This window comes from Quercus lobata, chromosome 3 (genome assembly GCF_001633185.2).
Source record: "Quercus lobata isolate SW786 chromosome 3, ValleyOak3.0 Primary Assembly, whole genome shotgun sequence".
In the NCBI taxonomy this organism is placed as follows: domain Eukaryota; kingdom Viridiplantae; phylum Streptophyta; class Magnoliopsida; order Fagales; family Fagaceae; genus Quercus; species Quercus lobata.
The window spans coordinates 29,575,389-29,688,666 of record NC_044906.1 but is presented as its reverse complement, the minus strand read 5'-3'; the positions used below and the strand labels follow the sequence as shown (position 1 = coordinate 29,688,666).

General features: G+C 33.7%; 5 protein-coding genes and 1 non-coding gene across 7 annotated transcripts; 3 read left to right on the top strand and 3 right to left on the bottom strand.

Moving 5' to 3' along the window:
* Nucleotides 1-7,599: 7,599 nt before the first annotated feature.
* LOC115982577 (plasmodesmata-located protein 2-like) lies at nucleotides 7,600-9,874 on the bottom strand. Its single transcript, XM_031105203.1, has 2 exons — nucleotides 9,028-9,874; nucleotides 7,600-7,732 (listed from the first exon to the last, which is right to left on the bottom strand). Exons 1-2 carry the CDS (start codon nucleotides 9,785-9,787, stop codon nucleotides 7,602-7,604), a joined length of 891 nt encoding a protein of 296 aa, XP_030961063.1. The 5' UTR covers nucleotides 9,788-9,874; the 3' UTR covers nucleotides 7,600-7,601.
* A 7,568-nt stretch (nucleotides 9,875-17,442) lies between these two features.
* Nucleotides 17,443-19,011, bottom strand: LOC115981628 (UDP-glycosyltransferase 79B9-like). Its single transcript, XM_031103907.1, has one exon. The coding sequence runs from the start codon at nucleotides 18,954-18,956 to the stop codon at nucleotides 17,580-17,582; it is 1,377 nt and encodes a 458-aa protein (XP_030959767.1). The 5' UTR covers nucleotides 18,957-19,011; the 3' UTR covers nucleotides 17,443-17,579.
* A 14,454-nt stretch (nucleotides 19,012-33,465) lies between these two features.
* Nucleotides 33,466-33,537, top strand: TRNAQ-UUG. The gene has a single exon. It is a non-coding gene; the product is annotated as a tRNA-Gln (tRNA).
* Nucleotides 33,538-38,308: 4,771 nt separating this feature from the next.
* Nucleotides 38,309-39,739, top strand: LOC115979244. The gene has a single exon (XM_031101226.1). It carries the CDS (start codon nucleotides 38,478-38,480, stop codon nucleotides 39,579-39,581), a length of 1,104 nt encoding a protein of 367 aa, XP_030957086.1. The 5' UTR covers nucleotides 38,309-38,477; the 3' UTR covers nucleotides 39,582-39,739.
* A 15,193-nt stretch (nucleotides 39,740-54,932) lies between these two features.
* On the top strand, nucleotides 54,933-59,723 carry LOC115980950. Its single transcript, XM_031103143.1, has 2 exons — nucleotides 54,933-55,374; nucleotides 57,820-59,723. The coding sequence occupies exons 1-2, from the start codon at nucleotides 55,272-55,274 to the stop codon at nucleotides 59,427-59,429; spliced, it is 1,713 nt and encodes a 570-aa protein (XP_030959003.1). The 5' UTR covers nucleotides 54,933-55,271; the 3' UTR covers nucleotides 59,430-59,723.
* A 3,105-nt stretch (nucleotides 59,724-62,828) lies between these two features.
* Nucleotides 62,829-110,989, bottom strand: LOC115980949 (protein CHROMATIN REMODELING 20). 2 transcript variants are annotated; one of them, XM_031103142.1, is made up of 26 exons: nucleotides 110,876-110,989; nucleotides 100,810-100,943; nucleotides 98,175-98,237; nucleotides 97,926-98,021; nucleotides 97,732-97,824; nucleotides 95,965-96,155; nucleotides 95,640-95,886; nucleotides 92,623-92,736; nucleotides 90,571-90,654; nucleotides 89,803-90,402; nucleotides 87,642-87,949; nucleotides 86,431-86,521; nucleotides 86,135-86,350; nucleotides 85,357-85,476; nucleotides 84,542-84,708; nucleotides 82,882-83,023; nucleotides 81,978-82,127; nucleotides 81,645-81,700; nucleotides 81,254-81,557; nucleotides 77,861-77,999; nucleotides 74,865-74,926; nucleotides 73,960-74,186; nucleotides 72,433-72,636; nucleotides 71,591-71,669; nucleotides 71,255-71,514; nucleotides 62,829-63,551 (listed from the first exon to the last, which is right to left on the bottom strand). In XM_031103142.1, the coding sequence occupies exons 2-26, from the start codon at nucleotides 100,939-100,941 to the stop codon at nucleotides 63,173-63,175; spliced, it is 4,524 nt and encodes a 1,507-aa protein (XP_030959002.1). In that variant the 5' UTR covers nucleotides 100,942-100,943; nucleotides 110,876-110,989; the 3' UTR covers nucleotides 62,829-63,172. The 2 variants fall into 2 exon arrangements, with proteins under 2 accessions (XP_030959002.1, XP_030959001.1); XM_031103141.1 differs by having other exon boundaries at nucleotides 100,810-100,988; nucleotides 110,876-110,988.
* Nucleotides 110,990-113,278: the final 2,289 nt, after the last annotated feature.

Sequence of the window (113,278 nt, the reverse complement as noted above, 5' to 3'; positions counted from 1 at the left end):
CCACGTGTTTTGGCTTCCTTGTTGCTGAATTCGTTTCTAACCCCTCATTATTGTTTGTAATTATTTCCTGAAAATCCGGGTCTGTTTCAGATTTTGCGTTATTTCCTTTTCCAAGTGTCTCGTCCTCTGTTTGGTTTGTAGAGGGAGGTTCACCCACCGTTGTTTCTTGCTTCCATTCAGGTCTCCTTTTGTGTGTGTGGTGTAGTCCCTCCTCATCGTCGTTGGACACGTTTCTTGTTGGCGACCAAGACCGAGGACCAACAACTTTCATCCAGTCGCCATACTGACACACCACTTCTCCACTGTTCTTTGATGCGATGTAATAACTGGCACAATGTCGGAGATCATGTCCCAGCAACTCGTAGTAGTGACAGAACATCGGAAGTCTCTTGTACTTGAAAGTGACCTAGTGACGAGTACCATTTGATCCCACCACAAAGCCTCCCCTCCTTATTGGTTTCGAGATCGGAATAGATACCCGAACCCTCATAAAAAGACACTGTGCCTCAAACTTCTGTCTCTTCTCCACCTCTACCACTAGTCCCAATCTACTTCCCACCTCTGCTGCCACCTTGGGAGAGACCATGTCAAATGGTGCATCCTAAATTTGCACCCACAACGGCATTGATTCAAACTTCACATTGCGTGCTGTCATACCTTTCTGCCACTTGTGAAGCATGAGTGCTTGATTGTCAAAAGTCCAAGAACCCCCTCTGAAGACCCTTTCCATCTCAAACTCTGTTTGAAATTTGAATTGAAATAGGTTTGACCCCACTTCCATGATATGAACTCCTTCTTCTAACCCCCAAGCTTTCTTCAATGTGTTTGTCGTTGCCTTTTTGTTGAATGGTTTGCAAGTGAGAAACTTCCCCAGTAGGCTTTGAGTACAACTCTCAATCTCCTCTTGTCTTCCTTCATCCGAAACTTCTATCACTTCATCCTCCTCTGTGGTTAGTTTCATATTCCCCAAACTATGGATCACTTCGTCGGCCATCGAGTACCAAAAAGAAAACTAAAAGACAGACCCTTAAGGTAGAGCTAAGGGAGAAAAAACTCGTCAAGCGAGAGGGAGAGCTCCTACATAGAGGAGAAAGATAGCGTGTAGGGTGAGTTTGAAATAACTTCTAAACCCAGTTGAATGTTTCTAAAATATGTTCTTTTAGATATTAAAAAAAAAAAAAAAAAAAAACACTCTTTTGTCAACAAAATAAAAAATAATTAAATGGTGGGACTCAAATATATATAGACTTTTTTTACATATTAGATAAATACAAATATTAAAACATAGTAAATTTGGAAAGTTTTATTGTTCAAAATTTTTATTTTAACCCTTTATATTTGATTCTGTTTTCACATTAGTCATTTATGTTTCAAAGTTTTTTATTTGAATCCTTCATGTTTGATTCAGCTTCCATTTTAGGTTTTCATGAAAATGAAAAGTTTGAAATATAAAGAGACAAATAGGAAACTAAATCAAACATGAAAGCTAAAATTAAAATTTAAAACGTAAAAGGCTAGGATGAAAACAACCATGAACTTTAAGCTAGAAAATGGTGAGTCTCACACTTGAATTTATTGCCGATGTTCTCTATATATAGTTTTCAGAAAATTGTTTCCTATTTTCCCTGAAACAGGATTTTGAAAACAGCTAAGATGATGTTTTCAAAATACAGAAAATGTTTTTAATGAGATTTGTGAATAAATTGAAAATAGTGGATCCATAGATTTGTCCAAATATTTTTATCTCTTAAATTAAGGAGCTTATCTTTATCAAAAAAAATTTTCATGTTTCAAATTTGAAGCTTATAATTATCTTTTAAAAAAAAGTAAATAAATTCTATTCCCTTATCATTATCCCAAAAAAAAAAAAAAAAAAGTAATCTATCACAATACTTTATTTTTATTTTTATTTTTTTATAAAAAAAAAAAAATCTCAAAAGTAGAATTAGTCTACCAAATATCATTTATTTGTTTTCAACACTTTGAAAATTGTTCTTAAAATCAGGAGTGAAACACGTATAATGTAAAAAATATATTTGAAAAGTAGTTTCAAATTTTCAATTTCAATTTTTTGAAATTTGTTTTCATACTATTTTGAAAACAAAAACAAAAATATTCCTACCAAACAGGTCCTAAGATTCTTGTAAGTTTTAAGTGTTTGAAATTTTGAGAAATTAGATATATCAATGACCTATAGTTTGTAAGAAATTAGTGTGAGTTTGGATAGCAAACGCAGCTGGCGTTTGCGTTTTTCCCTGGGTCCTATGCACTGTTCATAGGACCCGCAAGTACAGAATTCAGCAAATATAACTTTAAAACTGGCTCCCATGGCCACTATTCATAGTTTAAAAATTATTTTGTTACAGTTTTTTTAGTAATAAGTTTTTAATTTTTAGCAATAAGCGGTATCCAAACAAACTTTTAGTATTAAAATTTAGAAATGCAAGTTTTAAGGGAGAAAGAGAGCTTGCCACGTATTCACCTAATTAATTAAATACTACTATTAATTAATAATGATAATATTAATAAGTCAATAATGATAGTATTTAATTAATTATGTTAACACGTGGCAAGCTTTCATTGGTGGAGTATAGAGTGGAGTAGGAAAAGTAGGACAGAAGATTTGGATTCAGAGAGAATAAGCCTGGTGGCCATTGTGGTAGGTGAAACCTAATACTAGTTTTAAGGCTAATTTGTTACAATTCTAATTAAATGCAAGATGTGAGAGATTAAAAATCCTAACTTTTTGGTGAGACTTTAGAAATTAGAATGCCATAAAAACAATTGTGAGAATTAAGATATCCCAAAAATTAAGTCAAATGAACATTCATAATTTTGGTAACTCCTGAGAATTTTAAATCCTCACCTTAATTTCCTACCAATCAAAGTACTGTATAATTTAATTTGGGTGTGATTTATCTCCAGTACTTTTTTAACTGGACATGTCCTTTTCTTTTAAGTATACAATATTACAATGACAAGTAGTAGTGAATTTTAATCTCCACGTTTTATTTAGTTAGTGGATAATGTGTCATTTTCTCATTAAAATAAAAAGAGATTCCAATTAAAAAAATATTGGAGGTAAGCCAAACTCATTTAATTTTACATTGAACAATAACCTAATTGAATCAACATTTATCACCCACCAACTATAAAATTAAATAAACAAATTTCATTAGAAAGTATGATTAATTTCCCATATCTTTTCCTCTCACAAAAAAAAAAAAAAAAAATTCCCACATCCAAATCTTGAAGGAAAAATCATAAAATTAGTTATTTGGAGTAAATCATGGGATTAGAGAAATCAACTATATTGATATAATGTACTCTTAAAAAAAAAAAAAAAACACTATATTGATATAAATTTGAATTCAAAATTTATACATAATAAATTGATAATTCACCAGCTTTCAAATTTTGTAAAATTTAATTATAGATTTGAGTTCTACTTGACTATATTATGAATTAGGTAAATAAAAGATGTAGCCTTTTGACTCTTGGTTTTATAAAAATGAGTATTCATATTTCTTATTTCAAATTTTGATATGGTTTTAGAGCAAGTTGATGAAGACATGTGAATAATCTTATTTCTTTTCCCCATAAAAAATATTATATATTTTTTATTTAACAATCCTTTACATTTTTTTAAAAATCCGTATTCTCTTTTTCAATGGATACTTTCAATCTATCCTTCCGTAAGTCCAAATTTCACACATCTTTGTTCTTTTCTTTATATATATATATATATATATATATATATATATATAGAGAGAGAGAGAGAGAGAGAGAGAGAGAGAGAGAGAGAGAGAGAGGTTCAAGTTACACCTGATGTAACTTTAAGTAGTGTTACACCAGCTAATAACTTGTTATTAAATTCATATTTTAAGAATCCCATAATTGAATTACATGTTCTACACGTGCTTAACATGCATGCCAATCGGATGTTATTTATCATGTGATCCATAAACTCATCTTTTATATATGTATTATTTTAAACTACAAAAACTTGAATTTAAACAATTGATTGATAACATGACTATTGATCTTTGATCACCGTGAATTTTTGCAAGCATTGAGCATATATGAATATAATGTAATCCAACAGTAGATTTGTCAAAATTCGCATCTAATAATAAGTTATTAAGTGGTGTAATATTACTTAGAGTTACACCAGATGTAACTTGAACCCAATTCATATATATATATATATTTATATATATTCCCAATTTTGTCATTATGATATCAATTTATATCTATTTTTAAAAAATTAGCAAACAGGGGTCATAATTGTCAATTTAAATGACCACTACCCTCCCCTACACTCTTCCCCGTTCCCCTTAATTTTGAAAGGATTTTGTAAGAACATCTAAACAAAAGAGAGGTATATCTATTTCCTAGCTAATTTTTGTTGGAACTTAGTTAATAGAGATTTATTTAATTAAACTATCTTAATAATTCCTTCAAAAAAAAAAATCCTAATAATTAATATGCTAAATTATTTTGAATATTTAATAAGAGATAGTCATCTACTCACTTGTCACTTATAAAAGATAGTTATTTGTGGCTTTCATTAGTCTTTGGCTACACCAAAAACTAATTGTTATTTTATTTTATTTTATTTTTTGAGGGAATTTCAACCAATTGTTAAAACTAATTATTATCTTGATTTGATGATAAAGATCAATAATTATAAAGGGGATCTTATAGGTTTAAAATACTATTATATATATATATAAAAAATAAAAAATAAAAAAAGGGAAAAGATAGTTATTATTATTATTGTAGGGTCACAATTTGGGGCCCAAGCCCAAGCCCAAGAGGTATGGGGTCTTGATCTAATGAGCCCAAAACAATAAATTTATAGAGAATGGGTCAAAGAACTAAGTCTTAGCGAATTAGACAACAGTTAGTATTGAGCTGAACAACGATTAAGCACAAATAAAACATATTGATGTCCATAGACTTTCGGTCTGAGGAGGCTAAATGATAGTATATTGATTACCGTTGGATATTATGACAGTTTAGATTGCTACAGTGTTCTCTCTCAATTTTTCTTCCCCCCTATCTCATGGGAATTTCTCACATTATATAGCCTTCTTGGAGCCATCTTGATCCTACACTTGTTGATCATCTGAGTCCTTACTTGAGTGCCCGTCTCATCAGACACCCATTTTCAGCCTTCTGTGAGTTGTGGTGGCCAAGACAGCACTGTTCAGAAGTCCTCTTCACATAAATGCGGCCAGAAAAGTAGCTGCAATGCATTTAATGCTATGATAGCAGCTTTTCCTTAGATATTTTGTGTTTCCTTCTTCCCTGCAGGTTTATAAGGCACATTCCTATTGCTAGTGCCTATTGGAAGGTCCCTTTAATTGCTAGAGTACACATTTGAGCTATATTCATCACGTCTAATGAGTCATTCCTCCTTGGATCATCTTCCATATATTCCTTACTTATGAGAGTTTAATTGGGAGTCCCTTTAACAACCATTTGTCTCTTCTCGGACTTATCAATTGTCTCGGATAAAGCTCAAAGCTCACTACATGATTTTGAGTTATTATTTTTTTGAGAAATAGGAAATGATAGTTATTTAACATAACTATGATTTCTAAAACTTAAGTTATAGTACATTGAATATGATATCACTAGCTCACGCATTCTTAAAAGTAGTCATGGCCAATTCTCATAAAAAAAAATAAAAATAAAAAAGAAAAAAAGAAAAAGAAGAAGACGAAGAAGAAGAAGAAAGAAAAAAATAGTCATGGCCTCCAATTTTGACGTAAAAGAGAGACTGGTTGTATTTCTCTTTCTTTTTTTTTGAGATAAGCGCCCTGAAGGCCAAGACTGGCTGTATTTCAAAACATTGATCTAGACCCGGAGCTATTGTACTGTGTAATAATTGCGCAATAATTCCACTGGATCCAAATCCTCAAAACTTAAATGGTTAGTATTTATTTATTTATTTATTTTTTTTTTGCTGGGTAAGTGTTTATGCAGGGCTAGAACTCCTAAGATTAAAGTCACTAACATGACTAGATACCAATTAGGTTAATAGCCCGATGGTAAATGGTTAGTAAATTTGGTCAGGAAGGACAGCCTGAATTTACGTTTAGACTTTTAGACTTAATTTTTTTTCCCAACCACTCTTATCAATTTTTAAGTTTTCAAAATCTAAAGTCTTTACTCTCTCAAAGTCTCAACTACTCTTTTTATCATTAAAAAGCTCATTTCTTGTAATACTGTAGTTAAAAAATAAGTTGGGGAGGTCTACCTACCACAGACTACACATAATCCATGCTCCTAGATAATAGATGAGCCTTAGCAAAATAAACAATAATATATGGCGGTGTTTGGTACGGGAGAATCCACATTACTCCTACATTCAAATTTTTATGAATGTGATTCCTTACAATCAGAATGCCTAAGAATGTAGCTATTACTATGTTTGGTTTCATTGGGAATCATTTAAGATTCTTAGGAATATGAGATGATAATGTTTGATATATTCTTAGGAATTTTAAATGAATTTTTTATTTTTCACATTCTATCCTTAAATTTGAATGTGAATTACCAAGTCCTTTAAATTTTTTTTTCCTCTAAATAAATAATGAAAAACAAAATATAAACTATTAATTATGACAAATTCATTAAAAACGTAGTCTAACATTTTAAAATGACAAGTACAATACAAAACTACCTATTTAAATGCTCAAATGCTTTATTCTTAATAATAATTTTTAAAAGAGTTTATTAATCCATAACAAAACAATCTAACAACGTTTAGGTCTATAAGACAAGAGAAAAAATATTAATAATTTGTTTTATATTTTATCTTAATTACTTAAATGATAAGAAAAAATGGTTAAAATTTTCAATTTATAAAAAATACAATTTCCTTTAAGTTTGGGAATCTGGATACCCACTTGTTTTAAAGGGAATCCACATTCCTACTGAGAGGGGTATAAAGGGGGAATCCAGATTCTCCTAGCATCTTATTCCCTAACGTGATTTGCAACCAAACATGAGAATCTTTAAACATTTCTAGGAATCCTAAAACATTACCTTGTACCAAACGCCACATATGAGTAATGTTAGAGATACAAAAAATTTTACAATCGGATAATGTGGTGATTGATTATTGATAAATGAAAAAGTGATATTAATGGTGGGCCTAAATAAAAACCAATAAGAAGTTGGTCACATTAACGTTTTGTAAAAATGTTGTAAAATAGTTTATGGTTATTGCATTACTCATAATATATTAAGTGTCCGTTTGGTTTGTGTTTGCGTTAGAGGCGTTTGCATTTTTTGCCTTTTTTTTTTTTAATTTTTATTTTTAAGAACCAGCGCCTCTTGCACTATTCATGGGACATGAATAGTGCAAGTAGGCAAATGAACAATAACTCGTGCGTGAACAATAACTTTTTAATTATTTTTTTATTGTTTTCAATTTTCAGTTTTTAGCAAAATAAGCGATATTTAAATGTACATTAATAAATTCTACGACCAAATAACATTACATAAAAATGGAGAAACAACTAAGATTAAACAATTTTATTAATTGTTTCTAAAAAAAATTTATATTAATTTGACATGATTTAAAATTAATCATCATCTTTCTTATTCCAAGACTTGATACACGAAAAGAAAATAAACCCCAAAAATAAAGCTGCTGCCCCTCCCACAACAATTGCTGCTGTTTTATTCCCACTGCTATTTTTGCCTTTCTGGCCCTCTGTCAAGAAAATGTCGTCCATAATTAGTGATAATGAATCATGTAAGAGCGAAAGAAACAAGGACAAAAATTGAAATCATGGGAGTTTTTTTTTAGAGATAATTATAATTATAATATGCTGCTAATCCACAGTTCAAACCCTTTCTCCTATTCCCCCATGCACTTTGTGTATGTGAATGTGCTAATTCAGCTACAAAGCATTTGACAAATCATGGGAGCTGTAATGCATAATTATTAAGAGTAATAATAATGAAAAAAAAAATGCTAAAGTTACTACAAAAATTTTAGTATAAAAGATTTACACATTGCAACTTCTCTTGAGAAAATAAATATGATTGATGCTACCTTAACAACAACTAATAAATAAATATTTAAATTACCTCTCCATGATTGCGAATCAGTTTAATTACAAGACTCAAGCAATAAATTTATAGTATTCCCTATCATCACTCATAAAAATGATGCAATAAATCTATAGTATTCCCTATCATCACTCATAAAAATAATGATGATGATGATGATGATGATGATAGAGGAAAACCATTTATATAGATGATAGGATACTAGTCTACTACAACTTCTACTACCTGGCATTTTATGTTTTGACAAAAGACCATTTTTTTTTTATAGCATATGAGAAAGGGGTGTGAATCCAACCCACTGACCCATCAAAGTCAAAACCAACACAATCCAACCTAACTCAATGGGTTGGCTTAGTTTTTAGGAGTTGATGGGTTAGGTTGGGTTGCAATCTTTTTTTTTTTTTTTTTTTTTTACAACAAGTTAGGTAAGGTGTGGACTAGCTGATTCACAAATTCTTCAAACCGAACTTGATTCACCTATATCTATATATATATATATATATATATATATTATGATTTTAGTATTTACTATTTTGGTTTAATGCACTAATTTATAAGAAAATAAACATTATGTTATTTGTGTTGATTTGGTATTATGATATAGTTTGATTAGTAAATATGTTATTATTTGGGTAGGTAATTATCTTATAAATTTGTCCCCATGCTCATCTTTTAAAATAAAAATAAAAACTGTCCAACCCTTGGGTCCAATCCAATCCGATCTATGTGGATTGGGTTGGACCCCTATAATGGGTCTTTTTTTTTTTCAACTCAGTCATGGTAGGTTAAATGGAAAAAAACTCTTTTTATCAAACTCAACCCGATACATGCATACCTCTGTTAAAAACAATTTTTATGGTCACTGAAACACCATCAATCTTCACTAGCTACGCAAATATACAAAAGTTCAAAGAGAAACTGAAGCAGCATTACCGTGTTTAGAGTTGCCGTGTGTCCCATCCGGATAGTAAGAATAGCTGATGAAGCACTTGTCCAAATAAATTTCTCCTGAAACTGAGTTCCCACATTCTTCCTGAGCAACCTGCACTGCATTGTTCACACATTCCCCACAATCACAACCCCCTAAATCACCTTCACACTGTGCCGTCACTTGCACCGAGTCATAGCTCGATGAAAAGAACCCATTACCACTCACAACACCACTTTCAAGAGCTGCAAACGCCGCGTCTCTAAGCTCTACAAACCCACCATCCACTGCCTCAGATTCACCACAAATCTTGTAGAGCAAATTAGTTTTGGAAGTAGTTGCATCTGGTTCATGAAAACCATCAGCCTCATAGTGTGTGTAGCACCCAAAAAGCTGAATTCTAGCTGCCATTGCAAGGCTGCACAAGCTGTCTGACATTTGAGGAATTGCGTTTACACAGTTGTGGCACTCTTCATCACTCATGTCCCCCCTGCATTGAAAGAGACCAGAAATGGCGGTCTCACTGTTTCCTTCAATGGTTTTGAAGAACTTGGATTGGGAGGAGTGTGCTACTAGCTCTTGGAAAAGAGAGGAAAGGGTTTGTGAGTGTGATATTGATGTACTTGTGAATGTTTGACTTGCACAATTCTTGTACACTAAGGTGCTGTAATCTGAAGAGGATTTGATAGATGGTAGGAAGAGAGCCAAAGAGACTAAAAGAAGCAGTTGAAGAGAGGAAGGTATCAAGGTTGAAGTTGAATTCATTTTGGGAGCTTGTTTTTGTTTAGCTCAAGATGAATTTGTTGGGTTTATAGTGGTTTTGGTACTACATATTGGATTTGTAAAGAAGGATGATTTTGGTTTCTTGCATGGAAAATATTTATCATTTTGAAACATATAATGCTTTCTGGAAAGGTGGCTTGGGGAGTAGGGTTTTGGGTATGGTTTTTCCTGCCCACTATATCTAATTTTATATTAATTTATTCTAGGATTTTCACTAAGACTTAATGAGATATAGAAAGCAACTCAAGATATATAAATTCAAGTTTTCAACTGTATACGTCACCCATCTATATGAGTCAAGCCAAACATGGTAGAAAAACTGTTCTAGATTGAGTAGGTGAACGAGCTTAAGTCTCAACGCATCTCAACTATTCGTTTAGCATTCCTTAACATTTAATAAGTAATCCATTTTAAAAAATAATTATACATGTTCTCAACACCGCAAAAAAGAGACATGAATGTTTTCATCAAAATGTCCAAGTTTATTCGCATGATTACATCTTTTATTTTTCTTTTTTCTTTTTGTAAATGATAAAGTATTCGTAAAACCTCGAACCTCTTCTGCTATAAGGAATAGTAATAACATGAAATTTTAAGATCATTGGTCTATACCTTTCAAAGCTAAGCATATGAAATATAGAGTTAATGATAGCAAAGGAGGAGCGGAATCAAGATCCTCTAGTGTTATTGAGGTAAATTAATAGTAGAGTTGCTGAAATCTTGACTATTCAATCAAACAGTAAAGAGGAAAATAGACATTTTAGCAATATGCAATTTGGTAAGAATTTATTAGATGCATGATAAGTTGATATTACATAATGCTTGAAAAAAAAATGTCCTTCCATCCATATCCATTCATGAGTTGTCCACTAAATGCCACTTACGTAAACTTGCCACTTGTGTTAATTGATCCAATCAAATCATATCATGTCAATTAACTAGGCCAATGCATCAATCAAATATACTAAAAAGACATTAAAACTAAAATACTTATCTCAATATTTTCTTGTTATCCAAACAGAAGCCAATAATGCATTCACAAAAATATTCAAATTCATTAATAAATAAATAAATAAAAAAAGGTCTTTCCAAGGACCCAACTCCACCACCAGGTCCACCACAAATACCACGAAACCCACAAAACCTTAGAGCTTAGTGTTCATTCCCAAGCACACCACCACCTCCTTCTAATCTCAGAGCTGCTCGCTCTCTTTCAATATGACCATGACTCATATCTAATGGTGGAGCCAGGGTTCGATTAATCTGATCATTAGCTATTTGTTATGCAGTTTATTACGCACCTCAGAATATCATATGTCCGGCAAAAAAAAAAAAAATCACCCTCGAAGTGGAATCCATCTTCAAATTTATTTTCTTCTTTCATTCTTTTTTATGCATTCCCCTATGCAAAATTTTCTATGTCAATTTCATTTTAAAAAGTGGGTTCTAGTTTGTTCAACTGGTAAAGTTTTTTATGGTTATATAAAAGATATATGATTCAATTTTTACCTACACTAAAAACTGATGGGTGTCTTGATTTGATGATAAAGAGCTATCATCAGGAATGCACGCTATAAGTTGAAACTCTTTTAAAAAAAATCATTTTAAAAAGAAAGAGAAAATATTTTATTTTTTAATCAAAATTATTTAAAAGTTCAAATCTTATAAAAACCAAAGTTGAAGATAAAATAAGTATATTTATTTTATCATGAATTTAGTTATTTAATCTTAGCAGGGCTAAGAGGAAAATTGATATATTTTTTGTCATGATTTTAGTTATTTAACTTAGGGAAATATTTTTATATCATGATTGTTTAATTTCAGTATTTTTTTTTTTTTTACTGTTTCGTACCCTCAATGTATTTAAGATTATTAAAATTTATGTTATTTTAGTTTTAATGGGCCACTTTATATATAAAAATTACTGTCCATATATATCTACAATATATATATATATATATATATAGAGAGAGAGAGAGAGAGAGAGAATTTTCTTACTATCGAATAAGAGATTTAAAGTATTTTGGTCTAATAATAAAAAGTAATAATTAAGAGCAGACGTCATAAGATCATTTACATATATGCGTGTTCTACTAACTTATTAGTAATGATCTTTTCAAAAAAAAAAAAAAAACTTATTAGTAAAGACCCATTGCTCTTGCAAAACATCACTTGGCAATAAAAAATTAATTAATTAAAATAACAGTGTTTATCTCTTTGTAAATACATTTGGTGGATAACCTTGCCATTTTCCCCGGTAAGTTGTAAACATTCATTTGTGAATTGTAAGGGGTATAAACACCCTTACAAATATCCTTGCTATTTTTCGTGGTAAGTTTAGTCAACTATTTGTCATTCGATAGTCTTTTTATTTTTATTTTTTATTATTCTATATAAAAAAAAGATAGTTGAAATTGGAAACCTGAAGGATGTCAGTATGTATGAGCTTATTTATACACGTAGTGTGCTCATTTCTAATAGGATTTTTCTTGTATTTAAAAGTATAACACTTTATACACAATAAAATTTGTAATGAGTAATAATCTTGATATCATTCTTTTTTAGAAAATATATGTAAAGTGGAGCAACATTCAATTGCTGATTAGCATGTATGGAACTTGGAAGAGGCAACATATGTTTAAATCCCCTGTTTTATAGAGTCGTTTTGATCTCCATTCAAGCCTCTTTATAAACAAATTAAACTCAGTTCATTTGGAGCTTGCAATAATTTTCATATTCGTAATAGGGAAAAGAAAATGGCAAGTTCTACTTTTTCTTCAAGGCAATTTTTGGGAGCATTGGTGATCTTTGCTATTGTTTCTCAAGCTTTGGTTAAGGCCGATTATGATGATCCTGATTCCTATCCTGGTAAAGTTTTCTTTTCACCTAGTCTCTATGGACGGCTCGTACCAGTTTTAATAGCTCATTTGCATTTGCACATTTATGCTCTTTTTTCTAAATAGTTTTAGGGTGATGATAGGTTTACATTGTAAACTAAATAAATGTGTACAATGTAAATCTTACATTACTACTACAACATAAACTTAGAATTTTTCATAGTTTTTAATAGCTCATATTGGTTTGGTTTTGGTCATGTGGTGTACTAATGAGCAGTTATCATAAATGAGATGGAAGGTGTAATTTCTATTTTGGATGAATTTTTCCAAGGGTTAAATTTCAAATAAAAACCTCAACTAGTCATCCAATTGAAACAAAGTTTGGAGGGCATCCCTGTATTTTGCTCCTTTTTTTTCTTTTTTCCTCTCTTTTTTTCTTTTATACGTAGCATAACTGGTTGAGCATTGCATTTCACATTTAATTTTTTGAGAATTACATCTCACATTTATGCACTGTTATTATTATATTTTAAAACTAGTAATACAATTGGCTGAAATCTATGTCTAATGAAGTTCAAGTCTCTCCCTCCCTTTAGAGAAGGTATTTCTTCTCATAGGTCTGTGTCTTTGTGATTCCCATATCTGTGGGTCAGGCCAAGCTTGGAAGAGGCAATCTTCATAGAGCTGAAGTAAAAGATATCTGCTCCCTTTGGCACAAACATCCCAATAATCATTCATGAAAAAAAGAAAGAAAAATTTTTCTAATATATATATAAACTGGATTTTACTAATGTGTGCCACATTAATTTCCATTTTTAAAAAAAATTTCTCGAGAATTGAAAAAGTTGTACTTTTTCAATTCTCGAGAAAATGTTTCCAAAAATAAAAAACTTAATGTGTACCCTAAGCGCACACATTAACCAGACCTATATACACTACCTAATGCGTAAAAATCTCTTCTAATTTTTATAATTTGTTTATATTATAATGAGATAGAAACCTTGCCAGAATGTAAAAGCTGACTTGACGTCCAAGCCAGAGCCAAGATGGATTGTGCGTTTCCTCAAACAATTGTAACAGGTATTGCAAGAAGTCCGAGATGGCAATACATGGAGCATGTCATGGGTTTTTAAAATGCTACTGTCATGGCTATGTCCACTGTTTGAAAGTATGATTTACTTTCCAATAATTGAAGACAAAATCAAGGAACTTTTTTTTTTTTTTTTTTTTTTTTTTTTTTTTTTTTTTTTTTTTTTCTGAGAAGAAAAATCAAGGAACTGAGATTATGGTAAATCAAGGGATTAGAGTTTAGAGCTATCAATTATATTGGTATGAAATTCAAAATAAAAATATCCATATTAATAGTTGACATATTTCCAAATTCTGTAAATCCCATTATAAATATTGTTTTTCTAGTTGTGTTATGAATTAAGTGAATACAAAACGTAGTCATTTGGTTTTTGGTGGTATAGGCGCACGTCTTAGTGACCAAATCACATTAATTTCTTCCATTTTCGTCCATTCTTTCTTTCTCATATTTCTCTATGTTCCATACTATTTCAAAATTTTGACCATGCGAAATACAACGAACACCTATATAATGACAACTCATGTTATGTCAAGAGTTTATAATTTAATGGTACCTTCTCATGTACAAAGTGCTTGAAGGTTTAGGGGAAAAATGATTTGAGTTGCGGAGTTAGCAGCATGTTGCAATTATGTCTAAAAAAAAAGACAAAAGAGTTTATAACTTAATAGTATTACCTGGTTTAATGTCTCATAACAATGTTGAGCATCGGTTTAAATCCTTTTCTCCAACTTATCGTTTTTGTTTTAGGATTGTTAAAAAATATAAACTCGATCAAGCTTATAAGTCTCAACGCATCTCAACTATTCCTCAAGCATTCCTTAACATTTAATGTGTAATCTACTTTTTAAAAAAACTTAACACATTTTCTCAACACAGCGAAAAAGAATAAAAGATACATGAATGTTTTCATTATAATAACATCTTTTATTTTTCTTTTTGTAAATGATAAAGTACTTGTAAAACCTCTTATACGTCATCTACTACAAGGAAAAGAAGTAAAATGATATTTTAAGATGACTGCTCTATAACTTGAGAGTTGATCCAGTCGCAAGACGAGACGTAAATGCCTCCTGATATTTAAATCTTTAGCTTTCAGTATGTGTTTTTCACGTGACCTTTCACGGGTTGTTCCCTCGCGAGCCAGTTGCGAACAAGTCGCAAAATGAGAGTTGCGGAGTTAGCAGCATGTTGCAATTATGTCTAAAAAAAAAGACAAAAGAGTTTATAACTTAATAGTATTACCTGGTTTAATGTCTCATAACAATGTTGAGCATCGGTTTAAATCCTTTTCTCCAACTTATCGTTTTTGTTTTAGGATTGTTAAAAAATATAAACTCGATCAAGCTTATAAGTCTCAACGCATCTCAACTATTCCTCAAGCATTCCTTAACATTTAATGTGTAATCTACTTTTTAAAAAAACTTAACACATTTTCTCAACACAGCGAAAAAGAATAAAAGATACATGAATGTTTTCATTATAATAACATCTTTTATTTTTCTTTTTGTAAATGATAAAGTACTTGTAAAACCTCTTATACGTCATCTGCTACAAGGAAAAGAAGTAAAATGATATTTTAAGATGACTGCTCTATAACTTGAGAGTTGATCCAGTCGCAAGACGAGTCGTAAATGCCTCCTGATATTTAAATCTTTAGCTTTCAGTATGTGTTTTTCACGTGACCTTTCACGGGTTGTTCACTCGCGAGCCAGTTGCGAGCAAGTCACAAAATACTCTGTTCTTCACAATTCTTTACCAGACTCTCATACTCAATCTTTACATTAAATCCCACAAACATACAAAGAAATAATTACCAAAATATAATTAAATTTGATATGGAATTAAAACCAACAAAACGTTATTGAAAATTACAACTTTACATTATCAATAATAAATTTGGCAAAAGCTTGTTAGTAGTATGATAAGTTGGTCTTAAAGTGACCATCTTTTTTTTTTAGAATAAGTTATAGTTTACACCCTTAGAGCAATTGCATCAGAGCGTGTAAAATTTTTGTCTATTTTGCAAAAAAAAAAAACATATTTTTTCTATTTTATACACCCACTTTTACAAAACACTCATATCAGTTTATCTATTCTAAACATTTATTCGATAAAATATTCATTTTTTTACATTTTTATTATTATTTCCTTCAATGATGCAAAAGAGAGAGTGAGGTGAAGGAGAGAGAAACATATAGTAAAATATTAAATGCAAAGTTATAATAACCGTGTATATATGCACAATTACTATAACACTTTTGTATATATGCACAATTTTGTAAACATTGATGTGAGTGTTTTTTTGGTTAAAATGTGTAAAAATAACCACTTTTTGCATTTTGCACAATTTTGCAACCTTTGATGCAGTTGCTCTTAGAGCAACCACATTAACTCATGCAAACTTTCTATTTATTTTACACAAAAAACTATGTTTTTTATTTTACACTTATTTTTACAAAACACTCACATTAGTCTATCTATTGTATACATCTATTCAATAAAATATTAATTATTTTAAATTTTTTATTTATTTCCTTACTCACTAAACCCCACTTTCTCACATACCCAACACTACCAAAAAAATACTAAAATATTAATTTTGTGATATACGACTTGTACATTCCAAATCCTATTATTAATTTGGCAACAAACTTTAAATATATTTACACCTTGACATACTTCTATTTGCAAAGTTCAAGTAGTAAAAATTGCATTTTCCTATACATTAAAGCATTCTCATTAAAGATTCTAAAAGGGGTATATACTAAATTTTACCATCAAAACACCAAAAAAAAACCACTCCATCAAAGATTTAAAATGGTAAAATTTTTGACATACTGCTACAGTGAGTTTGAAACGGTAGCTTGGATTGTTAAAAAAGTAGCTTGGATTGTTAAAAAAAAAAAGTTTTTTATTCTCATGTCTCTTTCTTTCTCTCTCTCTCTTCAGGGCTCTTTTTCTTTTTCTTTTCTGTTTCTCTCTGCCTCTTTCTCTATGCTCTTCATCTTCCTCTAACTCTATGGTCTTCGTCTCCCTCTTTCTCATAGCGACGGTCTGCCTCGCCGGAGCCACCGCAAGCCTCGCACTCTTCAAGATCGCCTTGGCACACCCCGCAAGATCGCCTCACCGGCTCTTCAAGATCATCTCGCCGGAGCCATCGCAAGCCTTGAGCCGTGGGTATGAGTGGGTGGGTTTTGTAAAATCGGATCTGGGTTGTGGGTGGGTTTCGGCAGCCTTGAGTGGTTTTATGGTCGTGGGTATGAGTTGATTGGGGTGGCTTTCGCTTATGAGTGTGGGTTGATTGATTTGGTGGTTGGTTGTTGTGGGTTGTGCCGCGGGTTGAGGCCGTGTGGTGGGTGGTTTCTTTTTTTTCTTTTTTCTTTTATTTTATTTTTATGCTGTTGAGTGCCATGGTTAGAGGTGAAAAGCTCAGGTCATGGAGGTGGGAGAAGCTTCTAGACCGAGTCGAGAAAGATGAAGATACAGTGAGAGAGAAAGGCAGAGGGAGAGTGAGAAATAATAATAAAAATGAATAAAAATATTAAAAGAAAGAATATTTCAATGGAGTTGTAATAAAATAGAATGATTGATGTTTGGTATACGGTAAAAGAAGGTGTTAAAATTGTAAAAGTAGTGTTTTGATTTTTTTTTTTTTTTTTTGTTATAAGAGAAACGAAACACAAGTACAACCCAGAAAAGAAATAAAACTGGATATCCAAATGGAACAACATTGACAAAGAAGTAGCATCCACAAACTATAACACGAGTGAATTCTTCCTCAGTTGAAACTGCTACTGCTCTTTTTAGTGCAAAGGATTAAGTAGTTGGGTTCATACGTAGCACTTAGTCAATCCATAAGACCTTGCAGATTTTGAATGAAAGTGTCTAAATATCTCTCTTGCATGCCTTCGCTAGTAAGTTCCTCCTTCAACTTGGCATGATTATATTTCACCAGCCCAGCTATTTCACTGTCCTCGTCCATCACAGAGATAATGGCCTTACTCAGGCTTTCCTTGGAAATCCACCCATTATCTTCTCTCTCCACTTCCACTGCAACTTTGAGCTCTTCCGCCATTAACCTGGCACCCACAATTTGATCACCAAGGTATGGAACGCATACTATTTGGCACTCACTAAAGAGAGACTCCCACATGGACCCATATCCACAATGGGTCACAGAACAGCCAATAGATGGGTGCTCCAATATCAACGTTTGTGGCACCCATCCCCCATACACCCATCCTCTCTCTTTAACTCTCTCTTCAAAGCCCTCTGGAAAAGCTTCTTCAATTGTTGCGCAACCATCTGGAGTACTCAGAGCCACCAAAAATGGTTGCCCACATAACTCAAACCCCAAAAGTAGCTCCTGAAACTGGTCCTTTTGTAGTTTATTTTGACTCCCAAATGCACAATACACCACAGTACCTTGCTTGAAATTGCGTAACCAATTAGTCCATTTCTCATCTAGCTTTGTGGTCGGTGCTTCAGGTAGGACAGGTCCTGTTAGCAGCACAGGCTTAGCATAATACTGCCTTAAGTAGTCACAGTATGGCCCTTCAAACTCATGATATGTCCTATAGGCCAGGGCATCACTCCGAATCAAGCCATAGGTAATTCGAACATAAAGAGACATCTCTGTTCCAAGAGCCTTGGCAAACACTTTTAGTTGTGCAATCTCATAGTCCTTGGACTTTATACGCACACACGAAGGAGGATAGCCAGGAGGCGGTTGCATGAAGTCTTCTACAGTCATATCCTCTGGTTTCTCCTTAGTAGGAACCTTTAGTGCTTGCGTTGCTGGGGTTACAATGGAATAACATATGGCCTTGGAGCCAATTTGGTGTGCTAAGGCTGGCATCCAAGGGCTGAAGTCAAAGAAAATGAAATCAGGCTTGAGACTGCTCAGAATGGTTTGAACTTGATCTTGGGTTTGGTCAAAGGCAACACGAAGATGTCCACGAAGTGAAAGAGGAACATCTGAGGTAGTCTCAGCACCAAGGGGTAGTCTATCTACACTGGGAACAAGAAGGGGATAGAAGTGAATGAGGTTTGGATAAAGGATGAGATGTTCTACCTTTGCTTGTGCTCCTTTGGGTAGTAAGAAAGACACCCTATGGCCTCTCTCTGTAAGCTTGTTTGAGAGGTGCAGGTAGGGAGTGATATGGCCAAAGGCAAACCAGGGAAACATGGCTACGTGAAGTTTTGTGCTTCTTGAATTGCTCATCTTTGCTTGAATTTTTTTTTTTTTTTTTGGGGTGAAAAAATCCACTTGAGAACTAAAGTGATTCCTTTATGTATACTTGATAGAACCGGATCTTCCTAGTGGGAAAAAAAAAAAAAAAAGGCGTACTTTACTCCAAAAAAAAAAAAAAATTGCAAATATGCTAATCTTGATCACGGGATGCTAATCTTGTATCAACTGTTGCATTTATGCTTGGTAAAATGATTGATGCTTTAATAATCAAGCATAAGTATGGTCCACAAGTTTAATAATGGATGCTTGACAGTAAGCCAAAAGGTTGTACGGACAAAACCAATCATAGGTAGTGAGTGAACAAACCCTGAGGGGTCACGACAACTCATCTCTGCCAGCTCATTTATCCACTCATATCATTCTTTTGCTTTTTGCTTTTTTTTATCTTGATTTGACGGTAGTTGGAAAAATTGGTATAATTAGACAAAACAGTCCGATCGGGTTCGGGTTTCAGTCGGATCAATTGATATGCTGGTTAAAAATAAGTCATTTTAAGTGGGTTGAAAAGGGTTCAATTCAATCAGGTTGCGGATTGGATAGGATTTATCCATATTTTTTACATGAATTTTTTTTTAAAAGAAAATAATATGTATTTTTCATTTAGAAAGTCATGCAACTAACTATTTAATATAAAATGCATTATTTTGAATTTACCACTTATATCAAGAATGAATTACACTTATTAATACTTATTCAATAATTTTAAAATTATACAAATCCTAAAATTGCTATCTAAAATAAATAAAAAACACAAAGATAAGTAAAACAAATATACAAGTTTTATTTCTACATAATATCAACATCCCAAAATATAAAACAAAATTACAAATGACTTATTGGATAATTCATTTGACAAAGAATAAAAACATATAAAAAATTTACAATCTTGAAAATTAATTTTATAATCTATTGTCAATTGTAGTTGACACTCTATTTCAATTTGAGATATATATTAAAGTTTGATTGTTCACTTACTTATACATGGTCTCTTTTATGAATATCATATCATTGTTCAGTAACATACACTCTAGGAAATATCATAATTTATTTTGAAAAACTGTTTATTTTGGACATAAATTGTTAAAAAATAGGTCTAAGCATTCATAATTTATGTTAATTTGATACTTTGGCTTCACTATTTTCACGCTTGTAAATGTTTTCACACGTCTACAATTTTAAATCTATATTTTTAGCTGTACTGTAACCAGATTATCTTGGCATGCACTTTGCTATTTGATATCTAAAATTTTTACTCATTACAAAATGCTCGATCATTCATCTTTTAATTAATTTGCATACAATTATGTAAATGTCTCAATTGTTTCCCTAAAACTCACAACAAACAATTAAACCAATATTGTCTTACTTTTATTATTTTTTGTATCAAAAAAAAGTTTTAAAAAATGGTTCGGGTCGGATCGGGTTAACCCACAAAAAACACGTGTCGGGTCACGTGTCAACCCGTTTTTACTTCAGGTCAAAAAAATCGGGTTCAGGTCAGGTATTTTTCAGGTCGGGTCAGAAAATTCTGACCCGTTTTGCCATGTCGTATAATTAATGTCACCTAACAGCGTGGTCCTTTTCTACAACTTCATTGTGAAAGGGTCATTGAAGGTTGGGATAGAATTGAAGGTGCAATTGTTGTTTTGATAAGATTCATTGCATTTATATACACTCTTGTTCTGATCAGCAAATAATCGAAGCCCTCAATGATCTCTAATTATAAAATGAGTTAATGTCACTTCATCAATTATAAAAAAATAAAATTGACACTTCGTTCAAATGGAAGAGAGATTATTTAAGTGGCTTAGATGAGTAGTTCTAGGACCACAAATTATTCCACAACTTTTTTATCATAACTTTGATGTGACAGATTGTGAGTGGTTAACTATCACTTACACATGGACCCACCATTTTTTATTCACTAATCACACTCTGTCACGTTACAATTGTGGCAAGAAGTTATAAAAAAATTATGTAGTCTTAGACTTTTCTGACTTAGACATTTTGAGAATTAATTGAAACCTCTTTTTTTTCCCCTACTTTTTTTTTTTTTTAATATTTGTGAAAATTACTACTTTTGCTTTAAACATAATCTTGTCATATATTTAAACAAATTTAATAAAAAATAAAATTAATGAATTATATTTCAAATAGAGTACTACCTAAGTTTAGTGTGCCAGTACATTAGATCCCATACAATGCAAACACATCACATATTGGCGTCAAATTTTTTTTTTTTTTTTGGGAGAATCATGCTGGCATCATTTTGAGTACTACCTAATGTGATATGTTTTAGAAATAAATACATAAAAAAAATTCTTATATTAAAATAAACATAAATTTTTCAATCTTCAAACTTTTTTTTTTTTTTTTTGAAAACAACCTTACGGGCTAGTGGCTACTAGTTTCTGTCCTCCATGAGTTGAAGATTTCAATGCAGAGATTTTGGTTGAATCTTTCTATCTTTTATAGCAGACCAGATCTACACTCTTCATTAAAATATAAAGTCTGCACAAAATGGCAACTTTTTTTTTTTTTTTTTTTATATAAGTAAGATGACATATTACTAAAACGGCAAGGACAACAATGGGAGGAACCGATGTATCAACTTCCTTACAAAAGACCCATGGAGGGATGGAAGAGATGGATTGGGGTCCCCAATTAGAGAGATACACACGTCCACGGGGGTTATGATGAGCAAGCTCGTTACATGAACAATAACAAAAAAAAAATTTTGCAACAGAAAATTTTGCACAAAATGGCAACTACAAAAGGGTAAACCAAATAATTATATCTGCCTATAAATCATAGTAACTTAACTATATATATATATATATTTCTTGAGAGTTGAAGACTAGAATTATACTGAAAGAAATAGCCTACAATATACATACCGTTTGAAAGTTCTACTTGTCAGTTAGTGGCTTGATTTCAAGCAAGTCACAGGAATCAAAATATTTGCCAATCTACATGACAACATTTGGACATTTGTTCTGTTACATATGTTGCCTAATCAATGAGGTACATGAGCTATTTGTGTGCATTTTTTTGCATTACAGCTTTATGAATACAGAAATGCATTTCACAATTTTTAATTACACCTTAAATTATAACAATATCCATGTACACCAATTACATAATTTGGGATTTAATTACCAAAAATTAGAGGAAAAGAATTATTAATCCACCCCAATTTATGAAATTGCAGATGTGGTCATGTATGCAAGTCCTCACTATAGTAAACAGTGTTTTCACACTATAATTATATGAAACAAGTACCTTAGTGCCAGCATAACTTCTTGCTATTCTGGACAATGACAAACACAAATGCCTCAACATCACACATGTTAACCTCATTTAGTATCTCCAAACAAGCATTTGCACTGCACGGAATGTCTAGTATGTCACAAAATTTTTATTGACACATGTATGCAGACCTTAACATGTAATAGGAATAGTGAACAGACCTTAATTGCTCCTGAAACATGTGGTAGTAATCTTGTTGTTCCCATTGACCGAATATTGCAAAATCCTCTGCAATATTGTCGGATTAAAGTGGCGTTGAAACAATTGACAAAACTAAAATATAAGATTTGTTACACAGGTGACCAAATACACATTTGAATCATAAGACAACCACCCTTAGATTTAGGTGAGGAATAGTTATAGCTTCTATAGTCATTACCTTATCACTACGGTTAGAAAACTTGTCTGTTTGACCGCAATCCCCTTATTACACTCTCCATTGTTGCAGGGCTGGTTGAATGGGTGAGTAAGAGATGCGGTCGCCAAAGGCTCCAAGTAAAAAAAAGGTCCCAAAATTTTAATCAATAGGGTTCTTTATAATCAATAAATAAAATAATATTTTTTTACCAGATAAATAAAAAATAAAAAAGAGAGAAAAATGCAACGTCCACAATATTTTTCATAACATTTTTATAACTAATACTAAGTAGTAGATTGTTACAACTTGTTATTGATGACAAAAAAATAATTATAGTAATATTTTCAAATAGAAAACAAAAAGTAACTTAAAACTTAGGATTTATTGTAAAAAAATATTGTGAATATTGCACTTCTAAAAAAAATAAGAATAATAATAAGAGTTGAGTTAACAAACTTTTACTAGTTCTCATATAAGTCTACCACTGACACCACTCTTTTACTTAGCACTATCAATCTACCACATCAATAATTTCTATCTATAAAATTTCTAAAAAAAAGAAAAATTCTACGTAGTTGATATTAATTAGTAGTAATTTTGCATTTAAAACAAGATAATTAATTTTCGCCTTAAACTCCCAAATACATCAAGTTGCCCTTGCATTGTTGGGTAAGCTCAACTGCTTAACCTAAGGTAACATATCACTTTCTTCATCAATAGTCAAGTCATCCTATTGGAAATTTGGCCTTTTACATAGTATCGATTTCACAATTAGACAACCCTTCTTGTAGTTTATTGCTTCTGCTGTAACTGAGCATACATAGTGGACCCATCAAGGCCTCAAGACCTGTTGTGAAGTGATTGGTTAAATGCACAATAGCAGGGATGATGAATGGTTGTGAGGTTCAACCTACAAATAATGACATGGGGATTAAATGGCTACAAGCCCACAACTCTTACATTATCTTATCTTTTCTAAGATAAATTGCATGTGAATTGCAAGATTAACTTTTGCATTAAAATAATCTGCAATTTATTATGTTTAGGTTTTAGCAATATATAATCAAAACTCTTTACCTTTTTCTTATTATAGTTAGATAAATCACTTTAGTCTTCTTTTCTCTTTAGTCGTCACCTTTGTATACCATTGCAAAATAATAGATAGAGGTGAGAAAGGAATGGAATATGAATCACTGATGAGGAAAACAAAGCTACAAAATAGTCCATATTTATTCAATTTCCTAGTTTTGTTTCATGGGATACAAAACAGTGGGTAGAGGTTGAGACAATAACAAATTAAGGCTTCACCTAGAAAGTAAAAACAGAGATTACATATTGTTTCATTTCTAATACCGTGCATCATTACAGTAACAAATCATGTTCTAATAGTTTCAATTGTCACAACAAATTCAGAGACAACAGAATAGGTGCAAGCAGCAATCAGTCTTATCGTCTAAGAATTGACAACAAGTCAAAGTTTGCAGCAAGTAAAACATTTAATATAGTAGTGATGAGTTGGGGATTTTCAGTTGAAATGGTCTTTATCACACATCCCCACCCAGTCTCCTTTTAATTTGTTAGAATTTTTGCCATATGTGGGTATATTTATCCGCGCGGAAAACATGTATTTCATTAATTGAACAATTCAGCTCCATTATTGTTGCCTCGTTAATGATTCAATAAAACTGGAGATGCCATTGTAATTATTCCAAGTTTTGTACCTGTATAGTAAAACATGTCATGTTAGAGTTGACAATTGGGTTTGTATGATGTTACAAAAGTTATTGATACCACTACTGCCAATGATCTAGAATTATGTTTGATGTGGTAAATGAGGATATCTTGACACTAGAAGACTTTGATTTCGAAGGAAATTCCACTTAGGCCATAAGCACAATACAACAACAACAACTTAGGGGTCTAAATCAGATTTGTTATTAAAAAAAAAAAAATTGAAAATGCTTGGAAATACAAGAATCACAGGATAAAGGAAAAGGAAGAACACATCTATGCATTGCAATGCTTGCAAATAAAAGTATAAAATTTTTATAAGGAGTAATGATTATAGAATATTAAACTTCCAAAATCAAGATCTTTGTGTGTTTATCATTCAATATCCTACAGAGTTACTAAGCCAGACTAAATAAATTGCACCACAAATGCCTTATTAGGCAAACTATGGAAACACCCAAAGGTCATTCTTTGCAATTCAATTTTAAGCTTAATATCTTCGAGTTTTTCTTCTTATATTCATAAGGCTTCAATGGAAGTATTACACCTGCTCTCACCTTGAAATTCCCCTCCTATTTAACCAAATGCTAGCTTTCCCCAATTTTCAGATTATTCAAAGTAGAATAATAGGAATATATAAGTCAAAGGCATTAGCATTGGGGAATGCTAATGTCAAATCTAAGGGAAATTTGGCATTTTAAGCCCCAAAACCATCTGCATTAGAGAATTGTAAACCCAAGAATTGCAATGTAGAATTGCACTGTAGCAGTATTGTAAAATAATAATAATATTTTATCTCTGACTCTTTCTCCTATGTCTCTCATCTCTCTCATCTCTCTCATTATTTCTGTTCTCTTCTCTCTCTTCCTTCTTTGTTTCTCCATTTGCTCTCTCATCTCTGAAGCTTGATCGCCATCCCCTAGGTTTTGGATTTTGGAGGTTGGATCAATGTGGATCGGCGAGCTAGGTTTGGATTGGTGGGCTGGGATCGGTTGATGGTGGGTTTGGATCAGTGGGTTTGAAACAGTGGATCTGTTGATTGATGGGTGGATCGGTTGGGTTGATCATCGGTAGCTCTGATGGTGGCTTCGGTGATGATTTTTTTTGAATGGGTTTGCTCCGATGGCTCTGGTGATGATTTTTTTGAATGGGTTTGCTTCGGTGATAATTTTTTTTTGAATGAGTTTGAATGGGTTTGCTCGGGTGATGATTTTTTTTGAATGGGTTTGCTCCAGTGACGATTTTTTTGATCGGTGACTTGAGTTTCAAATCGGCGGCATGGGTTTTTGATCGGTGGCTTGGGTTTGCTGATCGATGGCTTGGGAGGTAGGTGTGGTGGCCGTTGTTGGCTCCAACTGGTTTGATGGTTCATGTGTGTGGCTCTGTTGATGATTTGTGTTTGTTTGTGTGTGGCTTTGTTGATGGTTTGTGTTTGTGTGTGTGGGTGGTGATGGGTTTGGATAGGTTGATCGGTGTATCATGGGTGTGTATGTAGGGCTCTGTGTGTTGAACCAATGCTAGAGGTTGAGAGAGAAAGAGAGGAATAAAAATGACTGTTGGAAAGCCCAAGAAAATGGGATTGAAAAACGGTTGGAAAGAAATAATAAAGAAAGGTTAAAAAATAATATTTTAATAAAAATAGAGTTTTGGGATGCTAGAGGTATTGTAAAATGGAAACACTCAAAGGTCATTCTTTGCAATTCAATTTTAAGCCTAATATCTCCAAGTTTTTCTTCTTCTATTCATAAGGCTTCAATGGAAGTATAACACCTGCTCTCACCTTGAAATCCCCCTCCTATTTAACCAAATGTTAGCTTTCCCCAATTTTCAGACTATTCAAAGCAGAATAATAGGAATATACAAGTCAAAATAGAACCAATTGGCATAGCAAAACTGTAAGGAACAATATTAACTAAAGGAGATCTATAAAGGGGCTTTAAATCCCATAAAATTTGGTTTCACTACCTCATAAAGGTATAACACTTAACTATTAAAAAACGAGTGTACATCAAAACATAATCAATTAATCTAAAATGAAAATATATTCATTCATTCCGATTTTCTTTACATTAATGTCCTTTCAAATTGGGTTTGTGCCCAATCATATGAATGAACCAATTAATTTAGCAGAGAAGGACCTTAAATGAAATAATAGTATCTTAAATTATGTTTGACGTGGTAAGTGGGGATACCTCAACACTAGAAGACTTTGATTTCGAAGCTCCTACCAATGGAGATTCCACTTTAGGCCATAAGCACAGGCCTAGACCTCCTAAATCAGATTTTGGAGAAACAATACAACAAAAACAACAACATAGGGGTCTAAATCAGATTTGTCATAAAACAATTTAAAAAATGCTTAAAAATAAGAGAATCATAAGATAAAGGAAAATTTAGGACACACCAGAACCAGCATTTGAGATATTGCAAAAAAATAAGGGAACTTTGAGATGCAAAAATATTCAAATTGTACAAAATGAACAATCAATAAAGTAATTATTTATTAGATGAATAAGACTTCACACAACGAATTAGGAAAAGAGGCTGAACAAGCCTACTGAAATGCCTTCAGACTTTTTATTTATTTATTTATTTATTGAAGTCTATTGAGTCATGAAGCACTAGATGAAAGCTCTTGAAAATAAATAATTTTGGAGAGACAATAATATGCTAAAAAAAAGGCTTTATAAAGGAGCAAATGGTCTTCATATCCAAAGACTTTACTATTGACATGAAAAAGGAACTGCAATTCTGAATATCGATTGCTATGTGCTTTTCCATGTTTTCCCCTGGTTTGGCAGCTATTATTGCAAATAATTTGCCTCTTTATTTGTAACACCATAGACTTCCCATATTATGGATGTAATATTTTAGGACAGATACAAATGGGCTTATATTACTAGCATTTTTCTTGTTTACACCGTTAAACATCTACAAGATTGCCTTGTTAATTTTTCAAATTGCCTTGTTAGACATTATGTCTGTGTTGATACTCAACATTCATGTCGTTGCCTAAAAATATTTTCTTAAATAAATTTATACCTCTTCATAAGTTGTTTAAACATTTATTCAAACATAATTAAGAAATCTCAACTTTATATGGCAGGTATTATATTTGCTGGACCCTATTTCTATCCATATGCTGAGAAATTGAAGGGCTATAATAATGATAGCTAAAGCCTACAACATTATAATTCTAGCACCAAGGTACATCATAATGTAAACAACTAGATACATAAATTATTTATCAGATAAGTAGATGACATCAATTTCTTGCATACCAGAGACACCCCTGATAGCCACATTATAATAGCTACAATATCCTGTTTCCATACTCAAGCTGCCAGCAGCTAGCATGACATACCAGATTAGCTGGCCCCTGAATCAATAGGCCATAAACTAGATGAGAATTTGTAACAACTTATATACAAAAGGCATACAAAACACACACTAGTAGGGAAAAGAGGCTAAACAAAAAGAAGTCAAGAAATTGGACAATGTAAATATATTTAGCTAAGCCATGTTAATAACTTGTCAGCAGAAAAGGCATCTACTTAAATATTTGGAGAAAAGAACCTACCGATCTAGCTTACTTGAAAAGGCTGAGTCCAAATAGTTATCATTTCAAGAATATTAGCTTTTACCAAGGCAAGAAGGCAATAACTATGAGACCATTCTATAAACTGAACAAAATCATGAGGAGAATCTGCAAAAGGTATTCAATGCAACCAATCAATATTGAAAAAAAAAAAAAAAAAGCCAATCTCCCCTTTCCCACCACAAAAAAAAAAAAAAAAAAAAGACCGAAAACCTTGTAAAGCATAAAAAAAAAAAATGGTTTGCATTAAATTACAAGTACATATTATAAGGGAATCCTTAAATTTACCATATGATGAACAACTTAGACACTATTACATGTGTATAAAATGACAACAAAGATTATCACAATAGAGAAAAGATAAATTACAGAATCAATTACAAAATAAGTCATGCTTCACATCGTGTCTAGGTTGCTTATCGCATATAGAGGTTCAGGTCCATCTACGCATGGCAATGCTCTTAAATAAAATTACAAAATTATTATAAGGAGTAATGATTATAGAATATTAAGCGCACAAAATCAAGATCTTCATTTGTTTATCATTAATTATCCTACAAAGTCATAAAGCCAGACTAAATAAATTGCACCACAAATGCATATTGGGCAAACTATGGAGACAACCAAAAAATTAGATGGTTCTGAAAATAGAGTGTAAATATCTCTATCTCATGGAGGGGAAATTCCCATGATTTAGTGACACCAAAACCCAGGTCATTCTTCGCAATTCAATTATAAGCCTAATATCTCCAAGTTTTTCTTCTTCTATTCATGTGGATTCAATGAAAGTATTACACCTTCTCTCACCTTGAAATTCCCCTCCTATTTAACCCAATGTGAGCTTTCCCCAATTTTCAAACTATTCAAAGCAGAATAATTGGAATATATAAGTCAAAATAAAACCAACTGGCACAGCACAACTATAAGGAACAATATTAACTGAAGGAGTTCAGTAAAGGAGTGTCAAATCCCATAAAATTTGGTTCCACTACCTCATAAAGGTATAACACTCAACTATTAAAAAATGAACATACATCAAAACAAAATCAACTAATCTAAAATGACAAATTCATTCATTCAGATTTTCTTTGCATAATGTCCTTTCAAATTGGATTTGTGCCCAATCATATTAATGAACTGATTAATTTAGAGAAAAATGATCTTAAATGTAAAAATAGTACCTTCACTACCTTGGCATGTTTCTTTGAAGTTGAATCAAAAATCTTCCATAGCATAGCAAACATGGATTGAAGTCAACATCTTGTTTACAAGGGGACAGTTTTACTTCTCCTTTCGTTTTGGCCCATTTTGCAAGGCTATGGCCTACATTATTACACAATATCTTGCCACAGAGTCAACACTAAGGTTTACCCATTGATTAGGTGGCCTCGTCCAAACACTTCCCCTGTTTTGCTCTTTGGTTACCCACAAAATCCCAAGCGATCTCAAGTAAAAGTCATATTGTTTGTTCAGATGATGGGCTAACTGGTTTATGCTGGCTTTAGTGTTTGAAAACAGAGCTTCCTCTCGTGCCATCCAAAGGATTTTCATCACCACTACTGTATATAGTGTGAACTCATCTTTGGTAATTCTTTCTGCAAGTAACTCACTTGGGGGGTCGATTATATGTTCAACAAATTCCATAACAGATTGCGCTTGGATCATTTCCACTCGAAAACCCCATCTATCACTATACCATATTCCTTTCCCGTAGGGACAGGTTTGAAATAGGTGTAAAAAGAGAATCTTCTGCTATCTCACAAAGAGGACTATGGGCATCTTGGGTTTTTAAGCATCCGACAAGCTTCTTCTTAAAGGGGAGGACTTTAGCAACGGCTTTGAATAAAATCATTTTTAATCTTTCATCCAAAGACAATTTGAGACTTTCATGAATTCTTATTTGGGCAACCTTATCTGATGTGGAGTTGCAAGGAGGACAAATGCATGATACATGGACTTCGCACCTTTCTATTGTAATATTTGATATTTTAGGATCATAATCTGAACATTCACATAGAATCGTAATGTCATTCCAATCCTCTAGAATTATGTCTTCCAAAGAGACATCTCTTCTATGGTGGAACCACATAAAAGATAATGTATCTAATAAAAATTTATAAGACACAAGCCATCTTTCAAAACCATTGAATGTAAACGTAGATAGAACAATTAAACTTATCAAATTTATATGGCACTTCAACCTTCGATTCCACTTTTAGAGCAACACAAAAAACAAATTTTGGAAGTTTCTGACCAACCAAGAATGATATGAAACTTCCCACACTTTGACGGTTGAACCACTTGGCACTTGGGAATCTCATTTCCTGGAAGAGAAAGGTCATATTCATATATATATCATAATCAGATGTCAAGTCTATTTCAGATGTAGCTTCATCGAGCTCAAATTCTAATACAGATTCATTGTCCATTTCACGATTAGAGTTCGTTTCAAATGCAAAGCCCATTTCGGATTTAGCTTCATGAAAATCAAATTCTGATTCTAATTCAAATTTTGTTGCATAGTTAAAATCCAGATGCCGTAATCGACTTGCACTTACTAATTTTATTTCTAACTCTCTAAACATATATAGGTTTGATCAATGGTCGAAAAGTGGTCCAAATTTGAGTTCCAGCTATAATATTTTAGGGCAACACTTACCTTAGTTTCTTAATTAAATTCAACAACATGATTGTATTGGCATAAAATAGACATCTTTTCCAAAGATAAATAAATTTGACATGTTGTTCATTGACTAATGCAACCATATAGTTGAATTTAATTGGGGAACTTTGTTGGTCCCATTAATCCCATTCGGATGATATCTATTAATCTTTATAGTGTAGATGGTAATCCTTTTTTTTTTTTTTTTTTTTTTTTTTTTTTTGAGAATAAGATGGTAATCCACTTATGGTGGAAATTACCAACATAAATACGAAACTTAGTGCAGAACCAATCATTAATGATTTTTAGGATCTAAAGGAATATCGACTTAATTATGTCTTCATAAATGATACGGTTAAATGTGTTAAAGAAACAATTATTATGGATTAACAACAACAAAAAATCACCCTCAAAAAAAAAAAAAAAAAAAAAAAAACAACAACAACAACAACAACAAAAAAATTCATTCTCAAAAAAAAAAAATTGTTATGTCTTTTCTTTTATTTATGGTTTGTTGTTAACACTATACATTAGTTATATTATACATGTATTAATTTGTTGTTTGAATCTTTGCATAATTCTCATTTAATGTGAAATTTTTTCTTCAGACTCGGTTCTCCCAAAAGACCTTATCCAACCTCCATCCAAGGAGAAAGAAACCGAGCAACTATGTCAACGTCTAAGCAGTAGTTGGCATGGGAGATGCAGATCCACAAGAAGTTGTGGCAAGAATTGCAAGAAGCATGATAGTTTTGGCATTCAAAATGCTACTGTTGAGGAATGTGAAAGTAAAACAAAAGGAATACCTCTATAATGACTACTCATATCATGTCAAGACTCGAGCAGTCAAGTCTATGGCTTATTGGTTTAATTTCTCATAAGGATGAGCATGGGTTTAAAACTTTAAATCCCTTTTCCTAACATATTGTTTTTGATTTTGGATTGTTAACAAATCTGATGTTAGTAGATTGTTTCAGGAATGTTTTCCTGTCTACTTATAATGTTTATTCAATTGGGTGATTCTCATATCCTTTTTAGAAAGAAGAAATTTTGAAAATAACTTGGATCAATAGTGTAAGGCATTAATGGTTTCTAATATATTATCTTCTTCTTCTTCTTTTGGTAAAAGGAAGATTGACATTAAAAATAGGCAAAATTACAATCCTCAAGTTTACCTTGTGTGCGCAATTAATCCCTCAAGTTTGAAGTATGCACAATTGGTCCCTCAAGTTTTCAAAATGAGTAATATAAATCCTTTTACTAATTGTTTTTAACAGTGTTACTTATGTGGTCAACGGAACAATGACTTGGCATTTTATTTTAGTGATGTGGTATATTTTTAATTAAAAATTACAAATTAAAATTACATAGATGGACTTACTGGTTAAAAATTTTATTTTTAATTGGCGAGCAGAAGGGAAACAAAGTGTGTTAACTAAGTTTGGCCTGGAGAAAAAAAATTGAAATGACTGAGGATTCATCAAATATTGCAAAGGTATTCTCCTTCAAAACTCTAAGCATTTTCCCTTTCTTAGATTCTTATATGAGAGATATTAGCTTTAGGACAATTTTCCATTTCATCACTGATAAGTCTTGATTTCACAATCCCATCTCAAGACTTCTCAAATTAAACCAAGCCATCTACATAAAAAATTAACCAATTTGACAAGAAGAGAAATCACATAACCAGCCCAAGGCTGGGTGGTTAGCGCTTTAGACAGAGCCCGTCTAGTCTCACGCTTGAAATCTTATACTCCTTTGCACCACTTAATATACTTGATAAATTGATAAAGTAGGATCTTAGACCAAAGATGTTTACGGTAGAGAACCTTCTGCTGATATATATTCAGTTGACAAGTCTTATTATTTTTGAGGCGGAGGCCACCGTCTCCAGCAGAAGGCCGTGATGTCACCGATGGCTAGGGCTTGATCTTCCCTCTTTCCCCTTCTCTCTCTCTCCTGGCCGGGTGTTCATAATCGGTAGAAAAGAAAAGAGTTTTTTCTTTTTTTTTAATTTGGTACCGGTTGTAAAAAAAAAGTTTCACACGTGTAACTTTAATTTGTAATTTTTTTTATTAAAAATATGCCACATCATTATAATAAAATGCCAAGTCATTGTTCCATTAGCCACATAAGTAACACCGTTAAAGACAGTTAGTAAAAGGACTTATATTACTCATTTTGAAAACTTGAGGGACCAATTGTGCACACTTCAAACTTGAGGGACCAATTGCGCACACAAGGTAAACTTGAGGGACCAATATTGTAGTTTCTCCTTAAAAATAAATAGTTCTAATACAAAAGAGCTTAGCCTTATCAAAGGATAGTAGATTAACTACCTCAAGCGGTGGAATATTATACAAAATGATGTTTTTAGTATGAGAGGAATCATTTTTTACTAATGCATCAGCACATTAATTTGCTTTTTTAAAAACATGGTGAAGTGAAGTGTGCTTGAAATAGTTTCTAATATATAAACATGGAAAATACTACCTGAAAATGGCTGAAAACAATAATAAGAAAATAGAAAACACTAGAGGCACACTAATTTATTGCACCCTCATTCTTAATATATATACGTCTTGCTTTTTAATATTCTCCAAAGGCTTTCGGCTAGTTTGAATAGTTTTCATGGATATAATATTGTATCATGAATTAATTTTAGGTAAAATGTATGGATATATTTATGTATAATATTTATCGATATCTAAAATTTGGAGCGATATAATATAAGGTAGTCCATATTAAAGGAATGCGACAGATGTCAATATCTTGAGAAAACAAGGTATTAACATAGAATTTCAACCCACAGCACCGAACAGGTTCCATGGTGTAGTGGTTAGCACTCTGGACTTTGAATCCAGCGACCTGGGTTCGACTCCCGGTGGGACCTTTCTTTTTATGGTGCCATTTGGATTCAGCGTTTTTAGCTGAATCCAAACTGCGTTTTTTCCACTTTTTTTTTTCCCTCACTTCACGTGTTCCAGGGAACCAATAGCACCGTAGCAATATTGTAGTAATACTGTTTATGTACTAAAAAATATTAAAAATGAGTCCCACGATATTATTCACACATTTAAAAATTATTTTGTTACAGTACTTTCAGTTTTCAGTTTTCAGTTTCAGCAACAATAAGTTCAACCCAAACGGACCCTGTAGTTTTATGAAAGAATCTAACTCTCAGATTTTTTTTTTTTTTTTTTTATTTTAAAAAACTTATCCAAACAAAAAGATTCTCACCTCAAATATAAAACCTTTTCTTTTTCAAAAAAAAAAACCATAAACCTTATTCAAAATGAATGTTACATCCCTTCAAAAAAAAAAAAAAAAAAAAAAAAAAAATGAAATGTTAACATGACTAACGTCTAATCCTCCTAAGTATAATTGATTTTAGATAAGAGAATAAGTTTAGAGATGAGATGAAAAAAAAAAGTGATTTAATGGTGATTGATTATTAAGAAATGTTTTTAGACCCATTTAAAAAAAAAAAATGCTTTTAGAGAGAGGGAAAGTATATTTAGATGATGATGATGTCTAGATGTAATAATTGATGATGGGAAGATGGATTTTTTTTTTTTCTTTTTTTAATGTGATGAAAAGTCCTGAGGAAAAAAAAAATTATATGGGTCTCTTGAATTTTTAGGTAGGCATTAACACTTCCACCCAAAAAAAAAAAGAAAAAAAGAGAGAGAATAAATAATTAAATTAGGTGATACCTTTCTTTCTGTAGTTTTACGAAAGAAATCTAACTCTCAGATTTTTTTTTTTTATTTTAAAAAAACTTATCCAAACAAAAAGAGTCTCACCTCAAATACAAAACCTTATTCTTTTTCAAAAAAAAACCATAAAACCTTATTCAAAATGAAATGTTAACATCCCTTCAAAAAAAAAAAAAATGAAATGTTAACATGACTAATGTCTAATCCTCCTAAGTGATATATAATTGATTTTAGATAGGAAAATAAGTTTAGAGATAAGATGGAAAAAAAAAAAAAAAAGTGATTTAATGGTGATTGATTATTAAGAAATGTTTTTAGACCCCTTAAAAAAAAAAAAAAAAAAAAAAAAAAAAAAAAAAAAAAAAAAAAAAAAAAAAAGAAGCTTTTAGAGAGAGGGAAAGTATATTTAGATGATGATGATGTCTAGATGTAATAATTGATGATGGGAAGATGGATTTTTTTTTCTTTTTTTAATGTGATGAAAAGTCCTGAGGAAAAAAAAAATTATATGGGTCTCTTGAATTTTTAGGTAGGCATTAACACTTTCACCAAAAAAAAAAAGAAAAAAGAGAGAATAAATAATTAAATTAGGTGATAAATTTTCGTCTAAAATTAAAAGGTATGTGATAAATTTCATTTTAAATTGTTATACAAATATAATTATATACCATTCTATATGAACAAAATTATGAGACTTATTTTGTATAAGGGCCTTAGGAAATTGTCTTAATTGGCAATTGGTAGAGCCGTAGTGCCAGCTCTGGCACAACTTGTTGTGAAAGGGGCTTGATCAAGGCATCAATCGCCATTGAGGACTTCAACAATGGTGTGCTTGGTGTGGTTCTCGAGACTGAGGAAGTTAAAGGCTCACATCAACATCAATTGGAACGAGAAAGAAGTTGAGATAGTTGAGCGAGAGACCCATATTAGTGTAGTGGTGGTGGTCTAGCCCACGCCACCTTTGCCGGCGTGATTACCACCACACAAAGTGTTTTGTGAGCAATCCATAGAAGAGATTTGTGGTAAAATGTGTGGAATAAACTGTAGTCCTAGAATTATTGGTGCATTTAGGTGGGTTGATGTGCATGTGATCATGAGTGGGGTTGGGTAGTGGTTAGTTATGTTGGATGATTTGGTTGCAATTACAATTTGTGTGGGTGGTTGGTGAAGAAGAGGAGAGAGTTGAGAGAGAATTGGAGATGGATATATATATATATATATATATATATACTATTTATAAGAGGGTTTTCCTTTTTTAGACTAGACTTTTATATAGTTCAGAAATACCTCTAAACTTTATGTTTAACAGCGAAAAAACTAGAAAATAACCTGATAAAAATATATCTCCAACTCAACTTAAAATGCCTATAAAATAGGATATTTTCTTACTAATCCATATTTTCATATATATATATATAGAGAGAGACACACACACACACACACACACAAACACACTAGCCTCTCCACATGCGTTTTGAGTATGTGATGTGTTTTTTTTTTTTGGTTTAGTGTCAAAATTTCCCATAAAAATAAAAGAAAAAAAAGCAACTAAAAATTATACAGAACAATCAAAATCATATGAGCAATAAAACGATTAAAAAAAAGCACTATAAGAATTACTTTGTAAAAAAAGATTACTCCTTCCTTTGAGAGAAAAAAAAGAAAGAAGTTTTTTTTTTTTTTTTATTATTATTTTTTTTAAGATTAAAAGGAGGAAGAGAGGCATTTATTTACGTTTGATTTTGGTCACTAACTTACCTTACAAAAGGAATAACGAGAGATGAAAATGCCTAATTTTAAGGGATATGGATAAGGGGTTATCATTAAATTAAAATAAGTTATAGACTTACATGAGAGAGAAATAGAGTGAAAAAAACTACTTTTTAAAATTTATCTAAAATTTAGGAGTGTTTAAATTAGTACTTTTACATATCTAACCCTACTTTTTAAGTTTTCTAAACATATGAATTTGAAAGTATTTTGGTACGCAACATGATGAAACCCAAACAGAGGAATCCTATTATTAGATTTGTAGGAGGGGTAAGATTTGAGTACGGAATAGAGCCTGTAGGACCAATCCAGGGAGGCGGAAGGGCCCACCCACACATCAGTCCTAACCCAACACATGGATGAGAATCCAAGGAGGAAGGACAAAAAGGCCAACTCCTCGAGGAGCCCGAAGAGCGAGAGTTCCTCAGGAAGCATCGAGCAAGCCACTTGCACTAGAAGATGAAATATCAAAGAAGACGGTAGAGACATGTAAGCAAAGAAGAAGCGAAATACCCAAATAAAATAGTCATCACCTCCGCATTCAATGTACTGCACCAATTTAGCTGGTCACATTAAGGGAGGAATGACCCCTAAACAGTAATCTCACAGCTTGCAGCACATTTTACCACCCCTAGCAAAACCTTGATGGGACAAGCATCCAAAGGCATGTCAGTAACTATACAAGTGGAGGGCTAGGATGCAATTCAGCTGGTTATATAAAGAAAGGAAGCCCTTCTAGACTGGGGGATGAAAAACTGAAAGAAAATACATACACTGTGTAGCATTATCCTGTAACTGAGACTTAAACATTATATGAACAACTGCTCCTCGGCCAAACTCGAGGAAGTGTTAATCCCAAGATCTGTTCTTCTTTTATGAATCACTTTAACATTTTCTCCATTAATTTAAAAGCTTAACCATACAAGTGCATTAAAGTTGACCTTGAAAGCTCATTCTTTAACAAATTAATTGTATTAAGCCGTCTTACCTAAACTCTCTATTCTGATAGCTCCGCTTCCAAGACTGTTGTGGAAAAAAATTTAGAGACTCTGAAACTTGTATATGTAAAAAATAGAATAACTAACATTAGAATTAAAATGAAAAAAAAAAAAAATGGCATTTTAATTTAGGGGTAATTACACATTTTCATTCTAAATTATACCTCATTTCACACTTTGTCTCATAAACTATCAAAGTGCATGATTGACCCCCCAAAGTTATAACTCTATAACACTTAACTCTATCTTGTTTGTTTTGGTGTTAAGTCTAATGAAATATAGTATTAAAAGACCAATTTACCCTTTACTATCTGTTTTAGAGAGAGGTAAATTAATCTTTTGATTCAAAATTCCATTAGATTTAACCCCAAAACAAATAACAGAGGATTGTGTTACATAGTTATAACTATAGGGAGTCGATTGTGCATTTTCATAGGCAAATGGTAGTTACAATTTTTTTTTTATACATATATATATATATATATATAGAGAGAGAGAGAGAGAGAGAGAGAGAGAGAGAGAGAGAGAGAGAGAGAGAATTGGGGACATAGTTTATGATGGAAAAAAATGAAATTTCCCCAATTACAATAGTTTGACAAAAACTTTATTGAAGCTAATAGATTCTCTTTAAGAAATACCATGTCGACAATAATTTCACAAAAAAATCATAGAAGATAAGTTATTACTAGTTCTAATTTAAACCTACTAATAAAATTATTTTTTGTCCACCAATAACAACCAACTATTTAGAATTTGTTGTAGAAATATTGTAAATATATCAATTTTTCATTCTCTTTGATCGCAACAATTAAGACACGTGATTAGTTTAATTTGGCGTATTTTCCATATATATATTTGCCAATTATTTGGTTTTTGTAGTTAGGCTCCCAAGTTCCCAACCATAAACCCTTCAAATTGAGATCCCACAAACATGCATGAAACGTCAATATGTCAAACACACCTACTTTATCGCATAGCCCCATTCCTCTGCCCTCTAATAAAAGCCTAATGCCCAAACCATCCCTTACTCAGTTCATGTATTCTAAACTTCTGAACTTCAGAAAAAGACGCACCCTCAAACATTCCATCCAATATTTTTTTTATTCCACAAAAAAAAAAAAAAAAAAAAAAAAAAAAAAAAAAAAAAAACCATGAAAAAACACAAAACCTTAGCTCCCTCAGATCCCATTAGCTTTATTCTTTTGTCCCATATAATTGTCACTAAATCCGTCACCGTCACCATCACCATCACCATCACCAACAAATCACCATAGCCACCGCCATTGTTGAAACATATTTCTAATGTTATCTTCATCACTACTGTTACCACTGACACCACAATTATTATGTCGCAATTCCGTCTTTTGGAAATCAATTTGGTCTCAGCACAAGACCTCGAGCCAGTATCCAAGGTCATGAACACCTACGCGGTCACATGGCTTAACCCAGAACGCAAATTGCTGACAAGGGTCGATCAACACGGCTATACAAACCCGACGTGGAACGAGAAATTCTTGTTCAGGGTCGACAACGAGTTCCTCAACTCCGACACCTCCGCCATCATGGTCGAGATACATGCGTCCTCGTGGATTCGCGACATTCTAATAGGCACCGTTCGTGTCCTCGTTAACAATCTCCTCCTCCCTCAACCAACCTCGAGAAAAGGCAAATCGCGAATGCGAATCGTACCTTTACAAGTTCGACGCCCCTCGGGCCGCCCACAAGGGATTCTCAACGTTGGAGTCACACTTCTCGATAGCAACATAAGTAGCATGCCAATATATAGGCAGTTCAGCGCATCGGCAATAGGGTATTGGGATATAATGGATGTGAATAAAGCAGGTCGAAAGAAAAGTGAGGAACAGTCTTCAAGCACAAACGATGTGGATGTGAAAACTAATAGTAAAGCTACAAATATCAAAAGCGAGGTGTCTTCAAGCACAAACTATACTGATAATAGAAGCGAACAACAAAGCATTGCCATGAGCTATCTCCAACGTTCACAAAGCGAAAGGTCAGAATTTATGAGCGATAAATTCGTTGTGGAAATGACCTCCCTTGATGAATTAGACTTCGATGCATTTATGAAAGGCAAGTTTAATATTCCTAAGAAGCCGCTTTCGTCTGTGGAGAGCTCTAAATTGGATGATTGGGCGACCGAGATCACTACCAGTGCCGAAGGGTTGAAATCGAAGATAGCAAGGTGGCAGTATACGCTTCCCCCGATACAGGATAGTACGTGCCAGAAGCATGAGACGCCGGCGGTGCAGACAATAAGGCGAAGCCGCAGGCACAGGCGTAGACACTCCACCGGTGAAGGTGGGTTGTTTTCGTGCTTCGGAAAATTTTGTGGACTCCGGTTTTCGATTATCTGTGGTGGTGGTTCGAGAAAGAAAAGGACTGATCAGGAAACTCGCATTAATCTCCTTACTGATACAGACCATGCATGATGATTCATAGATTTAAGGGTATGTAACCTTGATTCAATTAAGGCCACATAAAATTTTGAGCATGTACCTTCTTTTTTCTTGTTTTAAAACCAGACCTTGATTACTGTTAGTGCTCCTCATTTTCATATATTTATTTTTGTATGAGAAGGTGTAGAAAATATGAGATAGGCATTAACCTTGAAGCAAATGTAAATAAACCTGTTTTTTTAGTTTTATGACAATAACCTAGTATCTAGCTAGCTAGATTTTGTATGATCCTTTTGAATAACCTGCTTTTTGTTACGAAGAAAAAGATATTCTAATTTATAATTTTAATCTTCCAAAATCATGTGTGTTACTTTGAGTTTTTGATCTTAAAGCTTCCATGAATGCAATATCTTCCAATATAATTGTAGGCCTTAATTTCCCACTTCCATGATGAAATTTGCCCATGTAATTCAATGTCACTTGCTTCCATTGCAATTAGAATCACTTTTCATATGTATTTGTTGAGGGTTGTTATTGGGTAATCCAGAAATATATATACTCTATCCCTCTTACACAGGGGTGAGTTCCACCAACCATAGGACCCACCTCTATGCAAGAGAAATGAATATAACCCACCTCTATGCAAGAGAGATGAATATACTCATAGACTATCCAATAATTGTTCATCTATTGAAAACATATATATACACACATATACACACATACTATTCATTTTGTACTTTGCAATGATAGTTTTTTTTTTTTTTTTTGGATAGGATTTTGCAGTTATAGTTAGATTAGCATATGGCTATTTTTCTTTATAACGTTAATCTGTTTGGATTAAGGAAGAAGGAAGGGGAGTAGAGTAGAGTAGAGTAAAATAAAACTGGCTCAAAATTAGCCTATTTTTAGCCAACTTTACTCTACTTCCCTCCACTCCCTCCTCAATCCAAATAAGCCCTATAAACATGAAATTCAACAAAAATGAGAGGTCCTTTTTTATTGATAACCGACTTTCATGTAGTTTCTCTCGTAGATGTGTTGAATAAGGTGTTTTTACTTGCCTTTATTTGGATCATGTTTGATATATATATAACTTTCATATTTGCTTCTCTAGTATGCACATCATAATAGATACTAACATGAAATTAGTACAATGACATGTGTTCCTTTTTCTTTGAATATTAATGATAGATATTATCATAAATTTAACTACTGATACTCATTGTTATGTCATGTAAGAATAAAGAATATCATGACCTTGTACTCTCGAAATGGTTTTTTTGCGACCCTAATGAGATTTTTTGATTGAGCCAGTTTGGTGATTTTGAAAATTTTACATTTATAGGTTCATTGCATTATCGTTTTTGAATTTGAAGTATAATAAAAATAAGAAATTTTATAATGAGGTTGATATTGAACTTTTCAATAAAGATAGAGTGTCAAGTTTTAGCTCAAAACATAATCCATGGGATTAGAGTAGCTAGTGAAAATTGCAATACGCATAAAATGAACTTAATTTAGACTTTAATATATGCTTTTATTCCTAGAATTTTAAGAAATGTAATATAATTGAATTTTATTTAGCAAAGACTTATATACAATTCCATGAAATTTAATTTTATGTTTTCAAGTGTTGTTACTTGTGAAATCTTGAATTTGAATTATATTAGGTGGCTTTCTTTAGACATAATTTTAATTAGTAATGTGGGGGCCATTTAATTAGGAGGTATTGTTAAGACTATACTAATTGGGCCTATGGCCCAATCCAAGAACATTAGACCATCCGAGGATGTTCAGATGAAATTATAAGGGGAACAAAATAAAAAGAAGAGTAGAGATAATAAGAAATAAGTCCAACGAATGTCCGAGGAGAAAAGCCATCTCAGTAACAAGTGTCCGAAGTCAGTAAGAGTGTCATATCATCATGGACCTTCTTCAAAGTTACATCACAACTAAGGGTTGGGCATTGGACAAGGGGTAAGAAAAGGAAAGGGTAAACAAATATCTTCAAAAGCTGCTACATCCGCATTAAATGTCTTTCAACCAACTCTCTGGCCGCATTAATGTGGAGGTGATGCTTGAACAGTGATCAAGTAGCCTTACAGCTACTAGTTGATGGTTCTGGGAGTTGCTGGATGGGACAGGAAGGAGTTTCCCGAATCTAACCTACACGTGTGTGGTAGGGATGATACTAAGATTGTAGTATATAACATGGGAAAATGTACTAAAAGGGGAATCGGAAAAAATCAAGGAATTTTGAGAACAAGACTGCGAACTCTTGTATATTATTATTGTTCAACAAGACAATATAATATAAACTCCTTGAGTTACTCCGATGACAGATTTTCTCATCCTACTTGTGTCTAACAGTCTCAAATTACCAAATTTAATCGTTTTTTTCTTCTAGAATAGATCTAGTTTTTTCATCCACACTCTACAAATTTATTATTTAGGCCGCTTGGGCTAGAACCCAATCCTATTTTGGGTCCAATCCAATTTCAATCCCTACAAGTAATTTAGGCATGCCTATACATATATTTTTTCCAATTTACATATTTATTTAAAAAAATTCTCAAACTTATTTTTATTTTTATTTAATTTTTTTATTTAACCCTACAATTTTGGTGGTGACCCACTAGTTGAATTAGTGATCCAATAACCCGACTCTTAGAACATGTTAATGTATGGTCCAAATTTAATAACTATGAATAGTATTGTTTGACAGGAACTCTCGTAATGTTAATAAGTAATACCATGTTTTTAATAGGAAAAATATACGTGAATGTGTGTTTTTTTTTTGGGGTGGGGGGGAGGGAATCATGTCAAGAAACTGCAATTGATGAAACATATAATAAAATGTTGAAACACCCCCCCCCCCCCTCTCTCCCAAAATTAGCTAATGATATTTAGGTCAAATGACATTTTTTAGTATTTTCAACAAATATGAAGGTTCACATCTCCCTCCATAACTTAAAATATATCAAAAACACACTAAAATTATATTAAGATAAATTAAATATTATCCCTGTCAAATTAATGCAAACATTAAATTCTAATATACAATTCAGCTCATGTGAAACAAGAAGAACAAGATTAATTCAAAATTTCTCTTCAAGATTGGGATTTAATTGTTTCAAACCTCTTAACAAAAACCCTAGTTGCCAAGCTTTCGCAACCAAAACTAGTAATAGAATAGCTTAAAGTCTCAAACACCATGGTGACGAGTGCATCAACCTTTGATTTATTATTATTATTTATTTATTTTTGGTGAGAATAGCTTAATCAACTATGTTGATCAAGGCCCAATTGTCTCTAAGCCTTTGATCTTTGAACATATCGTAAATAAGAGGACCCACCTCCCCATCCCATGGTTGTAATAGTTCCTTCAAAATCCTGAATCATCAATGTGCTGTAGCCTTGATCTCATTGGGTACTTGCTTTGTGTAGGAGTACTAGATTTTTAAGTAAATTTGCAATTTAGAGGACTAAATTTATAAAATCAAAACGTTATGGACCAAAATAATATAAGTGGATAGTTTTATCAATTATCACGTAATAAATCGGAGAAGATTCATTTAAATTTTGTGTGATAAAATTTTACATGCCTAAAACTAAAAGGAGAACCTTAATCCTAAGTTCCTAACACTACCTTTCTGGGCAACTAGATGGGGATGATGGGCCAAATTTTTTGTGGCTCTGGCTTGAAGACAAACGAAGACTGGGCCTAAACTGGACATACAGGATAGAGCCCAATTGTCAATTCAGGCTGAGGTGTACATAAGCCTTGTATCAAGGTTGTATCCTGGCACAATTGGAATCAACGTTAATTGTCATTGCTGGTTCTTTTTTGTAGGATTTGCCCACATATAATTGTTTGATTGATCCTAAGCAATAAAATACTTCTAAGAAAGGATAGCTAGATCGTTGTAAAACTTAGGGAGAGAAGAACCCAATATTATTTTAAAATTTTTGATCAAAGGTTTGTGTTGATGGCTAATATTATATTCAATTCAAAAGCCATCACAAGAATAAATGGACACCCCTTAAAACATATTAAGCATTTTGATAGTTGGAAGCTCACACAATCCATCACTTTACGAGTCTGAGGTTACAGATTCAAATAAAGTTACACTATCTATTTTTCAAGTAGACACATATCATGTGTGACAAAGTTTAAGTGGGTCAAGAGCAGTGAACGCATTAACTTTTTTTTTCTCATTAAAAAAAAAAGAAAAAAGAAAAAGACATTTTGATGGCATTTAATCTACTGATATTCGCATCTTTATTTTTCAGAGTATTCTATTTCTGATTTGCAACATGTTTTAGGCGTGGAACAAAGTTTTTGGGCATTTGTGTTATATGGAATGGTTAAAGTTTGAACTTTGAAGTCCAAATAAGGCAGCTCTGATATTTGTATTTGAAGCTTTGAACCTAGTCCTTTCGAGTCTAAACCTAAAAGACATTCATTTGACAAGGACACTGTGGTGGATGACCTATGGGCTATGGTTAGAGATGAAGGTAAAAGTCGTGGATCCAAGATTCCAAATGGATCGGAACATGACAAGGAAAAGCACTAGTGCAATAATTAGTACAAGCCACCGATCATTTTCAAGAAAGCATTTTTTTGAGATGTGTTACGAAGAAGTCAAACCAAACTCAATAATTTAGCATAATTAAATGTGAGACTTATCGGAACACTATTGATTCATTGATTGATTTCCCAAAAATATTGTATTTTTAAAAAAGAGAAAGAAAGGGATAGGGAGCCACCAGTCTAATTGTAGGGAGTAAAAATTTGTACTTTTTTATTTTAAATTTGAATACTTAATTATTAACGGTAAATAACTTAGATTTAATGATGAGATGCATGACCAAAGGTCTTATAGTTGAATTGACACTTCTCCATGCACAAAGTGTTTAGGGGTTTAGGGGGGAAAGGATTCGAGCGACAGAGTTAGCAGCATGTTGTAATTATACTTGGATCCCTTGGATATGGTTGCATTGTCCCAACTCACCATATATCTATAAATCAAGTATAAACTAAGTTAAAAATTAAAATGCCTAAGCTCATTGTAATATTATTTTGAGAAACAAGCTCATTGATTCATTGTTGTTTTTAATGAAATCAAATTGAGTAGAACCCATCTAAATCTTGTGCAATGGGTTCGGTGTTTCAATTAAATTAATTAGTAATGTCTTTTATTGTCTAATAAAGGACTTGTATTTATTGATATTGAGCATTGTCAGCACAAAAATTATATTTATTGATATCTTAACATGATGGTACAAAACAACTATTATAAAACTAGCCTTTGAGCACGCGCTCACGCGCGTGATCAGAGGCTCTTCTATTTTTTGGGTAAGGGTTAACTTAGAGCATTTATTATAATTTGAGATTATTACATTTTCCAATCACCAAAAAAAAATCTAGGGGTGTGATGAGTATTAGTGCATGTTATTAAAGAGAAGTTAAAATTTTTAAATTTGATAGTAAAGCAGTTTCTTAGGAGTAAAACATGGGAGAGTGGAATTCAAACAATTTGTTAGGAGTAAAATGTGGGAGTGGAATTCAAATGTGTTAAGGATTTTTTTTTTTTTCTCAAAATAGAAACATGGTAGATAATTTTTTTGATATAGCGAGCTTTTTTCATTAGGTTTTTTGTTTTCAATTTTTATCAATTTAAGATTTTAAACCATTTCTTATGATTTAGAGATAAAGAGAAGTTTATTAAATTAAGGGTATTTCATTAGGTTTTTTTTTTTTTTTTTTACTGAACTTGAGGTTTTTTCTAAGAATAAAATATTAGAACTTTTACTATTTAGTTGTGTTTTTTTTTTTTTTTTACTCAACGTGAGGGTTTTTTTTAAGAATATAATATTAGAAACATGTGTTAGAATAAGTGGGTTAGTAGAAGTGTTCCTATTTTGTAGGTAATGTTTTGTCAAGTTTATCTAAAATTTAGGACTCTTTAAATTGATAATTTTACATGTCTAACCCTACTATTTTACATGTCCATTCCAATGACTCCTCAATGCAATCCAAAAAGTTTGTGTATACATGAACCTAAGAAAGATAAAAGAATTAGGGAACCCAGTATTTTTTTTTTTTTTAATAAAAAACTTTAATTAACAAACCAACATTAGCGTGCATGTTATTAAAGAGAAGTTAAAATTTTTAAATTTGATAGTAAAGCAGTTTCTTAGGAGTAAAACATGGGAGAGTGAAATTCAAACAATTTGTTAGGAGTAAAATGTGGGAGTGGAATTCAAACGTGTTAAGGTTTTTTTTTTTTTTTTTGAATTTGAATTTGAATTTGAAAAAAAAAGGGTCGGCCAGAGTTTTTTTTTTTTTTTTTCAAAATAGAAACGTGGTAGATAATTTTTTTGATACAACGTGGCTTTTTTTGTTTTCAGTCACCACCAACATTTCAAAATTAAATTTAAAAAAAAAAGAAAAGAAAAAAAAGAGAGAGAGTTAACGTGATACATATATATATATATATATATATATATATATAAGTAGAACTCAAGGTTGCTACATACCTAAATAAAAAAATTTAACGCCAAAACATACACAATGATGGTAAAATATATATATATGAAGAAGGAAAAAAAAAATGAAGTGAAGTGAGGAAGGAGAAGGAAATAGTAAATGATCATTTATATGAAACTATTTTTATTTCAATTCAAATTTTTTAAATATAATGTAAACAAAGGCTATTAAAGGAGGTAAGAGAAGCCATACTATTTAACTGTTTACGAATGATTTTGAATGCTTCTTTTGTAGCATAAGGCATCCCTGTCTTTGGATCACAATACCTACAACATGAAATGACAATTCATTAAGAAGTACAATGGTAGAGTATATGAAGGAACCATTTATTTCAAAATTACATTTAAAAAAAAGAAGAAGAAAAAAAAAAAAAAAAAAAAAAAAAAGAGAGTTAACATGATACATATAAGAAAAAAAAAAGTAGAACTCAAAGAAAAGAAAAGATAATAAAGAAGAACTTGCAAAAAATAGAACCTGAAATATCTGCAATCTGAAGAAAAATGAGAGAGAGAAAGTGAGATAGAAACTGCAAAACATACGTGAGTTTGTGGTTTTAAAATGTAAAAGTTTTAATTTACATATCTATCCCTGGTAGTTGAAAACTTGTAAGTGGGTATGATGAGGGTATCTTAGGTATGAAAAATGTGGAATCCAAATAGGGGAAGCCCTTTAAATAGTAGTATAGATGAAACACTATAACCTCAAATCCTACAGTATTTAAATAAATAAATAAATAAATATACCTTGTGCATATATGAACAAATCACAAAATTTGCAAAGTTTAATACTTTATTGCTGTGCATTTCTATTGGTAAATGGCGAAGGACTGCGAGCAATCCTTTCATTTTTAGGCCAATAGTATTATTTGAAGCTTTTGTTAACGAGTATCCCAAATATACAAGTTGAAGATAGTAAAATTTAGTCTGATGGGCCTATCTTAATGGGCCTGACGGATGGGTACTGTTTGGTCTTTGTAAAGATGGGCCCACGCGCTCTGAAGGCCCATCGCAGACAGACATGGTAAGGGCCCATGATCCGAAATCTCTATTTGCCTAGAAAAGCCCTAAGAACCAATAAGGGAAATTGTATCAAAGTCCCACATTGGAAAGATCTGGAGGTTAAGAAGAAAAGCAACTCTCTACCACTATAAAAAGGAGTAATATTCACGCAAATCAAGGTAAGATGATTTGACCCTCTCTAATGCCTCAAAATAACTCAAGGGACGAATTCTGACTTGACCTTCGGAGGGCTTTTGGCCGACACCACACCGGTGCTCTCTAAGGGTTCTTCTTCCGTTCGTTCTTGTTGTGCAGGTTCGTTGACTCGCGAGTACGGTGTGACTTATTGGTGACAATTCTCAACGTCATCACAAGTTAAAATGTATTAAATACTCTATTAAATGATGTTTGTATATATTTTTCAAAAAATAAAGGTAAATTGTACATAAATATCAATAAAAACACAGAACTATAATGTTTGTACCTGCAAATTAATAAACTCTTTACAAATGTATTTTTATCTTTATTTTAAAAAATTGTGCATTTCATTTTATAATTTAATACAATCTTAGCGTGGTTGATCTATGATGTTGCCTTGTTTTTATTAGAATTATTACTTTCTTGGAATAAAATTCTGCCTTTTATCCTCAAAAAACCATAATTGGCAGGAGCAATATGACGTACCCTAACTTTTCAATGCTTGCCATACTTAATTTACCCTTATCTGGTTATGGACTGCTATCATCAACTATTATGGTTTTTACTTTAAAATCATTAGATCATAGACTTTGCTCGAATCACTTCCTAAAGAGTCATCAGGTCTTGATAACTTACTTATTAACCACTTTTACAATGCTTTTAAGCTACTTTACCAAGATTAACATGATATTAATTCATGTACACGGAATTTGTCTTAAGTCTTAACCCCCACCCTTCCTCTTCTTCTCTTTTTTGAGAAAGAAAAATGTTTCTTTCCTTTCTCATTTCATGAATAAAAACGCACAGAACCCCACGTAATTCCTCCATAAAGTTTTTGAGTATGAATTTAGCCCTAAAAATTATTTTTTATGTGTAAACCTTTAGTTGCCTCACACTTACCCCTAATATTTTTTAGAATAACACAAAATTCTCATGTGGTTTTTTTTTTTTTTAAATGAAATAATATCATAAGGAAGTTTTGAGTTATACTAGGGTTTTTTTATTCCCATAATTACAAATTGCTTCTATACTGATGGAAGAAACCAAACATAAGTTGGATTGCGTTTCATTAGAAAATTGCAAATAAAGTATAAATTTTAATAAAATGATTTTAGCAAAATGAATTTTGATTCAAGATATGCTTTTGAAAAATAGTGATTAGTATTACTCGTTAGGGTGCAATCCGGTAGTAGAAAGCCTGGGATGAGCTATAGACCTAGACATCTTAGATTCGATCCACACTAGAAGTTCTACTAGATTATTTGATACACGGTTCTAGCGGGTACAATTGTGTATTCATGGTTTACTCCCAAGGGTAGGCCAAAGGGCCCTACCTTGGTGAGGTTTCACGTTGAAAAAAAAATATATGTTTAGTATTATGTTAAAACTCTTTCTAAAAATTGATTATTTATGAAATTGAGTTTAGTTATGACATATTAGAAGTAATTTTTTATTGAATAAACATTTCTTTCTTAAAATAATATATTAATTCAATTAAATTATAAAATATTTTTTCTAGCCAAAACCATTGGTATTGGAAACTACTACCATATTTATGTTTCAAACCTAGGCCTATAAATGAACCAAATTATTTATTTATTGCACAAACTAAACTTGTGAAAAAATTTGTTTAGAAAATAAGCCAAGTTGAAGCCTTAAGTTTAGGCTCGATTATTAAACGAGTTAAACTCAAATATAATAATATGTTTGTGAACAAGCTCATGAACATAAGAGCTCTATTTGACAATATAAAATATTATATTTTTATATGTATACTTGTCTAAAAATATATTTATATAGTCTTAAAATTAAATTATATAAGTTTGTCAATAGATTCATATGATATTAAATTATTATTTGTATCTTATTGATGATATAAATAGTCTGTTCTTAGTAAAATTTTATAGAATTCTGAAAAGTTAAAATATTTTAGTCATGGTTTCACAATATATAGGAAAAAATAATTTAATCAAGTAGCTTGTGAACAAGTTCAAGCTTGCTCGATGAGAAAATAAGCCAAACTTGAACATAAAATCTTGTTTGGTGATGAGCTTGAGTTCAGCTCATTTTTATAAATAAATAAATAATTAAATGAACAAGCTTAAACTTTAAATACTCGATTCGACTCAACTAGTTTACCTCTCAAACCCCAACCACTCATAGCCAACCTCCACCGATTAAAGCACAAAAAGGCAAAACTTACCAATTCAACCACTATCAAGCCATCCCATATGTCACCAAGACTCAAAACTTCCAAAACCCACCCAATTTGATCAAATTCCATCCACACACTGTCCTAAAATCCCATTCAAAAAATTTAATTTGGTCTCCTTTTTTTTTACTCTTTCTCTGCTGCCAACTATACTTGATTACATTATCTTTTGAAGGTTATTCCATAAGACAGCTATTTTGTTATGTCAAATTATATCTTGTAGTATTGATCACCTTGATTGGGTAGCCCATGCCCTCGCTAAACGTGGGTTTGACTCTCATTTGCAATAATTTTTCCCTGTGTTTGGGATGCATGGAAGAAAAACTCTTATTGTTTCTTCGTGTTAATGCAAGTTTGATATTAGAAAATAAATAAATAACTCAACTAACATTTTTTTATATTTCTAACGGAAATGTTGAGGATCCAAATCCCCTCATCATTGTAACTATCGAATTATCTAATTATACTCAACAATCCTATACCATAGTTGTTGATGTTCTAAGCACTTGTAGCACATAATATGAGGTTAGCATAAAATATGTGTTACAAGATATGCCAACAATTTCAACATTTACCTATAACAAACATTTGCCACATCATAGGAATTCAAAACAAGCAGAGTCCCGCATGTGAAAATGAGTGGCAACAAAACGGCTCATAAACTTAAGGCTTGTTTGGATTGAGGGGAGAAAGAGGGGGAGTAGAGTAGAGTTGGTTGAAAATAAGCTAATTTTTGGCCAAATTTACTCTACTCTACTTTCCCTCTTTCTCTCTCAATCCAAACAGACCATTAGGCATATGCCTGAATCTCAATATGCATTTACATACAAGACAATGAAACAAAAGATTCTTTGCTCATCAGTGAATGAATCCAAATGCTTCCAATAAAAATTTAAACCAAAAAAAAAAAAAAAACAGTAATGGTTTTTCCAATTATTATTTTTATATGTTTTTTTCATATCAATTTTAATAATGAGTAATAGGTAAATCAAGCAACCATGACAAATGTTATAGTTTATACTTTTTTTTTTTTTTAAAAGCCTATTTCCTTTCGAAAACCAAAATTGAGTTTGAAATACTGTAGTACAAATAGGTTATTTTTAAATTACAAGCCAAGTAGCCATGCCTTCCTTGACATTGATCTCCCCCCCCCCCCCCCCTCTCCTTTCTCCTTCTTTTTTCGCCAATTCCCTTCCCTTCCAATACCAAAATTGAGTTTGAAATACTCAAAAGTACAAATTGGCTTTTAAAATTACAAGCCAAGTAGCTAACCTTCTTTGACGTTGATCTCTCAAATGAAGCCCAAGAATCCAAGAAATTGCTTTAGACACGACATCACAGTGGCAGTGTGGTCCTGAATCTGAGCGCAGAGTTAAATCCTAGCACAAGGAAAATAAGTAACAAATGAAAATGAAAGTCGCAGAATATGCTCTTCCATAGGCATTTGAAAAGAGTTTTATGGAGGAAGAGTTTTACTTGTAATGAAATTTTTTTCAATCTTATAACCAGTCACTTGAAATGGACAGACCATTTCAATTGAAATTAAAAGAGTATCTTATATTCCTATTCCCTTATTACATCCTCTCTTTGGACAATGAAAAACCCACGTGGGGTGGATGTAGATATTTTCTCATTCTCAATAAGGTGATGTTGACACTAACAAGAGTAAGAGAGATGAGAGAAAGGAGAGGGATGTTGACGAGAATATTGAGAGACACACGAGGATTAATATATGGTTGATCTGATTAATTTGTTGAAGATTTATGGTTGAACCTATACTTTTACGAACCCTTCTTTACTTTTTATCCAATATTCCAAGAATTTGACCATATAAAAGTAGTTCTAGAGCTTTTTTATAAGTGATAGAATCTCCTTTTAGGAATTTTGATTTGTACCCACACCAACTATTAGATAACTATTAATTTTCAAGAGTTTTATAATTCAATTAATATTTTCTGATTTACAAAAAGTAATAATATTTTCTAATATTTTTAATAGGGATGTCTAAAATTCAAATTTCATTTCTTTAAATTATCGAAATATATATATATATATATATATATATATATTTTTTAAGTTAAGTACAAATTGCCATATACCATCAAGTAAACTACGTATTTGCAATTGCTTACAATTTGGTGCCAATGACTTGCTAGAGATATTCAGCTACCTTATCAAAAAGTTTCTATACGTTACCTACCTTTCTTCATCTAAAATAAGCCGCAACAATTAGCGTTTAGATAAGACAAAAAACCATTATTTGACATTAATAAATATAACTTGGCTCTTTGAAGAACTTAACAGATTATTAGCAGACCAATGTTTTCCTAAAATATAAGCATCACATGATTATACCATTAAAATTGATGATGGTTTCACTTTTTAAAAACAAAACAACTTGGAGGCTTTTTTTTGGGTGTGATCTATAAGATTTTTTTTTTTTTTTTGGGGGTAAATAATAATAATAAAATTTATTAAGAAGGGGAAAAGAGAGACCAAAAAAAATCTGATTATTAGCATCAACAAGAGCTCAAGAAGGGATAAAATTGATGGATTGGGGTCACTAAATCATACAAAATAAGGCTTGACGGGAAATTATGAGCCACTACATTAAGAGATCTAGGACCCAAAAAAAAATAGTTACAAGATTGAATCTTGTATTCTAAAAACAATCCAGATTTGTGCCTTGGCTAAGATTTGAGTGTCATTTCTAAAAAAAAAAAAACATTTGATTAAATGCCATTTTGGAGAATGATGTTATCATTTTATAATCTATATTTTATTTTTTAAGAATTCAGTAGTTGAAAAGGAGAATTTAATTTCGAGATGTCTCTATTAAAAATATATAAATATATATTACATGAACTAATTCAAAAACCAATATAGACAACAAAATAGTACGCTATTTTATTTTTACCTTTTTGGTCTTTCTTTGCCGAGGATGTTGCGAATAAAAATAAAAGTGAATAGGTGTAAGTGTAAAGATGGGAAAGATGATGATGGAAGTGGTGTAGCCGTAGCAGTAGCATGGGGTGTAACTACACTGTATCTTTTCCTCTTTAATAAAATAAAGCAACAAAGGGCAAGTTGGGACCAACCGACGGCTTTTTCCCTTAAACCTCAATCAAATTCAAACTATCATAAAATGACCCCTTGTACACAACCCTGCCTGAGCGCGTGAACACCACACTAACGTTAATATTTATTTATAATTTATAATTTTTTTAAAACTATATAAAAATCTACCTTTTTTCTTTTTCTTTTCTTTTTTTCCTTTTTTAAGGGGAAAACTTGAGTTTAGTTATGGATTAAACACCGATGGTTCAGCATTGAAGAACCCAGGGAGAGCAGATGAAGGAGGTATCCTATGAGATAGCTCAAGAGAATGGATGTTGAGTTTTGCAAGCAGTTTCTAGCACCATAGCTAAATTTTGGGCTCTTAAAGATAGGTTTAATCTTGAATGATAGTTGGGAATTAGCTCTTTTAGTGTTCAATTTGATGTAGAAGTCATTGTTTATTTGTTAAAAATATCCCATGTCAATTAACCTTACGTTGGAACCACTTTTATTTGATTGCAAGAACCTACTAAAAGCCTTCCCTAATGCAATAATGGACCTCATTTTCACATTAGCAAATATGTGTGCATACATTTTAGCAAAAATTGGGTCAACATAACCCATAGACTTTGTCATTTTTATGAACTTCCTCTAGTGGTGGGACATTTGATGGCTTTTGATAAAGCAAAGTTATTTTGAAATAGAATAGGTTTAAATGATAAAACTTTTACTTAAAACTTACTCAAGTCAATTGAAATAGTGTTTTAAAAACACAATTTTAAGAAAAATTTTACATTCCTAAATAATTTCAAAACAATATCAATTTAAATAATTAATATTAAAAAAATTATTATTCTGTAAATTTTGCCAAGGATGTTAGGGTAATATTTGTGTAGAATATATTTTTATAGGACTTTAAATATATATATATATATATACACACACATGAAACTCTACCCCTTTTGTCACCATAAGATTGGATAAAATTGGTAAATTAAGGGTTTATTTTCATGATGGAAAAGAATGCAATAATTTTTGCTTGGACTTATACTTTTGAAGCTTTGAAATTGATTGCATCACTTTCCTGCGATAGCATTATATACACGTTGCCTATTTCTCTATAAAAATGCAAATTGATGAAAGTGACTTTACTTTTTTCATTTAATCTGTCAAAATTGAATGTCTGTTTTTGGGAGAATAAGATAGAAAAATAATATATATATATATATATATAATTACAATTGAAAGAAAATTATCACAATAAATGAAATTTTTATTTTTATTTAGGTTAAAAAAAAAAACTGTTTAAGTTAAAGTTATATATTGATTGGGAAGTATCATTATCAAAAGTTTATAACAAATTTATGCGTGCAACTTAGAAAAATATTAAAAACTATAAAATACTTACAAATTAAAGTAATAATGAATGTACTAAGAGCCTTAATACCTTTTTGATATTTTCAATGGAGACACTAGGGTTCAATCTCTTCTATCCCAAATTATAAAAAATAAATAAATAGTAAAAAAAACGTAATTAATGTCTTATCAACAGCATAATAAATAATTATTATTTGTTATGCGATTTAAAAGTTAATACATTAATTTGTAAAATTTATGTTGTAAAATTAAAAATAATTCTAACATATATATAAAGAAGTGATGTCCTAATTTTTGCTTAAACTATTTCATTCTTTGCATATTAGATTTTCTCAAAAATCCCATAAACCAATAATATGGTGGATAAAATTTGAGATCTTCAAATTTATGACACTATCTTTCAAAATTATTGAGCCCACCTCAAGTTACATAACAAAATTATTGTATATAAAATAAAGAGTCATGCTAACAAGTATCCTTAGAGTATTTGCTTAACAATACGTTAAAGAAAGTTTTTATGGGAAATTTTTTTTTTTAATATTTTAACAGCTTTTTTCATTTCCTATAAAAGTGATATCAAAATTTTTCTTAAATAAATTATGAGAAATGATATGTCCACAACATTTTTACAACAAATCCTAAGCGACAGGTTGTTATTGTTGGGACAAAAAAGTAATCTTAGTGTTAGTTTCAAATTTGAACCAATAACAACTAACCACCTGTAATTTGTTGTAAAAATTTTATAAACATAGCATCTCTCATAAATTATTAATAGACACCTTAAGCATACTTGATAGTATTTCTTATAAATAGCACGAAACATACATAATAAATAAATAAAACAAATAGAAACATTTATAAAGTGGAGCGTGGTTGCAATCCCCACAAAACGGAGAGTAAGGTAATCACTTTGTCTATAAATATTATTATGGTGGCATTCTCAATGAATGGACAAAAAGCACTCTTTAAAAAAAAAAAAAAAATGGACAAAGCAAAAACTCCGAAAAGAAAGAAACCAAACCAAACTCAAAACAATGAGTCAACTTTATTCCACGCAGCTTTACTCAAACCTCACTCAACCTCTTCTCTCTGCACAAATTCTCTCTCTCTCTCTGTGTATATTTTCTTAAAGAATTGTAGAGGGAGAGAGGACTGTCATTCTTTACTGTCATCAGTCATCACTCTCTGCAAGTGTTCTTGGAATTACATTGAAAATTGAAGAGATTGACTAATTAAAAATCAAAGACTTTGGAAAACAGCTTCTGGGTTTTTCTGGGTTCTTGATTTTGTGAATTGTGTGAGGGTGAGTGTTGGATTAATTAAAGATGTTTGGGTGTGAGTGTTTGTGCTGGGAAAGTGAGTCAGAGTTTTATTTTTCTCAGCCTCAGCCTTTCTCTCTGCCTGCAAACCTCCCAGAATGGCCACAAGGTACACGTGCATTTCAAAACAAAGCTTAATTAGTCTTTCATTAACTTTCAAGAGTTTCCTTTTGTAATACAAATTTTGTTGGTTTTGTTGTTTTGTGCTAAATGAGTAATGTGTTTTGGGAGTAGCTTGCATGCAAAGATGGGTTTTTTTTTTTTGGGTTTTAATGAAGTCTGTTTCACATTTAATTTTTTTTTTTTAAATTTAGTTTTGTTTCTATATTTATTTTTTTTAGTAACTGTATTTCTTGTTTAGTTATGATGATTGTTATGATCATGATAAATTTGATTTCATGAGTTGATTTGTGCACTTCTTCTGGCTCCTAGATATTCATTTTTGGCTCTCTCTCTCTGTTTTTTTTGGTCCTGAGTTTGGTGCTTTGCTTTGAGTAAATTAATGGATAGAGGGCTCTGCCCCGTCTGCACATTTTGCAGAGGTTCTGGTTCATAGATCTGTGCATCCAGTCGAAAAGTGGAAAAAAAAAAAAAAAAAATCTTGTACCTATTTGGATATTATGTGTGTGTGTGTGTGTGTGTGTTATTATGATTTTCTTTATTTATTTTTAATTTATATATTTTTGTTCTATTTGTAAACTAGGAGCACCCACAGTAGATGTGGGATATGTGCCAAATGCTAAATATTTGGCACATATCCCACACCAAACAGGAAAATCAACTCCTCATCAGATATTGCAAATGTTGTAAAATTATACCATTTGTGTTTGTACCATTGCAAATTTGCAATGGTACGGACAGATGTGGTAAACCAAAAATTATTATTTTATTGGACTTTGATGTTGTGGCTGTTGTGGATGATAATGAGAATGTGATAATATATTATTTTAATGTGTAGTAAATATTATTTTAATGTATAGAATTGAATGATAAAACATCTGATAAATGGGATGTTGTAAAATGATTTGGTAAAATAATAAAGTAAGTTTTTTGATGTGGTAAAATGGCATAATTTTTGCAACATCTGCTACGGATGCTCATCCGTAGCAGATGTTGCAAAAATTACTTTCCTTTTGTGCCACATTATTCAAGCACATCTCTATCTTTCAGTTGAAGATAGCACATTATTGCTAAGGTTCTACTACATTATGGTCTCGCAAAAAAAAAAAAAAAAGGTTCTACTACATTAATATTAGAGCCCCCTATGTAGATTTCTCCATTGTATGATATGTTGTGCCATAGTCCATCAAAGAAACAGGTTCTATCAGAAAGCAGAAACTTATTTTCTCTAGGCCGCTTTACAGGGTGTATAATCACTGCTCTTTATATAATTTTTCATTTATATCTATGCTTGCCGAGGTTGAATGATTAGCATGGAGTTTTGTGTTGTTGCATTAATGGATAAACCTTGTTCGACACATTAATGAACTTGGTTAAAACTTTGAGAATCTCAATGAATTCAAATGTAATATCTTTTAATGCTTAACTACAGAATGGGATGCTGTTGTGGAAAAATAGCATCTGCTTGACTAACCCTAGGCTAAACATGGACTAACCTAAAGTTTATATGCTTGTTCTACAAGTACATGGCCCCACAATTGGTTTGGGCCATAATATGTCTAACAGTATTTATGTAGTTTCTTTGTTGTTTGAAAAGTTACTGAAAGACTTTCAGTCTGCTATAAAACACATTGATATACAATTCTTCCTTATCATTTTTATATTTATACTAATTTCTTGAAATTTCCATGTGTCGTTTGTGCCTTCTTTTGAGAAACTTAATTATTTTCTATGTGCTGAAGCACATTGGCCTTACCAAAGATTGCCGTAGAACTTCTTGCGATAGTCCATGTTCCTTTCAATGGAAATTTCCAATCAAGGCAGCACATTTGTGTCTGCTTTAAAATTTTATTACAATTTTTTTTTTTCACATTCTAATTAATAACCATTTCTAGTTGCACTTGATATTTTCATGCATTATCTGATACATCTCTGAAGTGCCAGGGGTTAATATGATATGAATAAAAATAGAAACAAAAAAAATACCACAAACCTCTTTATTACTCACTGTCTTTTCCCCATTTCTTTTTCTAAGTTTCAAAGTGTTAAGACGATTTTTATCAATCTTTTATTGCTTATAAAACAATAATTTAGAGCTTAATTTTGAATTCTCTTCAATTGGATGGTGTTGATTTTTTGTGCCAAGAACTGCATTTTCTGACCCTTTTTGTAAATCCAACAATGCCTGTTTCGAGTCAGTTAGTATATTAGAAAGCAGGTCTTGTGTAATAATACAGAAGCAAATGTCTTTTTGCCACAATGTATGCAAGTAGTACTGCATAGTTTGCAGTACTACTTCTCCATTATTGCACCACTATGCAGTACTACTTCTCCGTTATTGCACCTCTTGATGTTTACCTTTTTGCTGTGGCCTGCAAAATTATCATGACTATGTGTTCTAGCTTTTCTAAACGGTGTACTGGCTTCGACTCAGGCCAAGGTTTTGCTACTGGAAGAATATGCTTAGGTGAATTAGAAGTTCTCAAAGTCTCCAAGTTTGAGAGCATTTGGAGCTGCAATCTGATGCATGGAAAAACTAATAAAGGTCTCACATTCTACAAACCTGCGGGGATCCCAGATGGCTTTTTCTGCCTTGGTCACTACTGCCAGCCCAATGACCAGCCATTGAGAGGGTATGTTCTTGTAGCTCGTAATGCTACTTCTTCTCCTGAGGAGGAAGTTGGTTATGCCTATGAACCGGTATTAGACATGCCAGCCCTAAAAAAGCCTCTTAACTACACACTTATCTGGAGTACAGATACAGAACATATTGGTTGTGGTTACTTCTGGCTGCCAAACCCACCATTGGGTTATAAAGCCATGGGAGTTGTGGTTACTGACAAGCCAGAAGAGCCTAAACTTGAAGAAGTTAGATGTGTCCGAGTGGATCTTACAGAAAGTTGTGAAATGGGTGATCTTATACTTGCCACAGATTCAAAATTTTCAAAGTACCCATTTCAGGTTTGGAACACAAGACCCTGCAAAAGGGGGATGTTGGCCAGAGGTGTTTCTGTTGGGACATTCTACTGCAGCACCTACTTAGATTCTGAAGAAGAGCTAGAAATCTCATGCTTGAAGAATCTTGATTCCACACTACATGCTATGCCAAATCTAAACCAGATTGAAGCACTCATTAAGCACTATGGACCGACTGTTTTCTTCCATCCTGACGAGGTTTATTTGCCTTCATCAGTGCAATGGTTTTTCAAGAATGGGGCACTTTTATACCAAGATGGCAATGTAAAGGGTGAATCCATTGATTACAGGGGCTCAAACTTGCCTAGTGGTGGGAAAAACGATGGTGCATTTTGGATAGATTTGCCGAACAAAGATGATGTGAGAGATCATCTCAAGAACGGAAACTTAGAGAGTGCAGAGCTCTATGTTCATGTCAAACCAGCAATGGGAGGAACATTTACCGATATTGTGATGTGGGTTTTTTGCCCCTTTAATGGACCTGCCACCATTAAAGTTGGGTTAATGAGTATTGCCATGAGCAAGATAGGGCAACATGTTGGTGACTGGGAGCATTTCACCCTCCGTGTGAGCAACTTCACCGGAGAACTTTGGAGTGTATTCTTCTCACAACATAGTGGTGGTGAATGGGTGGATGCTTTTAACCTGGAGTTCATTGAAGGGAATAAGTCAATTGTATATTCATCAAAATGTGGTCATGCTAGCTACCCGCATCCTGGGACATACCTTCAGGGGTCATCGAAGCTGGGAATAGGAGTGAGAAACGATGCTGCTCGAAGCAAATTTATTGTTGATTCGAGCACCAGGTATCAGATTATTGCAGCTGAGTATCTTGATGATGAAATCATGAAGGAACCATGTTGGTTGCAGTATATGAGAGAGTGGGGTCCAACCATTGTGTACGATTCGCGAGCAGAACTAGAGAAGTTAATTGACCTTCTTCCACTGTTTGTTAGATTTTCAGTGGAGAACATTATTTTTGAGTTGTTTCCAACAGAGCTTTATGGTGAAGAAGGGCCAACTGGCCCAAAGGAGAAGGATAATTGGAAAGGAGATGAAATATGCTAGCTCTGCCATACATAATTCATATATACCTTTTCGTTCCCTGCTTCAGTGAGTAGCCATGTTCTGGGAGGCATCAGACACTCACTGCAGTCACCAGCTTATAGCCAAATCAGTGACACAAGAAGGTAGTTGAGGAATTGAGGTGTGGTTGTGGCGACTGTATATTCTGGTATTGCATTGCCTATTGTATGGGACTCACCAGCAGTTGTGAATCAATGTATCATGCATGGTTATGCCCACTTTATAAATATTACATGTCATTTTTGTTGGTGCATCAATTCATGAAGTTTGTGTATACTGCAGTCACCATTTCGTTTTGTTTTATTGGGGTACATATGCGAATGACACATTGAACAATAATAAGAAAAATGAGTAATTAATACAACAGACCCAAACTCATAAGCTTTAGCTTTTGGATTAAGTTGTGTACCCATATGTTGCATGAAGTGTTAACCCCTCAATTGGAGTCTTCCCAAGGTGTTCTCTCCCCAACACACCCCCTGCCACGTAACAAACAGATGCTTTCACTCCTGGGATGGATCATGGTAGATAAAACATAAATATGCAGCCAAGCTTTGATTTTTTGTTAAGATAAAAACTTGGATAGTTCGTCAACATTAATTAGCATGTTTGAAGAAAGTTTTGGCTGAAACTCTTTATGTACATTTACATATTTTTGTTGGACCAAGTAGGAAGATTGCCAGGTTAGAAAAAGGAACCGAGCTCTGAAAGCGACATTAATGTCCAAAAGACAAATGGTGCTTGGATGTGGAGTGACTCTATATTGTAACATAAACAAATGCTCTTCCTTCAAAAAATTTCCAAATATCAGTGTATTTGTTGAGTCAGGAGCCGGCAATTGTTGTGATTCTATGTAGTTTTTATCTTGTTTATTGTTGATTCAGCAAAAGATTATCCTGGGTATTTACAGTGTTCATGTGGATTCTTTTCGAAATCATTTCCAAGGAAGACTAGCCTTGGGAATCCTCTTTTGTCCTTTTATTATTAGAGGAAGCTCCACTTATTTCGGGCAGCAAAATCCTACCCATGATCATATAACAAATTTGCACTGGCAGCCATTTGGCCAGGTGAGTGTTTTGTTTTAATTAAAAAAAGTTGGTTTTATCACAATACTATAGACACCCAATTTCAAAGTTTGTTAAATTGTCAATTTATAATCAAAGAAAATTTTTTTTTTTTTTTTAATTTTTATTCAAGATAGAAATTCTATTCTAGAATAATTTAAGTATATGTGTATGTGAAAGTCTCTACTAAATACTTAAACCCCGGCCCCCCACACTCCACAAACACTTATACTTGTGAAGTGTTCATCGTGCTAAAGATACGCGGTGGTATAATGAAAGCAATATTACAATTCGTCAGTGATATTATTTTTAGAGTAAATTACTATTTTAGTTCCTAAACTTTACAAAAGTTTGTTTTTCATCTATAAACTTTAAAAATTCTTTTTTCATCCTTAAATTTTGTAAAGAATCTTTTTTTCAATAGTTTAGAGACAAAAATAAACATGAAAAAGGAGTATTTTTCAATAGTTTAAGGATTAAAAAAATAACTTTTTTTAAGTTTAAGGACAAAATTTTACTTTCACATAAGTTCGTCATTGATATTATTTTTAGAGTAAATTACTATTTTAGTTCCTAAACTTTACAAAAGTTTATTTTTCATCTATAAACTTTGAAAGTTCTTTTTTTATCATTAAACTTTGTAAAGAATCTTTTTTTCAATAGTTTAGAGACAAAAATAGACATGAAAAATAGTATTTTTTCAATAGTTAAAGGATGAAAAAAAGAACTTTTTTAAAGTTTAAGGACGAAAGTAAAACGTTTTCAATAATTTAGAGATGAAAAAAAACAAACTTTTTTTTTTATAGTTTAGAGACGAAAAACAAACTTGTTAAAATTTAGAAACAAAAATAGTATTTTACCCTTATTTTTATCATGCACTAAAAGCAAACCTACGCAATGCACAAAAAAAATTTGACGTTTTTTTTTTTTTTTTTTTTTAGTTCCAAACCCTTCTTAAAATAATGTGATTTTTTTTCTAGCAAAGTATAGTTTATAAAATATATTAGATTTCTAAATTAAGATGTTTATATTTCTTATTTGAAAGTATTTTAAATTTAGTAAGTTTTTGAATAAAAAAAAAAACAAGAAAAAAATAATGCAATTTACATTCAACTATTATGTAAAGCAAGATTTGTGTAAATAATATAATGAGTGGTTGAAATTTGTTTTTTGTACTCCTTACAAACAGTGCATCCCCTACACATTTTGAATGACCTAAAAAAGAAGTAAATATATGTAAATTCATCTCTTATATTAGAAACAAATGTAGAAGACTATAACAACATAAGAAAAATATAATTTTATCAAGAACCAAGCAACATTAGATTGAGAATGTGACATTATTGTCAATGAAGTAACTTGTCTTTTTGCACAAACCTTGAAATGCTATGCTAATGTAACTGAATACGGTGGCAAAAATATTATAAAAATTATGCACCAACTTAGGTTGTCATTGATAGGCATACCTCATAACCACATTTCATATGGTAGAACATTATGTAATAAAAAGTTATCTCTATTTAAGTGTGTGTATACATATATTAGAATAGAAAAATACCAAAATATTCAATTTCAATAGACAAGAATAATCACCGAAATGGAATTGACAACATTGGTTGAGAGGAGAATAGCAAATGATTTTTTATTCGGTGTGGAGAAAGAACCGATTATTTGAGTCCCCAAATTGTGCTTGTAGTAGCTCTCCACACTGAATATTATCCCGAATACTTTAGCAGAATTATGAATGTTACATACATTTTGTTTTTTAGTTATTACTATTTAACATTTATATCAAACAAATAGATTTATATCAATCCGCTCCTAGAAAAGGTCATTAGAATCTGAGTAGATACTCCAGGAAAAGAGAGTAGTGATCCGTAATAGTTATACACTGTTTACGGAAAATACTATTTCACCATTTGACAATTATAAATAAAATCGAGGGTGCAACTAAATGTAACTAGCTACATGCAACAATAATTAGTGGGAAAAAAAAAAAGGAAAATAACCCCCGGGGGGGGGGGGGGTGGTGTTGGGAGGGAAGGAGAAGAAGAAGAAGAATCTCAATAGATATCAATGAAGGGCTCCACTTTTCCATATATGAATGAGCATATGCACCATTTACACAGCGGGGGTAAAAGTTGAAACCTTCCCATGGCAAGTTAAAACACTAGCAGCAAATAGGTTCAGAATTCTGTGTGATGCAATAAAGTTGCTGGGAATAAAGAAACTGCTACCTCGTATGGTCTTAAGTACCATAAAACAAATTGTAACAGTACACACTAGTGACAATCAAAACCACAAAAAGGATACTATCTGACTTTCGTGAATACTAAATTCATTAGAATCAATTGTAGTCATAGAAATTTACAAAAGGCCAAATTCCCACCAGTATAAATAAAACCCTAATCCCCCCCATCCTCTGTCCCCACGATCATTTCAAAAGGGAAAACAATCGCCCCCAACCAAAAAAACAAAAGGAATAAACAAAGCAAAGGAAAAATCCTCCCTATCAACAAAGCAGGAATTTAGGACCAATACCTAAAAAAAAGGTGTTACTATTGTGTTCAAAAGGACATTGAACTTATGCTTCTACTGTATATAATCACAAGTAATTACATCAGTTTAACCACATATGAACAAAATGGAGGACACTGTTCTTCACCTCGCTGTCTTACCATCCCGATTGAGGTCCTCCCAGCTTATCTCCTGGGCACATTCCCCACATACCGTAGTGCAACCAACTTTTGTGCCCTGGCTTCTAAGTGTCAACAGGTGTGAAAGGTTAGTGCATTTCCTCTGTACCAACCGATTCCTCATCTTAGATTGTGAAAGGCTGGTCTCTGGCGCAGGAGGGGGCATGCTTGACGCATCTGGCTTTCGTTCAGATGCAGATTCATCCAGAGGAACTCGCTGCACTTCCTCCCATTCTAACGTTCTCTGGTATACTTCCCAAGCCATGTCCTGCTCTTCTTTTGATAGCTTTTCTTCTTCATTCTCTTGTAAAAGGGTCTCATGTTCATGGTAATTGGAGATCCATCTGAAATCAAGGTAATGGATTAAGATGGTTTATCAAATACCTGAAATTCTTTCGTAAATCTGAATTTAAATAAGATTACATGAGAAGCAAGCAGAACCAACAATATTAAGTGTTAGCTTCAGTTCAACTTCAGATGGTCTTGAACCTATCTATATCATACTTTATTACTTCATTTCCATATCTTCTTGCATAACCAGTCCCTGGCCCAGATAAGGGATGTGAGGGTTGCAGTAGATTGACAATCAGCATAAACTGTGACATCAAATATACATGGATCCTATTGGTATGAGGGTTTTGTAAAATCAAGAACATTCCAGTTTTTTTTTTTTTTTTCTTTCCTACATTTTCAAAACAACTAAACAAATCTGAACCCACCACCTTTCCTAACATCACCGATCTGAGAGAGGTTAAAGAGAGGGTTGGAGTTTTAGAGAGAGAAAGTCTAGGCTAAAGTATACGCTTTTAACTGAAACTATCTTAATGTAGCAAGTCACAGGAACATAGTTAGACACCCAGTTCTAATGCGGGAGTTGTGGCTTCAAATGTGGCATGATATCCATCCTGATGCAAAATCTAGATTTGTAACAAAAGGTGAATTTTTATTTAATCTTTGCTGGTCTTGATCGTGCAAATACTCGAATCTTTGCTGCATTATGGGTGGTGTTCGTAGTTTTTTCATTGAATCCAAACTTTTTCAACTGGTGGTAGAGGAAGGGGGACAGTATTTTTCTTTAAGGATTTTTGAGCGGTGTAGGTACTTCATGAAGTCGATCTTCATGGGTAAGAAAGTGGCACAATGGCTGATGATGAGTTTAGAGCAGATAGTTGTTGGGAGCAGTCCGAAGTGTTTTTATTCATTCAGGGAAGGTGATTTAGCCTACTCCCTCCAACGGTGCTCCAATTCTTTTGGCTTGTTCCTACTGTTGACTGAACTTAAAGTTGGCGGGTCTAGGAGGTCCATTATTATTCCAGTAGGCAAAGCAAAGAATGGTTGGAAGGTTTTTGGGTTAGAGTTAAGGAAGATGTTGGAACCTAAAAACTATGTGAATGGTGGGACTGGGCTGTTGAAGTTTGTGGCTCAGCCTCATAAGGTTAACTCAGGGGTTCAACCTTTTAAATCCTTTGTTGATACGGTGTGTGGGCATGAGGTGCAGGTTAGGGGCAGAAACCAGCCAGAGAAGCAAAACCCAGTCAATAAACAAAATTTGTTGAGAGAAGCGCCGGTGAGCTTACCAGTTCCAGTGAAAGGTAGAGCTGTGGGTTCTCGGTGCAGTACAGAGGAGTTTTACATTGGAAAGAAAAATCGGGTAGGATATAATAAGAGATCTCCGTTGCATTTCAAATCAGTTTGTTTTGAACATGGTTATGGAAATAAATGTGAACTGGGGAGCTCTGACTGGGCAGGAAAAAGCTTGACTGTTGAAGTGAATGGGGAAGGAAAAAGGAGGGTGGCATGGAAGAAAGGTGGACTGAGGAATTCCTTATGGGTAACAAGGGATCAGAAGGAGCACGTGCCAAGTAGTTCACAGGTTCACCAATCTTCTTTGGTGGGCTCAAGTAATCAAGTGGGCCTTCCTGTGTTCTCTGGTCCAGAGCCCACCGGCCCAATGAGATTAGAAGTGGGTGAAAGCCCCCAACTGTGGGGGACCCAAGACTCTTAAGGCAGGAAGCCCAAGCACCAGTGATGTCTAAAGTTCATCATGAAGCTTCAGAGGCTTAGGACAACACGAATGCTTATGTCGTTCAAGTTGTGGAGTCTCCGACACCACCGGTGAAGGCCAGTACAGCGCGTCACCAAGAGGGATTGTCGTCCGGCACAGTGCGACACCAAGATGGATCGCTGGCAACCCAAACCGACATGGATCGTTGTCCGGTGAAGGTATCGACGATGGTTGGTGGCCCTTTTTCTGATGGGTTTTGCGCCGGGGCTTCACCAGCGGTATGGGATAGGGCCGATACAGCTTTTTCCCACACCACAAGGTCAGATTTAGTGGCTTTTCCTCCAACGGAGCCTCTGGGTTGCCTTGCGGAGACTTCGGCGGAGGCTGACAGTCTTATTTCTGGTGAGCTTGGTGCCGATGAGCCTCCGTCCATACTGGGTAAGACAGAAATACAGGGTGACAGGGCATTAATAGGACTTGAGCTTTCCAATAATGTTTTGAGTCCACCGAGAATTGGGTTTGAGGAATGGGGTGTTCCAGGTGGAGATGAAGGTGGTCGGGTTTAGGGTGCTAGTGATATACAGGGGATTGACACCTCCATTCAGGCTTGACTGAGGGTGTAGTAGGGATTTTACAGTTTCAATGAAGTTAAGAATGGTGTCTTGGAATGTTCGAGGTTTGAATGATTCGCGGAAACATTTGGTAGTTAGAAATTTATTACGGGCTTGGAATTGTGATGTAGTTTGCCTTCAAGAAACTAAGCTTGCAGGCATGGATAGACAATTGATTTGAAGCTTGTGGAGTCGTCCCTATGTAGACTAGATAGCCTTGGATGCGGATCAAACAGCTGGTGGGATTTTGATGATGTGGGATAGGAGGGTTTTAGAAAAGCTGGAGGTAATGGTGGGTCAATTTTCCGTATCAGTTCAGTGGCAGGGTTTGGGGGATGGTTATATTTGGGCTTGTTCTAGGGTTTATGGCCCGAATGATAATAACTTAAGGGGGCAGTTGTGGGATGAGCTGATTGGTATTTAGCAACTTTGGGAAGTTCCATAGTGTTACATAGGGGATTTCAACATTGTTCGGTTCCCTAGTGAACGGCTAGAGGGATCACGTCTAACCCCAGCTATGGAGAATTTTTTTGAGTTCATTGAGGAGCTTAGCTTGATAGATTTGCCTTTGAAAGGGGGGAGTTATACATGGTCGAGTGGCTCAGAGCAGCCTTCAATGTCTAGGATAGATAGAGTTCTGGTTTCTCTTGATTGGGAGGATCACTATCCGGATGTGACCCAACGGGTTTTACCTCGTCCTATTTCAGACCACTTCCCCATTTTAGTGGAGGCAGGAGGGATATTAAGGGGGAAAAGTCCTTTTAGGTTCGAGAACATGTGGCTAAAGTCGGAGGGGTTCAAAGATAGGGTTCATTCCTGGTGGAATCGATATTCTTTCTCAGGTACCCCCAGTTTCGTACTTGCCAAGAAGCTGAAGGCATTGAAGGAAGATATTATTCAGTGAAACCAGAGTGAGTTTGGTAATGTAGAGCGTCAAAAAAAAGAACAGATGGAGGCTTTGAAATTATTGGATGTTAAGGAAGGGGAGCTCGGCCTTTCTGAAGTGGAGTTAGGTGAGAGAGCTGAGTTGAGATCACAAATACAAAACCTCCTCTCTTTGGAAGAAGTCTTGTGGAGACAGAAATTGAGGATGCTTTGCATTAAGTAAGGTGACGACAATACCAAATTTTTCCACAAGATGGCCAATTCTCAGAGAATGCATAATCATATTGGTATGTTGGAGGTGGATGGGGTTACCTATGAGGATGAATCTGAGATGGCCGACCAAGCTATACAGTTTTATAAAAAATTGTACAAGGAGACAGAGGAGTGGAGGCCTTGTGTGGAAGGGTTGGAGTTTGATCAGATAGAGGGGTTGGAGAGGGATTGGCTTGAATGGAGGTTGGAGCAAGAGGAGGTTCTTCGAGTTGTTAAAGAGATGGAAGGAGATAAAGCTCCAGGTCCTTATGGTTTCTCTTTGGCTTTCTATCATCATTGTTGGGAAGTTGTGGAAAGAGATGTCTTAGCCGTGTTTGAAGAGTTTTATCAACACAGCAAGTTTGAAAAATCTCTTAATGCAACTTTCATAGCCTTAATTCTTAAGAAGAATGGTGCTTCCAATATTCGAGATTTTAGACCTATTAGCTTGGTGGGGAGTGTTTACAAGATCTTGGCTAAGGTGTTGGCAAACTGCCTGAAAGAGGTTTTGGATCAACTGATGTCAGAGTCTCAGAACAGTTTTGTGGGTGGTAGACAGATACTTGATTCAATTCTCATTGCTAATGAGTGTGTTGATAGTAGGGTGAAGAGTAAGATTCCGGGGGTTATTTGTAAATTAGATATTGAGAAAACCTATGACCATGTCAATTGGGAGGCCCTTCTTGATTTGCTAAAGGGAATGGGATTTGGGGCAAGGTGGTGTACGTGGATCCGCACTTGTATATCTACAGCCCAATTCTCTGTCTTGTTTAATGGGTCTCCAGTTGATTTTTTTGGGAGTTTGAGGGGTTTAAAACAAGGGGACCCGCTATCCCCCCGTTATTTCTGGTTATGATGGAGGTTTTCAATAAGATGATTAAAAGAGCTGAAGAGGCTGGTTTGTTTCGAGGCTTTAGGGTTGATGGTAGACGGGGTGGAAGGGTATGTGTCTCACATCTTTTGTTTGCAGATGATACGATTTTGTTTTGCAATGCTGATGAGGAGCAGATTCTACATGTTAGGATGCTTCTTCTTTATTTCCAAGCAGTGACAGGTTTAAAGGTTAATGTGCTGAAGAGTGAGATGGTTCCCATTGGGGAGGTTCCTAATATCCATGTCCTGGCAGAGTTTTTGGGATGCCAGATTGGGTCTTTGCCTATAACCTATCTTGGTATGCCATTGGGGGCATCCCACAAGTCCCCTACTATTTGGAATCCTATCTTGGAGAAAATTGAGCGCAAGTTGGCAGGTTGGAAGAAGATGTATTTGTCAAAAGGTGGAAGACTAACGTTGCTTAAAAGCACATCATCTAGTCTCCCCACCTATTTCTTGTCTCTTTTTACCATCCCTACGCATGTGGCCAATAAAATTGAGAGGTTGCAAAGGGATTTCTTGTGGGGGGATTCCAAGCTACACTTGGTGGGATGGGATAAGGTATGTGCACCTTTGGAAAATGGTGGGTTAGGAGTAAGGAAATTAACTACATTTAATAAAGCCTTACTAAGGAAATGGTTATGGAGGTTTGGGATTGAGGAGACAAGGCTTTGGAGAAGGGTTGTAGCTCTCAAGTTTGGGGAAGAATGGGGGAGATGGACTTCCAAGCTAGGTAGAGGGGTTCATGGATGTGGCTTGTGGAGAAGTATTTGCATGGGATGGGAGGATTTTAGCAAGAATATTCGCTTTGAGGTAGGGGTGGGGGATAGAGTGAAGCTTTGGTCAGATCTATGGTGTGGAGATTCTCCTCTTCAATTGATTTTTCCTATTGTGTATGGGATGGTCTCCGATAAAGGGGCATCGGTGGCCTCTTCTCTTGAATGGCTGGGGATAGAGGAACGGAGATGTTCATTTTTCTCGGAGACCAAATGATTGGGAAATGGGTGGTGTGGATGATTTTCTCCGTACCTTGGGCTCAAATCTTTCTCCCACTGAGAATGGAGATCATATGCGATGGAAGTAGACAAAGAATGGGGTCTTTGATATTCGATCGTTCTACAATAAGTTAAGAAGCCCCTTGCCCATTATTTTTCCTTGGAAAGGTGTTTGGAAGGTTAAGGCTCCTCAGCGTGTTTCCTTCTTTGTGTGGACTGCTGTATGAGATAGGATTCTTACAGGTGATAATTTGAGGGGTAGAAGGTTGGATTTTGTCGACTGGTGTATCATGTGCCGCAGTAATGGGGAGATGGTGGATCATTTGTTATTACATTGTGAAAAGGCTTATCGGTTGTGGTCTTTGGTGTTTAGATCCTTTGGGTTCTCTTGGGTCTTGCCAAGATCGATTGCGGATACTCTTTTTGGTTGGTGGAATTGGCTTGGAAAGCATTCGTCTAGCATTTGGAATTTAGCTCCATTATGCTTGACGTAGTGCCTCTGGAGGGAGCGAAATAGGAGGACGTTTGAGGACATGGATAGCTCGGATGACCAGCTATTGGCCTCTTTCAGTGGCACTTTGTTTGATTGGTCTAGGGCATGGGGACTCACCTCTAGTGATTCTCTCCCTATGTTCCTTAGCTCCCTCCTTTGTACTTAGTATCTTTCCTTTTTTTTTTTCTTTTCCCTATGTATTTTTCTCTCTGCCTTATGTTTTTTTTTTTTGCATACGGTAGTGTTTTGAATATAATCTTTATTACCTATCAAAAAAAAAAAAAAAAAATTTTGGTATGGATGAGCATACCAAATATGATGAAGATGATGTCTCTTGGACAAGTTGTTTGTTGATAATATTGTATCACTATGACACCGGACTGCAGGTTAGATATAGTTTAGAGATATAAACCTTGGATAACCACTATGAAGTTCGATGGATTAATGTTAAGCAAGATAGAGGCCTAGTATACCAAATGCAAATTTAGTAAAACCAATAGTAAAAATAAAGTGAAGGTGAAATTAATTGGTCAAAAGATATGAAAGAGATAAATTTTGGTATATTGGTAATATCATACATATAGGGAGATTGAGGAATGATTATTATAGATCAATGGCATGGTATATGAAGTAAAGAGGTGCCTATGAGATACTATGTGAAACTGTGATAGTAGGCTACCACAAAGCTAAACGGAAAATGTTATAGAATTAAGCCAAGGCCAACTAGGCTTTATTGTTCCAAACATCGGGCAATCAAGAAACTGTAAGTCTAGAAAATAAGTGTAGCAAAGACAAGCATGTAAAGATAACTGTTTATTGGAAAGATATGAAACATTTATATATATATATATATATATATATGTGTGTGTGTGTGTGTGTGGAAAAAGCAAAAAGGGTAAACAGATGGGCAAAAAAATAATATGGGTAGATTTTTGTTTTGGTTTTTTTTTTTAAGACATTTAGAAACATGTGACTGTAAGAAAGATAACTAGGGACTTGGCCCAAGATACAGCTGCGTGACATAAAAGATCAATGTATCTGATCCCAATGAATTGGGATTAACATTAAACTTGAGCTGAGCTGAGATGGCCTGACTTGAACAAATAAACAGTAGCATAGGACAGTCTTTAATATAGATAATGGCATTGCAACCAAAACAGGAACAGGAAAGAAAAAAGATCATGGCAGTTAGGAAATACATCTAGCCCTATCAAAGATTACTACCGAGCAAAGCCAGAGTAGTTGGTACTATAGATGTGTTGAGGAATTACCATTGTCATTATACACGGCCACACTACATAACTACCACACTGACCGGCCCAACCATTGAGACAATTGAACCAAATTAGGAACTGACCAGAGAGAACAGAGAAAGAACCTTCCAGGTTGAGTTCAAGCCTAAGCCTGTAAAAAATTTTGGTATACTCACATTATTTAAAATTATCCAGTGGCAGGACAGGAATAGAGAGGGTAATTTTGGTTCAGAAGATACTAAACTACAGAGAGATCTTTCTTCACTTGCATCATCTTTTGTTATGCTCTCTCTCTCTCTCTCCCCCACACATAGTATGTACTATGGACAGCGTACTCATTTACTTACACCAAAACATGTTTGGTCTGGAAAGAAAGTAAAGATTGACACAGAAATAAAGAAAAGCAAAACCAAAGATGAAGGACATCAATTTCAGAGAGCAGCAATAATGCAAAAAATTATGCAACCATGACCTATTGAATTACCAAGACTCATATCATTACAATTTTGCCTATCCTGCACATCTACCAACTTGCATATGTGAATGAATCACGAGTTTTTTCCAACATTCTATTGCTTGAGGCAACACATCAGAAACTAGAGAAATTGAAAGTAGAGAGGAAGGACAAGTCTCTGAGTAGACTTATATAAGTAGATGCAAGAGAAATAAAAGGAATCTACCTTGGATAATGCTTTCCAAGTAAACTTTCCATTATCTTGTCTGAAGAGCAGCTTCCTTGAGGAGGCATTGTCTGAGAATTCCCAACTTGGCCCGTCATATTGTTGTTACTTGTATGTCCGTTCTCTAGGCCCAGATCAGCCAAAGTGTCCAGGTTCTCATCATCACCAAATTCAAAGAGATGCAACATCTCTTCTTTAGAGATAGTCCTACCTACCTGTTGTCTATCTACCACCCTTGCAGCCAGACTTTCCTTTGTCACCTATTAAAACCATTCAGTTCATTAAAGATCCATCAAGAAACAGAAATCATATAAGTACATTGCATTATGCCACTACCTGACGCTTATAAATTTTTTCTTCCATGGTTCCGTGAGCCATCAATCGGTAAGCAAACACCGGCTTTGTTTGGCCATACCTGAATATATGGGAAAGACTTTATCATAAACAAACAAATTGTTGGGCAACTGTCTCACGTAAGAATTCCATTCTCGCACAGATTCCTTGTGGAGATAAAAAAAAAAAATGCAAAACTTGTAGTCCTTGTCCAACAAGAACTTTGATTTGACTCGAAATGGATTAATTGTAGGAATTTAGGGTACCCAAGGGCTCCCTTAAGGAACACGCCTGGTAAAATATTTGCATGAGCCTTTCATTATGAGACTTTGAAAGTTGTGGCTCTAAATGTGAAAGCTCAAGCAGTTGTGTTAGTGTTTAATGGCACAGTATCCAGCATTACAGTGTTATGCTTTTAGAATTTTATGGTGTTTCAGTTGGGGTAATTTCTTATAGGATTTTACGACAAAAGCACTGTTAGAGATACTCTTGTTAGTTTATATTAAAGTAAGGGTATTCTTGTAATCTTACTATATCACCCTAACATATATGTGCTAACATCAGAGATTGATTAATCAAGTCCAAAACCTATAATCCTAATGTTTTTACAACTAAACCTGGTATTAGTGTGTCCCAACTCCCAATCCAACCTTAGAATGCATTTAAACAATTTGGAGGTCCATAAGGTGAAATCTATATCCCATATCCTGAGGTTAGCAGCCACTACTGATATTCCCAAATTTTTTAGCTCATCTTCCTTTTTTTTTTAAATTTTCAGCACCATTTATCCCAATCAGCTATTTAGTTTGTTATATTTTACAACAAAAATATGAGTCAAAACCCACCTCCAAGCCCGGTATATAGCCTGAAGATCATATGTTGGATTCCAAGAACCATCAACAATAACTACACGATTAGCAGCATGAAGATTAATCCCCAAAGATCCGGCTCTTGTTGAAATCAAAGTACACTTCACCCTCTTATTTGTGGGCTCGTTAAATCTCTCAACCAGCTTTTGCCTCTCAGAGCTCTCGGTTCTTCCATCTAGCCTGTACAGCATATCAAAGAAAATTGAACTCAGAAATTAATTCACTTAGAGAATTTAACGTCCATCAGTACTTTCATCATTACCACATAAAGTAATAAGTCAGAATCAGAATGAGCAGCTAATGAGCGACTCCAAGAATGTATCAAGAAGAGGGGAGAAAAAGACACAAAAAAAAAAAAAAAATGGCGGAAGTGTAATTGACTTAAAAAAGCAATAATTTAGGCATTTGCTTAAAGTGTATGGTATACACTATGATTTTTTTTGATAAGTATGGGATATACTACGATTGAGCAGCATCTATAATATTTAATTGGGTCTCAAATCATTTACACATTCAATAGTATAATGTATGATATTTTACCACATGAAATCAGTCAAATAAACTGACGCAAATAGATGGGGTAGTTTCAGTTTTTTTTTTTTTTTTTTAAAAACAGTGTAGTAAAATAATTTAGGACAAAGTTTAGTTACAAAATTTATTGTAGCCTAAGACTACAAATTTACTCAATAAAATAAAAAATTACTACATATTTTGAAAATCTAACTGTCGAATTGCATAGTTTTTACACTCTTAATACACATGTCAAATTTTGTGTTAATCGGATATTAATTACTATATGATCTATAAGTTTAAATTTTATACATAATTTTAAACTATAAAAACTTGTAATTTAAATAATTTATTGATGACATAGCTATTGATATTTAATTTTCTAGAAATTTTACGAGCGTAAAGGATATAAGAAGAAGATGTAATTCAAATGTGGATTTGTCAAAATTCATCTCTAATAAAAAGATATTGAGTAAGGTTGTAGCCTTAGGCTACAACCAATTTTATAGTTAAATTTTGTCCCTTATATCGTCATTTATAGTTTAAGGGTGATTAGTATTGTATGTATGAGCCACAAAATAAGGTTAATTTTTTGTTAAAAAGAAGTCTTTAATTTATATATTTCTTGTTATCATTTCTTATACACTTTGCACTTGATCTATGAAGACTATTATATAGTTGTCAAAGAAAAGAAAAAAAAACTCACAAATGTTTGAGACCAGAAATTGACAAGCAATGCATTATCATAGTCTATTAAAATCAACTACTTACTATTCTTTAGTTATTTTTATAAATATTTTAGATGAAAAAATATAAAAAGGCCTAAAGTTGTGGTTGTTATCTCCCTATGTTTTCTCCTATTATAACCCTTCCATGAGTACATTGAATTCACAAATTCAAGAAGCTGATTAGAGAAAACATTGCTGATTAGAGAAAACTTTATAGGTACCATTGTCTGTCAATTTAAAACTATTTAGGGAGATTTGTACTCACCTATACCAGTCCTTTCCTTTCTTCCAAAACTTTCCTCTTTTGCCACTTCGAGGTAATCTTGAAAGATAAAGTTCTATGAGATCTAGGGTTGGTATGCTCTGGCTAAAAACCAACACTTTATCCCCCACACCAGAAGACATGGTTAGGATATCAAGCAGTAAAACCATCTTGCCACTGTAATCAAGCTCTTTAAAATTATTGCCATGAAGAAGATCATTCCACCAATCCTGAAAAGGAAAAAAAAAATCGATCAAAAACTTAAAGAAAGGAAAAGAAAATCATAACATCATAAATGATATGTACGGTAACACACTTTGGTGACCAGATTACAAATTTCCGCACCATATAATGTTGAAGACGATTAGACAAATAAAGGAGGCGCAAAAGTAGTGTAACTCTGCCTAATAACAAATACTAAAGCAAAAGGAGTGATCTATAAATGGGAACTTTTGAAGTGATGATCAAGTGTAAATGAAGGCCAATAAGTCAACCCAAGATTTGCATTTTTTATAACACTTGCTAGAAATACCATCGTTTCGTTTTTAGATATATTTTGTAGTTATATGTTATCCTCTTTTATTTTCCTTTTGATCTGATATAGAGGATTTTTTTTCCTTCTTCTATGTATTCAATTTCAATATATGGGTTTCAAACTTCCAATTATAGCGACTTCAATCAATAGGTTTCCAGATAAAATGAATATTTCTAGAGATATTTTCAACATCTACACATTTTTCACACAAACTTGCAGTATTCTCATTTTACTTTTAAACAAAGAAATTTCTTTGAATTAAACTTTTAAAATTATCCAAAAAAAAAAAAAAAACCAGTGATTTCCTGCACTTAAAGGGATTTCTGAATACACCCTTGAATATGTGGAACAGAAAATTCATTAGAAATCTTACCTTTGGAAGAAAGCCAGCACCATTTTTTCCCTGCAGATAATCATTTGCACTCTTTGGCTTATCTGTTTAAAATGAAAATTATCATTAGCAAGCTACCTCCTTATTGAAGCAGAACAAGCCAAAATAAAGCAACAAGAAAATTTAAAAATAAAAAATAAAGATAAATAAACTAGGAGTCAGCACCTAAGCTTGCTTAGAATCAGCACCAAGCAAAATAAAACCTCTAGGAATCAACAGCTAGGGTTGGCTGGAGTCGGCAGTAGACCATTGAGAAAATTTCGACTGAAATTTTATTCATCAATATGATACCCCTTAATAGGAGTACATTATAGTGCTTACATTGGAGTACTAAACCCTAAATCTAACTGACATGGGAAACCCTAATTTTGATTGAATTACAAAAATTACCTTGACTCTTATAAGATAAAATACAAACAACCTAAATAAATACTAGAACCGAAAATAAAAAGACGGTTGGCCAATAAAATTATAATTAAATCCAAGATCAAATAAGAATAAAATAAAATAGAATTTTCCTTGTGCTTCCCACATCACTTATATGATCAATTTCAATCTAAGAAATTGAAAGAAATCAAAAAGGAAAATGTGTCCATGCATTCCAAACACAACTAAACCACACATTACAGAACAAGTTTCCAAATTGTCAATGTGAAGATGTATAAATTGCAGCAGAAGCATTTTTATCTTTGACATGCCAGTGTCTATTGGCCAATCCTTACTAAGAACAGCCACTTACCAGTCATTACCAACGAAATTTGACCATGGTGTAAGCAAAAAGTTCTACATATGATTGAAGCATGATAGCCATTACCAACATGAAGCATTACATTTTCCACATAAAGCAGTATCACAAATTCAATCAGTGCCACCAAGAATAGCCAAAGATAGAGTCAGCAATATAAACCCATTGACTGAAAATTAACTCTTTTGGTTCATAAATATCATTAGCCCTAATGTAAAAATTATTTAGAGTTTTGAGAATATTGACACTATGACCAAATTACCCTTACAGCTAATACAATATTACTCGTAAAACTCCCCTTCAAGCCGGGGTATATATTTCGAGCAGTTTTTTTTATTTTTTTTTTTTTAGGTAAGAAAATTTTGTATTAAAAAGAAACTACTCCATCAAAGAGATGAAGTAAATGAAGGAAATATGTACAAGCAACAAAGGAAAAAAAAACAACTTATGTACAAGAAGAAAGTGAATCTAAAAATAGTGGAATGGATTTCATAGAAGTAAATCCACACGCAAGAGACCAATCAAAGAAAGTGTTGCAAACAACGTTAAGAGCTTATCCCCAAAAAGCACCAAATCTTCAAATATGCATTTATTTCTCTCCCTCCAAATAATCCACATCATACAATGTGGTACCAAATTCCAAACATTTGAAGAATGCTTCCCCAACTAATTCCTCCAACTGGCCAGCAAGTCAATAACCCTTTTAGGTAGAACCCAAGAAACACCAAAAGATCTAAGGGCAAAGCTCCATAACCGAAATACCTCACCACAATGTAGGAGCAGATGATCCACTCCCCCCATTACATTTACAAAGGCAATACCAATCCATAATAATGCAGCCCTTTTTCCTCAAATGGTCTATTGTGAGAACCTTCCCCCATGCAGCTGTCCAAACAAAAAACGACACACGACATGGAGCCTTCACACCCCAAATACTCTTCCAAGGAAAAGTAATAGAGCTGGATCCCCTCAATGCACCATAAAAGGATTTTATATCAAAATCCCCCTTCAACCCCAAACCCCGCCTCATCTTATCTCCACCTTCAATAGGAGGACTCAGAGACTCCAATGTATGAGTAAAGGCCCCCACCAACTCCATCTCCCATTCATTAAAACCACGCTGGAACCGTATAGTTCAAACATGTTACATTACAAATCTAATCAAGCCTTGCACAATGCTTGTAGATACATATGGGAGTAGCAATCACACCACTATCCATCCTTATTTGGACAAGAAGACAATCCACCTCTATATGTTTAGTTCACTCATGGAACACTAGGTTGGACGCAAAATCAATTGATGCTGGATTATCACAAAAATATAATCATAGGCACCTGCACAATAAAATTTATCTGCTCTTGAATATTATCACATAAGCTCACACAATGTATGAGCCATGACTCTACTCAGCATCTGTACTCAAACATGAAACAATTACTTTTCCAAATGACCGAGTTTTCTCCAAAAGTAGAAGTTATATTTCATACCCCTTGTCTTTTTTCAAAAAAATAAACAAGATTCTTATTAAGAGTCGTGCCACCTCTAATATAAAACAAAAGGCATTTTGAGAGTCATGCCATTTCAAATGTTTCACTTAAATTGGGACAAAGGAGATATTTATTTTCATCAAGTATGAGTCCAAGCAATGACCCTCTTATTACGTAAAGGAAAAGAACCACCTACACAAGGCCAGAAAAATTACAACAATGCCAAGAAAATCTATTTTTCCTTCGTTATATAGTCCTAAAGCCTGTGGAAAATTTTTCACATCACAATTCTAGTGTAAAACTTATTAAAAGTGACAGATTAATGCTAAAAACCATCATATCCAAGAAAAAAGTAAAACAATCTCTGAAGTACATTCATTGAGTTCAAAAGGAGAATGGCGGGATGGCTAGCAAGCAATTAAATGCATTTTTTACCAATATGTCTACATTTCAACAAGAGGAGTGTCATCAAGCAGTTGAATATATTTTCCTTTAGTTGAGACAAAATAAAACATGAAAAGCAAGTTGTAGGATTTACAGATATAGCATGTACCACCTAATCTCCATATACTGCAACAGGGTTATCAGGATCAACCAAAATACAAGTTCAGGAATAACAGATAACAATTTACTACATTTACAGGAAGGACATGAGATACTAGGCCAATATCTAGCATATCCAATACAGAGGTACCCATGGACGAATCTTGTGAAGTATAGGAATCAAAAGGAGAGGAAAAAATACCTCCAATATCCATATTATAATCTATGTTTTCATCACTAGAACTGTCATCCACGAGAAAATTCTCTACAGCATCTTCAGTCCTTCTTACGTAGTCTTTGTCTTCTTTGGTCAATTGTAAGATCCCAGGATGGTTCCATATCTACTACAGACAATAAATCATTTCAATTAAACAATTTACATAAACAAAGTAGCAAGATCAATTTAAAAAGTAAGATTTAAATGCTCAAGGACCTATTCCTAAAAGGGCAGAGTCATTTTAACTCGGCAAATGTCAATCGATTTGGCAGCATGCCAAATGATTACACAGTTTCAACTACCATTAATAGTATCAAATGTAAGAAAAGCTTTAAAAAAAAATTTACTAGTATCATGGTTTCGCAGATGTGAATAAGATATTGACTAAACATTGTATCATTTTTCTAGATAAGTAAAAATTTGTATTGACCAAAAAAAAAATCATGTAACAGGATACATACACGAAGTTTTCCTAAAGACTTCCAATGAACAAGATAAGCAATCAAAATTTTATGAAGTCAGAAATTGAATTCATATTATTACACCCAAAAGTACGACCATTCAAATAAAGTCCCTAGAAGCAGTGTTCAGCTCAAAAACTGAGATCTCCATGCCATTGAATGTGCAATTGTTCCTCTCCCGCCATAATACTTACATTAAACATAAGAGAACCACATTCCCAACAAAGGACCTACCATGCTTGCCAAACCAATTGTTCCAATCAAATAATACCTTGACAACTCCCTTTGGCATCACCCAACACACCAAATAATGAAAATACAAATGAACACTTCTCCTGAGCTAATGTGCACTGCACTAACAAATGATTCAGTCTAGGAACAACTGCCTACCAATAATATGCCTCTCCCAATAAAATTTTCGTGCTCCAAAATTTTCGCAAAAGTTGCTGCCCAAACAAAGAATGTCACCTTTTTTGGGACCCAACTACAACAAATACTCCAGCAAACAGCAGACAACTTGCCCCTTGCAATGCTTCATAATAAGATCAGGCATCAAACTTTCCCTAATTGTTCAATCTCCACCTTAAAAAGATGCAACCTTCCACCTTTGAATAAATACAGTTTCTTGCATCCCGAAAGTCTATACTACTTATAAAAATAAAAATAAAAATGGTTGGTTATACTATCTATATAATTCATGAAGTCTCTTGAATGATCTCTAGATAGAATCAAGGTAGAAAACAATGTACCATACCGGCTGGTATGGACAGTATTTGTTGTACCGGCTACAAAGCCGGTACAGGTACAACATTGAAACGTACAAGTTCTAATACCGGTCCATTCCGGTCTGTTCCGGCCATTTTGGCCTTAAACGGCCACTCTGGGCAAAAAAAGCATTCTTGGCCAGTACCAGCTTATCTTTTGTGTCCACAATGGTTTGCCTCCATTCTCTCAACTTCTCAAACCTCCCTCTCAAACCTCAATCTCTCTTTCAGCCTCAGGCCGGCAACTATTGGAGTCATTTTCACATCTCTTTCAGCCCTCATGCCAGCAACTTCACACCGGAAAATATTCAATCTTCTCTGCTCACGTCGATCTTAGCTTTCTCCGCTCACCAAGCAGAGTCTTGTAACTTTGATCTTGCTTTATGTTTTTTCAGTCAAAATGGGTCTTGTAACTCGTAAGTTTAAACTTCTCTTTTGTTTATTTTTTTAAACTCAAAAATGACAAAGGTTCACGTGTGAAGACTGAAGAGTTGTCTTCTTTTCTCTTCTTCCAATGTGTTTTCTTTTAATTTATTTTATTTTATTTTTTGTGCCCACTTCTTATATGGCTCAAGACAGGGCCATTATATTAGATGTGTTGTGAACTAGCCCAATTGGGCCATTATATTAGGCTAGAAATTATGATGAGTTGGACCATTTGTATTTTATAAATATATATATAGTGGTATATTTATAAAAAATATACCGGTAGTATCCGATTCAAAATATTTCATTCACAATTACTAAATTGAAACGGCTTCCAGTACAATATTCACTCCCTTAGATAGAATACCTAAAAAAATCTAAAATGCATTTGTTATTAGTTGAACACTAATAAGTTTGCTATTAAAATAGATAGATAGCAGCATTAATAACATATTCTTTGATGTCCAACATCTAGATACATGCGAGTGTGTCAATGTGCAAAAAGCATAAATACTATAGCAAATGTCCTAAAAAAATTCCAAATCAACTTTTATCAATAGAAGATATCATTATTTATTTTTTTAAAAGGTGTATCAATTATTTAATGAAAATTGATAATCGTTTACAATTTATAAAGAGGGCCAATGAAGAATTTAGATGAAAGCAGTGGTAAAATCAATGACAACTCTTTTTTCTGATTTTTGATTAGTGACAACTCAACTCACCAAGCCTTAATCCTAACTAAATTGGGTTCATGTATGGATCCTCATTGATTAATAGGACCAAATGTATTCTTATCCACTATTCTATCTTATTTTATCTGTCATAGCTTATGTACTTGCCCATGACTTCTTGCTTCTACCCCCAGTTCCAAGCTTTTGTAACATTCTCATACCTAGTCTTGATAGTGGAAGCCTTAGTGGCATTTCCATAACTACATAGACTAATAGACTTTATGGGCACACTACACGATAGGTCTTAAGCCCACGTTAAGGGGACTCAAGACCACAGATAGAATTTACAGGTAGAACTTTGTAAAGTTCAGTCACTTGAGACAACTATGATTTAAGTCAAAAGGGGTAAATCTGTTTCTATTTTAAAATGATCCAAAAAGAAAAAGATTTGAGTCAAAAAGGGCTTTATGTCCACTCACACAAACTAATGTTTCCTGTTGCCAAGTGCTTTTGGCCCAAAATTGCTTTCTAGTGGGGAGTACCTAGACAGCAAAATGTTGGGCTAACATGCAAGTATAGAACAGTCTCTCCATGAAGCTTTTCCTCCACTCTCACTATTGTAACTCTCTCAATTATATTAATACCAGAAGCAGCCATTTTGCACCTAAATTCTTCAGAATGCTTCTTGTGGGGAGTGTCCCTTGGTAAAGCTTTCCCTCCCAACTCTCACCAATGTAATTCTCTAAATTATATTCATCCATTAGCAGCCATTCCCACCAAAATCAGTGTGCTGTGCCAACTAACTATATTATTTTGCTTCTGTATTGTTTTATTCTTCCATCAATACTTGCATAAACATTATCATTGTCATGTGAGCATGTGTGGCCATAAGATACTCATTAGCTTACTTGGTACTCGTTTGGGCAAAGCAAGATCACAGGGTCAACTAGCCTCTACCGAGGATCATAGCAATGTGACCATATGCATAAAATGTGTCTTAAGTGTAATACTGCTACTCTCAAATCTTGAAAAGCACGCAAACAAGATGCATACCTGAGCCAACGCCTGGTACCCAGCAAAAAAACTTCTCTTTATAATCTTTTCATTGGAAACCTTGTCCTTAGTGAATCCATGCACATCAAGAAATCTCTTGTATAATTTCCTTTGCAAGGGAGAAAGTTTTACAGCAATCACAAAGACAGTTTTGGGCGGCAAGTCATTCTTCACCACATTCATGTCCATTCTCTGGACAAATCCTTTCAACTGTTCATAGAGGATATGAGACCTTTGGTTCATAATTTTCACATCATCAAGAGTTGAATTAGTATGCTGACCATTCTCAATAGGATTTTGGAAGCTGCACATAAGGAAAAGCTTAACTAAGAAACATGGTAATAAGTAAAATAGGACATCAAGCAAAGTAATGGAGGTGAAGAAGTCTTGCCGGTTCCTAAACTCATGGCTGCTTCCAAGAAAACCCTCTCTTACAAAATCAACCATCTGTTACAAATGAAATTCAACAACATTGAAATGGTGAAATATAACACATTATATAAGGTTGTACCCAGTGCTCAAAGCTTCCACTTTTGAAAGCTCTGAAAGAAGTTAATAGTAGGCAACTTTAACCCTACTTATTTTGGAGAGGCCAACTCTAGGATTCAAACCTGCAACATGCTGCTTTGGGTGGAAGGCACTTGCCATCTCACTAGGCCCAACCTCTAAATACAAATATTATATAAATATTAATTTAAAAAAAAAAGCTTTTGTGTAAGCTTACACAATAATATTCCATGAGATTGTTCTGAAGAGGTGATCCAGTTAATGCAATTCTTCGCTGGCATTTCACTTGTTTCAAGGCTTGGGTTGTGTCAGCCCTCGTATTCTTAATCATATGGGCCTCATCACAAACAAGTATATCAGGTCCATCCTATCAAGGGAAAAGTAAATTTTGTCACATGAATGCAATGAATAAAGGAACCTGTGGGAACAAGATTTGACTGGATCATAAGCAGCAGCTGTACTGAATTGCTAAAGAAAGAATGGAAATAGAGATAAAGTTCTTTTTTGTAAATCACACTTTTGATAAGTAACGAAAATTTTATTGATAAAAAAGGAAACACCTGTGTGTACTTGAGCAGTACAATCAATCTTTCAAATTACAGTGCTCAAGCAAACATGCAATGTTTTATAAGACATTTGGAGATTTTTTATAGACTTGATCAATTTACAGATGCAATAGAGATGAAATATAATTTGTTTCTAAAATTATCAAAGTGACTAAACTAAAATAAACAAGACATGCAAATATGATTAATCTTTAGTTGTCAAACATACAAGGAATACCAAAGATCAGATTTCAGATAACATGCAGGTTTCTATTAATAGAGAGGCATTAAGAAAGTAGATCAAGAAACATAGAGCCTGTATGTAATTGGCCAAGCACTAAAAGAATGCAGTAATACTGTTGTCTCTCAACAGAAAAAGTACAAAATAATTAAAAACCACATGCAAAATGATGGCCACAGATATTAATGCAAAGTATCATGAATTGAACCACATCTCATGCTATTAAGCTTAAATGTCATACAACATTAATTTAGCACTTAGGATAGAGTGATTGAACAAGCCAAAGGCACAATGTCGATCATTTGAAAAAGGGACATTTTGGTAATAATGGTCACCTGCAAGGCATAACAAATTTCTCTAGCCATGTGCCGATCCTTTACATTCTTTCCAAGGGATAAGTTCCGAAAAGCTGTATACCCAATCAAGAAGACACCACCCTTAGCCCTCCACTTAGCAAACAATTCAGCTCTTCTTTCCCTGTCAAAACACATTATGAAGTCACTAAGTTGCAAAGATGACCAAAGGAATACACAATAAACTTCATAAAATGAAAAAAGTTTATATCTTCTTTTTTAATGTTTTACTATAAAATATCATAGTGATTCTATTAAACCCATACAAGGACAAAAAAAGATAAAGGGGGAAAAGCTATTCATCTTTCCCATGCTTTTGAAAGAAACAACCAAATCATTATTAGTTAAAGGCTCAGAGGAAACTTAATTCTCCTATTAGTTTACAACAGTCCAATTGCTACAATATGCAAAATAATCAGTTTTCACAAATCTGTATTATCCCAATCAAAATGCACAGTTTATGCTTCCATTAAACTACAGGTACCATTCAATGGCACTATCTAAAAGCATTTGAGCATGTCATGGTCACTTCTCAATTCTCCAATTTTAAAGCTGTCTTGATTCTTTTTTTCCTTTTTCTTTTAATAATGTAAACTCTATTATGCCAACTGCAAGTAGTGTAGACTCAGATTGTTTGTGGCAGAGGCCTAAAAGCAGGAAATTTTGAGGTTAGTTCTTTAATCAAGTTCTACTAGGTCCAAGTGATAGGAAATTTCCTTGGAAGAGCAATTGGTTCACTAAAGTTTCAAGGAAAGTGATCGTTGTACTTTTGTTTCCTGATTTGTGCCCCCATAGTACATCCCCAATGTACTCGGTTTGGCACTTTTTATATTATTAATAATATTCTTACGTTACTTATCAAAAAAAAAAGTTTCAAGGAAAGTCCCTTGCTTAGCATGGACAAAAGCTATGGGGAGAATTTTGACGAGGTACAATCTAATTAAAAGACGCTTCATTTTAGTTAATTCCTCAGAGGGCGATCGATCTACTCGTCAATTGAAGTGTTGTTTTGGCAAATATAGTTCTCTCGTTTGGAACTTGGCCCCTCTCTGCTTGGTGTGGACCATATGGAGTGAGATGAATAGTTGCAATTTAAATTGAGTGGAGGGCTCTGTAATTGAGCTGAAATCAGCATATTTAAGACCATTGTTTGAGTGAACCCACATCTTTGGCATAACTGAAGTTTCTGTTGTAGATTTTGTTGATTTCTTCTCCTTCCATTTGTGCTTCTTTTATACAATATTCTTTTGTAGCTTCTTGTGTACGTGAGATATCTATTCCATTATATCAAAATTTTCCGCTAAAATATATCTTAGCCCCTCTTAAATTTAGTTTTGCTGTCATTTTTGTCCCTCTAGTTTCAAAACTTCAAAATTAACCTTCTGAACTTTTGAATTGCTACTGTTTTGAACCCTCAAATTTCCAAATAATCCCTTGAACTTTCAGATTGCTTTCAATATGGTCTGTCAACTTTATTTTTTATTTTTACCAAGTTTTAAAATATAACATCATTTAGGGATAGTTAACGGTCAATAGTTAACCGAACCTGATGGGAATGGTCTATGTCTAAGATTCGAGATATGCATGCATGAATATGTGTATATGCATGCACGTATATGTATACTAAGCAAGACTGTTAGACCTTGATACATCTTCCAGCATGAAGACACGAAGTGGCTTTAACTCTGAAGGCCTCCACTTCATAAACTCATGCCGCCAATTATGTAGCACATTCACCGGAAGAACAATGAGTGCAGTTTTTAATCCCAAGTCGATACTTCTCATAGCAGTATACAAGAAAGTTATGACCTGAATATAAAATATGGCAAACAGAAACTATTTCCATTAGAACACAACCAAGGAAAACTAGCAAGAGTAAATACATATAGCACTAGAGCAAGTAGTTAAACAAGACAGTTTGATATGTTCAAAACAAACTAATCAAAAAATATATATGTTCAAAACAAATGCAAATTACTAAGTCGCTAATGGTCTCTTGGCCAAATGGCATCTCATCCCCCAAATACAGAGGGTGGAAGGTGAGGCTATGATTTGCATTTTATTTACCAATTTAAAAATATAATATTTCTGAGATTTACAGAAGAATAAGCCACTAAACCAGAATCAAACAGATCATGCAATTTAACAGCAGGCCTCAGCAAGGGCACGTGAGCCAATCCCAAGAACTTATTCCACGTAATTGACTAAATGTCCTCGTCTACATGAGTGCATCACTTCTATCATTTTTTTATATATATAAGTGATGCGTGTATCACTTCTATTTATATCGTAGACACTCCCTCCTAAGCTCTTTTTTACTCCATTGGAATCAAATCACACTTTCACTATGCATTCAAAGGTCTTCATCCCAAGCCAATACTCATGCATTCTTCCAATAGGTAGAAGTATATCTCAAAACACATGTACGCATGAGCAAAACAGACACACCATGTATACCTGAAAAGTTTTACCAAGGCCCATGGTATGAGCTAAAATGCAACCAAGACCTTTATCCCCAGACTTCACTTTTCTGATAGACTGTATGATATTTTCCCACATAAATCTTATCCCCGTAACCTGCAATAACAGATAATGTAAAAAGATTTTAGCAAATTGTGTCAAAAATAACTCCAAAAATATCAACATATAATCATCAAAGACAGTTGTAGAGCGGTAATCAATAAGTTTAACCCAAAAAATAAAAAAGACAATTCTCAAGAATTTTCCACACATGAATCCCATGCACTTCAGTGGGGCTTGTCCCCCCCTTCATCCCTGACTAGAACTCATGCAAGCCAATTCAAAAACTAAAACCAGCAAAACTAATGCCAAAAGTCAAGTTGGCGCGCGAAAACATAGAATCAGCAGTCAGACAAGTAGCATGCAATATAGGCCAAAAGAACAGTTCCAGCACACCTAGGCCATTATAAAACATTTTAAACAGGACTTTCCCCAGAATTCACTTTCCTTAAAATTGTTCAGACAAAAAAAATGCCAACCTCATTTATATTTCATTGTATTATCACCAGAATACATAAAATCTAGTAGTGAACCACATTATACTTTTAGGCAGGATCAGGTATACAAAAATCATGCAATGCAAACATAAGTCAGATATTAGACATGGAAGGTTGATAGAAATTCAAGCCAAAGAATGAAAGATTCAGCCAAGAAGAAATAATTCCAAAACCAATCCATGTGGAAAACGAAAATGTGAAAGAAAAAGGGAGGAAACCTGATGGGCCTTCAATTTAGCCGAGATACTTGGAGGAATCCTGACAGCTTCTTCCCCTTTCTCCCTTACAACATTCACTACATAACCAGTGGAAGCATCACCAAGCACTTCAACACTAGCACCTTCAGATAAATTCCCATTAGAGCCTGCAGAGCTCATTATCTTAGACTTGGCCGAAAACTGTACTTGCAAAGACTTCAGACGTTCTTGGCGTTCCTACAAGAATTCAAAAAACAATATATAATTTGGTACCCAGAAAAAGATACGACTGCACGTATAAACCAAAAACTGGGTACCTTTTCGATTGCAATTTTTCTTCTAGTCTCTTCTCCTAATTCAGCATCATCAAGGATCCTTCGAATTTTCTTTTTGTTCCTTCTCTTAGAGCTGATACAAAAGCAGAGAAAATTGACAACTAGCACAAGAAACAAACCTCCTAACATGTTTAGGAGAGGACAAAAAGTTCATAGATCAAAACTGAAATATATCTTCCAAGTCACAATGACTGAACTGCATAGCTCACAAGAAATATGATGCAGGGCCTTTCAAGTATACTTGTCAAGCATCAAGAAGGCTGCCAATGCCAAACAACTAGTCTAAGTACCAGATTGTAGTCACTTTGTGATCAGTTTTGAGATTGTAGTCACTTTGTGATCAGTTTTGAATGCAATTACATAGATTAGCGTGGTGCTATTTCAAGAGATGGATTTCTCTTAAGAAGGTTTTGTCACAACTTGTTCCTTGTTCTAAGCAACACTCATTTCCCTTAATCAATTCTAAGCCTAAACAGCAGCCTCCTTAGAATTCCTGCATCACAATAATCCAAAAAAAAACCTAAAGGAAGAACTAACTCAACTTGACATGCAAAATAGGTTTAATCCTTTGGAATTTGGTTTAACCGCATGCTTTCATATGTTAAATCTAAATTCAAATCAAATAAAATTGTAAGGAAAATAACTCAGAAATTAACAGACGAACTTTAAATCGAATATCACCTCTTCCATGGAATAAAAAGTGAGCGAGGTCACAAGTTCAAAACCTACTACGTGTGTGATTCAATTTCTAATAAAAAAACTCATATGATGTAAGTGAATAAAAAATCCACTTTGTTAAACAAAAAATTCACAACATTCATTACAACAAACTCTGCTAACATTGCACACAAAGCTTAAGTCATTAAATAAATAAGAAAACAATATTCATGTCTCCAAGTCTTTGCATAAATATACTTCAATGAGGTCCACTTCTTGGCTTATATAACATAAAGGATAGATTATTTTTTTGGCTCTTAAGATTCCTTGTTAGATTATGCTCTTAATATTAGGATTTGGCCTGTATCTTGTCTTTTTCTTTCATTTTTACTGGGGTGTCCTTTAAAAAAATCCTAGTGTGCAAGGGTTGTGTCCCTTGGGTGCTTCTTCATAAATCTAATGCACATAAATAAATAAACAAATCTCTACAGAAAAGAATAATAATAATAAATTATCCGTTTTGGAAATTAATTTACCTGTATGCAACATTCACATCTGAATCTGAATCTGAGTCTGAATCTGAATTATCAGAATCACTATCAGAGCTAGAAACTATCAAAGTTCCAGATCCCATGGCTTTCTCTAACTGTAATGATAATCTCTGCAGTAGACTTGGACAGCAGCAACAACACTTCCAGCCCAATGTCTGTATCTCAGACAAGCATTCCGCACCAATGTTCCTCTTTATACAAGTGGTGCAGAACAATGTCCTGCATTTTTTGCAACTTACCAAATCACTGCCTCCTCCGCACCATCCACAGTAACACTCAGCACAATCAGAATCCTGCCACAAATAATTAAATCAGTACAAAATCCAACATAAAACACTAAAGAACAGCTATTGATTGCATTGTGACATTCAAAACTCATTAAATCAATTTAAAATTATATCAAGCCATCTCTTCCATCTGACTAAACAATGACACCACTAGATCCAATGAAGCTATGTGGCTGGCCATTGTGTAGTCCTGGAAGCTGGTGGCAACAATCTCACCTCAACTCACAATTATCTCCACTATACCAACTTGCAACCATTCTCTCAAATAGATAAGTTCCAGCATCATGACCAACAACATTTACCACAAACTCAGAACACCATTTACCACATTTAACAGCATCATGACTAACAACATTTACTAATTGCCATACCCTCATTCTTGCTGGGCGAGAATGATGCCCCACAACCTCTGGCCACTATTTGGTATTTCCCCCAACAGGTTGGATCAGGCCAGCAACAACACCATGATTTTGGTTTTTATAAGTAGGAATTATTTAAAGAGAAGGGGCTCTCTGATTTCACATCTAAGTGATTTATGGGAATACGATTATCTCCTTCATTAATTTTTTGAACCCAAGTAATTAGATTCACACTTTACTGATCTTCAGTTTCTAATTCAGCCAAAGATCAGAATATATGTATCCTTTTTGGCCAGATGAAAGAAAAGTCCTGAATAGGTTTGCAAAGCCATGTGTTGTTCCAACAAGTCCGATCCCAGCCAAAAAAAACATCATTTATTAGTAATGGTCAGAAAACATAGGAATGAAACTAGCAGAGTGCGGGAAAGCTTTAACCAAGTGTTATCATAGTTGAAATCCCGTTTTGAGATCCTAATTTGACAAGAGAGTGAGGCAATTTCAAAGGAGATTTGTGGAAAAAGTAAAGGAATAAAGTTACTAAGATACCTTTCAGATAAATGTTACCCTATTTGCACGCATACACACACACACACATAAATATAAATATATATATATATATATATATGTACACACAAACATTTAAGTCTACAATGAGGCCTTAAAAAAACACTTATTTACTCGAACTAAGCCTACTACAGTTCTCTCCCAACCCCCAAGTTCAAATGATCTCTCTAACAATTAGTTTAAAATGTTTAAAAAATACTACTCTATTTCTCCTAATTGTTGGGGATTTTTCATAAGTTGTGACAAATTTATCTTTCCAAATTTCAAAAAGACTTTTGAGAAATTTGATGTCTACTTATAAGGTCCATCTCGCATGATCACAGCATAGAAATCTCAAGTCATCTAGTCTTTAGTGTATCACACCAATTTTTAGAACCTTATTCTTGCTTGCCATCAGCACAAGAAAAGAAGCAGTAACAAAAACTATAATAATTCTGTGAATTTCTCCTACATCATCAAAATAAATAAATAATAATAATAATAATTCTGTGAAGGCTTTGGTATCTAGCAAATTTCAACACTTTCTGGATGACACTTTTTTTAACTGGTGAGGTTACACACACAGTGAGTATTGAATCCAAAACTTCATCTGCTACCCATTCTGATGGAAGTACCATTAAGCTAAAGCTAATTGGAACTTCCCGAATAGTGAGCTTTTTATTTTATGCAAAGTACACAGTAAGACAGAAACTCTAAATATCATTCCTACCAAAATTAAAATTCAACAATAGAGAGAGAGAGAGAGAGAGAGAGAGAAAGAGAGAATCACTAGACAAGGTCAGAGAGTAATGTTTTTACAACAAAAATCACTGGATCAAAAATACTAACATTTTTTTTACCAAAATCTATATATATATATATATATATATATATTTTTTTTTTTTTTTCTGGAAACATATTTCTAATGTTCCCAACAACAGTTACTTAAGCCCATACCTTCATCTGCATCTTATATTCCATTAAGCTTTTGCAATCCCGGCAAATAATTACTTTCAGAAGTGGATGTCGGTGCACTTCAACAGCTAGCTTACTACAAGCAGTACAGTCAAACTTCTCATTCTGACTCTGCAATGGAATAGAATCAGCACCAGGCTCGCCAATATTTTCTTTGGAATTAGAATCAGGGTCCAAGCTAGTGGCATTAGGATGTGAATTTTCCTTCACAAAATGAGTTTCATCATCACTATCTATGATAACAGTCCGACTCTTCTTGTTATCAACTTTTAGCTCCTCAATCTCATTTGGACGCTTGGAGCCTCTAGGTCCAGTATGATCAGGCAAAGCAGGCTCAGACAATGAAGGAGCATTATTCATCGGCCCTTTATTGTCAAGATCATTACAAGTTTCAGAAGCATCAAGCATATCCGTCTGGACATTCTGGCATGCAACCTCATTGTGATTATTAGGCAGACCATTCCCATCTTCACAATTTTTCTCATTTGAAACAGGATTAGAATTGTCAACCCACGACGAGGACTTATCTAAATTGCTTTCTAAGACCTGATCAACTGCGGAAACAAATTTCTGACTGACCTCCTGACTCAAAAACAAAAGTTAAGGATTTCAAAATTGTGGAACGAGATTAGATCAATTCAAGCATCAACAATAAGTGAAGAAAAGCCTGCTAAAGATTCTAGACCAACACAAGAAAATAGCACAGAAACCAAAAGGAAAAAAAAAAAAAAAACACAAAAATAAGGAGACCTGTTTACGTCTCTGCCTATGTCTCCTCCGTTTGAGATGAATTTGTAGTTTCAGATCTACATTTGCATCATCTTCTTCTTTAACCTGTCAATTTACACAGATATAGACCTTTACTTAAACTTAGTCTAAACAGATATCAATACAAAAATTAAAAACACCAATAGGTTCATTCTATTTTGCACCAAGGACTTTTTATGAATCTTTGCTATTTGTACAAGTGAACATGCAAAACTGAAAACATGTTCAAGTGCAAAACACCCAAGATAATTCACAGAGATACTAAAATAGAAAAGCATCCACCTAGAGGAATAGCCCCACAAATTTATCTCATCCCAGTAATAATATTTGAGTCTAGTCAAACAACATGAAAGAAAACTCAAATGATAAAATGCTGCCTTAAAACAAGAGTGAGGACAAAAATATTAGGATAGAACTTAAATACAAAGCCTTAGGTTTTGTATATTAGGTTCCCCAATTAAATTCAAACACATAGTTGCATTGAATTTAATTGTCCTTAGAAATGATAACACAGTTTTTGCTTCATTGGTCAATCCAACCAGGTGTTTGTATTAATTGGCAAACCTAATGTACAGCACCTAAGATACTATACCTAATTTTTGCGCAAGATAATATCCCAAAAACAAAAGGTAAAACTAAAGATAGGCATCTGCAAAGCATGTACACATAAAACTCAATAGATGTAAAGTAATAAGATTGTCATCATACATGTCATAGGCCAAAGCTAGTCTACATTAAAGTTTGGATTTGTCCCTTCACTGTATAAGGTACTTTGATAAATCACTAGTGCGCAACCAGGTATTCTTCAACAAATCCAGAATGATATTTGTGATTAGAAAAAAGTAAATATATCAAACTGTCTGAAAATGTTGATAAAGCTTCACAATATATAGGTATAATTTCTTTTTCTTTTTTAAATTCAAGAAATTGTTTAAGTAAGACAAAAGCATTCAAAATCTACCAAATGGTTGTGGCCTCCAACACAACTCATAGAATAATTTAACAACGAACACCAATTGCATGATAAGCTGTTTTAAATTGACTACAATAAGAAAGTTATCGCCTATCTTTCCCTTTTGTTCTAGATCATTGGTTTAAAAATAAAATCTGAATGAGAAGACATATCCATCACAAAATAATTTGTTTGTGCAGCCATAAAAGGCTCCTAGTTGGCCACGGTGATCAGCCACAAAATAATTTACGGTTAGTGCGTACTACCATCTTCTACTTGGCCACAGTGATCAGTTTTTCTCCTGGAATAGCATTTGGAAGCAGAAGATTCCCTCTAGAGTGGCTTTCTTTGTTTGGACCGCTGTCTTGGGGAAATGTCTGACAATTGACAATTTAAGGAAAAGAAAGGTTTGCATTTTGGATTGGTGTTATATGTGCAAGTGTAACAATGAAACCGTTGATCATCTATTCCTTTATTGTCCGGTTGCTCTAGAGTTGTGGGATATGGTTTTTGGTTTATTTGGAGTTTGTTGGGTTATGCCAATGTCTGTTGTTGACCTTTTTGCTTGCTGGCAAGGTCGATTTGGTCGCCATCACAATGGAGATATACGGACGGTTGTTCCTCATTGTTTGATGTGGTGTATTTGGAAGGAAAAAAATAGTAGGTGTTTTGAAGACAATGAGCGTTCTATGCCTGATCTCAAGCTTCTTTTTTTTGAAACCTTATTGGACTGGTTCTTAGTGTGGAGAAACCATCCTTTCTCTTCTTTTTTGGATTTTCTTGATTTATGTAATTTTTGTATTTGATTTGTACACCCATGTATACTTCCTGTGTACTTGAGTGTCTCTCTCTTTTCGTTATCACTAAATCCTTATTACTTATCAAAAAATAAAAATAAAAGGCTCCTAGAGAAGGTGAAACAGGGCTTTTCCATTTTTTGTTCATCATTCCCTTAAAATCCCTTTTTTCATCAAACAGACAAATCTTGTACAAATTTGGTGATTTATAAATCATATGAAGAAGGCTGGTAGGGAAGGAAAAGAGACAACACTATACTAAAGAGCAGAACAGTGCTGACAGACCTTTCTAAAATTTTTCTTTTGTTCTTCAGAAAGATCAAGTTCCTTTTCATTTGCAATAGCAGCTGCAACAAATGGGTCATTAAAACTTCCATCAATGTCATCAATCTCCTCCACCTGACAAAAGATTTTATAAACTCATTAAAAGGGAAACTGAGTTAAAATACAAGACAAGCTTAGATCACATCTACTTTCAGAAACAAGTGAATGCTATAAATTAAACTGATATATCATGCCAATAAAGATAACGCAAATGAAACACAATTATAAGGTCACAAAAAATCATCAATGCACACACACACACCAGAAGTTTAAGACAGTCATAAGAAAATGCACACACACACACACACACACAGAGGAAAAAGAAAAAGAAAAAAAGAAAGGTGAATGCTATAAATGTGACAGCAACAAAACCTCCTCTTTAGTTAGAAACAAAAACAATGCTAAACTAATTCTTTGAAAAGGGAGAAAATATCAAACCCTTAGACTTGATAATCCCTCCCCCTCCCCCCAAACCCCCAAAGAAAAACAAAAATGTGTAGGTTATCAAAGAGAGAAAATTACTCAAAAGAAAACCTTTGGTTTAAAAGAAGAATTATAGGTTAGCGGAAGAAACTATCTCCACCTACTATTGTTATATGCAATCCAAATAATAGATATGAACACATCCTACAAACATTCGAAGTGCCATAGATACATGGGATGGATAAAATGGCACAAATTAATTTGATAATATATATATATATCCATCTCGAAATAAGAAATCTATCGCCAGATTTTTTTTTTCTTTTGATAAGTAATTTTATTAAAAAAAAAAAAAAGCAACATACAAGAATTCCGAGGGAACAATCTAAATATACAGGCTGTATTGGAAACTGCTCCCAATATAAATAAAAAATAAACAGGTATACAATGAGTCTAGAAAATAGAGTAAAGTGGAAGGTCAATGTTCTTCTAACAACATACCCAAAAATAGGAAACAGGCGAAAGCAAACTTGATTCTTTCAATAGAATGCTCAAGCCCCTCAAAAGTCTGCCTATTTCTTTCCTCCCATATATTCCACATCAGATACAATAGTACTACATTCAAAACTCTATTCCTAAATGAAGTAGGCTTCCTTGACCAACATTGAAGCAAAACAATCACTAACTTAGGCATAACCCATCTAAGACCACAAACCACAAAAACTATATCAGCAATGATAATAACAATTTATAATCATCACCCTTTGAATAATTTTTTTTTTTTAAATTGAGAATCACAAACCCTATTGTTTACTGGTGCATTATGTGTCGTTGTAATGGGGAGACAGTGAATCATTTGCTTCTCCATTGTGAAAAAGCTTATAAGTTGTGGAGCTTGGTTTTTAGATCTTTTGGGATTTCTTGGGTCTTGCCAGGATTGGTTGCAGATATGCTTTTCGGTTGGTGGAATTGGTTGGGAAAGCACTCTTCTAGCATTTGGAATTTAGCTCCGCTGTGCATAATGTGGTGTATTTGGAGGGAGTGAAATTGGCAAACTTTTGAGGACAAGGACAAATCCAATGACCAGTTACTTGCTTATTTTAGTGGTTCTCTCTTTGACTGGTCTAGGGCTTGGGGACTCACCTCTAGTGATTCTCTCCCTTTGTTTCTTAGTTCTCTCCTTTGTAATTAGCTCTTTGTTGTTTTCTGTTTCTTTTCGTGTTTCTTTTCTTCTTTTTTTTCTGTTTGTTTCTTTCTCTGTAATCTTTGTTCTGCCTTTTGTTTTCATGAGGTAGTTTCTTGAATATACTTCTTTCTTAATTATCAAAAAAAAAAAATCATCACAGTTCTTTTATAACTCTATAATTTTTTATGCTTTTTTCGTTCTTTTAATAGGCTTTAAATTTCATTCATCACAGTTCTTTTATAACTCAAAAAAATTCTATGTTTTTTTAGTTTTTTGATAGGCTTTAATTTTCATTACCTTTAAGTGGAATAATCTGTTTTCAACAAGCAAACAAACAAAAAAGATATCACATTTTAACATGCACACGTGCACTCACACAAATTATAAGATATCAATTTCGAACATGCACGCATGCACTCACAGATTATAACCTGAAAGGTAATATATCTTGGAGCCAAGATAAATTTAAAATAATTCAGAAATATAAATCCAAGATGGAAAATTAAGAAAGATTTTGAACATATATCAGACAACTACTTGAATATTCCATTGATATTTGCAAGTTTCCATTTTTATAAATTGATAAGTCGGAAACTCACCCAATGGGTTTTGAACCCACAACCACCCTCCACCCACTCTTATGTAAAAAGGAAGTGCCATTTGAGCTAAGGCTCATTAACCTCATGAATTATAAAGAATAAAAGTTTAAATACTCACTTCAAAAAATAAAAATTACCATATACATTTAGAAAAGAGGAATACAAAACCTAGAGGACAACTTTATGCACAACTGCCAAAAAAGAGCTACTGCTATGTACCTCAGCAAATCTCCAAGAAGGAAGAAAAAAATTCCCACAAAAATTAAATTCTAGATATTTTATTTAAAAAAGACATTCTTGAACTGTGACAGTGAAATACATATAACAGGTCATCGGAAATCAGCCTCTTGGAGATAGTCAAGTGAAACACCAAATGTAGACTTAGATTAAAACAATTGCTCTCTCCACATGCTATATTTTATAACCATATGTGATAAAGAAAATTAAAGATTAATTGATTTTGGCATTTAGAGAATCAGTTTTGATCAATTTGCAAAATAGAATATAGCTTATTATATAAATTGAAATAATTTATTAAAAAGGTGTTTAAATAATGGATGAAAGCTCAATTTTTTACAAGATAAAAACATTATGTACAACCCATGTAGGTTGGGTTATGTTGGTTTCTACACAAGTGATGAGTTGGGTTGGAAATTTCTCAACCCAACGTTATTGGGTTGGTTGAAAAATCCTTCAACACGACTCAACCCAACCCATGCACTCCCCTATTCATAATACAGTGAATTAAAAAGAGAAACTCAATTTGTCACCTCATTGACTCCAGGAAATTTAAGTCCCATCACTGCTGCTTGCTGTGGAGTGCTGGCTAAGTATACAGAGGCCCAATTCTTGCTGCCAAATGTAGTGTCATCAACTGACACATGATCAGAAAATATTTTGTTGAGAGAGGACCAATCAACCTCTGGATTTTCTGTTACAGCCTCCTTGCTTCCATCAACAGCAAGTTTTTTCTGCAGAAATCCGCTTGCACCCTCTTCCAATAGTTTACCATGTCGTCTGAACCCACAAAGACCCATATAAATTGAACTTTAAGCCTTTTGCAGAATTTATGATGCTTAAAGGGAAGAATGATACCTTCTTACAGGCCTGTGGATTTGAAGAAAGTTCTCAGCATCAACTACAGACTCAGTAACTTCACTGGTTGTCTGAGACCCAACCCAGTGCACCCTCTTTTTCCAAGCTTCAGTGCTGCAACCATTAGGAGCCTGACTTTCAATCCACTTATAAAGGCTTGGTAGCTCAATACCAGCACCATCAAGTTGTTCCTGCTCAGAGTAGTCAGAAAAAGAATGATATAATTTTACTTAAAATATTACCATTGAACAAGATTAAAGTGCCTTTGCAAACAAGTGAGCACATAGCTAACAACTATATTTGCAACAGTATTAAACTGCCTTTGCCAACAATAAACTAGGACCTGCAATCGTATGGTCATAAATTATAACTCTATAAAACATAATTGAAGTATGGTCATAACTATATATAACATAATTACATAATTGATAAGCTTACATTTGTCCCAAAAGCTTAAGCTGATTATTGAAAATGGTGAATTTAATCACTTAACCATAATTCTAACAATCTCCCTTGTGTGGGCCCAAACTCCACCTCAATAAGTGGGCCCAACACGTGGAAACAAAACAACTTTTTTAATGCAAAATAGAGTGAAGAAAGGATTCGAACTCAATACCATCTATTATGATACCATGATAAATTATCACTAATTTCAATAGTTTCAACTGATAGAAAAATAATAAATTTAATCATTTAACAATTATTCTATACAGCTAAATGCCATTAGCATTATTTCATGTTTACAACTATTGTACAATAAGGAGGTTTGACAAGAAATATATCTCAAAAACAGAATTCAAACCAAAATTGTGCCAGACTGATCCCCTTGATTATTTCAGTAAATACAATATGTTTCAAATTAAAGTGGAGAGACTCATTTGGGGCTTAAATGAAACCCAAAAATATAAATCAAAAGAAAGGAGTGTATAATAGGTCCATGAGTGAATCCACCCACTCCAATTCCCAATCATTAGAGCTGCAAGTAAATCTTAGATTCCAATGACAGGGTCCAACCACGCTTGTTAAGCAAAAGGACTGCACTGTTGCATCCTTATTCATAGCAACCAAGAAAAATCCAGATACATCTCCTTAAGGGCCCAATCTTAGATTCCAAAGACATTATGAAAAAGAATAAAACATCAAATTGACATAATTGAAAAGAATCACAAAGAGAGTAATAAAAGACAGATCCCATGTGATCAAACAATAATGACCTCCTACCAACATCATTGTTCCTAAAGTGTCAATCACATCAACACTTTTTCTGTTACAACAACATCATCATTGAAATGTCGTCATTTCGGACAGAAAAAAGACAACATAGGTATGCATAAGTAACCCGCAAGGTGAAGTCTTTTGGCATAGTACCAGAGATCTAGAATTGAGTTCCACCCATCATTAGGGATAGTAGAGGGAAGTACATATGAGCCTCAAATGGACTAACCAATTTTTGGACACAAAAAAGGCAATAGATATGCATCACATTAAGATCTACATCAGAAATATAAAGAATATATTCCATAAAGTTGGGAATTCTGCACATTTCAAATCAGGCCAACAAGGTAAACATTGCTTGTTCGGACCACAGTCTTAAGCTGCCACCATCCACTTGGATAGTCTATCAAGATATGAATTCCAAAAGAATGCATAAAAATGAACAACAAATTTATTAAAATAAGAAGAAAAATAATCCTCAACATACATGCAAACATTAAAATATATATCAACAAGTAAAGATTATTTTAAAGGTTGAAGAAAGAAGCAAACCAACAAATGAGCACTCTCGGTCTCAAGCTCATCAAGCACAGTTTCCCACTCTTCTGTAAGCGTACTCATTTCATCTGCAACAGCCGTTTCCAACTATTGACAAGTAGAAATGGATAAGTGACAAGCAAAGATTTTTAAAAAAATAAATAATAATAAAAAAAGCCAAAAAGAGGGGGAGAATCACATAAACTAACATCATCCCCTTGGAGAGTCTGTGCCAACTCCTCTCTAACTTCACTCTCCACATTGGCAAGGGAATCCTTTTCAAGTGCTTCTTGAGCCTCTGCAGCCTATATTAGCATTAGAGAACCTTCCTAAAACAAATAGATATGCATTCATAGATACATACACATATAATAACATAGATGCACATGTATATATGTGCACAAATGCACACACATACACACAACTAAAAATCAAACTCAACAATGGAAATATAATACCTTACTCTCAACTTCCAAGAACTCAGCAATCAGCTCTTCTATTTCTTCCTCAGTCAAAGGATCCTGCACAGTAAAGATAATACCGAATCAAATTACAATGAAATGTAAAATGAAAATAAATATGTATAACAAAAGCTTTAAGCTTGAAAATAAAAACTTGGACAAACTAAACTTTTAGTACAAATTTTATTAATGTTTCCATTAAGACCTCAATCCTCTAATAGCTATGATGTTATCACCCAATTTTTCAATTTTTTCAATTTAATCCTTCTATCAACATCCATATAGATTAATATTAGGGTTAGGACTTTTTTTTTTTTATTTAAATAGGACATAAATTCTTAACTAACAAGAAAAAAACAAGTCTACCAGTAATAAGAAAAAATCTTAATTAATCCTTCCATCAATATCCATAAATTCTTATTTTGGCATAGAACCAGAGACCTAGAATGGAAAGTGATCCTAGGTCAATAGAGATGAGGAAGGATAGCATACAATGAAGATGGTGAAGGGAGCATTGTAGCTGCAGGCCTAAGACGTCAGGTATATACCAGTAATGGAGAAGAAGCCGTGAAAGGTAATGAGTCAGCAAAATAGACAGGAATGGGTTAGAGAAGAAAGGGAACCCAGAGTTGGAAAAGGAATAGAAGACTCAAACCGATAGTCCTCAAAGGAGCTAGTCCACAGAAATATGACTGAGACTCAACAAAGGTAACATCAGCACAGGTAAAGTAGCACTGCAAGACTAAGGAGTAGCATCAATAGCCCCTTCGAGTCCAGGAATAACAAAGAAATGCACACTTTGTGGAGCGAGGATCAAGTTTAACAAAGCCCAACCCAAGGTTATGGACATAACAAACACACCCCAAGATTCTAAGGGGCAAATGAAAGCCTGAGAAGCCGAAAATAAGGTGGAGTGAGAAGATGAACAATCAAGAACAGTGGTAGGCATCTTATTAACAAGATGGCATGCAATGAACTCTACATCACTTTAAAAACATTTGGGTGCATGCATATCAAACAAGAGAGCTCAAGCAGCATCAAATTGTCTATTCTTGCATTTTGATAACACAAAAAATATAGTTGTGGCATGTGAGGGTAACTGATCTGATGTATAATGCCTTTGTCAAATAAGGAAGCAAAGGATCTTTTGGAGACATTCTTTGGCATTTTTGAAAATCCCTTTACAGAGAAGCTGAAATATAGACATCAACTCAAGACAATTTTTCATGAAAAATGGCCAATTCATTTGGTGGCAGTCTTCAACAAAGTACTGGAACTTATTTGATGCAACATGAAAAGGAACCCATTATCAAAACGTACTAACTCAAATGGGTTTAAAACCCAACAAATAGAACTTGACAAAAAAGACACTACAATGTTTACTAAACTGACAAGCATCACAAGGCAAAGATGATAATGTATTAAGACTCCTAACTTGATGCTTCAAGCTAGTTAGAGAAGGGTGGCCACAGTGACAATGCCATTACAAAGGGTATAAGGAATACTGAAGGCCTCGTGGAGGAGAGATGGGAGCAATCCAAACAATATAAACCTCCAACTTCATGCCCAATACCAATCATCTAGATCCTAAAATTGACACAAAAGGGTAAAAATTAACACAACACTAAAGGTATGTGGTAAGTCTAATAATTGACAGCAAATTGAAGGGAAAACCAAGATTATGTAGGACATAAAACTACTCTAGATCAAAGCTAAAATAAGTGCTTCCAGAACCCAAACCTTGGCTAGGGAACCACTGGTTAAAGTAACGATCTGAGGTGAGGTAGTAATGTGTTAGTCAAATAGATGAACGTAAGCACTAATCATTTTCTCTATAGCAACAAAATCAATGACCCATGTATTCAAAGTGGAAGATAAAAGACAATGGGATGCACTGCCTAATTGAGCTAGAGTCGCAACAGAGGAAGAAGAATCCTGCCTCTAATGAGTTTGGAACTGAGCATACTTGTCCTTCAGTATTACGATCAATTCTGTCACTGTAGACCTAGAGGGCTTGCAACTAGCCATGGAGACCTAACACTAGTCTATGGTATGATTGTTGCACCCACAGTTTGTGCACTTCCCGGGCTCTCAATTGCCAAAGCATCCACATCCCCTTAAGTTGCATGACTTGCATCCAACATGCACACCGCAACCACCCCGACTAATACAGCCTCCTCATGATCCACCAAAACTACCACAAGGCGAGAAGTGTAGAGCACTCACCAAAAATAGTGTTAGAATCAGAAATAGTAAGAGAGGGGACATCAAAGCTTCAAAAATTCTACGCAAGTACTGCCTCATATTCATATTTCATACCACTGAGAACACAAACTACATCCAAATCCTGACATAGCTTCTCCATACACAATAGATCAGCAGTGAGTAGTTAATAAATCCATATCCTGATGCTACATTAATTTAAATGAATTTTGGATGCGTGGATGAAATTAAAACAATTCCAAAAATTGGAGGACAACATGATATGATTAGAAGAGTAGGGACCAAAAGAGAGTGAGAAACATTACTAAAAGTTGGAAGATCAAAAGTATACATTACACTAAAAAATTATTATACATAAACAACTAACGGAAACAACAAAATTTTGTGAAAGGTCCAGACGTTGACTTACCTCAAGACGCATCCCCTCATCTTGTCCAGATGTTGACGGTCCATCATCTTCTGAGCCATCTTCTAGGCCATCAATAAAAGAATCGCTAGAAGTGCTCTCAACATCATCAGCTTCCTCTAGCTTTTCTTCCATCCCTTATTCAAATTGCATTGAATAGTAAACAGTCCTTGAATTTTTATCTAATAAATAAATAAAATATTAAAAGTATATCAAGCAAAACACAGTTTATTACTCCTAAGATCCTTTACCTTTGCAAACCAAGGAGAAAAGAGAGATAAAGATGCCATTGTATATCAAATACAATAACTAAAATTAATAACATCATTATCAACATGATCAGACGATAACATCACTATCACATCACAAATTGATAACAATAAACATTAAGCATGGTCAAAGACATAGAATTACCCCATGATTAGTTATTTTTTATGTCCAATAATGCATAAATCAAGAAATGCATATTAGCATAGTTAACCAAAGTAAGAAAAAAGACAAGATTTGAGAACTACATCACAAAGACCATGCTCCAAAATGCTGGACCTATGCTCGAAGTATTTGATGACAACAAAATGATCCAATGGTAAAGCTTTAAGAGTTCTTATATTTTGCTATTAAATAAAATCATGTGAAATGACTCACCTATACATTAGATATTCATATTCCTATGTGAGACAATATGCCACTCACATCATAGTTTCAGTCTATACATAAACCAATCAAGGTGAATCATCTAAAGGTCACACTCCTCGATCAACCCATAAACCCCAAAAATTTATCTCCCTCCATATACATATACATATACATATAAATAAGTCTCTTTATACATATGGTAACCCCTAGGGATTGGCTCAAGTGGTCATGAAATTGGGCTTGGGGGTATGCTCCCGCCAAGTGTAAGGTTCAAATACCCTTGGGTGCAAACAATTTCTAGGGGCCACGTCCCATTGGCAAAGCCAATGATTAACCTAATCCATATGATGTGGGCACGTTACAGGGTTTAACTGGGTAAAAAGACACAATACTCTAAACAGTCACCGGAGTTCCTCACCATCAAAAAAGTGTCTTTATACATATAGTATATCACTAAGATACACACATACATGTCTTTGTGATTAGACACATAAATATCAAGTAACAGATCTTCCATTACCACCTCAAAACATATAGTTGATTGTGAATGGGTATATATTATTAAGTTACATCCAGATTAGTTCCTGATATCACATGCAGTGATTTTAAATTATTTACTATATTAGTTGGATGTCAAGAATGCATTTATCAATGAACATCTGCTTCAGGAAGCATATATGGAGCAACCATGTTTGTTGCTCAAGAGGAGTATCAAGACAGTGTCTGAAAGCTAAAGAAAGCATTATATGGTTTCAAGAAGTCACCAATAGCATGGTTTTGGAATCTTTCTGAAGTTGCAATGGATTTTGATCTCCACCATTGTCAAACAGATCATTTCGATTTTACAGTTACACCCTAATGTTGAATACATACTATTTGTTGTCTATGAGAATGACAATAATTATAGGGAATAATATTGAAGGCATCACTAGATTGAAACAATTTTTACAACAGTATTTCGAGACCAAATATCATGTCCTTCAACTACCTCCATGGGGTGTGTAATGCAGGACAATGAGAAATGGCCTAACAGTCATGAACTCACAGTGCAGAACGACAAAATGTAAACAATGGTGTGACGAGATGGGGTTGGGTACTCTATTGGGGTTTTGGCTTTTTTGTCATTTGAATTATATATAAGAATATTTTTGGTTCCCAAAAATCCATCAACTAATTTCTCTACATGCTTAAAGTAGAAATAGGGTCCAAACACTTAAATTGGATTTTTAGACCAAAACACTCTTTAACCCCCAAAAGGCCATACCAAATGTGCGCTAAATCTAAATTTTACATCCCCCAACAAAGGCATTTTAAGACAAAATAAATTACACAAGAACGCATTCAGTAATCAACCAACAACTTACACACACTTCCAACCAACCTAATAGACCTAAAATAGCTTATATTTGTAACACTATTCTTTTAGGGAATTCATGCAATAAAAGCTATGAAGCATAGACGCGGCTGGGAGGGTGCCGCACCGGAGTCCGACGTGGGGTGCGGCGACCAACACGGTTGCCCGCGCGTCGGTGCTGTGTCTGAGCTTCTTCTTTTTTTCTTTTTTTTTCACAAATTCGCGTCGACTCAGCTCAATTTGTGCCGAACTGGGCAGGTTCAGCCAGAATCAAGCCGTATCGGCCAAATTAGGTCGTATCGGCACGCAATCGAAACGGCCAAAACAGGCTGAAATCGGCCTTGAATCATACTGGAACAGCCGAAATCGGCTTTGAATGAGGCCCAAACATCCTAACTTTGTCCTTCCTCAATTTTATTCCAAATATTTGTTGCTTCTTTTGTGTTTTCTTTTTTGTTTTGTGTTTTTTGCCTTCTTCTTTCTTTGTTTTGTGAATCAAGTCATAGTAATGTGTTTTTTAAGAATATTTTAATAGTAAAAATATATAGAAAATATAAATATAAATATTTTTAATAATTTTTTAATCGCAGCACCCTGCCGCACCCGCACCCTATTTTTTCAAAAATTGCCAAGTCCCGCACCTGCACCCGCACCCAAATCCAGAAACACACCCGTGCTTCATAGAATAAAAGAGGCATTAAGAAATTTTTCAAACCTAAGTGATTTGTAGAACTCCTTAAAGAAGGCCATTAGGTCATCCTCCACCACACTCCAACAATGTTGGAAGAAGGAAACCATTAAGTCATCATTATGATTATTTTCATCATTATCTTTATCTTATTTCATTATCTTCAAACTCTTTTTGATAAATTTCTTTGTTCATTTGTGAAATTTCCATCTAAATTTTTACGTTAACACTGATTACTTGAAGTATGTTTTTCATCCCTAAACTTTAAAAAATTCTTTTTTTTGTCTCAAAACTATTGAAAAGGTTACACTTTCTTTTTAAATAGTTTTTTTCCCAATAGTTTAAGGGCAGAAATAGGAATGAAAAAATAACTTTTTTCAATAATTTGAGGAAGAAAAAAGATCTTTCTAATGCTTAAGAACAAAAAGTGTAACGTTTTCAATAACTTAGGGGCAAAAAAAAAAAATAACCTTTAAAAGTTTAGGGGAGCAAAAATCAAAAGTCATGCAAACTTTAGAGACAAACAATATTTTACCCTAAAATTATAATATGACAAGAATAAAATAAGTTTTGGAGCGTAGAACCATAAGATTTAATTTACCATAGACACAGTTGCAACTTAATAGTAGAATCATCCAATATCCTCAACCTACCCAAGCAAAGAAAAATTCAACACATAACACAATGAATTAAGACTAACCAAACCAAGATTAATTTCATACAGAGAATCAAATATCATGTTTCATGTGTAAATTTTAACAAAAAGAAATAAAATTTTATTATTTTTTAAATTTTAAAAAAGGAAATGAGTGCCAAGAGCCTTTTAGCTCAAGTGGCAACTTCTGATGTTTCCAATGGAGACATCCAGGGTTCAAATGCCCCCACCCCCATTGTTACCATTGAACCATCAAAAAAAATTTAAGTTTAAATTTACCTTTGGTAAGGCAATGCATGGCATGATTAAAATCAACTAAAATCTAATGTCCAATTGTGATTTCGGTGTTGAGAGCGAGAGATTGTTTGGTGTGTGATTGTTGGGTCGCTAATTTTGACAATCTACCATGTGGGAAACTAGCTTACACAAATTGAATCCTCAACACCATTATAAGAAAGGCGAAAAGCCCCTTTTAGTCCCTACATTTTCAGGCGATTCCCATTTTAGTCCCTACATTTTATTTTTACCGCTTTTAGTTCCTATCCTGAAAAACACTTCTCGTTTTGGTCTCTGCCGTTACATCAAAAACGGAAATTGCACAACTGGCAAACGGTATACACTATTGGCCTGACATGGCTATTAAAATAATAATAAAAAATACCATGTCAGCATTTAAATTTAAAAAAATTAATTTATTAATTTTAACTAAATAAAAAAATTAAAAACAGAATTAAAAACTAAAAATTATATGAATTGAGATCTAAGTGTGTCTTGAACAAGAACACAAACCCAAATCTAAGAAAATAAACCCAAAAATTAAAATCCAAAAATTAAAAATCTCAAAATCACCATTTTCTCAAACCCAGCAATATCATCAAATCCTAAAGCCTCATAGTAACAAATCAATCCAAAAATACAAAACAACCAATCCAAACAAAAAAATCTCAAACTCAGAACAACCCATCAACCACCACGTCTGAAGCAAGCCACGAACCCAGGGACAATAATAGTGACCAAACCCACCAATAAATCACAAACCGATAATGAAATTAAAAAAAAATAATAATAATAAAAAAAAAAAACCAAACCCTGAGATCAAGAACACAGTTCAAGATCTTAGAACAAAGAAGAAAAAAACACCCACATACACACACTTTCTTTCCTTCACTCAAACTAACTCAAAAAAACAACACCCAGATCTAAAGTAGTGTCAATCCCGGTCCAATTCGTCGGGTCAGGGCAGGCGTAGTACGACTTGTCGGCGTTGAAGATCCAGAAGGTGTTCCAAGGGTTTCTGGTGAGGAAGAGCGTGAAGAAGATCGCGGCAATCAGGAGAGAAGTCGATGAGGTGGAGAGGCAGATCTCGAGGGAGGAGGCACTGGAATCAATGAAGAAGGACCCGAAGGAGAGGCTGAGGGTGAACGAGACGCTGATGAGCTTGCTCTTCAGGTTGGATTCGGTGAGAGGCGTCGATTCGAGGGTTAGGGATTGCCGGAAGAGTGTGATCAAGAGGGCGATCGCGTTGCAGGAGTTTTTGGACTCCATTGTTGCTGATGGACAAACCTTAACCCTAGGAGGTGAGGTTGATGAAGCTTCCGATTCCTCCGAAATCGGGGAAAAGGAAGGTAAAGTCTCTGAGTCTAAGGTTGAAATTTTTGGTGCTAATTGAGCTAAATTTGTATTTGAGCTAAATTTTTTGGGTTTATTTTGTGTTTGTTCCTAAGAAAATATAGGTTTATGAGTTTGTTGGAGATTGGATTGTTTACTGGGTTTATGGGTTTGATTTGCTGGAGAATTCGGTGTTGTATGGTTGATTAGTTATTCAATTATGGACTTTGTGAAAATCATGTGGATTAGTGATTTGCTGGAGAATTCGGTGTTGAATGGTTGTTTGTTGGTTTTTTTTATTTTTTTATTTTAAATTTCTGGGTTTGTGTTCTTGGATGTGGGTTTGTGATCTTGTTATTCTTGTTCAAGACACACACTTAGATCTCAATTCATATGATTTTTAGTTTTTAATTCTGTTTTTAATTTTTTTTTATTTAGTTAAAATTAATAAATTAATTTTTTTTAATTTAAATGCTAATGTGGCATTTTTTATTATTATTTTAATGGTCACGTCAGGCCAACAGTGTATGCCGTTTGCCAGCTGTGCAATTTCCATTTCTGATGTAACGGCAGGGACCAAAACGAGAAGCGTTTTTCAGGATAGGGACTAAAAGCGGTAAAAATAAAATGTAGAGACTAAAATGGGAATCGCTTGAAATTATAGGAACTAAAAGAGGCTTTTCGCCTATAAAAAATTGATCATCATGGGTGATTGGACACACTCACAATTCTTTGTAAGTAGATTAAGAACATAACATATAAGTTCTTGAATAAAGAAAATGTATTAAAGGTCTGACCCTATCTTTAATTCTTCCCATCAAAAGAATCTCTTACCTATTAAGGTTTATATTGAAATTCCCCCAAACCCACCCCCAAATAAATGGCTCTCTGAATATGGTTCATATATAGAATTTTAACTTTTCAACTATGGCAGTAAGGCATGAGGTGAGATCGAATTAAATTTTTTGCAAGTTTGAACCACACTTTGTATCATATGACTAATAACAAATTAGTATGGTACTCCCAAAGAAAAAAACATTGTACTCAATTCACAAAACTCCCACTTTTGCAAGGTCTATAAGAGGTTATGGTAGGTAGCCTTACTCCTAGTTTATTGAGAGGCTGATTCCCATAATCAAACCCACGACCTGTTGCTTCTGGTGGAAGGCCTTTGCCATCGTACCAAGGCACGACCTCTTAGTATGGTACTCTTTTTTTTTTGATAAGTAAGAATGTTATATATACGAAAGGCTACTCTATGCATAAAGAACATAGAGCAAACCCAGAAAATACAAGAAGAAGAAAACAAAGAAAAAACAAAAAAAGAAAACCAATCGACAAATTAATTACAAAGAGAAAGAGAGCTAAGAAAAGAAGGGAGAGAATCACTAGTCGTGAGTCTCCATGCCCGAGACCAATCAAAAAGAGTTCCACTAAATGAAGCAAGCATCTGATCACCGGAACTATCCAAATCCTCAAAAGTCCGCCGATTTCGTTCCTTCCAAATACACCAAAAGATGCACAACAGAACTAAATTCCAAATTTGAGACGAATGCTTCCCCAACCAATTCCACCAACCAAAAAGCAAATCTGGGATCGATCTAGGTATAACCCAAGACAAGCCAAAAGTTATAAAGACAAAGCTCCATAACCGATAAGCCATCTCACAATGAAGAAAAAAGTGGTCTACCGTCTCTCCACAATGTCGGCACAGAAACCAATCTCCTCAATCTCAGGTTATCACCCGTTAGGATCTTATTCCAAGCTACACACCAAACAAAAAAGGAAACTCGCCTAGGGGCCTTTGCTTTCCATATAGCTTTCTAAGGAAAGACAATTGAGGGAGAGTCCCTTAATTTGTTATAATATGACCGGATGTCAAAATCCCCACTAGGCTTCAACTTCCATCTCATCCAGTCTCCCACATCTATTGGAGGAGTATTAGCTCCCAATATATGAAGAAAATGCAGCCCTTCATCCATCTCCCAATCATTAAATTCTCGAATAAAACGAACATCCCAAATTCTTCTATCCTTCGCCCCCTGCCTTGACAAAGAAGCTTCTACAAATACCTCCTTATCAATGGCAATACCATACAGCCTTGGTAAAGCCAATTGAAAAGGTTGATCTCCATACCACACATCCTGCCAAAACCTCACTCTATTCCCCAACCCAACAACAAACTGACAATTTTTGTTAAAATCCTCCCATCCCATGCGAATACCTCTCCACAAACCACACCCATGAACTCCCCTACCTCTTAGTATGGTACTCCTAAAACTATTTAAATTACTAAATACCCATTTAAATTTGAGAACTCATCTAATCCCACAATAAATTCAAAAAGCACCAGATTATATCAGGAATATTTATTATAAAATGCATTCTAAACCCCCAACTTTTACATCACAAAGTCACTGATAAGCACACTAAATCCATGATATTATGTCATTTTTTTGAGATTTTACAAACACAATACAATTCAAAGATCCATGTATCTTCAACAAATTTAACAAAACACCAACAATTCCATGATATTCATAACATTTATAAGGGTTTTTTTTTAACAAGCTATTAATGTGCAACAAGCCAAAATGTTTTAACAGGAGAAAACATGTAAATCCATATATGGAACAATAAATATGAATGCCAACATATCTGCCTAGAAAGAAGACATTATCACCATTTGAAAGCATACATTAATAATTTAAACTCATAACACTAACCTCAATCAAAAATGTAAAAAGTAAATTAAATAACCCTTAACGAAATAGAGTGCTCTTAAGAGCACGCATCACGCACCCCCTAAACAAAGTGTATCAATGATTTAAAACATAATAATAACTGGGAGCTAGTTGCACATGGTGTTTGGAAGGGTGTTTGGAAACCAAAGATTCCTAGGCAAGTGGCATTCTTTTTGTAAACAGCTGCACATGGTCGGATCCTCACTTTGGATAATCTAATGCTTAAGGGTCGCCCGTTGGCTACTTGGTGTTGTATGTGTTGTTGTGATGAGGAGTCGGTAGACCATCTTCTTCTTCATTGTCCTGTTACTCATTCCCTAAGGACTTTTATGCTTCAGGCATTTGGGATTCATTGGGTTATGCCAAGTTCAGTGGCGGGTTTGTTATCTTGTTGGCATCAGTGGCTTGGGAAACATAATTCGGACATTTGGAATTTGGTTCCAGGGTGCTTGATGTGGATTGTGTGGTTGGAACAAAATCGTCATTCCTTTAAGGACATTGAGAAGACATTGGATGAGTTAAAGGTTTTATGCCAACGGAGTCTTTTGGAGTGGTCTCATTGTTAGGGTTTTACTGATTGTTCTTCTATCACTGAGTTTATGCTTTCCCTTAGCTTAGTTTCCTGATTTCTCTTTTCGTTGTGTTGTTTGTTCTATATTTTCTTGTTGTTCATCATCATGAACAACTTGTACTTTTCGTTTTTTCTCATTAATAATAGTTTTCTGATTACCTATCAAAAAATAATAATAATAACCGGGCTAAAATTTATGAAATTTACTATAACACCAACAAAACCCACTCATTAAAATTATAAAAACCATATATGGAACAACAAATATGAAAGCCAAACATATCAACCTAGCAAGAAGACATTATCACCATTTGAAAGCATACATTGAAATTTTAAACTAATAAAAATAACCTCAATCAAAAATGTAAAAAGTAAATTAAATAATCCATAATGAAATAGAGAATGCGCCTAAGAGCACGTATCATGCATCTCCAAAAGAAAGTGTATCAATGATTTAAAACATAATAATAAACGGGCCATAATTTACTATGATACCAATAAAACCCACTCTTCATTAAAAATGTAAAAACCATATATGGAACAATAAATATGAATGCCAACATATCAACCTAGCAAGAAGGCATTATCACCATTTTGAAGCATGCATTAAAAATTTGAACTCATAACCCTAACCTCAATCAAAATGTAAAAAGTAAATTAAATAACCATAACTAAATAGAGAATGCGCTTAAGAGCACACATCACATACCCCCCCCCCCCACAAAACAAAGTGTATCAATGATTTAAAACATAATAATAACCGGGCCAAAATTTACGAAATTTACTACAATACCAATAAAACCCACTCTTCATTAAAATTGTAAAAACCATATATGGAACAATATATATGAATGTCAACATATCTACCTAGCAAGAAGACATTATCACCATTTTAAAGCATGCATTAAAAATTTGAACTCATAACCCTTACCTCAATCAAATTGTAAAAGGTAAATTAAATAACACATAACTAAATAGAGAATGCACTTAAGAGCACGCATTGTGCACCCCAAAAAAACAAAGTGTATCAATGATTTAAAACATAATAATAACCGGGCCGAAATTTATGAAATTTACTATAATACCAATATAACCCACACTTCATTAAAATTGTAAAAACCAAACATGGAACAATAAATATGAATGTCAACATATCTACCTAGCAAGAAGACACTATCACCATTTGAAAGCATACATTAAAAAGTTGAACTCATAAGCCTAACCTCAATCAAAATGTGAAAAGTAAATTAAATAACCCATAACGAAAATGCACACAAGAGCTCGTGATCACACAAAACATAACAATAACCGGACCGAAATTTATGAAGTTTACCATAATACCAATAAAACCCACAATTTATTAAAATTGTAAAAACCAAATATGGAACAATTAATATGAATGCCAACATATCAACCTAGCAAGAAGACATTATCCCCATTTGAAAGCATACATTAAAAATTTGAACTCACAACCCTAACCTCAATCAAAACGAAATAGAGACTGTACTTAAGAATATAACCTCACAAACTGTATAAATTTTGTTAATGTTTTTTTTTTTTTCAGTTTTCAAAAGCGAAAGCAATACGGTTTGTCACGGAAAACTTGTAAGCAACCAAACAATGTCTTAAAAATTTATTTCAATGCCATAAAATTACTCTCAAAACAGCGATAACCAATCAACGCCATTAACTACACAGATCTACGTGAACCAGAAAATCACAAACAAAGCAAAAGAGCGAAAATCGGAGCACGATTCGAAGGGAAAGGAAGTGAAAACCTAATGAGAAAGAGTCGAAGCAGCAGAGGACTGACCTGTGCGCGCGCGCGCGAGAGAGAGAGATAGCAGTGATTGGAGACCGAGAGAGAGGAGGGAAAATTTTGGTGAAAAGAGAGAAAATGAATTAGTGAGAGAGAACGAGAGGAATTTATTTGATTTGGGGCAGCGTGATTTTGGAAAGTTTCGGCTTTTGGTTTGGGAAGGTGGGTCCAGTCCAGGTAGTTTTTTTTTTTTTTTTTTGGGGGTAAATTACGTATTTCGTTCGTGTGTAAAATTGAGGTGGCGAGTTACTTGTACTTCAACTAGTATAGTAAAGTCTCCGACAGTGACATTGAGTAGACAACATAAGATGAGACTCTTTAAAAATAAAAAAGCACCATTTATGTGAATTTGGTTGAAAAATTTTTAATTGTGTCAATTTAGTTCTAGGGTGTGTTTAAAACTTTGGATATCGTTTATTTTGTTAAAACTAAAAAATTATTGTTGAAAGTATTGTAGATAAAAATAAAAGTTAGTTGAAATAGTACAATGGGGTTATGAATAGTACTAAAAAGTATTGTAGGACCCATAAATAGTAATAAAAATAAACTGAATAGTAAAATAATTTTCATTTATAATTTTAATCCAAACGCACACCTAATTGGATTGAAGGAAAAAAAGGTTTTGATCCTAATTGGCCGGAAGTTGTTAACGTGTATAAAATATTATTTTTATGCTACATAAGCAGATACTTGAAATGCCAGATTATATTACATTAAAAAAATTAAAAGTCACTAACTTGTGCTTACACTTTTTTTTTTTTTTTTGAGAAAGTAATCGTGCTTACACTTGAGTGTCCTATTTTGGGATCAAAATCCATAAATCATGGTTTTAATTTCATGGGTTTTGCTTAATATGGTGTATTAAATATATAAATTTAATACACCATAATAACTAGCTAATTTTTTTTGGTCGGGAGACTTTTAATTGTACTTTTTTTTATTTTGATCCTAATTGGACGGAAGTTGTTAACATATATAAAATATTATTTTTATGCCACATAAGTAGACACTTGAAATGCCAGATTATATTACATTAAAAAATAAAAATAAAACTAGTCTCATTACACGAACTCTACACCGCACATGCGATAAGGCTCTTTTGTTTATTTTGAGTTTAATGTAATTTTTCAATTTAAATTTATCTGTTGTTAGTGGAAAATGAGAATACACAAATGAATTTTTAAGAAACTAAATTTTAGAATTTGAAATTAAGTAAACTGCTGGATTTAGTGTGTGCTAGTTTTTAGGAAAAAATGTATCAAACATGCATAAAATATATTTAAATAAAGTGTGTGCTAATTTTTAGGAAAAAAGTTTCTCCGGTAGTGTTTTTTGTTTTTGAATTTTGTTGAATTCCAATTTCAACCCCTTTTTTTTAAGAATAAAGATTACGTAATTAGATTAAAAGTATTTTTAACATTTTTTGAAACCATAACTAACTTTCGGAATCCTCTTAATATATAAAGATAAAAGTCTCAGGCTAATTCACTAACTCGTGCTTACACTTGAGTGTCCTATTTTGGGATCAAAGTCCATAAATCATGGTTTCAATTTCATGGGTTTTGCTTATTATGGTCTATTAAATATACAAATTTATTTGTGTGGGCTTTGCTATTTTAACAAAACTAAACCAAAGTTTGATTTAATGCTTTCAATTGTGTCAATTTGGTTCCTAAACTTTTTGGTGTTGTGTCAATTTGGGCTCTAAACGTTTCAATTGTGTCAATTTGGTTCCTACTGTTAAGTATTGGACAAAATTTGCTAATGTGTCTAACAAACTGAATAAACTATTATTTCCATGTCACTTAGGTGAACACTAGGAGTACAATGTCATATTATTTCCATGTCACTTGTGTGTGTGTGTGTGTGTGTGTGTGGTGGGGGGGGGGGGCGGCGGAGGGTAAGGGGGGGCTTGTGCTTACACCTGGGTGTCCTATTTAGGACGAAATTGACACAAGGTGTAAACGTTAAGGACTGAATATAAAATGTTTTTTTTCCCCTTTTTGGTTAGAAATTATAAGGCTTCTTTCAATTTAAAAATGAAAAATACCTACTTGTAGAGATGTAACACTTTTAAATTTCAAAATACAAATTATAATAAGGCAAGTTTTTTTACTTCAAATTTTTTGCATTACCCTACATAATCTCAACCAAAGTTGTCAAGTGTTTCTTGATCTAGTAAAAACAACTCATTTGATACATTTCAACCTAAATGTTAGATTATACTAGGTGTACTAGAGAAAATCGGGTGTGCTTCGATTGTTAAACCTTATGAAAAAATAAAATAAAATCCTTTTTTCTCAACTAAGCATAGAAGGAGAGGTTGCAACTTGCAAGTCCAACAAGCAACTTCACTTAGGGTGCGAGACTTTTACACAAAGAGTCCCAGCCAAAATG

What these genes read in the sequence shown, in the direction of transcription:
- LOC115982577 (XM_031105203.1), bottom strand. Translation starts at nt 9,787, where the DNA reads ATGAATTCAACTTCAACCTTGATACCTTCCTCTCTTCAACTGCTTCTT. An exon ending in ACACGGCAACTCTAAACACG is followed by an intron (nt 7,733 to 9,027) that starts GTAATGCTGCTT and finishes TTTTCTTGACAG; the next exon opens with AGGGCCAGAAAGGCAAAAAT.
- LOC115980950 (XM_031103143.1), top strand. Translation starts at nt 55,272, where the DNA reads ATGTTTGGGTGTGAGTGTTTGTGCTGGGAAAGTGAGTCAGAGTTTTAT. An exon ending in CCTCCCAGAATGGCCACAAG is followed by an intron (nt 55,375 to 57,819) that starts GTACACGTGCAT and finishes GCTTCGACTCAG; the next exon opens with GCCAAGGTTTTGCTACTGGA.
- LOC115980949 (XM_031103142.1), bottom strand. Translation starts at nt 100,941, where the DNA reads ATGGAAGAAAAGCTAGAGGAAGCTGATGATGTTGAGAGCACTTCTAGC. An exon ending in ATCCACAGGCCTGTAAGAAG is followed by an intron (nt 95,887 to 95,964) that starts GTATCATTCTTC and finishes TTGTGGGTTCAG; the next exon opens with ACGACATGGTAAACTATTGG. An exon ending in CTAAATTGAAGGCCCATCAG is followed by an intron (nt 85,477 to 86,134) that starts GTTTCCTCCCTT and finishes CTGTTATTGCAG; the next exon opens with GTTACGGGGATAAGATTTAT.
- LOC115981628 (XM_031103907.1), bottom strand. Translation starts at nt 18,956, where the DNA reads ATGAGCAATTCAAGAAGCACAAAACTTCACGTAGCCATGTTTCCCTGG.
- LOC115979244 (XM_031101226.1), top strand. Translation starts at nt 38,478, where the DNA reads ATGTCGCAATTCCGTCTTTTGGAAATCAATTTGGTCTCAGCACAAGAC.